Source organism: Rhyacophila brunnea, unplaced genomic scaffold (genome assembly GCF_057557595.1).
Source record: "Rhyacophila brunnea isolate RB1 unplaced genomic scaffold, BYU_Rbru_1.0 scaffold_13, whole genome shotgun sequence".
Lineage (NCBI taxonomy): Eukaryota > Metazoa > Arthropoda > Insecta > Trichoptera > Rhyacophilidae > Rhyacophila > Rhyacophila brunnea.
This window is the reverse complement of record NW_028232785.1, coordinates 31,276,973-31,421,151: the sequence shown is the minus strand read 5'-3', so window position 1 is coordinate 31,421,151 and position 144,179 is coordinate 31,276,973. Positions and strand designations below refer to the sequence as shown.

Below are 144,179 nucleotides of genomic sequence, written 5' to 3'. Positions count from 1 at the left end.
TGCGCTCATTTTTGAAAGTCTCCAAGTATGACGGGTATATTCGCACATGGGTGCAGTTAATGCACCCAATGATTTTCGGGAAACCTGCCCTTTCTTGAAGTCTGAAATTAAAAAATATTTTTACCGACACAAAATAATATTCCCGTTAAATTCTTATTGAGTAGGTAATTTACTTGTTGTGTCTATGCGCAGTTACTCTAGTTAATTGACATGTACATTGTAATATTGTATAAATTGATCAGAGGGTATCAACACAACACTAAAGACTGTCAGCGCTGTATGGCGACTGTATGTAAGTATTACTAAGCACTGCTATTATAGCATCGGACACGTTTCCTATGCATCTGCTTACTGATGCCTGGCTCATTGCGCAGAAGACTTGGCCTACCCGTTTTTGGTACGCTCCCTCTGCGTAGAAACGCAAAATAGTCAAAACCTACAATTCAAATAACGGAGACATGTTAGCATATATATATTATTATTATTAATTAATTAATAATATTATTATATTATTATTAGCATAGCATATTACCTTCAAATCCTGTTAACCCTTCATGGTAAATGCTTATTTATAATATGTGCAGTTATGAAACTGAGTAAATCTATCTTACCTATGAGCCATGGCAATCTTGCCCTGTCATAAAGTAAGGTTATATTAAATGTCGATGTAATTTGTCGCACGCCATCTCATTATATCTTCAGCGTGTAATAAGCATTCAGAAGACGTGTACATTTTGTCAACACACAACTGTCACTTTGACATTCGTATATGTATTTAGTCTATGGCTGCATCCAATGCTGCCACCTTGTTTCAGATAATTAAAATACACTTTACGCAAAGTGGGTAAAAGTTGTAGCAATTCTGAAAGCGCTATAGTGTACGTGTATTTTTTATATTTAATTCATAAAAATTATAGAATAATTGGCGTAAAATATTAATAATATTTACAATTTTAAATCTGGCGCGTAAATAAAATTATTTAGTCTATGGCTGCGTCGCTGACGCTTTGGTGTGGGGCCAAACGCGAAATTCGCATCAAATCCAAGCGGTAGCGACAGCGATAGCGAGGGCGTTGCGAATTCGCTGCGAATATTCGCTTTGGTTTGGGGGAGGCTTTACTGTTTTAAATAAAAAAAATAACTTCTTCGATAATACTGATTTAATTGTTTATTTAAATTAATTTCAGTAAATAGATTTATTATAATATGTTTATTAACAATTACACAATTTATTTTAGCTTCAAATAATTACTTAATTATTTTATAAACTTATTTTAGTTACTTAATTTTATTATATACGTATTTATTTTAATACTTATTTAATTACACACGTCACACATATTCATGAGGTCCTCTAGATTGAGGGTTATTGATTTTAGCACTTAAATCCTCGTAAGGGTACTGCAAACCGGTTGTCATACGCGGTTTTAATGCCTTTCGAACTCTAATCGTGGCAAGGGCTTTCTCACAGAAAACAAATAAATGCATCAAATGCACCACTATTTACGCAGTTAAATCTCGTATATTCTTCCCGAGCGAATATTTTCAACTTATTTTTGGCCGAGGAACCAACACAACCTTCCCCTGCGGATTGTACTTTCCCACTCCCAAAATAAAAATTTTAATTTAAGATCCTGGACGCTATCGGAAAAAAAAATGACAACATTTCTGGCGAATCATAGTCCAGTTAAATGATGACATTCTTGTTTAATTTTATACTGATACCCATTGGTCAAAAGTATCTTCGTATTCGACCAATTGAATGCTATAAAAATGTCATGCTACTAAAGATTTTACATTGCCCAAAATAGATCAATTACGTTATTGATTTTATTTTCATCCTCTCGCGCGGATTTAAAATATTACGTTATATACGCAAAATGATTTTATATAATGCAAAGAAGATTATACCTAGTTATAAATTAGCTTTAGTTTACAACATTTAGCTATTGATATTGCATAAGTTATTTACATGCAATGGTTTATATTTAACCTTAAACTCTAGACTTCTTAATTACTTACATTTTACTTACAAGACCGTTTGGTCTATCTGAAAGAAATCATCCATAGTTCACTCTGAGTGGCTGTGAGCTGCTCAGACTGTACTATGGGACTCATTACATAATTGTTATAGCTTTGTTTAGAGGTAGGCCACGTATTTTTAAGTAAAAATCGACATTTAAGGTCGGACCGAAAAGTTGTGACGTCTCAAATTTATTGCAATAAATGCCAGCTGAAGACGTGCATTTAATGGCCTTGTCACTAACCTAACCTACCCCAACCTAATATTACCTAATATAATCTTAGTTTGTGATAATGAAGTAAGTAGTAGTATCAAAATCTATGAGCATTTTAAATTAACAATTATTAGATCGAAAAGCCTATGCGCCGACAGAAAAAGGTATTTATTATAATTGTCTACATGGAATAAACTGTTTTCGTAAAAAAAAAAATCATAAAAGCTCATGACTGCATCTGCGGCACAATTACCTAAGTTTTAATTAACGTCACTTTTTAAATAGGTATTTATAGTATTATTTGAATCTGAAAATAGGTACCTAATACATACTTGTGTTTTGCCAAAATATTGTTTAAAATCATTAAACCTAATTTTCATAGTGTTTATATTCTTTTACGATTAATTGGGTTACAATAGTATATTGATACGTGAAGACTACTTTTCTTAGTGCAAATCGATCATTTGATTGTTGTAGTTGATTTGTGAATATCATCCATTTCCGATGTGACGAACATCTTTTTAAATGTTGTCAGCGCTTTGTGAAAACAGTCTATTCAATTGTGCGAATATATATTCCCCATAAGTAAGTAATCTAAGAAATAAGTTAGTTATTGTAATAGATGCCTATTTTATTGAACGAACGATGACTGAGAGTTATTTAACATTTCTACAAGCTTGATGGAACTAATATTACAATGAAGGGAAATACAAAACTGGACGTATACAAGTGTGCTCGATGGCTCCTGCCATCAGCGCCAAAGTTTCGTCAAGAAACGTCCATCTTAGAGACCACTTATCACAAGACCTCTGGTATGGCCAAAGGTGGAAGAACAAAGAGCAAGAGGGAGCTGTCCAACCGCTCCGAAATTCAAAAAGTGCCAAATTTTTCCACACGATCCGCGAAGTTAACTCGTCCAAAGACAAGTCAGTGAGACCAGTCGAATTAATGAATATTGTAGGTGATGTTTATAATATAGAGGTCTTCTTAAAATATATATGTCATTATAGAATATCAAAGTCTACTAGCTAGTACGTTATCAATAAATAGTATGGCAGTGGATCACACTTGGTATTTAAAAATAGTTATGCTAAGGCTTTATTAATCTAAAGATAGCGGTGGAACAGCGCATTTAGGTCTAAAATAACAAATAAATCAAATTGGGTTTTTTTCTCTTATAATGTCAACACTGACGATATCTTTTTCTTGACGGCTCTACTTGGATATTACAAACGACTGCCTGAGATATTTCTGCGTTAATCAAACTTCTTAAGATGGATGTAAAACGTGAATTAGATGATTTTGAATCTGAAGCAGAAGTCCAGCAATGGTTTGATGTGCCAATAATCCATCCAAACAATCCGGTTACAAACATTTGTATAAAGCAAGAGAATACTTTCGATGCCAACAGCACTATTGAAGTTAGGTTTTCCAAATATATTTATCATTGTAAGATTGTGTTTATTCTACATTGAAGTGGTGTCTCACTAATGCAAATAAAACAGTTGCACGATAAATTGGGCTTTACTAACTGAAACATGACGTAATAAATTATACATTGTTGTATTGACACTTCACAAGGATCATTTGACTAGGTACCGACCTACCTATAGGTTCTGCGTCTCTGTGGCTGCTGGTTTACTACTTTCATTAATCTGAAGACAACTTTACTATAGAACGTTTATTAATAATAGTAGACAGTATCGAACCGTGTTAATAGGTCACATACAGAAACGTTCGTGTGTTTTGCGCACAACGCTTAATAATAATATATAGGTGTAAACACGTATTATAAAATACCTTCTGTCTTGTTTTTCAGAGCCCTGTAACCAGCCTTGCTGGTATTAAAACTGAGATTGATTCTCTCCGAGTTGATTTCAAAGAAGAATTTACCGAAGACAGTGATCCGCAACCTGGCTGCTCATATTCTAAATGCGAGCCAATAAATCAGGTACCTACTTACCTATTTATACAATATTTCATTATTATTTTAAATAGGTAAATATTGTGTAATTCACATCGTGCTTGTTTGCGATCAATGCGATCATTTATATTAGTCTCCGTTATTATTATATCATTGGATACAAATTGTATTTTGTAAGAATATGTTTTATATAAATTTAACGTAACAATCAATTGTTTGGATTGTACACTCCTTCGATGACATGTTTTAGGATGCAAGATTTGTGAAAAACACTGCCTGTTATTTTTATTAGTATATTGGTATTTTATTATTGACATTCATTAATCTGTCTAATAAAGTGGGTCGAATAAATTTGTCGCATAATAAATCCCGTTGCTGTGAGTATCTATAGCTGTGTCTGCCAAACGTTTTTTTGTTCACGGCACACTCGTGAATGGGATTTGTTCCGCGGCACACAAAATGCCTTAAAAAGCAAATGTTCCTTATTAATATGGATAAAGGAAATAGTGTGGGTAGATCCATTTTTTTATTATTATTTTATGAACAAATATGTACACAGGTGGTAATAATTTTATTAGTGAGAAGGATGCAATTGATTTTTAGAAAGAATTCTGTAAAATGCGGCTCTAAATTAGATAAACAAACACGTAGCTCCACATCTACCATTTGTAACTGCTCTCGTTTTACGATTTCATTTCCACGAGTGCTGAAAAACCAAATTCGTAAAGATACCACGATCCAAACGGCAACAGAGATTTAATTGCTGCTGTAGGTATCCAATTGAGGATATTGACACCAAAATGATATCCAAAATGCTGACAACTCTAGCTCAGAAAATGAGGCTTTGTGCTCAGGATCGTTATTTAGATCCTTTCAAATGTCCTTATCTGTTAATGTCAGATGTGTACCGTCGAATCTTGAGAATGGATTGATCACCCACTAGTACATTTGAAAATCATCATCATCCACTGCTGGATGAAGGCCTCGCCAACCTTCTTCTAACTCTCTCGGTCCTGTGTCTTTCGCTGCCACGTATTTTCGCCGAACTTTACCAGTTTGTCAATCCAGCGGCTTTGAGGGCGACCCTGTGGCCGTTTCGTGCCCCTCAGGTACCACTTGATGACAGCATTTGTCCAGCGGCCGTCCTTTCGGCGAGAAATGTGCCCCGCCCATCTCCATTTCAGCTGTTTGGCAACGTCTATTACATCGCGTACTCCTGTCTGCTTCCTAACTCATTCGTTTCTCTTACGGTCCTTTCGCGTTATGCCCAACGTACACTTCTCCATACCTCGCTGTACCAATTACTCAAGATCATGTGATTTTCAGTAGCAACCCTATAAATAGATCTCAATGTACTATTAAAGGCAGATTAAAGTACGCAATGTACTGCAGTTTGCTGGAATGTCTTTTGGTGAGTATATATTCATTTGCCAAATGCAGTCGTACATTGGTGGCCACTGAAAGCAGCTGTGGCAGGTCTTATCCAGAAATGGATTGACTCTGGCTGATCATAATGGTGATGCTGTTACATAATATTATTAATCATGTTGTTATTTTCAGGAGTGTGAAGACAGCCTGATCAATACAAGAATGGAGAATGACAATGAGGGTGTCATAATCAAAGAAGAATTTCTTGACGATGCAATTCGCCAAATCAACAATGAGGATCCTCAACCCGGCTCCTCCGATCGACAATACAGCCCAATGGACCAGGTACGTTCATTTACTTAGCTTATTTAAATTTATTTACTCATGCATAACGTCTAGTAGCATGAAAATACAGAAAAAAAGACTTAATCTTGTGAAAAGTTACTTAAATTATAATTCCTCGTGCATACAATCTGGTTGCATGAAATTGCATTAAAATACTCATTCTGGTGAAAAACCATTGAAATGTTTTAATTGTAATTGCTCATGCATAAATCTGGTAGCATGAAATTGCACAAAAGGACTCATTCTAGTGAAAAACTATTTAAATACGATAATTGCAATTTCTCATGCATATATTTTAATACGATGAAATTACATAAAATACCATTTCGGTGAAAACCTATTTCGTATAAATTCTTATACGCATGCAAATTGTCTGTAAAAGACACAGGCTGTGCTTTTCAGTGAACTGTAAACTGTAAAGGAATGATTCGGATGCTGCGAGGGGCGGATATGTCTAGGATGCCTAATGCCTATTGAGGCTGGCTCCTTGGTCTGGTTGTCAATCCTGGTCGTATTATCAGTCTCGTTCGGTATTGTTCATTGGGTCATCCGGTGCGTAGCATTTAACGGTTTAGCTTACGTAAGTATTTATATGCGCACGGTTGATGAATGACTGACCGTTATTTGTCGTGCCAGGCCTTGCCCAGCCCAGTACCACAGTCGGTTTTAATCGATCGATCAGTTCGCGCAACGCCGACTCAAGTACAAGCTTAAGGTAGTACATCAGTGAAACGGCAAATAATTTTCATTTTGAGAGAGAACGTCGAGCTGGAAACACGTCACTTTGTTTCGTGATGGCGACGGGCCACTTAATTCTTAAATCGTGTAAAGATGACTAAAAACGTTACCCATTTACTTTAAAAAGAAAACATGTCAATGAATATATTATTATTGTTACTAATAGAACATGGTGTGTAAATTCCCACCTCCCCTCCCGTTATGTATATGCAGCCACGTCATACGCGGCCGGCTAACATAACCCTTACGTGTGCCAGATCAAAGAATTTAAGCCCTCATTTTGTCCCGAGCAGAGCCGCACGGGACTGGTGATGCAACCTTGCACCGAAGTACGAATGCATGATGTTAATTTATATGGCAACTATCAGAGTGACTTTAATTTGAAGAGTCGCAAGGGGAGTCGAGAGTGTCCCGCCCCCCGTACGCTCTGGCGAATTTAGTAAAGGCCGCAAAATTTGCCTCGGTTGCCACCATGTCCGCGTGTCCTATTGGGCCCGAATGGGGTCGGACCCGGGCAAACAACTCCGCTCCTTCGGGGCCCATAAGTGGACAGTCCCACAGGACGTGCTCTGCGTCCTGCTGGTCATGTCCACATGAGCAACCCGACCCATGTCCTGCCAAACCAAACCCCTGTAGTTTGGCCGCAAAGTTTCCATAGCCAGTCATGAATGCGATGCGCTAACGGAACCGACGAAATTTGTGCATAAATGACAGATCGTATCGTATACAAAATAATAAATACTCTTCAAGAATTTGTTTATTGTAAATATATAATTAAACAAATCGCTCCTAATGCTTTATGCGTGACACATAACATTATCGCACTCACCTCATCAGGCGGCGGAGGAAGCCGCTCCGCGAACTTCTGATTATGATCGATTTACAATGCTTGAGACCACTGTAGCGAGAGAATGCCTCAGCTGATCGCAACGAATTCTGGTGTCATTTTGTGTGTAAAATACCAAGCTAAGTTATACAGTAACAAACTATTTCATTAGTATCAACAAAAATGCCTATAGCAAATAAGAAAAAAATACTTGGTGGAGCTAGTTGTAGTAATTCTGACAGACAGTGAAAATGGAAAACCGTGCAGTTATAGGAAATCTATAAAAGAAGCGTGGTCAAAATGCTCCCACGACCTTTTTGAAAAATTTCAAACAAGGAAAAATATATTCAAAGAATAAAAGATATGCCTTCGTCTAGAAACACGGTGAAAGATAAAATCTAGAAGTTAGAAAAAACTGCTCGACAGGTCAGAAAGTCGAAAGATTATATTTGGGAAATTCTATAGAGGTCTTGTCGTGTTCACTTGTCAATTTAACTTTTTTATAAGTCTGATACTGGGCTGGTGTGTTTTGCTCCTTTACCTCGTAATATTTTAACGTTATTTTATCAATGAATGATCAATGTGCTTTTACCATTGGTGTATGGTTGGGTCTTAACTTTCATTTAGCCGTATCTAGGCATATTGTTTCCATCTGGATGTTTTACTATTTTTTTTAATTTATAGGGGAAACAAGCAGTTACATTTTAATTACAAAAATATGTTTTCAATAGAATAATAAAAAGTTTTGACAACCAGCAAAGTTTTCATATATAATTTATAATATAGTTAAGCTTAACAAGATAAAAAGTAAGAATAACATAAATATAAAGAAATTACTTAAGAAAAGTGAGGAAGACTAATGAAAAGACAAAAAAGTAATATGGTTTTTAAATGTATAAGTATTATATAAGACATATTATGTCTATCTATACAAAATTTTGAACATAGTGCGTTTAAACGAAAGAGGTGAATTATTGAATGGATTAACGGTGAAGAAATACATATTGTAATAATTTAAACAAGAGCGCCGAATAAAAGAGTTTTGTGCATGATTAGAATCCCTACGACTGACATGGTACATAATGGTTATAATGAACTGTTAATAAAAAATCTCATAATTTATTAATACTTTTAAATGTTTTTTTAGATTATCGCTAGAAGCACTGTAGCGGCCAATGTTCCGCGTCTCATATCGTCCTGGGATGCGACTGAAGCACAGGTGTCTAGCGAAGACCTACACATTGAGGAAAAAGACATCAAGAAAGAACTGAAGGAATATATAGAAATTTTGAAAGATGTCGCCTGTCGCAATAGTGAACGGGATATTTTTCAATCGATTAATATGGTAAACACAGAATTATTAGTGGCAGTTATACAACTGGAAAAAAAATCGTTTCATAAACAAAATTTTGTGTGCAGTATCTGTTTTGATTTTTTTGCATCGTTAGACCTGATGTTGCCTCACAAAGCGATACACAAAACCACAATTGCGAAAACGAACGATTCCGTTGCAAGGCTGGTTAAATGTGACGATGGTCATTTTTCAAGATTTCGTCCTGGTCACGTCATGAAGTCACTCAAAATGACTCATTCTGGCGAAAAGCCATTTAACTGTGTTAAATGCAATTACTCATGCAGACAGTCTAGTGGCATGAAATCACACAACATGACTCATTCTGGTGAAAAACCATTTAAATGTGATAAGTGCCAATACTCATGCAAACGTTCAAATGACATGAAAACACATAAAATGACTCATTCTGGTGATAAACCATTTAAATGTGATAAGTGCAATTACTCATGCACGACGTCTGGTACCATGAAAACACACAAAATGACTCATTCTGGTGAAAAGCCATTTAACTGTGATATATGCATATATTCATGCACGACGTCAGGTCACATGAAAACACACAAAATGACTCATTCTGGTGCAAAGCCATTTAACTGTGATAAATGCAATTACTCATGCACGACGTCAAATAGCATGAAAACACACAAAATGACTCATTCGGGCGAAACGCCATTTAAATGTGATATATGCGATTACTCATGCAGACAGTCAGGTACCATGAAAACACACAAAATGACCCATTCTGGTGAAAAGCCATTTAAATGTGAAAATTGCAATTTTTCATGCACGACGTCTGGTAGTATGAAAAAACACAAAATGAGTCATTCTGGTGAAAAGCCATTTAACTGTGATATATGCAAATACTCATGCAGAGAGTCAGGTAACATGAAAACGCATAAAATGATTCATTCGGACGAAACGCCATTTAAATGTGATAAATGCAATTACTCATGCAGACAGTTAAGTAACATGAAAAGACACAAACTGACTCATACTGGTGAAAAGACATTTAACTGTGATAAATGCAAATACTCCTGCAGACGTTCAAGTAACATGAAAATACACAAAATGACTCATTCTGGTGAAAAGCCATTCAACTGTGATATATGCAATTACTCGTGCACGACTTATGGTAGTATGAAAACACATAAAATGACTCATTCTGGTGAAAAGCCATTTAAATGTGACACATGCACTTACTCATGCACGACGTCTGGTAACATGAAAAGACACAAACTGACTCATACTGGTGAAAAGTCATAATGTGATAAATGTAATTACCCATGTATAACGTTAATATAATGTGATTTATCTAATATTTACTCATGCATTTGATCTGGTAGCATTAAATGGCATAAAAAGACTCATTCTGGTGAGAAGCCATTAAAATCTTATATTTATGTAATTACTCATGCACAACGTTCAGTGTCATAATATCGCAAAAATTGACTCATTCTGTTGAAAGGTCATTTTAATGAGATAACAGTAGTAATGATTTTAATAAGATGAAATTACATGAAAGGACTCATTCCGGTGAAAAGCCAATTCGTGTAAATGCTTATACGCATGCAAATTGTTTGTAAAAACACTAAAATAAGAGACACTGGCTTTGCTTTTCAGTGAACTGTAAACTGTCCAGGAATGATTCGGATGCTGGGAAGAGGGGAGGGTATGTTTAGGATGCCCGGCACTAACCTTTTATGCTATTTAGGCTGGCTCCATGGTTTGGTTGTCAATCCTGGTCGTATTATCAGTCTCGTTCGGTATTGTTCACTGGGTCATCCGGTGCGTGGCACTTGACGGTTTAGCGTAGGTAAATGTTTATATGCGTACGGTTGATGAATGACTGACCGTTATTTGTCGTCCCAGGTAAGGGTCAAATTGTCAGGTGGGTAGAAATTTATCTATTGTATTAGGGCGACCCTAATTGGCGTATTCAGACAAGGCCATTTGAATGTGATATAATTACTCATGCATAACTTCTGGTAGCATATTTCACAACGACTTATTTATTTAAAAAGAAATTCCGCATTTTTAGGACATTATTTCAATATAATATATTATACCAATAAAGGTTTTGGCTACCCGTTCACCATTTAGCTATGATAAAATATCTGTAGTTAAGACTTTGAAATAATGGTCAGTCGAGAAGGGACCGAACGTGCGTACGTCATTTTTATTATCAACCGATAAAATAAATAATTAATATTTATGTAGCCTATTCTATAGCGACATAATATTATGCAACCGTATGTAATATTATTTTATACCATACAATAATACTTATTGTGTCTGTGCTAAATACAGTTTTTGAATACTTCAAACCCACTTGCTTTGAGAAATCTCGTTTGTTGTTTAGTGTATTTTGGATTTGTGTAAGTGGACGTTAGGTCTTAGTGACATAAATTGAAGTGTATCGAACGCCACTGCCGTAAGCTAGTTGTTTTTTTAAACCATATTCGATCCTAATAGGAGCACATGGGCCTCCATCAGATTTTGTTTTTACGAGAAACGGATGTCAGCCACTTTCTCAACCTATTAAGTCAGTCCATACTCTGACCCTGCACAAATTGATAAACAATATGTGTACATGCCAGACCCAGGATTTGAACCTGGAATCCACGACGCTATAAGCCGACGCTTGAACCGCGTGACCATCGTTGGACTCTCAGCTAGCTCGTAGCTTTGTTTAGGCGATCTGACAATATGGTGCACACTTTTCCATTCAGATTTATATATTTTCGTTGAATTAGAAATACATATCACACATGTTAATATTTTTTTTAATTTTTATGCCCTGCCTAAACCAAATTATAATCTATAAAAATATTATTCTATGTACCTATAAAATATCTTATTTTATGTATGATTAAACGGCATAATTTTAGATATTTTATAGATAGATAAGTATTTTTTGACAAAGTATATTCTGCTATGATTTGGTTTCGCAGGGTTTAAGGCGAAATGCATTTTTTTGATATTTTACAATTTCAACTGTTCCTAGTATGTTATAAATTGTGAATTTGTCAGAGGACCACATCTTATTATAAGTGGGTAATATGTAGGTATTATTAAAATTTAGTTTATTAGGTTTTCTATAAAGTACTTAAGAGATTTTTACTAATTCATAGTTTTAATATTTTTTATATTTATTTCAAAAAACATCGATTTTTATAAAAATTGTAATGCGTGCTTCGTATTTTGCGTTAGGTGCCTTTACACATATATTCTGTACACAAGATTCCTATCGAGGGTAGTTTTTTATTTTTATATTGAAGTATTAGCACGCATTGTAACATTTACAATAAGTTAGCCGTCTAAACAGTAAAAATGTCTATCACACTATAAACTTTAACACAGAGAGGTGCAGTTAAAACATAGCAATTATTGTAACAATTACAACTAACTTCTTGTAATTGTTACAATACATACTAATACTTCGATACAAAAAATGGAAAACTACCTTCGTTAGTTGCCGATATCAGTCTTGTGTATAGAATAGATGCTCTGGTAGGTAAACACATCTCCTTAATTGAACAGTAATACGTGTGACGTCACTAAATACAAAAAATGTACAACTGTCATCGTAATTTCGTTTATGCTTGTAAATTATTGGTGTTTAATATTCTATGCATGCTCCTCTTAATTATTAAGGGTTTGCCTTGTTATGGTAATAATAGTTATGTCCAAAGAGATTGGAATTGGTTCTGTCTAAATAAAATGTCAACCGACCGAAGTTTTTGTTTTGAATGAATGAAACCAACATTTTTAGCCGTTTGACAAGTGTACGGTACCTGCTGAGTATGACGATAGCTTGGTTAAAACCTTTATTTAGTGACAATATGTATTATATTATTATTGTAGACAGGTATACATAAAGAAAATCGGAAACTTATTTGGTTGTAATCGTTTTTATTCACACTATCCCATTCAATATAAGTAGCACCGTTTCGCACAAGGAAACTACATTTATATGAGGTGCATCATTTGTAACCCATATAGATATTGCCATCTCCCGTCTGAGTGGTAGAAAATGCATTCTCTTTCTTCTCTTGGTATGCTGGTTGCTGGTCATCGTCTGTTATTTTATCGTTTTATACTTTTACTATTTATTAAATTTTTTCGAAACGCGAGAAGTATATTATATTGACAGTAATGTAATCTCTGGAGGCTTTTGATCTCGCTTTTCAGCGAGAAGCGCTTTTTGATACTGCTTTCAGCGAGACGCGCTTTAGCACTGCAAGCAATCTCCCACCATTAAAGCGGTGTACACAAACAAACACTGCCTCTCTACACCCCAAGAGGAGACATCCCCAAATGGGGACAATTCGAAGGCGTGACATTATGACGTCATCTATCAAATAAGAAAAATCGGAAACTCTCCTTTTTAATAAATTATTAACGTAGAAGTATCTTTCCAGCAGGTCTATTCTTAACGGTCACCACTATAGTACGTTTCCATTATTTTCATTATCCAAATTAATAAGAAAGGCATTGCATGCATTAAACAGTTATCGGCGTCTACCTATCTCCAATTCATAATACGGCGAAAATTTAGGTTGGTAGACATGTCGGTCAAATTGGATATGTTTGTGCTGCCTGTGAAGAGCGATCCTAGGCTGATAAAACTGAATCAGCGCCGCCGAGTCGATAACTCGGTAATGAGTCGGAATAGACGTTTTACATGTCTTGAGTGAAGTATTTTTATTGTTTATAATTACTAATGATCTATTAGGTTTTGACGATTTATTATTGATGATAATAAAGGGAGTTTCTTACAAACACCAACTATTCATATTTTTTTGTAATATTTTTTTATTGTAGGTAGTTTTATTTTATTGATGTAGACTAGATAGGTAGGTAATGGAAATGTTACCTACTTTATTGTATTGATTTGTTATATAAGTTAGAGTTAAAAGACGTATTCATTGTCAGTGTTTATTTGCCTTTGGTGAGTGTACACAGTGCTTGAAGATGCCGAAAAGGCGAAACCCGGGTCGCAAATAATACCGTCATGACATACCTCTTGAGACCCGAGGGAGAACCAGCCATCGAAAAAAATATTTCTTTGATTTTATTGAAGAGATTCGTCTATTCTTTTTTTGTTTGAGTTTTTTTTATTTTATAACAAGTAAAATATGCTTTATGCACATTATGTGGATATCAGGTCACACTGCAGATGAATATTACCTACTCTATAAACTTAGGGAAGGTAAAGAAAACAACTTGTTCGTAGGAATGGATAATTTTATTAGAACATTAAACAATAAAAACAATACAAAAACATTATGCATAAATAGAATAATCAAATATATTTACACTTAAAAATATGAAATAAAACCCTAAGTATATACTTTAAAATTGCGTAGAGCTACATCCTATACTGTGTGATACAGCTCAAAGCAAATTTGCGGGACTTGCATCCAGGATATCTGTACACGGATACTGAATGGTTATCCTGGAAGCGAGGAAGATGGCCAACGTTGTCCAAACGCACCTCAGCGATCGGTTGGGGGTCAACCTTTCTCCTGCGAGCTGGTGGCTCTGTGTCTACCTGCGATGTCGACATGTTTCTTGGCCGACCTCGTGCTGGCGCGGCGGTGGTAAAATGTTGGCTACCTGACCTTCATACTGAATCATAGCTTTTTCTAATCTGATTCCGTACGACAACAGTCCCATAATGTTCTTTCGGGGTAAATTTTCTTGCAATTCCGCATATACATCAGCCAACAATTATTTACGACCGCAAAGTCCACAAAGTGGTTAAAAACCCTCACAGGCCATTTGCACGTCTTCATCGCAGTCCAGTAATAAGTGATCATGCGATCGCAAAGATCAATGCCACCCATCGACATATTGTAGTGCTTTACAATGGCCGGCTGAGTGACATTGATCTTCCTCTTTACTTCATTAGACCATCGCATGCAGGTACCAACAGGAGTACTGCCGACCGCAGTGGAAAGTAATAACACGGATTTATTATCTTCCCACTTGACTACACAGACTTTGACATCCTGCCGAACCTTCTCATCCCAATCTCCCCTCTGCATTGCCTTATTTTTTTTAAATTTCTTTATCATTCTATTAGGTAATTCTGACAGTTCCAGTTAAGAATATTTTGTCTTGAAGTAACAAAACGGCGAGCTTTAAACTGGTGATAAAACGATCAGTATAGACAATGCAGGAAGAGTCATTGGGGAGAGTAACTTGACCACACTTGCGCCCAGACCGAACTGCTTCATATCTCCATCTGATAGCGTTCCCTTCCCTACAAATGTGTGAAAATCTAACACTAATCCATCTCTGATCGCAAGAACAAAATTTTTAAGGCCTACAGGATTTGGTTTGTTAGATACAAATTGCCTGTGTTCACAGCGGCCAATGAACGGCATCATTTGCCCGTCGATGGAGTTATGAGCAGGTCTGGGCAAAGTATGGCATTTTTTTAGTACCTCACTCAAAAAGGGACTAATTTTCCAAAGTTTATTTGTGCAGCCTTGCGGTCAGAGCAGTATTATCTGCAAAATGTGATTCCGCAGTTCGAAGTACCGGTCTCTGGGCAGTGTTTAAGGGGGAATATGCTCGTCGTAGGTCAAAATTGAGTTTTTATTGTATTTTCAAACCATGATCCTGGACACTCCTTAAACGTTGTAGATAATCTATTTATATAATTTTGAAGCCTTATTATCCTTTATATGTATTTCAAACATTTGATGACTGCATAAAGTATTTTTGTTACATAAAATAGTATTCTTGTAAACCTCTCGCTCTAATGTTTTAGAATATAGTCATATTTCGGTACATGAATGTGCAGTGGTGTTAACATTTTTTACATTTATTAATTTTTTAATGCATTTATAAAATTATTAGTATAATTTATAACGAGATAATTTAAGTAAAATATTAACGATAAAAAATTAAATTGATAATCTCTGTGATCCCAAATGTGACAAGAATTAGGCATTTTATTATTCAAAAAATCGGCAAGATTAACAAATTTGAAGATAATTCTAAACATAATAATTGTAAGCTATATCTTTGGTCATTCAAGTTTGATAAATATCCTACGAATATTGATTGCTTTATAATAATTATTGACCTAAGAATAAGGTAGTGTTTTTTTGAAATACGCCATTTCTTTTGGCATTCCCCAGTGGTTAAGCTAGAACATACGGCCGTAGCCATACATTGACGAACTATAATTAAAGTAGGAAGTAAAATTATGTTAACGCGCGTGTTTGAGCATGTACCTAACCGAATTTTTTTTTTTTTTTTTTCAACGGTACATGTTCAAACACGCGCGTCAAAATTATTTTACTTCCTACTTCAATTATAGTTTGTCAATTTATGGCTACGGCCGTATGTTGTAGCTTAACCACTGGGGGATGACAAAATAAATGGCGTATTTCAAAAAAACACTACCTTATTCTTAGGTCAATAATTATTATAAAGCAATCATTATTCGTAAGATGTTATCACACTTGAATGGTCAAAGACATATCTTATAATAAATATCTTTAGAATTATCTTCAAATGTGTTAATCTTGCCAATTCTTGTAAAATTTGGGATAACAGAGATTATTATTATAATTTTTTATCGTAAATATTTTACAAAAATTATCTCGTCATTAATTATGCTAAAGGTTTTATAAATGCGTTTAACAATTAATAACTATAAAAAAATCTTAACACCACTGCACATTCATGTACCGAAATATGACTATATTGAAAGACATTAGAGCGAGAGGTTTAAAAGAATACTATTTTATGTAACAAAAATACTTTATGCAGTCATCAAATGTTTAAAATAACTATAAAAGATAATAAGGCTTCAAAATTATATAAATATATTATCTACAACGTTTACGGAGTGTCCAGGATCATGGTTTGAAAATACAATAAAAATAATTTTTTACCTACGACGAGCACGTGGGCCGTTAAGTAAATTAGGTTTATAATGTCTAATTTTACAGTGTTTGACGCATACCAATTAAGGCGCAGTACCAATAATTATTGTTTGTTTGAAAATCAACGCGTGGAATCATTCCGTTATATTATCATATTAAATGAAGTATGGACAATTCACGTGGTAGGTTATTTGCGCGTTTTAACACATGCCACGGGTTGTTTCTTCTTAAATAAGAGTTAACATGGCCACAGCGTTTCTGTCAGTGTATTTGAATATGTTTCCTGTCCGCAGTAAAATACAATATATACTTATTATTATGATGAATGTAACATCTGATCTTTGCAATGTTGGCATTTATAATAAGTACTGTGTAATTAGGTCAAACCCTTCTCTATAAAAACGTCAGCAATTTCATATCACAAACCTTACCTCAATAACAAACATACCCCTGATAAAAGTTTGCAATCCCTGATAAATATTATAAAATAAATAACATTTCGCAAACGACTTCTGCGAGAGGCGATCTTCGAGTACCTGCCATGCGCCCAAGGCTATTTTCTGGCCCTAAACCTCGGCCGAGCCAAGGGCGCTTCGATCCCAAGCAGCGGTAAATTTTCAAAACCCAAAAAGACCTAAGAACATTCAGGAATTCCTTTTATTTTGTTAACTGTCAATTCATGGTGGAACTGCATTGTATTGTTGTTTTTATTTAATAAAACGCAAATTTTTATAGTACTTATTCCACTTTTAATTAATATATTAGGACCGGTTTCGTCCGCCTCAGTGGGACATTTTCAACCCTTGGTAGAAACCTAGAAAAATCGTAATAATCGATATCAATATTATCAATTATGAGTTATAATAGGTATTCAATTTGTTTTTTTAACGCTTTTGTTTATCAGCAGCTTAAGACAATGTTAAATAGCGAAGTGAGAGTGAGATTTTGTTACGGAATGATCCATAAGTGGGCCAAATGCACTTATATGTATGTATACATCATCTTCGAAAACAATAATTATATCGTGTTCTGTTTTAATGTGTCGTTGGAGAGTGTGCACAGTGCCTGCCATGCTGAAAGGCAAAGCTAGAAAATTATGCTCCAAATTCATCAAGTAACCTCGATCATTGACAGTATTTTAATATTTCATACATCAGAATTCCACATGATTTAATAGATTATTACGACATGTACTATTCCGCATTGGAGAAAATGTGGCCAATAATTCCCAGTAGAAATCTTTACTGTTGGTTTCAATATATCGTGAATTTGGAACATGATTATTAAAAATATTATCACTATTATTAATGTGCACATAAATTAATAACGTTTGGCTTGCTTACTTTTGCGGCACACTTCGCTTTTGTCTATAAATTATTGGTCGTTTAACGAAAAAGAGTTATTTGAACACAAATTTCCATTAACTTGTATTTGTCTAGTCTGCAACAGATTAGGGTAAGGGGTCCTATCCACACTAAAAATATACGCTGCATGCAAGGAGAAGTGAACCGAGAATATCTTACTTTAGAGATGAATTTTTAACCACAGCACAAGACTACACTCATTAAAGATGGTACTTGTTTTTATAATATTAATAATTTATAACAAAGCACATGGGAGACTTCAAATTTTATGTCAGGAGAAATATTGCTAGTTTCATGACTACTTGGTGCGATTTGAATTAAATGTCATTTACCTTTCTGTTTGTTGTGATCAGGCAAACAAGAATAGAGTGACGATCGAGCACCGATTCCAAAATGTCAAAATAATCTTTGAACAATGCGATGACGCTCATTTTTGACTAAACGGATTGGTTAATAGATAAAATTGGCGTATATGGAGTCTATTCTAGGTGAGACCCTACAGACTCAATTACATCAAATAAATGCACTGCTTTTTGCGGTTCACATGCTGGTGAAATCGTCGAACTTTATTTATCAAAAATTGAAGCCGGCACACACGTTACGGTCAAAGGAGATCATTATGATATTTGTTGCTGTTGCATATATTTATGACATTGATATCATACAAGTACGTATGTGAAATGCAGTCTGCATGATGTGGCAGTTGCTACGATCGGAGAATACTGTCATTATATTCTAAATTAAATTAAAATACAACCTTAGTGTCCCATAAAAACTACGTATTTTTTTCCAAAATGGCCCTCCAATACTATTTTTGTGTTGAGAACACGCACAATGGAAAATTTATCATAAATCATACTTAAATACATAGTTCAACAAATGACTGATGATTATTGTAAGATCGTTCCGTCTAATATCTCTATATATATAAAAATCTCGTGTCACGATGTTTGTGGTCGAACTCCTCCGAAACCGCTAGACCAATTTTTATGAATTTTTTTATGTATAATTGTTGGGTATGAGAATAGGTCAACAAGTATATTTCATACCGCTAGGTGATTTGGGTATCTCTATCCAGAAAAAAATTTCTTTAAAGCTCGACCGATTTTTATGATTTTTTTATGTATATTTGTTAAGTATAAGAATAGGTCAACAAGTATATTTCATACCGCTAGGTGATTCGGGTATCTCTATCCAGAAAAAAATTTCTTTTATTTTTTTGACAATTTTTTTTTTGTATTTTTTTTTTATTTGGCATCAAAAAATACCTATAACCCAAAATTTTCACTCTCCTACTTCCACCCTCCCATTTTTTAATCGCGATTTTAGTATTTTTGTATGAACAAATGAACCGTCGTTCGTATTTCAAACAGAACGAAATTATTTATGTTGTTGAATGACAGATGGAGCTACGTCCGAGAAGAATTCACGAGAAGCGTCGCGTTATTTTGACATTTCATTCGGCATATCACAAGGCAGTGTGTGCAAAATGTTGTACGATTTATTTTAATTTATCTATTTGCGTGTGTGTGTGTATTGTGTTACAGTGTACGATGCCAGCAAGACGCAAGGGGGTCTATTTGAGCCGTCAAACGAATAAAGCAACAAACATGCGAAACATTAGAGCAGATATCACAGACGAACAAATCCAACAAGATAACGAAAATGTGCGTGTGAGCATGTCGCGATTGCGTGAATCTCAATCACAAGAGGCACGAGCTGAACGAAATCAACAACAACAATTGGAACGGAGACAAGCGCGCCGGTTTGCAGTTAACACACGCAGAGCAAATGACCGACAACGCCAACAAGTACATCGAGCATTATCCGCTTCGTTCCTTCGTCTTGCATTCGAATACCAGGTATTGAATATTCCGCTCATCCGAAAGTGCTGATTGGTGCTATGGAAAAGAATGTCCTCATTGTCATGCGCTAAAATTCAAACATGAGTCAGCCGGGATGTGTTGCGCATCAGGAAAAGTGCAACTACCAGAAATTGAGACACCACCAGAACCATTGAACGGCTTGCTCATCGGCACGGATCCAGATTCAAATCTGTTCCTGAAATCCATTCGCACATTCAATTCATGCTTCCAAATGACTTTGTTCGGAGCATTCAACGTTCAAAATCAAAGGCCAAGTGTACCACAAAGTAGGCTCATTGCTACCAATGCCAAACGAACCACATAAATTTTTACAAATTTACTTCATGGGCGGTGAGGACATCAATCGCGTGGATGCACGTTGCGGCTACAATAACCTCAATTCGCATAATGCTAGGCGCATCGTCGGCGAACTGGACACCCTATTGAATGAGCACAACGAATTATTGAAATTCTTCAAATCATATATGCACGAATTGCAAAGTGACAACCACGCTATTGTCATCAATCCTGATAAAACACCAGCTGGAGAGCACTTGCGTCGATTCAATGCGCCTGTTGTTGACGACGTTGCTGGAATCATGGTTGGCGACCGCACATCGCCGCGAGAAATCGTGATTCGAAGAAGAAACAATAATATGGAGTTCATCGCTGAGACACACCGTTCATACGACGCTCTCCAATATCCGCTAATTTTCTGGAAGGGACAAGACGGATATTGCATAAACATTAAACAACGAGATCCCGCCACAGGTAATTCATTCATTATAAACATCATTATTCATTTTGAATTAATATTTATGAATGAATTAATATTTTTGAATATGTTGTTACAGGAGCCGAAACAAACAAGAAAGTGAGCTCGATGGATTTTTATGCGTATCGTATGATGATTCGACGTGGTCAGGACAATGTCATTCTGCGATGTCGTGAGCTGTGCCAACAATTCATGGTTGACATGTACGCGAAGGTAGAGAGCGAACGACTGCAATTCCTACGACACAATCAACAGAAGTTGCGTGCGGAAGAATACATTCACTTGCAAGACGCTATCATGAGCGACGCCGACACCACCGAAATTGGTAACTCTATCATTCTACCATCATCCTACGTAGGCAGTCCACGTCATATCCAAGAATACATACAGGATGCTATGACTTTCGTGCGCGAGTACGGACGACCGTGTTTATTTATAACGTTTACAAGTAATCCAAAGTGGCAGGAGATTACATCTTTGCTATTGCCAGGCCAAAATGCAATACATCGTCATGATATTACAGCACGTGTGTTCAAACAAAAATTGAAGTCTTTAATGAGCTTCATTACAAAATTACACGTATTCGGTCCCACACGTTGCTGGATGTATTCGGTAGAATGGCAAAAGCGAGGATTACCTCATGCACACATTTTGATTTGGTTAGTCGACAAAATACGCCCTGAAGAAATCGATAGTGTAATTTTCGCGGAAATTATAGATCCGTCTACTGATCAACTACTGTTCGATATTGTTACCACAAACATGATTCATGGCCCATGCGGTGATCTGAATCGTTTATCGCCTTGCATGGCAGATGGAAAATGTACAAAGCGTTTTCCTAAACATTTCACCAACGACACGATCACAAATGTCAACGGATATCCAATATAAAGTCGAAGAAATACTGATAATGGCGGACAATCATTTACGCTAAATATCAACAACGCAGACATTGACATTGACAATCGTTGGGTGGTACCATATTCGCCTCTGCTGAGCAAAACATTCAATGCTCATATTAATGTTGAGTTCTGCAGTTTGGTGAAGAGCATCAAATACATTTGCAAGTATGTGAATAAAGGCAGCGATATGGCTGTATTTCAAATTCAAAATACCGATGTGAATGCTCCTCGATTGAATGACAACGACGAAATAATGCGCTACCAAATTGGCCGGTACATCAGCTCCAATGAAACTGTCTGGCGTATCTTTGGTTTCCCAATTCATGAACGGGACCCAGCAGTTATACATTTAGCCGTCCATCTTGAAAACGGCCAGCGCGTATTTTTCACCAACGAGACAGCAATTGAGCGTGCCATAAATCCCCCAAAAACTACACTCACCGAATTTTTCAAATTGTGTAATCGTGCGGATACTTTCGGTGCCTTTGCACGAACATTACTCTATTCCGAAGTACCTCGCTATTTCACATGGAATCAAACAAAAAAATGGATGCCCCGCAAGCAAGGCACACCAATTGTTGCGTGCCCCGGCCTATTCAAATCAAACACTTTGGGCCGAGTATATACAGTCAATCCAAGGCAGATTGAGTGTTTCTATCTGCGACTGTTGTTGGTTAATGTCACCGGCTCATTATTATTTCAAGATATACGCAAAGTGAATGGGCAACAGTATCCAACATATAAAGATGCATGCCTTGCACTTGGCTTGCTCGAAGACGACAATCACTGGGACGATATACTTGCTGAAGCAGCATTGGGCTGTACAGCAACACAAATTCGTCTACTATTCGCTATAGTGTTGACTACATGTTTCCCGGGACGAGCAGACACGTTGTGGGATAAGCACAAAGATTCAATGACTGACGATATATTGCATCGAACTCGTACACAGTGCAACGATCTAACGATTACATTCAGTGACGCTATGTACAATGAAGCATTGATTACTATCGAGGATCTTTGCGTTGTCATTGCCAATTTACCACTCAGTCATTTCGGTATGAATTCGCCAAATCGAAGTAGGTACTTCTGATTTAATGGACACCGAAATGAATCGTGAACTGCAGTACGATACTGCAGAAATGGCAGCGATTGTTACTCGCAATATCCCACTACTGACTCATGAACAAAAAATCATTTACGACCGCATTATGCTGGCAGTTTTGGCGGGACAAGGTGGATTCTTTTTTTTTGGATGCACCAGGTGGAACTGGCAAAACATTTCTCATTTCGCTAATTCTCGCCAAAATACGATCAAATAATGGCATTGCATTGGCTGTTGCATCATCTGGCATTGCAGCAACTTTATTGGATGGAGGCAGAACAGCTCATTCAGCATTTAAGCTGCCACTGAATATTCATAATAACCCAGACGCAATGTGCAACATAAAAAAACAATCTTCCATGGCCACAGTGCTGAAACAATGCAAAAGTATCATCTGGGATGAATGCACTATGGCACACAAACATTCTCTTGAGGCGTTGAACAGAACACTCAAAGATATAAAAAACAACGACAAACTATTCGGCGGCACTCTGTTACTCCTTTCAGGTGATTTCAGACAAACACTTCCCATCATTCCACGTTCAACGTACGCTGATGAGATCAACGCTTGCTTGAAATCATCGCCACTGTGGCGTAATGTTGAAAAAGTTCAGCTAAAAATAAACATGCGCGTGCAAATGCTACAAGATCCATCTGCTGACACATTCTCGAACCAATTGTTAGATATCGGCGATGGAAAAGTTGCTGTCTATGAAAATACTGGATGCATAAAATTGCCCACTAATTTCTGCAGAATCGTTGATTCGCAAAATGCTCTCATTGACCGCATATTTCCCGATGTACGCACACAATACATAAATCATGCGTGGCTAGCAGAAAGAGCCATTTTGGCAGCAAAAAATGTGGACGTTGACGATTTAAACTTCAAGATACAGCAGTCGTTGCCAGGCGATTTGGTATCATACAAATCGATCGATACAGTTTGCGATGTCAACGAAGCTGTAAATTATCCAACAGAGTTTTTGAACTCACTGGATTTACCAGGCATGTCAACACACCTTCTACGACTGAAAGTTGGATCTCCGGTTATTTTACTTCGGAATTTGAACCCACCACGGCTGTGCAATGGCACGCGATTGGTCATTAAAAAATTGATGAAAAACATTATCGAAGCCACCATTTTGAATGGCAAATTTCGAGCCGAAAATGTTTTGCTGCCACGAATTCCAATGATTCTTACAGATGTGCCAATTGAATTCAAACGCGTTCAATTTCCTATTAGATTGGCATTCACAATGACAATCAATAAGTCGCAAGGCCAAACGATGTCTGTTTGCGGCTTAGATCTGGGCACACCATGTTTTTCACACGGACAATTGTACGTGGCATGTTCTCGCGTGGGCAAACCATCGAGCTTATTCGTGTTGGCTAAAGACGGACTGACAAAAAATATTGTACACTCATTTGCTCTTCAAAATTAATATTGATTTTCTTTATTTCATTTTCCTACTTTAGGATAAAAAATTTATAATTTTTTTTCACTTTACATTTAATTTTTAAGAGATCAAACAATGAATATGTTATCGGCGGTCATCGTCTACAGTGCTCCATTCCTCTTTCTGTCATAGATCTCATCCCCACACACTTACAATACATTCGTTATTTTTTATTTAACAACCAAAATATTTACTAGAAATAATTTAGATGGCAGAACAACGTTTGCCGGGTCAGCTAGTATATAATAATAATCTAATAAATAATTAAAACAATAATGCTGAAGATTTTTTTTTATTTGAAATAAATTCGCGATCTTTTTTTGTTCGGGAACATAATTCAGTATAAGAACTGGATGACAGCTATCAGCTGTTCTTTGACGTTTCGCGCACGTGGGTGCGAAACGAATTTGGATTAAAGATTTAAAAAGTATCTAAAGAATGCTGACGTCAGCCTATTATAGGGTGGCGATTTTGAACGATTAATATAGGTAACAATATTGTTGCGGTGTGTTCGAAAGTGTCGATAAGAACTTTTATTTGACTAGGTACCTACCCCCTCCGACTTTGAACTGAGCTAGCCTCTAGGGTTCTCAATATGATCTAGGGGCAGGACCGGTTGAAGGTATAACGCCCTATAACGCTCTTACCCTGGTCCTGGTATAACCAGAGCGGGATAACGTCACTAGAAAGGGGAAAGTGCTTTGCGAACATTTCTGTTTCTCTGGGCAGTGGGATTGATTTAATAATCAATGTTGTGAAGAAAATCGGTTTTTTTTTCGTGCTAACTATCAATTTATGGTGTAAATCCATATTATAAATGATTTAATTTAATAAAACACATTTTTAGTACTTATTCCACTCTTAATAAATGAATTTGGAAAGGTTTCGTCTGCCTTAGAGGGACATTTTCAACTGTTGAAAACAGTTGGCAGAAAAACAGAGGCGGACGAAACGGGTCCAGAATTATTTATTAAAAGTGGAATAAGTAGATACTTACTAAAAAATGTGTTTTATTAAATTAAATCAATAATAATATGAAACTTATCAGTATTAACCCGCACGTGATTAAAACATTTTTTTAAATATTAAGCTCTTGATTTTTTAGAAACATTGAAGTCGTTTGTGAGTAGGTAAATAATTGTCCAAACCTTATTAAAAGTTGTATTATGATATATGATATGAAAATAACAGAAATATCCATATAATGAATATAGGGTTTCTCTATGATTCCTCATTGTCAAATTAATAAAATACTTTTTGACAATCAAGATATTAGGTTTTTACCCTCTTCTGAAAAAAAGTGTTTTGTGACATTTGCTGTTTTTACGCCAAGGTCTTCGATTGGTTTAGTTGATTTTGAAAATTGGAACTGCCAAATATTGGCCTCCACCAAGGTCGTGCGATTTGTTATATCTGGATTATTTCCTGTAAAACTTCGTGGAGTCACTGGTTTACGCTGATAAACCCAATGGAAGCCAATATTGTTCACGATGTACGACCAGCAGTGCTCGAATAAGTGACATCCAAATTAAGTGACCAGAATTTTTTCGTTGAGAATATATCATATCGATCATATCGATCGAGAACATATCGATCTTTCGAATATAAAAGATTTTTTTTAATAGTTGTGTTATTAGTGAACCTGTAAATGAACGTACCTGGTCCATTGGGCTGTGTTGTCGATCGGATGAGCCGGGTTGAGGAATCTCATTATTGATTTGGCGAATTGTATCGTCAACAAATTCGTGTTTGATGATGAAAACCTCATTATCATTCTCCGACCTTATATTGATCAGGCTGTCTTCACACTCCTGAAAATAACAACATGATTAATAATATTATGTAACAGTATTACCATTATGATCAGCCAGAGTCAATCCATTCCAGGATAACACCTGCCACAGCTGCATTCTCGGCTTTCAGTGGCCACCAATGTACGACTGCATTTGGCAAGTGTATGTATACTCACCGAAAGACATTCCAGCTAACTGCAGCACATTGCGTACTTTATACTGCCTTTTTGAAAACATATAACACATTGAGATCTATAGGGTTTTAACTGCAAATCACATGATCTTGAGTAATTGGCACAGTGAGGCATGGAGAGGTGTATGTTGGGCATCACGCGAAAGGACTGTAAGAGAAACGAATAGGTTAAGAAGCAGACAGGAGTACGCGATTTAATAAACTTTGCCAAACAGCTGAAATGGAGATGGGCAGGGCACATTGCTCGCCGAAAGGACGGCCGCTGGACAAATGCCGTCATCCAGTGGTACCTAACGGGCACGAAACGGCCACAGGGTCGCCCTAAAAGCCGTTGGATTGACGAACTGGTAAAGTTCGGCGAAAATACGTGGCAGCGAATGACAAAAGACCGAGAGAGTTGGAGGAAGGTTGGCGAGGCATGCATCCAGCAGTGGATGATGATGATCATCAAAGGTACCAGTGGGTGATCAATATATTCTCAAGATTCGACGGTACACACCTGACATTAACCTGACACCTGGCATTTGAATACATGTAAAAAACGATCCTGAGCACAAAGCCTCATTTTCTGAGCTAGAGTTGTCAGCATTTTGGATATCGTTTTGGCGTCAATATCCTCAATTGGCTACAACAGGAATTAAATCTCTGTTGCCGTTTGAATCATCGTATCTTTACGAATTTGGTTTTTTAGCACTCGTTGAAATGAAATCGTTAAACGAGAGCGGTTACAAATGGTAGATGTGGAGTTACGTGTTTGTTTATCTAATTTAGAGCCGCGATTTACAAAATTCTTTCTAAAAATCAATTGCATTCTTCTCACTAATAAAATTATTACCACTTACTATTATTATATTAAATAAAATGGATCTACCCACACTATGATTTCCTTTATTCATATTAATAAGGAACATTTCATTTTTAACGCATTTTGTGTGCCGCGGAAGAAATCCCATTCACGAGTGTGCCGTGAAGTAAAAACGTTTGGCAAACACTGCTGTAGATACTCACAGCACCGGGATTTATTATGCAACAGATTTATTCGACCCACTTAATTAGACAGATTAATGAATGTCAATAATAAAATACCAATATACTAATAAAAATAACAGGCAGTCTTTTTCACAACTCTAGTATCCTAAAACAAGCCACCGAAGGAGTGTACAATCCAAACAATTGATCGTTACGTTAAATTTATATAAAACATATTCTTACAAAATACAATTTGTATCCAATGATATAATAATAACGGAGACTAATATAAATGATCGCATTGATCGCATACAAGTACGATGTGACTTAGACAATATTTACCTATTTAAAATATTAATGAAATCTAATATATAAAAAATAATATTTGTTTGTGGGTTTGTTTGTTTGTTTGTTCGTTTTGAATGCACTGCCATACCGTTCATCCGATTGCGATAAAACTTTGTCAACTTATTGCTTGCACTTTCGCGAAGAGTATAGGCTATACTAATATATAAAAATGAATATCTGTCTGTCTGTATGTCTGTCTGTCTGTGTGTCTGTCCCGTATGCGTTCCTATACCATTCATCCGATTGCGATAAAATTTTGGTAAGTGGTTGTATGCATACCCATGAAGGTTTCTGAATTAGAAAAATCATCATCTTCTTCTTCTTCTTCATTCTATTTTCTTTTATTCGTATGGTTCCTATACCATTCATCCGATTGCGATGAAATTTTGGTAAGTGGTTGTATGCACACCCATGAAGGTTTCTAAATTAGAAAAATCAATATTTTCTTCTTCTTCTTCATTCTATCTTCTTTTATTCGTATTGTTCCTATACCATTCATTCGATTGCGATGAAACTTTCATCGGTTGTTGTGGTAACACCCGTAAAGGTTTCTGAATTAGTACAACTATCTTCTTCTTTTTCTTCATTCTATCTTCTTTTATTCGTATGGTTCCTATATCATTCATCCGATTGCTATGAAACCTTCATAAGTTGTTGTGGTAACACACGTAAAGGTTTCTGAATTAGTACAACCATCTTCTTCTTCTTCTTCTTCTTCATTATATCTTCTTTTATTCGTATGGTCCCTATATCATTCATCCGATTCCGATCGTCAGTGGTTGTGCCAACACCCGCGAAGGTTTCTGAATTTGTACAACCATCTTCTTCTTCTTCTTTATTATATATGTATTCTTTTATTCGTATGGTTCCTATATCATTCATCCGATTGCGATGAAACCTTCATCAGTTTTTGTGGTAACACCCGTAAAGGTTTCTGAATTAGTACAACCATCTTCTTCTTCTTCTTCTTCTTCTTCTACTTATTCATTATTTCTTCTTTTATTCGTATGGTCCCTATATCATTCATCCGATTGCGATGAAACTTTCGTCAGTAATTGTGCCAACACCCGCGAAGGTTTCTGAATTAGTACAACCATCTTCTTCTTATATTCTATCTTCTTCTATTCGTATGCGTTCCTATACCATTCATCTGATAGCAATGAAATTTTGATCAAGTGTTGTGCTCACGCCCGCAAAGGTTAATGAATTGATAAAACTATTTTCTTCATCTTTTTCTTCAATTCTATCTTCTTCTATTCGTGTGCGTTCTTATACTATTCATCCGATTGCGATGACATTTTGACCAGTTGTTGTGCGCACGCCCGCAAAGGTTTTTGAATTAGTACAACCATCTTCTTCTTCTTCTATTCGTATGCGTTCCTATACCATTCATCCGATTGCAATGAAATTTTGATCAAGTATTGTGCTCACGCCTGCCAAGGTTTCTGAATTGAGGCAACCATTTCTTCTTCTTTTTCATCTATTCTATCTTCTTCTATTCGTATGCGTTCTTATACCATTCATCTGATTGCGATGAAATTTTTGAAAGTTGTTGTGCGCACATCTGCAAAGGTTTCTAAATTAGTATTATATAAAATACAAAGTTCGTTTAATCCAATTTTGGTTTGTTAGTGCATATTAATAACATTAATAACGTTTGCGTATTTTGGATTCGATTTTAATTTAGTGTTCTTTTGTTTGACCTTTACTCCTATTAGAATTATTTTCATATTGATATATTGTATTACACAGATATTTTAATATTAAAAAAATAATTACTTCTTATTATTTTTTAAATATCTAAGATAAATATAATCACGAAGCGACCCTGTGCGAAGCCGGGTACTTCAGCTAGTATTGTATAAAAAGGTAAGTAGGTACCTGATTTATTGGCTCGCTTTTTGAATACGAGCAGCCAGGTTGCGGATCACTGTCTTCGGTAAATTCTTCTTTGAAATCAAATCGGAGAGAATCAATCTCAGTTTTAATACCAGTACAGCTGGTTACAGGGCTCTGAAAAACAAGATAGAAGATTTTTTATAATACGTATTTACACCTATATATGAATACGTGTATTAATTAAGGCTCTAAGTACCAAAAAGTCGTATTGCCTGTAGATACAAAATACCGAGTCATTGCAGTAAAATTTCATGAAGCAGACCTTTTGAAAAATGTGGTTTTACAGTGTGAAGCAATCACGGCAGCTTCTATAATTTTAGGTATTAGGAAGTCGCAAGTGTCAACACACCATCGTCACCCATTTTATATTGAATGAAGTTGACCACTGTAGTGCTATTTACACCATTATAAATAAAACAGGCCAATGGACTTATAACGTCAACAGGTTTAAATATTTTGCTGTATTTTTTTGACTTGCTTGAGGCACTTAGACCATAGCTGAAGTTATTGGCGTTAGTATGTAGAACACTTTTCTATAAAAATGTCAGTTTTTTTGTTTTTGGTACTTAGAGCCTTAATTAATACATGTATTCATATTATCTATTATGCGTTGTGCGCAAACACACGGACGTTTCTGTGTGTGACCTATTATCACGATGCAATACTGTCTACTATTATTAATAAATGTTCAAAAGTAAAGTTGTCTTCAAAATAATGAAAGTAGTAAACCAGCAGCCACAGAGACGTAGAACCTATAGGTAGGTAGATATCTAGTCAAATGATTCTTGTGAAGTGTCAATACAACGATGTATAATTTATTACGTCATGTTTCAGTTAGTAAAGTCCAATATATCGTGCAACTGTTTTATTTGCATTAGTAAGAAACCACTTCAATGAAGAATAAACACAATCTTACGATGATTAATAAGTTTGGAAAACTTAACCTCAATAGTGCTGTTGGCATCATAAGCATTCTCTTGCTTTATACAAATGTTTGTAACCGGATTGTTTGGATGGATTATTGGCACATCAAACCATTGCTGCACTTCTGTGTCAGATTCAAATCCATCTAGTTCACATTTTACACCCATCTTAAGAAGTTTAATTGACGCAAAATATCAGAATTATTGTAGGTAAGAAGATTGACAGAAGTGCCAATAGACAAATCACTAAAAGTGCGTTCCAGTGATGTTTTCATCCGCGTGACAATAGACAATATAAGTAAAATAATTATCGAATACGTAGAAAGTAGGTAAACCGGAAACCGTTTTAGATTTGACGTTTGGTTCATTGTTCCTGCGAAAATCAAACCATTCTCTGACCGTCAGAAATGGTTGGTATGAAACTTCAGACCATATCTGAACAGAAGTCAGCTAGCCATGGGAAATGAGTCACTTAGGACGGACTCGGAAACTTTAGTTCAATTAGATGTACCGAGTCGTTCAGACTGAGTCGTTCGTTTGAGTCATTTTTTTCTAATTAAATACATCATATCTTTGAATGGGTGTGTATGATAAAATAAGAAATATATCAATCTTCAGTATTTTTGAAATATTTTTTCACACTGATATAAATATAATAATAAAAAATATAAATAAAAGGTACATAAACAATCACGTAGATTGAAGGGTTTTTCAAATATATATTAATGGATGAGGCTGAATATCTATTAGCATGAAAAGAAGCTTCTCTTTGTCAGTAGAGTTGATTGTTATTTAACAAGATTGAGATTAAAATCAAATCAATTGTACTGTCCAGCAGGGCCACGAGGAGGCGGAAGCGATACCTTGCCAGGATTAGGAAAAGGGATGGGGATAAATTAATGTGGGAAGTAGATATTAATATTCAGCCTCATAAGTGGCATCATGCTACACCAGCTTATGTATTAATCGTATTACATGCTTAATACATAGTAAGTCTAACATTTTAAAAATCTTAATAATGAATTTCCCAAAGTAACATATTGAATGTATCTAATAAAGTACCTAGTAAGACGTAGTATGTATAGTGGGTAAAAATAACTACAGATATCTACTATGCGTATGATAATTTATATTATGTAATATTATAGCAAAACAAATAAATACCTATCCCAAAATATTTTTATGTAACCATATGCCATGTTATATTTTAATATCATAATATTGAATAACGGATTTTAGATTTCAATCGTAAAAAAACAACCCCGCATAACCGTAACGTCCGTAACGTATCCTGTAATTATTTGAAAACATTTTATAAATTCTTTAATAATATGAACACTTTATTTTTATTGTAACACTGGCACTTTCAACACATAATAATTTAACTTATTTCACATTAGTCATGACTTATCCTGTAATTAATTGAACACTCTTTAATAATATTAACACTATACTATTATGTATTATAACAAACTTATAACACTGACACTTTGAATTCATAAAAATGTGATTAATCTTATTTCAAATTATAATTTAAAAATAACATTTTTGACACTTTGTTTGGTTTAAGTCTAGAACGTCTGTCACTAATTATAAGACTACTTTTCGAAAATACTCTTTCACAAGGCACTGAAGTTGCTACGATCGATAGACGCTTTTTAACCACCCATGCAAGTCTAGGATAATATTCTTTGCGATCGAACCACCATTTAAGAGGATCACAACGTCGATTCAACATTGGTTCTTTCATATACTGGTTCACTTCGATTAAAGCACTAGCCTGTGGACTATCATCTTGTATTATGTTGGCTACTTGCATATCAAAATCATCCCATATCGTTGAAGAACTTTCCAGAGGGGGAGCTAATTCAGCACTTACTAAATTTGGAGAAATATGTGCAGACCTTATTGGAGCATTTCTCGCAAGCATAGTTAAGTTATCTTTTGCTATTTTGCAGGAGCTGTCATCACTAAAGCCATAATTTTTATAACGCGGATCTAAAAGTGTTGCATCTGCCAATAATTTATTGTATTCTAACTGGTGAAAGTATTTGTCCATCTTAAGCAACATCTTGTCTATCATCTTATCAAAAACTGGAGTAAACTTGTAATCTGCTTTAAATTTGACGCAATGTTTCTTCAAGATATTGCTCAGCAATATGACCTTAGATAAGGTTACCGTCTTTTCGCTACTCATTTCAATTGTTGCATCATTAAAAAATGATAATAGCATAGTGGCATACTTCAAAGTATCCCAGTCAGTAGCATCAAGCTGCTGCAATTGAGGATTGACCAAAGGGATTGTAGCTATGATCGGTTCCCTCAGATTTAGGAACCTTTCAAACATATAAAATGTTGAGTTCCACCTTGTGGGGACGTCTTGTTTCAGCGACAATGCTTGCTTCTCTGGGTTCATTTGTTTTTGAAGGGTGAAAAACTTCTCTTTGGCTTTAGTCGATCGCTTGAAAAATTCAACAATATTTTTCACCTTATTCTTGGTATTTGGAATTTCATCAATTCCAGCTTTTACAATTAAATTAAGCACGTGTGCAAAACACGGCACGTGCTTCCAGTTGTTATCTCTAATTGCTTTAACAATATTGGGTGCGTTGTCGCTGACTACAGCAATAATCTTTTCATTCGGGATATTCCACTCATGCAAGACTCTTTTTAACTCTGCCCCCAAATATTCAGAAGTATGACTTTCCGATCCATGAAAACAACCTAATAAAGCAGACTCGTTTTGATAACTACTATTTAAAAAATGAACAGTCATAGCCATATAACCGTCTTGAGACGTAGATGTCCAACAGTCTGTCGTTATCGTGAAAAATTCTACTGTACTTAACTTATTGCGCAATTTTTCAGCGCATTCGTTATATGCTGCATCCAGCAGTGAATTTGACAGCGTTTTACGGCATGGTAAACTATAAGTAGGGTTCAATGAATTAACAAGAGTCTTGAAAGATTCACTTTCTACGATAGAAAATGGTAAGTAATCTTTGACGATCATGTTTAACACTTCCCGATGAATGGTTTTTGATTTCGCAATGGTCATGGGTTGATGAAAATAACCGCGAATATTTGACGTTGAAGAAGTGTTAGTCGTTGCCGCAGAAATTATATTATTTGCATTGCCAACGGTTACATTATTTAGGGTTACGGTGGTTACGGATGCAGATTGCATTGATGTACTTGGCGATAAATGTGAATTAGGAATATTGTCGTTGTTAACTATATGACTTTGTGAATTAGTGGTTTCCGTTGAAATAGTTGAAACGACCGAGTTTCTAATTAACGGAACTGTTCCATGTTTTGAATTTAAATGACGAGATAAATTACTGGTTGAGCCACCCTTTGTTGATAAATGAATTCTGCAAATATCGCATCTTGCTAGACCAGTTGGCATTAAAGTAAAATGTGTCCAAATAGGACTTCGCTTTTTATTTACATTTGACATCTTAAGTAAAATACGGAATAATTTATGTATAAAAAGACAAGAAAAGCTATTTTTAGAAAATAGTGACTGACGAATGCACACAAATCTGAAACAGTGAATAATAATAGTATTCTTTATTTTATGGAATCGGTATACATAAGTAATATATTTGAAAAATTATTTGTCAACTTTCTATACCTATCTAAAATTGAAATGTGAATAGTTAAATATTTTCCAGATAGCTTTCGAAAGTTTTATTAGATGAATATTTATGGGTGTAATTCTACTATTTAGTATTAAAATATATAAACTGGCAAATGCTATAAAAACCCACGGTACTGTAATGTTTAATAAGTTAAATATAAATGTGTCAAATTAGTGCAGTTCAATAATTTTATAATTTATTACGAAAATATTTTCTTAAAACAACAAAAAGACAATGATTTTTTAAATATATTCGTGTCATTTAAATAACAACATTAATTAAGTACCTACCTATATTAAAATGTAAAAAATTTCTATCTTCGATACAAGTAAACTAAAATTTGAGAGAAACTTATATTAGTAAGTTCTTTGTAAAATATGCAAAAAGTATAGATACTCGTACCTACATCCAATTTTCATAATATTAAAACAAAATATTGAATTATAAATTATTATAATGGCACAAAGTGACAGAGGTTAGAGTGTATTATATAGGAAGGTACTTATCGAATTAGGATGAAGATCTCCAAGTCCAGAGTCGAGAAGTAGAGAACAGAATTTCCAGAATTCACTTTCACAAGCACATAGAAAGACGATTATTGTTTTTGTAAAAATTAACACTTCTTTAATTAGGTATGTACAATATTAAAACAAACAAGCAGTACATAAGCACACTACACTACAATTAATAATTTTATTAATTGTGTTAAAACTAAAATACACTACTCATGTATAATGAGCTACTTCAAAGCCAAATATACAACTCTAATCTATTAAAATGTAAATTAATATATCAATTAAATACTAAATTAGTATAATTATGTCGTGCACTTTAGTGATGGATGCAAGAAAAAAGTTTAGTTTTGAATTTTGATTTTCAACGTTTTTCAGTACAAAAGTATGTACTGTAGGTAGGTAGATAAACCAAGCAAGGAAGCAAGCCACGCCGATTCAAATGAAATTCAAAATTAAACTGACGGCTGACGGCAGACGAGGAAGTCTGTTTTGATGCCTCAGTACAAATATGTTTGCCAGATGTTATGAAACTGCAAATTTCGGTATTTTGGCCTTGCGCCTTTGCACTCTGCCAGAAAGTAATAATTATTGTTGAAATCGTCGCTAATTTTCGACAAACACGTATCTCAATTTTTGTCAGTATGAGTTATTTTTTGTAATGAATTCAGAAGTTGAATGCGCACTTATTCCTCTAACAAGTATCTCAAAATATACTTAATAACATAATAGATTTAAGCAGACATAAAAAGTAGTTACAATAAAAGACTTTTATAAATTTAATAAACTCATATCTTGATACGTATTTGTAAAGATACAGAATACTGAATTTCAACCAATGATTATACTAAAGTTCTTTCTTGCAAGTCAAGATACTCTGGTATCTTTGACAAATTGACTGATCAGTTGAAAGTATAGTGCAATAGATTGAAGAAACACAACATTTTTTTCATGAAAACATACTGCCCTCATAAGGAAAAAAGCAGCTTTTCGACAAAAATGACAAATTGAATTAATGTACAGCTAATGCTCTACGACCTACGTGAAATTCTGAACTATTTGCTATAAAGTCAAAAGCCGTATACAATTTATTTCAGTATAATAATCGACACATTTTTTTCCGTTTTTTCCACAAAAACGGTAGATATTCTAATCAAAAATACATTATAGATAACGAGTTTCATAAGCGAAAACACAGTATTGATTGAAAATATACTGGTTTTTGCTAATACCGTATATATCATATGATTCATCAACATTATTTAAAATTTATTAGGAAATGTTGAAAAAACAGTAATGTCTCATTATCTCAAAATGTGACGTTGGCAAATAGCTGCTATTTTGCTTATGGTGGTAGTATACTAGAATACTAGATAGATATTTCATAGAAGAAAATTTATTTCTGAATTAAAAGCTGAAAGAATAAAGTTGTTCTTTGCCTCTAAAAGGTTGTGTTTTTTGAGATACGTGGTTGTAGAAAATACAGGACGAAATACTTCTTGATAAAAAAAATGTTTCGTTCAGGGATGCCAGTATTTTAAACCCGGGATCCCAATATAAATTTATATCGAAATAATTGTTTTAAAAATATGTTTCGTTCAGGGATGCCAGTATTTTAAACCCGGGATCCCAATATAAATTTATATCGAAATAATTGTTTTAAAAAAATGTTGGTAGCCATTATAATTACAGTGCGAAATATGACCCAGTATCTATGAAAAGTCCAAACTGTTGTAGGTACCTATAAATTGGTTACATACCTACACCCACGTATCTACTTATTTTTTATACGAAATACCGTTGGCTTTGTAATATTATGAAACTTCCAACTAAAACAAATAAATATGACTAAAAAAGTCTGATCGCTAATAGCATATTAAACTATTATGGTTTGATTTGGCAGGGTTTAATTAAATTTTAAAAAAATACACGTACGATCCGCATATAATTGTATTATCAGTTCAATGAAAACAAATAAAGTAGGTATATCTGACAAAGTTAAGTGTACACTATTTATGTTGAATCTTAATAGCCTACCTCTACCCCTCGCCACCATTACGTATTAGTTAGCATTATTAACAAACGTGTAAGTAAGTATATTTGCTGCATTTATATAGGTACGTACCCAATTTCCAATAAAATCTATTTAGAAAATGGCAGATCCAAATTATGATACTTGTAACGTTGTAACCATACCTACCCAAAGACCAATGCCTTATGGCTTACGCATTGGTTAACTGCTAATTATTAATTAATTGAATAATTATATAACAATAGACTACCGTAGAATTAAATTAACGATAGAAAATATATTACAAGCCTCAATATTATTTATTTTGATTACCTACCTTCGTATGTTACAGATTAAAAGTTCATAATTTTGTGTAGATCTTAAATACCTACTTAGATATTATTTCTGTAGATTGCAAATTAACTTACAGATTATAACTACATATTGAAATGTGTGGAAACATGTATAAACAAAAATCCGTTATACCCACACAGATTGTGGATAATATTTTCTTTAGCAAGATTTGTTTGATAAGTGTGTTTGACTTCTAATAATTTTATTAATGGTCAAATCATACTTTACTACTACATTATTATAAAAGGGTTACCGAAACCATTGTGTTATTGTTACATTCGTTAATGGTAGTAGCTAGTTATAAAATAATTAATGTGCTTGTTGTTATACATACCTATTTAATATTGTACATAATTAAATTGAATTAGTTTTAATTTTTATAAAACTTAATAAAAAGTAATTGTCCAAGTTATAGATAATCTACGAGTAGGTACATACTACATTCTAATTTTATTCAATTACACCAAATTTCTAATAAAAATCTATCAAAAAAAGGCAGATCCAAACTGTCATACTACTCATACTTGTAAATTCTACTGTAACTAGTTCGCTGGACTCGTTTTTATAAAACTACATATGAAAAAAATAGTCGAACTAAACTATGGCAGTGCTCTTCCCACCCACGTTTCTTCCTATACTGCGCGCGCACTCTCGCGAATTTCGTTCGCCTCGAACGACATAATCCGTTCGCCGGGCAGCGTATCCTTCGCACCCACGTCTCTTCCTATACTGCGCGCGCACTCTCGCGAATCTCGTTCGCCTCGAACGATATAATCCGTTCGCCGGGCAGCGTATCCTTCGCACCCACGTCTCTTCCTATACTGCGCGCGCACTCTCGCGAATCTCGTTCGCCTCGAACGATATAATCCGTTCGCCGGGCAGCGTATCCTTCGCACCCACGTCTCTTCCTATACTGCGCGCGCACTCTCGCGAATCTCGTTCGCCTCGAACGACATAATCCGTTCGCCGGGCAGCGTATCCTTCGCACCCACGTCTCTTCCTATACTGCGCGCGCACTCTCGCGAATCTCGTTCGCCTCGAACGATATAATCCGTTCGCCGGGCAGCGTATCCTTCGCACCCACGTCTCTTCCTATACTGCGCGCGCACTCTCGCGAATCTCGTTCGCCTCGAACGATATAATCCGTTCGCCGGGCAGCGTATCCTTCGCACCCACGTCTCTTCCTATACTGCGCGCGCACTCTCGCGAATCTCGTTCTTCTCGAACGACAAAAGCGCCAGGTGACACGGGACCGATTTGTTCGCTGGCTAAAGATTAGTTTTAAAAGATTCGTTCGTTCGAGAACGACGCATGTCTAAAGTCAGCTGTTCAGTGAATCGTTTAGCTGCCGAAACCCAATTCATTGGATGGAAGCTTTCGCCGAAATAGGTACATAGATTGATTACCAACATACCTACATTGCTATCAATGAGTTGTTATGTTAATCTATCACACATATTATAACTAAATTTTATTTCGTCGCCTTTTAGTGCAACCTTCTCTCTGCACACTATGGTCAGAATGTTACAGCGCTTGCGCTTGGCCGCATGGACGCGCAATTTCGGGCGTTGGTGCGGGGACCTAGCGTTATTAGGATAAGATCAGTTTGGAACGTTCGTTTTGAATTAAAATGTCAAAATGTTCTTGTTATTAGAGCTAAAACAATGTACCTACTTAGTTATTCACTTGGCTTACCTACATAATTGTCCAACGACCGGTGTCGTTCGCTTTAAAAATATTATTAGGTAGGTAGGTTGGTATCTAATCTACATACCTAATGTAGGTACTATTATTCCTCCGCACCGTTCGCATAACATTAAAACCATAACCATATCTTCATATTCGTGTTCCTCGATGTCATCCGCCTCTGAGAGATGTTATTTTTTTACTCGAAGACGAGTGCAGCCATTTTTACAGCCAAATACCTAGGTACTCGCGCCGGTGGAAGCAATTTTTTGTCACTAGCAGCCATTCAGATCCCACCATTTTTGCCAGAAACATCGGATGGACATAAACTGTATCTTCTCCTCTTGGCAAGAAATCAACGCATTGAACAATAATAGTCTCCATTATATCTGACGAAAACTCGCGACGTCAGGAGCGATAACATTATGACAGAGGGCATGCAAACCCGCCGACACCTATGTAAACATCTCTGATGAAGGCCGGAAGCCATCAGAAGACAGTTACCACCTTCCACCACAGCGAAGCCAGAAGCTTTGGCTTCCAACAGAAGCTGCAAGGTGTTACCAGCAAAGCAGTCACTAGATGGAGAACACGACATGGGCCGCATTGATACATGTAGGTAAATTTAGGTACATATTTAAACACATCGCGGATTTAAATTACCTACAGCATAAAAAACCTAGCTGAGTTAATATAGCCATCTGCAATTTTTTCAATCATAATTTGAACATTTTTTTATACTAAAATCATGCCTCAAAGATATAACTTTTAAATCGATTTTTGTATTTATCAAATCAATGGTAAAATCAATTAAAAATCGTACAGCGCGTACTTAGCTTAATTCTTGACACTGTAATATCAATTTTATTATAAGAAAGTAAATTCGTTCACCCATAACTATTAATTTCTATTAGGAATCAAATTTTGTAAATTGTAATCCTTATGATTATAAAAATTATAGAAGATAGCCAGACGTGTCAGCTATATACATACTATGTCATCGAAAATTTGTTGAACAAATTATTTAAATCACCCCCCCACGCATCAGATTCCATAGCAAGCAATACAATTGATTATTACGTACCGTTGGTATACTGGGAAAAAGCATTAAGTCAAAAATACTAATTTTGAGATAATCGAGTTTGAAAGTTTGCGTGGTCTTAACTTTTTTATATATACCTATAAAAGGTCATAATATAGTGTTATTGTTTTCAAATTACAGATCGTTTTATTGGCTACAATTTCTTAATGTGGTACTACAAAATAACCGCAGGTTTGATACTTTTTGGGAAAAAATATGAAGGTAGTAAGTACTTGACTTAGTGCATTTTCGGTGACAAATTAAAGTACAAAATCGAAAACACTGTAATATGGCGACTGTCATATATTTTTATTCATACAATTTTGCAATATTTACAATGGTTTCAAAAACATATTTTATCAAAAGTATAAAAATCAGAACAGCATTTTTTGCACAAACGAACGCAACCAAAAAAAGTTGGAGTTTTAACATTGTGTGATCCGTGTAAATGGACCTTTCAGTAATAAAATTTTAATATTTAAATTACTTATTTTATCATAAATAATAAACTGTTTACATTTTCATATTTGCAAAAATACAATCACGGATAACGCACGTGTTTTTGTGCTATTACCTGAGGCCACATTACGTTTAATGTTTCAATTATTTGTGTTTTATCTTTAGTAGAAACAGCGGTCAAAATGAAAAATTTCACGAGCGATCAACAAATTTGTGAAAATATTAACATAATTAAGTATCTATTTGTATTGTAAGTATATTTTGAAACATATTAATATTTAACGAGACACTAAATATCCACTTGGCGAATTGATGCCACATATTCAAATTATATTTATTAGTAATAAGCTAAACTATAAGTTATTTTTTAATTAATGTTCTTTTTTATACACTTATTTTTTTCTTTCCGTTCTTTAATACTAGGTAATTGTTTTTTCCTCTTGTCTCATTTTTGACTTCTTTTTCCTGTCCTAATGCGATTTTAAATACATGTAGGTATTAATGCTCGATTTAAATTATGGTTTCTGTGTCCATTTGTTATTGGATTTGGGACCATCACTTATTCATGTATTTTATAATATTCACCTAAATTGTATAGGTATATATATGATTGATTGACCTTATGGGGATAATGAATAGGAACGAGGGTAGTGAAGTTGAAATGACGATATTCAGATAGGGTTGCGTGACACAATGAAATTATCCACATAAAATTTATAAATGTCGTTATTAATTGGATGTAGTTAAGCAGAAAACGTCCAACCCACAAATTGAGAATTTTCATTTTATTACGTATAATCCTTCAAAAACATCAATATTTTAATATGGCGAAAACGTCCAACCAGAAATATACACACAGAAAAAGTTATCGACGTTTTTTCTAACCCACATATTAACAATTTACGAAAAATAATATCGAGAAAACGTTCATGTGGTTTGGACGTATCCTGCTTTTTTATTGCAATAGACAAAACTATATATTTAATATTGTCAGAATACGTCCATGTGGGTTGGACTTGTTAGGAGTTCTAAAAATCTTCGCATGTATGTAATCCATGTTACTTGGACGTGTTAGGTGTTTTAAAATGAATAGATTATTTTTCGATAGAGATACGATACGATACGATTTTATAATAGAGAGTTATTTCTCGAAGCCTAGATAATGCAGATATCGAGTCGACTGTTTCCATGGATACAAATGATGTCAATTCCTCATCTCTTGAAAATACGTCACAAATATTTACCAGTCGTCCTAAAAAAGGTCCGAAGCCAAAATATAGGCAATCAAAGACGACATCGAAGTTGAACAAAAATGCTAATAAGCCGTATTGTGACTATAAAGGTGTACTCAAATCAGGCAAAGAAATTATTTATTATTACCTATTGTAATTGTATAATGAAATGCAATGAACAAATTACCGAAGAAGAATGTAAATTCGAATTCAAACGTTTTTGGGAATTAGGTTCTTATAATTCACAAACAACATTCATCACTACCCTTGTGACTGAAACATCCAAAAAACGGTGTTATGGTAGAAATTCTACAAAAAGACAATTCTCCAGGGTTAATACTTTCAACAAAAAAAGAGTAAATATACCGAATGATGTTTTGCAAAACAATCAATATAACTCCTACCAGAATAAATTAACACTGCTCCTCAGAACATTTCAGGCCGTAAGGAACTATTGGATCAAAGAGGGTTAAAACAAGGTGGGTTGAACAAAGTACCTGAAGAAAAGGTGAATGCTGTCATTAAACAAATTAATTTGCTTCCAAAATATACCTCACATTACTGCCGTGGAGACACGGAAAGCAATTTTCTACCACCTGACATGACATTGGCAAAAATGTATGCTATGTTCAAAACGGATGTTAATAATCCTGTAACCTTTGCTATCTATAAACAGATATTTTATGCTTAATTCAACCTAAAGACAAAACCGCTAAAAAAAGATACGTGTAACGTTTGCGATACATTTAAGGTAAAAATCGATAACGTAAGCGATGGTTCGGGAAAAGCTCAACTTATCACAGACAAAGAGAAACACCAGGCTTTAGCAAAAAATGCGCAACATTTGCTAAAATTAGATCTGCTTACAGCAAAAAACAGAGACGACACAGAATGTATCACATTTGATATGCAGAAGACCCTTCCCTTACCGAGAATTTCCACTAACATCATATTTTATAAACGCCAACTATGGCTTTATAATTTAGGCATCCATAGTGGAAAACAACAGAAAAGTTTCAGCTATGTATGGTTAGAAGGCATTGCAGGAAGAGGTTCTCAAGAGGTTGGGTCATGCATATTAAAGCATTCGAGTCACATATCTTCAGCAGTTAAAGATTTAATTTTATGGTCAGACTCATGTGGGGGGCAGAACCGAAATATTAAGATTACCCTCATGCTTAAGGCATTACTTGAATCAAAGCCGTCCCTCAATACAGTAACACTAAAATTTTTGTGTAGTGGACATAGCTATCTGCCTAACGACAAAGATTTTTGTGATATTGAATGCAGTCTCAAGCACCAGCAACGAATATACATTCCATTCGAATATATAAACATAATGGAAAATTGCCGCAAGAAAAATCCTTTGATTGTTACGCAAATGAAAAGCGTTGATTTCAAGGGTAGTAAAGATCTAGAAAAACATATTGTGAATAGAAAAGTCGATACCAATGGCCAAAAAATAAATTGGCTCAAAATAAGGGCGATAAAGTTGATAAAAGAAAACCCATATTTAATTTATATCAAGAGCAATAGTTTTGAAGAGGATTTCGTGGCAGTAAATATACAGCGTAGGGGTGTGTCGACTGACAATTTTTTAAGTCTATTAACTGCACTATGGCCAGAAGGAAAAGCAATTGCTCTTCCAAAATTAAATGATTTGAAAAACATCATGCATTTAATTCCAAGTGATGCAAAAATACACTATGAAAACCTTACGGGTTCATCAAATATTACCGAGGATGTGTATGGCTACAATTCTCAAATATTAGATTTTGAACCTGAAATTTCAATATGACATTAAGTACTTACTTACATATAAATTTATTTTGACCACAGTGCCCTTACCTATTTTAAGTTCTAACGATTATCGCATGATCCTTTTTATTAAACAAATTTCCAATAAATATGTGTAAAATAAATGTAGTAATATAGTGTTTTATTTATAAAGAAATATTCAAATAAAGATGATTGTCCCAAGGTTTTATGTGTTAAGATCAGTACAATATTTAGGAAAATACAAACACAAAACAATCAGTTTTTAATTTTCAGAAAACATCCAACCCTCAAAACACTCAATAACTTTTAAATTAGTATGTTTTTCAAAAATCTAATAATCAATTAATATGCACTATAATTCCATGTAAGTATTTAAATTATAAATTCAACCTAAAAAAGATAAAAGTCATACTAAATGTTAATTTGTTACTTCAAAATTTCAAATGCGTTTTTCTCAGTTTGTAAAATTGTGGCTTGGACGTTTTCTGCTTAACTACATCCAATTAATAATTATTAGAATATAAGCGATATTACGATATTATTAACATTGGGAACGTAACGATATAAGATTAATTTGGATGGTACTGTTAAACATAAGTTTCTTTGTAAAAATAACCGTTGAAAATATAAAGCCACGTGTTCAACAAAGAAAGACTTTTTAATTAGGTATTATTTAACTCTTTAGTGCCAGGCCCAATTGCTCACGTTAGTGTCACCCGTGTCCATATGGACACGCAATTATTGTAGTACAGTTTACTTTGCCTTATTTATTGTTATTTTAAAATAACAATTTGGTTTATGGGCATTTTCGCCAAAGTTTGTACATTGCGTTTTTGGCATGTCCCATGACTTTGATTGATTTTTTCATAGTTATTATATTATAAAATGTTGGAAAGTTATGTACTTTTAACATGCAAATTTATTAATTTACTCTATTCAATCAGTTAAATACAACTATCTGACCTGTATATATTTTTAATTGATTATTTAGATCGAAAGGTAGTGCGTTTTTACCATGTCCCACCCATAAATTCAAATAAACAAAGTCTGATTTCGTCATTAATTTTGAGTGTGTAAAATTAAATTCGTAGTGTTTTCAACAGCTTACATTATATATTTTTGGAAAATATATAGTTTTTTCGTAAATTTGTACCAATATTGAAAAAAAATCACGTTTAAAGTGTGTCCCAGGATATTTGAAAAAGTGGAACTCCACATTCCGTTACCACGATTTTAGCATGAAGGCGAAAAATTTTCACTATAAATATGTTTTTTTTTAATGTAGCAACATTTTTGTATAACACTGATCGCCATGTACACTTTAAATTGTTGGTGTGTGTCGGTATCGCTATCGGAACAGGTTGCTTTCTGGGTTGGTCATTTAAGAAGTTCCACTACTGTTACCACGATTTATAAGGTAAGAAAACACATATTTCTATTTCACATACTACACATATGGAGCTTATCTTTCATACTACAGATATAATAAAACATATCGCAGGTTTAACAATAAAACTAAGCTAAATTTTGGCTTCAAACACTTCTGAAACAGAATCCGTTACTTCCACTCCGAAACTATATTGGTGGTAACGTATATGTGGAATGTAAAAGTAACGAAATGGCATGCATAAAGTTGGGTTTACAGTGTGTGTTTAGTTCTTCATAGATTATAAAAAAAATTATTTTGTCTGTTCGTATGAAAAACAAAAATATTTTCATTAAAAAATATAAAAAATAACCTGACTATAATATAATAATATAATAAAGATTAAAAAAGTATGTGATATGTCTGAATACGCAAAAATAGCGCACATAAAAGTATGGAGATAAAAAAAAACAACAGAAGGAAAAGAAAAAACACCAGACTGAAATAATTGCGAGACAGGCACTGGCTCTGTCATACTCTTTCTGTTATACGCCACCAAAATTTTAAAACTTCTCCATACATTTTAGGCATAGAAATTTATAAAAATGTATGAAAAAGTATTTTTTTGTCACGTTTAACAGAAATGTGTACTCGATTAGATTTAATACCTAGAACTGTAGGTATTCACGAAATGTCAGAAAAGTACGTCTTGATTACAATCAACCTGTATAGCTACATTTTATGTTGATGAATACAATTAAATTTCAAGACAACATAAAGTCGAACTTGGTTATTACGAGGAAGATGGGACCGACTGAATTTGCTTGTTATAAGCGTTACTCGTTATATCAGAGAATAGGTATTTTTAAATGAGCATGTCACATTACACAAAAAGCCGAAAATAAAAAATTTGGAAACCATCGTAAAAATCCCCGAAACGAGCATGGCATTCATAAACTACAAAAGAAGTTGTTTATTGTAATTAACGCTGGTAGGTACCTACGGACTTCACAAACCTTGGATTTTTCAACCATATGCGTGGATACTTTTTTATTATTGTCGGTGAAACACCAATAAGGTAGGTACTTAGACACTTTACTAGTGTCATAAACGTAATCCGACCCCGGCGGCATCCTGTCCAATCGGATTTTATTGCTTAGGGTCGAAATGTTTTAAAACGGTCGACACATTAACAGTATTTTAGCTCGGTATATCCGATAAGTTGCTCGTTATAACAGTGAAAGAATTAAATGTATGGCGAAAATCATAAACCAATTGTCAACAAATGTTTCGTTATTACATCCGAGATCTCGCTATGTCAGAGATCGTAATAACCGAGTTTGACTATAATTATTTTCGTAAAAGTTATATACTCCGTGCCGCGCTAGGAACTCGCGTCTGAATCCCTTGCTGATTTTTTTTTTCATATATTGTTAATTTGCTTAAAAATATTTTTTATCTGAGTTACAAATAATATAAATGCCAAATAAAGTTATGGTAATGTATAGTGTGTCAAAATTATTACCTACCTTATTTTACAAGTATTGTGAAATTTATTATAAAATATGTCTATTTTAGTGATTAAGTTTGATTTGTTTTGTTATTTTGACGCACGTTGAATATTTATCTGTCTATCAAAAAATTCAAATAAATTTCATAAAACAAAAATTTGTTTTTATGGTAACATGTAACTTAAGCTTTACAAATTACACTCCGTTACCATTTCGTTCCATTCCGAAAATGTCCCCAAAAAAGTTGAACGTTAACTATTTTTCATTTGATTATTAAATAACGAAACTTATTTATTTTTCCAATAAAATTTAGTAAAAGTGATTATTGTCTTTAAAAAAATAGCAGAACGAACATTGATTGGTTTTTTCAAATACTAAAGGAAAAATGCTCTGCCATTATAGACATAGGGTAACGGAGGGGAACGAAATGTGCCCAAGAACTAAAATTCAATAATATTTTTTGACTATTTGTAGTTTTATTTTGAAGTGTATGGTTTTTTTAATCTAATAGAGCTCTTTTAAGTGATAAAAAGTGTTTCATTCATGTTTTAAAAGCTAAGTTTCGTAGTCACGGAACGGAAACTTATTATGCCCAATTTCATAATAAAAATGATATAAATATTGTATTAATCAATATTTTGCTGAAAAATTGCTATCACCAATTCAGCAATAGAACAAGGAATCTGCTAGCTATATAAAAATGGTTAATTTGAGTGAAAAAATAATATTACCCAAATTTCAAACATGTACAAACTTTGGCGAAAATGCCCTTATAAACGTTAGTCAGTTGAAATAAGTACACTGCTTCAATTGTTCGTCATTTGAATGATCTAGCTGACATAATAAAATAAATATCAAGTGTCAAAGTGGCCATTTATTTTATAATCACAAAAAGGTGGACTTATGTTAAAGGTAACCGTGGTTTTCTGATTATATTGTTTCAAATAATAATATTTCTGTCATTGAATGCATTATAAACGTGTGCAGTTTCATTATATGTAATTAGAAATGTAACTATTTTTGTTTATGTGGTGTTATTGCATAATCAATTAATGCGTGTCCATATGGACACGCGTGCCACTCAACATTACAAATTTAAATTATGATTTGTTATCACTATATTTTTTATAAAATATATTATTCTCATTTTGTCAAATTATTTAGTTTCTGGGATATGTCCAAGATTGAAGAAAGAGAAATGCTGCTAAACAATGCATTGGATGCACTTTATGAAGCTAGTGTTGATGATAATGTCGACGAATATAATATTATTATATATTATCTCACCACCGACCAAATCCTGTGGTTTTAACAAATGAGGATGGTGGTGGAACAATTGATAATTTACATCATCGACGATTAAAAGCAGATACACAAGTGAAATCTAGGAATGCAAGAACATAGATTGACCAATATTTATTTATTTTAGATATCTTATACTGCAACTGGAGATTCTACACGCAATTACACCTAGCTGCACAAAATATAAATTTTACGGGAAAAATGTGGAAAACAAGAACGCTGATGGATCTTGATAGGATGGATATTCAAAACTATGTACATCAAAATCAATGATTCTAGCAGATATACGATTTAATGGGTTAAATTATTGTATTCCAAAAATTTATAAAAAATCGACGCTGTGACCGATTTTTTTAAAAGAAAAGGAAACATCTAAAATCAGAACGCAGTGAAGAAAATGCAATATTAGCTTGTATGTAATGTGTATTGAAAATTATCATACTTTATAATAATTCTACTAAAAAACCATAGAATCAAAAAAAAATATGATAACATAAGTGTCACGCGTGTCCATATGGACACGGCTGTTTTCTCAGAACTCGGCAATAATTTGCAAATTTTATTTTTAGTATTAATATCCTGTTATATTCCTGATACACAAAAAAGTAAAGAAATAATTTTAAAAACAAATAAAAATTCATGTCACACCGACTACAAAATTTCTGTGTCCATATGGACACCTGTGCCACTAATGAGTTAATTTTTGTGAATCCCGGTCCTACCAACATTCCGAGCTAGCCACAGGACCCGGTATTTATCTTAATACATACACTGTTATTTTTTTTAACCGATATAATAAATCAATTAATACAATAAAATAGGGACACTTTATTGCCTACCCATTCAGTCAAGGATCAAGTAAGTATAACAAACAAGATATTATTGTCAAAGGGCCATGTCTTTTGACGTTGCCTTGTCTATCCGTGCATGGTGCAAATCACACCCAATGTCCGTGTGCCTGGCTCAAAATACGGGCGGCATTTGGTTTGTATTGTACTGACAGATATATTATGTTCTTTTGCCACGTTGAAGATTATTATTGTACTATTTAACAACGTTTTGCTATTTGAATATTGAGATGCGCTGATCTCGTTATGATTGAGGAAATGTAACATTTTCGCTCCATTGTTTTGTTTTGAAAACAAAACATACAAATACTTAATTCATATTGAAGTGTGTCAAGTGTTATTGTTCCTATTCAGCGCCATCCTTAGACTAATCCAGCCTGAGCATATTATCTTTTTGCACAAGTAACGAGTGGTCCACTGTTCAGCTGTCAAAATTAGATCCCAGATTGCTTGACATAGTGATTCTCCCTTTCACGTTTCAAATTGAATTAACTTTAAAAATCTCAAATCACAAATACCTATTAATAAATTAGGTATAAATAATATACATTCACATTATTCATTAGATGTCAAAATCAGACTAGTCCTTCACAAAAAAACCGGTGGTAATATCGATTTCCAAAAAAAATGTAGCATCGATCTATGCATTACATTTTGTAAGTGTATTTAATGCTAGTGTATTATTTGTCACGTAACTATTCGATTCAAACTTTTCCCTGTGTGAACACGACAGACGCGTCAGTATAAGCACTCTATAGAACAATGACAGTTTATCCAAAGACAAAAAACGGGGGGGGGGGCGAAAAAAGTGGGACCAGTCGTTGTGAATTAACGGCTTTCTACTTGAGTCGGTAATGACCTATTGTAAATATTAGATTCGACGGAAAATAGTTATCAGTATTAATTGTGGCAACACTTTTCTAACATTAACAAATGGATCCTGTCTGTCACGTAACACGTGGCTTCTGGAATATAAACCCTTAACATGGATGTAAAGCAAGAATGTGCTGGAGAACACTCCGATATAGAAGGCAAGTCTTTGTCTGACACGCTGACTAGTCATCCAAAAAACCCGGATCCTCGCTTTCATGTAACGCAAGTGAATGCGGACGTTTCAAGTTGCAATTTCGAGGTTAGTTTTTGGAAACTAAATTCCTTTACAATCACTTTAGATTGAGAATGAAAATAACAAAGATTAGTTTAATATTGTAAACTGTGGCTTTTTTACATACTATGTATGAACATAAGGTGATATTAAACTTTGTTTCACAAAATTACATGTTTATACAATTTAAGCTATGATCAATGACATATTAAATGGACGACTCACTTCATACCCGGCGCGCACGAGAAATTGTGCATGAAAGTCATTCACAGATGTATAGGTAGATGTCACGTGACCATTGACGTATCCGTTTCCATTATGCGATACAAGCTTCGAGAATTTAGAGTAATATAACCTTTATTGTAATGGCGTATTAATGTCATGACTCATTGCGTAAGAAACAGATGCTCGGTTACTTACGACTTCTCGGAGATTAGACGCAAGTGAGCCAAGCGAATCACAGGCGACTGACTGTCCAATGGTTCCTGTCATTCAATTGCATTGAATAAACATTCATCAATATCTTAAAATGGCATTTTATAAATAATAAATAATACTAACACATGCAAAGTGATATCCCATCTTTCTTGGAGTGTTTAGTAGATTTTTTTACAATTTTTAACTAGGCACATTGGCATTTTGTAACACAATAATAACGGTGGAGTCGAAACTTGACAGTCAGAAATTTTGTATGGGCAGACCCAGCGGTGTCGCCAGACCGCTTGCAAGCAGAATGTTCATTTGAGCGTAGGATACCGATATTAAAATATGAATTTCGCCATCCGGCAGACCCGACACAAAGTGAGTGTCATTTTATTTTCTAGATGCTTCGTCCATATTAATGTCATTGGCTATGATACATACGTGTGATATAAGTTAGGTTATCTACTAATTCATGTTAAATATAATTATTATACATCGTTGTATGTACGTTTCGTGAACTGAAACTGGTTTTACTGTGTTTACAAAATGTAATGATGCTTCTTTCAGTACCTTATAGCGGAACTCTCTGATAAAACATCAGCTGATGATCAACCAGCTGTCGTCAAGCGCGAGGTTAGTGAAGATATACCACACCCATTATATGATGATGAATACCCTCAGCCGGGTTGTTCGAATTCAGATTACAGGCCAACACATCAGGTACGTTCAATTGTAGGTAGGTATATGTGCCGTTTTCTTCCCTTGGTGCCGTCTTATATTGAAGGTTTGAATTTGTAATGCATCTTTGAAACTTCATAAGGGACTATTGTAATAATTTTAAGTCAATCTTGTTTCATTTATTGATTGCGGATTAGATTCGAGTTATTCGCGATTGCTTAAACAGATCTTTTGAGTCAGTATTGAGTAGGTATATAAATCTTTTGTTTAATCACGTAAGTATAATTAAATATGGTGATTCATACATCACAATCATTCGAATGTAAAGCAATAATTAATGCGATTATCTAAAATTGCGATCAATTTTATTGTATGGTGATTAAATTAATCGCCCGTGAGTCCATTTTGGGTACCTATCTAATACAAGGTAAACCTATTGTGTATAAAAAAACTACCTATTTGCAGCCGTAAAATACCATAAACAGAAGCAATATCTACGTGAAATGGGATGAGAATAGACCAATTCTATTGTCAAAACTTTTTGTAACAAATTAATGTTGTAAGCCTCAAATTTTACTGAATTATCTACCATGCTGCATAACAACATAAATTTTGGCGTTCCAGCTAAACGGTTTGACAAGTAAAAACTTTCGCACTGCGCAAGCGTTATAAGTAAACCGGAATAGTTTTAGTTTTAACGTTTAGTTCACTGTACCAGCAAACTTCAAACCATTTTCTGACCGTCAGAAGTGGTTTGGTCTGAAACGTCAAACCACTTCTCACGACCTGTCAAAGTAATAACTGTCTAGACAGGACCTTACCTAAAAATGATAGTCATTTATTTTATTCCGTACCTATGTCATTTTCTCGACTTAATATGTCGAGAAAATGACAATATTATTGCGTTACCTAAGAACATTATAATATTTTTACGATTAAGAAAAATTGATGTTCTTCTGCATACATATATCGTGAAATGTTTATATTAATATTTTAGACATTTACACAGTAGGGGTCGTATGCATGAGATTCCCAAATCTTTTATAGGCTATATACTGCTCATTTGTATGCATGATTGCAAATGTAATTCGTTGTTTAGCGACGCCACGATGGGACGTCATAATGTGTCATGGCGTCCAAATAAAAGCAAACTTATAAAATATCATTCCCCGATAATAAATTTAAAATTTTGAAAATTTTAAATGTGTCTGAAAGTGTGCGAACGGTACCATATAAATTTAATGATTATACATGACTAATTATTATGAACTTTAAATAATTTATCAGTTATTTTATCACATTTATTTTACAATTCTACTGCACGAAAGGGTACAGTATTGCCAGTAAACATTTCCATTTGGTGGCAATACATACATATATATCTTCACTTCACTTTGATCACTTCTATTAAGAGATGTCAAAACGAATAAGAATAAATGATAGAAATGCAAATGGATTAAGATAATAACATGTAATGATCTCTGTATAATATTATCATTTATACCAATCACCGTATGACACTATTTATGTTACCAGTGTATTTGAGAGTTATGCTTAGTTTATTACAGTTATCTTACAATAATTAACTAGGTTGGTAGGTATTATAATATTTTGAAGAATGCAGAATGCTTCCAATTGCATATTTTAATGCCAGATACAGCAGTAGGTACTTATTTTTGCGGTCGTTCAGCGGAGAAATTTTATCGTAATCTTCTTCGACCATGTCCGATCCTAATAGGATCATATGGGCCTCCACAGAGTGGAAGTTTGTGTTAACAGAATTAAATTTTACGAGAAATAGATGTCAGCCTTCTGCTCAACCTATTAGGTCCATACTCTGACTCATACACAAATTGAAAAACAATTTGATGTGTTCTTGCCAGACCCAGGTACGAACCTGGGACCCTCGACACTATAGACCGGCGCTTAAGCCACGCGGCCATCGTGGGTGCATATCATCTTACGTAAATCCATCATATCTCTCCATGAGAAATACTTCTTTTTTGTACCTAAGCGAAATACGAGGCATTGTATCAGTAACCTACTATCTATATTATAGACTGGATCAAAATAATACGTATTTGAAAATGATTTTACTAAAGTACTCGACTCAATTTGTCTGTTCGTACACGTTTAATTACTAAATTACTCGCCATTCGACTAAACTACTCGCCTGATCCGAACCGGGCTTAAGGGTGTCTCCATAAGCGCAGCGACAAAATCAAATCTCATTGACGTGCTTATTCAATCGTGAAGACTCAACACCTGAGGGACAATTTTTAAACAAATTTTTAAACGAAGTGCAGTGCGAAATGCAAACAAGAAGCAAAACGCAATAGTATCTTTAAAGGAGGTATAATGCTTCGAACGGTGTCCAATAATGCACCAAAAATAATAAAGTGGCTTTTCCATGCGACCAAAGCAGTCACTTGTATAAAAAGTTTGATGCGTCGACGTTTGACAGTGATTAACAGGTAACTCATATAATATGCTCATTTGATTATTGTTAGGTGTATAATGTATTATATATTGTCATCTGATACTACGTACCTGTATATTATACTAAACATATATATATATATATATATGTATTACATAATGGTTATCATCCAGCGGCAAAGGGTGTACATAGGCTGCTAATATCCAACATATATAAATAGTACACACAAAACTTCTTCGTTCGCATCTACGTATTTGTTTTCATTAAACTAAGACTAAAATAATTTACTGATGTTAGTTTTTAAAATTTAACTAAAACCATGCGAAACCAAGCCTCAATATGTTATTAAATCATACAGAATTTTGGATAATTTATAGATGGAAGAATATTTTTTATTTATTTTGGATTGGTATAGGCAAACTTTAAGCATTTTAAAAAACTAACTCAGCCATCTGTAATATGTACTCTTAATTGAACTAAAACGAACAAGTATAACTGCAAGAGTGCACTATTTTGTCGGATTGCCCATAACATTAGAATGTCGTTCGGTAATATACATTCACCTGCCAAATTAAGTCATACATAGGCGACCAAAAATTATTGAAGAAAGAGCTCTGGGAGACCCTTTCTGGGTAATCGTAATAATGATACTGTTACATAATATTAATAATGTTGTTATTTTCAGAAGCGTGAAAACGGTCTGATGAATATTAAGTATGAGAATATTGATGAGGGAGTTAACATCAAAGAAGAATTTGTCGAGAATGCAATCCACCAATTTAATGCTGAATTAACTCAACCTGGCTGCTCTAATATACAGTACAAGCCATTAGACCTGGTATGTTTGACATGATCTATAATTAGTTTTTGACGATTAATAAAATGTGCTATCCGGTGTATTGTTATTAATACGATAGGGTTTTACACTAATTAGGTTTTTTACTGACACTTCAACTATTCATAATTTGTGTATTGTATTTTTTGTGACCTTTGACTTGATAGGTAGGTTTTCTACCCACTTTATTGTATTGATTTATTATATAAGCTAGAGTTAAGAGTGTTTGTTGTCAGTGTGTGTTTACCTTTGGTGAGTGTACACGGCGCCTGAAGATGCCGAAAGGCAAAATCCGGGTCGCAAAAAACGAATAAAATGGAATAGTACAGAGCTTGAATCCATTAGATCCTAATGTTTATTTTCTTCTCAATGTCATGTTATGAACGTATTATATTAATAATTTGTAATGTTCACCATATTTAAAAAAAAAGAAAAAGATTTTAATTATAAATGTCAACGAGTGAGCGCCGTGTAATGTATCGCTTTGACAGAAAAACACTTTACTAACGACGTAGTATCAGAGCTATACTAGGAAACATTGGAACATAAAATATTTTATTGATTGTAATAGTATTGCTTTGACTATTTTAACACTCCTATTCTTCTTGTAGATTTCTACCCAGAAATGTTTTGCAGTGCGTAAGAGTAAACCATTGGACATCGTTAAAAAAGATACGGTGCATAATGACCTGAGTAACAACAAAATAGCACACGCAATCAATCAAAACAGAAAAATGATGTTGCTGCATTCGGAAATAACCATCGATGAACAGAACATCAAACATGAATTTCAGAAATTATACTTGTCAAAGGAGGTTCGAATTAAGTTGAGAAGAGTTACATGTTTTCCACGTAACTTTATTTGTAATAAGTGTTGTGGAGTGTTTGAAACTGTAAATCATCTAAATCATCACTACGTTTCATGCATAAAGTCTCAGCTTCTCAACTCATACAAGACACATAGTGTTAAAAAGCGACACCAATGCGATGTTTGTTTTAAATTTTTTACCCAATTAAGTACTCTCAAATCGCATAAAATGACACATACTGGTGAACAACCACATCAATGCGGTGTGTGTTTTAAAAAATTCATCAACAAAAGTAAACTCGAAAGACATAAAATGACACACACTGGTGAAAAACCACATCAATGCGATGTATGTTTTAAAAAATTCATCAAAAATAGTGAACTTAAAAGACATAAAATGACACATACTGATGAAAAACGACATCAATGCGTTGTGTGTTTTAAAAAATTTCTGAAAATTAATCATTTAAAGGCACATCAAATGACACATACGGGTGAAAAACCACATCAATGCGATGTGTGTTTTAAAAAATTTCTGCGTATTGGTCATTTAAAAATACATAAAATGACACATACTGGTGAAAAACCACATCAATGCGATGTGTGTTGCAAAAACTTCATCAGAAATTGTGATTTAAAATTACATAAAGTGACACATACTGGTAAAAAGCTGCATCAATGCGATGTGTGTTTTAAAAAGTTCATCTCAAATGGTAAACTCAAATTACATAAAATGACACATACCGGTGAAAAACTGCATCAATGCGATGTCTGTCTTAAAAAATTTCTGCATACTGGTAATTTAAAGACACATCAAATGACACATACAGGTGAAAAACCACATCAATGCGATATGTGTTTTAAAAAGTTCATGACAAATAGTAGACTCAAAAGACATAAAATGACGCACACTGGTGAAAAACCACAACAATGCGATGTATGTTTTAAAAAATTCATCAATAATAGTGAACTTAAAATACATAAAATGACACATACTGATGAAAAACGACATCAATGTGTTGTGTGTTTTAAAAAATTTCTGCAAATTAATCATTTAAAGGCACATCAAATGACACATACGGGTGAAAAATCACATCAATGCGATGTGTGTTTTAAAAAATTTCTGCGTATTGGTCAATTAAAAATACATAAAATGAGACATACTGGTGAAAAATCACATCAATGCGATGTGTGTTTCAAAAACTTCATCAGAAATTGTGATTTAAAAATACATAAAATGACACACACTGGTAAAAAAACTGCATCAATGCGATGTGTGTTTTAAAAAGTTCATGACAAATGGTTGTCTAAAAATTACATAAAATGACACATACTGGTGAAAAACTGTAACAATGCGATGTTTGTTATAAACATTTAGTGAGCGTCAGTCATCTTAAAAGACATAAAATGACACATTGCGGCGATTAAAAACATTAAGGGGGCACATGCTCGTCGTAGGTCATAATTGAGTTTTTTTGTATTTTCAAACCATGATCCTGGACATTCCTTAAATGTTGTAGATAATCTATTTATATAGTTTTTAAGCCTTATTATACTTTATATTTATTTTAAACATTTGATGACTGCATAAAGTATTTTTATTACATAAAATAGTATTCTTTTAAACCTCTCGCTCTAATGTTTTAGAATATAGTCATATTTTGGTACAAGAATGTACAGTGGTCTTAAGATTTTTTTACATTTATTAATTATTAAACGCATTTATAAAACCATCAGTAAAATTAATGCCGAGATAATTTTAGTAAAATATTAACGATAAAAAATTATATTGATCATCTCTGTGATCCCAACTTTTACAAGAATTAGGCATTTTATTATTCAAAAAATCGGCAAGATTAACCATTTGAAGATAATTCTAAAGATACTTATTATAACGTTTTTGACCATTCAAGTGTGATAAATATTTTACGAATAATGATTGCTTTATAATAATTATTGACCTAAGAATAAGGTAGTATTTTTTTGAAATACGCCATTTATTTTGTCATTCCCCAGTAGTTTAGCTACAACAAACGGCCGTAGCCATAAATTGACAAACTATAATTGAAGTAGGGAGTAAAATGATGTTAACGCGCGTGTTTGAACATGTACCCAACTGAATTTTTTTTTTTTTAACGGTACATTTTTAAAATAAAAATAAATATTTTTTTTAACGGTACAATATTTAAAATAAATATTAGGGATAATAAGGCTTCAAAATTATATAATTAGATTATCTACAACGATTAAGAAATGTCCAGGATCATGTTTTGAAAATACAAAAAAAACTCAATTTTGACCTGCGACGAGCATGTGCCCCCTTAATGCAATGATGTGTGTATTAAAAGAATTGATCGAATCAGCCATATTAAAAAACAAAAATGACACATACCTACTGGTGAAAAACCACATCAATGCGATGTTTTTTTTATTGTGCAAATCTGTCATCGCAAAGCACATAAAAAGACACATATTGGTGAAAATCCTTATCATTACTGTATGTTTTTAAAAAAATATACAAATTAGTAATCTCAAAGCACATAAATTACACATACTTACTGGTGAAATACAACTTCAATCAACTTCAAATACAAATCAATATAAATGCACGTATTGTCGTACTAAAGATTCTCAGAAAATGATATACACCGGTCAAAAGCCGTAAGAAAGCGACGCTTGCCTATAAAATGTACTATAATGAGTCATCTAAAAACACATTAAATGTACATTCTGCTGAAAGTCACACCAATGTGACGGATGCCGATATAAATGTAGGCAGCTCAGTCATCTGAAAACTCATAAAATTTCATCATTCGAGTTCATTCATTCAATGAAACATTCTGGAAATTTCTTGGTTAGTATGTTAATGGATGCTGCCTTCATCTTTATAGTATACGTAGACGAAAACGACGTGATTATTGGAACATTTTCTGCATAATTTCGGATGTGTGTATCAAGCCTTGATTATTTGTTATAATTGGGTCTCACATTACTTATTGATACAGCCCTGGGGTGTTGTTGCAATTGTTCCATTAGCGTCCATATTGGAACAATTAAAAGGCCAAAACTTATACACCTCATCCAATAGTCACTTGGGTAAATGAAACGTATGCCCAAAATCCTTGATGATTTAAAATGATTATTTTTTTGTAAATCAATAAAGGAATAAATATGTATTTAGGTAATAAAATGTTAGTCATAATTTGGATAGTGTGTGTATGATTAATTGTGCTGTGTAAACGATCAAGGTGAAATACTATAATATACCCCTAGTAAAACAAAAATTTAGATGTAATCATTATAAAACCTATTTTTTAATGATATGGCATATATGTGTAACGCCATGCATTGTATTTTAGATGTAAGTATTAAGGATAATATTAGGAAATAATTAACGCATAACGCGATTTAGTCAAGGTGCGCTCAATCACCGACAGTCCCCGTCGTGGGCAGTCGAAAGTTGTCAAGAGGCCCGAAGCCACGTCGGTTAGCGGTCCGAAACGTCACATTTGTTGGCAATTTCTCACATTAATTTTGGCATCATCGAAAGCATCTTCTCGGTTGCAATGCAGTATCGTTCGCTACGCTATTATTATTATGTTCGATAACACAAACCATAGGCTTCATCGGAAGACCATTGGTCCGCAATTAACGATTGTTTAATTATAACTCTGACTCTCTCCGCTATTACACTATTTTTTGTTGTTGTACGAGAGTGTGGGTAATCAATAAACAATATATAATATATAACATGGCGAACCTTTTTATGTACGCGTGCCAAAATTTCCCAAATAAAATTGTTCTATTATTAGACGTGCCGAGCATTTTTACGTGAGGTAAAATGGTTTTTAAAAACCTATTAAAATAATGATGATGTTCTTGACACCACTCACAGAAAATATTTATAGCTTCACTAACAAAAATCTTTTTTTTCAATTTCGTCAAATATTTCCGTCCACCAATTTTGTAACTGTCATTTTTGTAAGAATCACCAAATTTTTGTTTCTTATTTGGTGCAGTCATTTTTTGTGTTAATAGTAGTTAATGTATCAATTATTTTGGTTCTTATCGTACTAATTGACATGAGAATTACTTCAGTCTGACGATGCTTTCTCTCGTTAGAGTGGTCTGAAGCATTGTAAATCGATCAAAATTAGAGGTTCGCGGCGCGGTTTCCCCCGCCGCCTGATGAGGTAAATGTGAAAATATTATATGTGACGCATAAATTCTAAGGACCAACCTATGCAACTGTATATTAAAATTAAACGTAATGCTTATTCTTGAACATTATTTTTCTGCTATTTTTATACAATGCGATCCGTCTTTTATTAATATTATCGGTACCTATCTGTTTTCTTCAAACGCGTGCCATAAATTCGCCACCTCTGATATATAACTACGCTAGTGCACAAAATCGTATCTTTTAATTACTGTTGCCATGCTGTGTGTACCCACTTCAATCCTGAAACATTTTAATTCTACAGACATTTATTGTTTTACTTTAAACATTGACAGCCGCGCTACTGAGCTAGCGACATAAGGTTTTGGTGCGTTATTATCAAAACACAAATCTACTCCTGGCTATAGATACAATGATAACTTGTGTACAGTTGTTATTTGGATTAATTGTTTTACAGAGATTACAGCACTTTTTTATTTCGTGTGTTGCAAATAAGATTTTAACAACTTGTACACTGACTATAATGAAATATTCTAGTAGTCGCATTCAAATATGATTATTGTGACAATAAGCTGTAACTGTTATATTTTACTTGATATTCTATTGCTACGTGATATGCAATGTTTAAAAACAAAACAAAAGTCAAATCACATTTTTTTAATGTTTGAAATGTTTATATCGTAAATCGTTGCGTTTCGCGTTTGAGTGGTTAATTTGTCAAATTATTGGAAGTTCGTGTATTTTATTATTTACGTGTAGTAATAGATATAAAACGGGAACCAGAAGAAACTGGATGGGATACCGAAATCAAACCGGCACGTACGCTTTGGTTTGATATTCCGATAAACCGTCCAAATTGTCCAGACAGACATTCTTATGCAAAACAAGAGAATTTCGAAGCTGTGCAATGCAAAGTTGAGGCTGATCATTGCCGACTATGGCTAAACTAAACTAGACTAAAGATGGCAGTGGGCTGATCCGTTAGATACCCCCCCTCCCCATTAAAGTCGAACCCCCTGAGTAGGGATTCCAATCCGGGGATCCCGAACTATTTTCGATATGTACCTATGAATCCCGGGATTGGTAAACATTATGCCGAATCGGGTTTGATTTTTTTTAACAATTTTTATAGAAAATAAAATAAAAACGAAAATATAACAGAAAAAATACTTTTAATAACATATAACTACATGAGAAATAAACTGAGTTTTAATGAAGTTTGATTTATTACCCATGTGTTGCCAACTCATTTTATTTTTTCACACAAATTAATAAAAATGAGAAAGATTGGGGAAAAACAATGCTTCGCACTTTCAACAAAGTGATTCCACCATGAACTCATACGTTTTATGACAATTTCATATATAGCTGACTAATTAGAGTTATGAAGCAAAAAGCCATAAGCAATGATTACTTTAATATTTTAAACCTCACTAACTTATTTATTAAATCAGAAACCGCATTGTCATATACTTTAATATGTATACACACAGATTTGTAAATATGTACTACTTTGTTTAACATAAATTAAAAATTCTACATAATATTATGTACGATGCCCGTAAAGTGAATTTGAGAAATAGAATAAATAAATCAAGAAACATTTAGTTAGACGTTTCAACCATTTACACCTAAGCTGTCTTATTTTTATAGAAAGTAAACCATTGCTCACTACCAGAAAGTGCTATTTTGGAGACCCACTGGTCAAAGGGGAATCACCTTATAATAACCATTTTGCTGCCTTGCGCAATCGCAACATCAGAACAATAATAAATCCATTAAAAAGTAGAGCTCGTTTAAGGTGATACATAATGTTTTAATTACGTACTTAAATCTTTAATTGTTTTATATTTTATTTATTGTCAATACAATATGTTATTATTCGAATTTGACTTTGAAGTCCTTGAGATAGGGTTTGCTCTTTCTTCTTAGCGTGAGGATATATTCTACTAATTTATTTTTCTTTTTCTTGTCGTTGGTCATTTCTCCGTTTTCATTTACTGGTCATACCCGCGCGTCTGTTTTTTATGTATGAAGTTTGGCATCACTTTGTTCATTATGGATTTGACTTCTTACTTTGTTTACGTGTTGCTTCTGACAGTTCATTCTAACTATCAAAATAATTATCTTGGACGAACGTTAAGTGATAGTTAAGTGAACGTTAAGTGATCAGTGATTATGGCGCAACATCTGAATGACCGTGAGGAGGATATTCTAAAAGCAATGGACACCAGACGGCGCAGCAGAACTGCTACAGGAGGAAAAGTTCAACGTACCAGCGTCGATTAAGATGCTGATGTTTGAGGTATCCTCGTTACGTACCTTATTTCAGCAGGGGGACCGGCAAGGAGTGGCACAACGCCCAAAAAACAATTCTTGGCGGCCCCTACGGTCGTAGAGTTAGGTCTAAATGACAAGTTGCGTCGGTGCGACCACTCGTGATCAGCTAACCATCTGACGAAAAGGACCATCGCGGCCCTCCAGAATGCGATTTTTTCCCAACGGGACAGCTTCTGAAAGGGTATGCAAGGGTTAGTGGATTGGGCAACTAATCCTCAAAACAATTGGTAAAAATAATAGCCGTAGCCCGCATACCTTTTGTGCGGATACCACCATTGGTAAGTCCTTCTTTACTTTTACGGAAAGATTTTCAAACGCAACAATCAGCAGCGGTCACTCTCCAGATCGAGGACTTAAAGAACTCAGGGGTTCTAGAAGAAGCGGGTCAAACCCCTGGTTTTTCTCTTTACCCTGTTTCTGATCAAGAAAGAAGACGGGGCCCTATGCCCTGTTTTCAACCGAAAGCGTTTGAATGCGTTCCTACAGCCAAGGCCATTCAAACTAATTCACCATTACGAGGTTCCAGCCGTCTTACAAACAGAAGACTGGCTAGTTATAATAGATCTAAGCCAGGCGTCCCTCCAGGTACCAATGGCTTCTCAACATCGTCGATTCGTTCGACTACCCTACCAAGGGGAGCTCCTACGATTCACGTGACTCCCGTTCGTGCTGCCAACCGCTCCAATTATGTTGGCATCCCTGACCGATTGGGTCGCCGAACGCCTACGAAAGAATGGCTGAGAATATTCACTTACCTAGACGACTTCTTAGTAGCCAACCAATCCGAGAAACAGTCTCGATTCAGGTGGAATACAGGATAACCTTCCTACAGTCTTTAGGATGGTTTATAAATATTAAAAGATCCTGTCTGAACCCAAGCCAACAATGAGGGTCCCTGGACATCACGTAGGACACACACAACAAGCGGGGGTTTCTGTCGCCGGAGAAGTGTGTAGCACTCCGTCACCATCAGCTGCTAATGCAGGTACAAAAAGGCAGTTGGTCCCCCAGACAGGCACATATCCAATCCCTTCTGGGGCGACTCAACCTCACATCCTACCTCCATGAGGAAGGTTGCATTGCCGACGGCTACAACGCTCCAGTCATCAATATGGTCGAGGTCCCATCCTCGCCAATTGATGACGATCCCACCACAGGCCCAACGGGACATCATGTGGTGGCTGTAGGCGATAGGATTCTCAAAGTTGACATAACGCAGGAAAAGGCAGTTGGTCCCTCAGACAGGCACATATCCAATCCCTTCTGGGGCGACTCAACTTTACATCCTACCTCCACGAGGAAGGTTGTATTGCCGACGGCTACAAAGCTCCAGTCATTAATATGGCCGAGGTCCCATCCTCGCTAATTGATGACAATCCCACCACAGGCCCAACGGGACATCTTGTGGTGGCCCTAGGCGATAGGATCCTCAGATTTGACACAACGCAGTTACAAAAAGGCAGTTGGTCCCTCAGGTAGGCACATGTTCAATCCCTTCTGGGGCGACTTAACTTCGCATCCTACCTCCACGAGGAAGATTGCATTGCCGACGGCTACAAAGCTCCAGTCATCAAAATTGTCGAGGTCCCATTCTCGCCAATAGACGACAATCCCGCCACAGGCCTAACAGGACATCATGTGGTGGCTCCAGGTGATAGGCTTCTCAGAGTTGACACACATCAATCACCTCCTGACGACAGACGCGTCTGACACAGGCTAGGTAGCCCAACTGAATGAACACACCTATCAGGTACGTGGAAACAAGACCAGTTAGCATGGCATGGCATTCCAACAGGAAGGAGATGTTTGCAATTCAATCTCAGATACAATCAATCATAGGATTAGATCTGCTTCTGCAGACAGACAACAAAACAGTGGTGGCATACATCAACAACGAGGGCGGCACAAAATCTGTCACCCTCCCAAACCTATGCCGACAGATACTAGTATTTACCAGTCGAACCAACATCACGTTTACTGCACAATACTTCCGCAGAAATTACAACTGCGTGGCAGATCATCTCTCCCGCAGACAACTCATTCCCGAATGGCACCTCATCAACACCGCAACCACCCCCCTGTTTCAAAGATGGGGTGTTCCCGAGGTGGATTTTTTCGCAAGCGAAACAGCACATGTCATTGCAACGTATGTGTCACGAGACGTTACAGACAGTGGCGCGCTGTTTCACGACGCCTTCAGCCGAGTGTAGGACTTTAGATTGGCGTGGATATTTCCCCCACCAAACATCCTTTCACGAGTCCTAGCGCACCTGAACTCAGCAAGAGGGAAGTACTCACTAGTGGCACCAAGCTGGAAACAATGCTTATACAATGCCTCACCTACATACGACACTAGTTGGTATGGAGACCAACGGTCCACCTCCAAGGACCCGGGACCTGTCCCTTTAACTATGGATAATTTCGGGTGGGGTGGAAATAACATCAAATTGAATGGTGGAAGAAAGGGCACTTCTTACTTCCAGATGGCGGCCTTCGACTCTAAAAATAAACCAGCTTGGAACAAATGGAAGACAATGACATGGGTAACATGAACCTAATGGATCATAATAGCCCTCAACCAATGGAATTGGCCAGATACCTAGGCTACATGCACAACATGGAGGGTTTGTCGTACATAACCATCCTGGTGCATAAGTCAGCCATAGCCACATTTTGCAAACCGATTATCATTGTAGATATCAGCATCAACGTGGTAGTACAACACAATATGTTACAGGAAATTTCGGTTATGATAACTGAAAATATGAAACCCATCAAACCACCGGTTTGGGATCCAGGACGAGTGGTAGATCATCTTAGGAAAACAACACCGGTGGAGTACAACCTATTCGAAACCTCTCGCAGGACAGCCACCTACTCGGCTGCTTCTCGCATCGGGACGAAGGGTTCATGACCTCACACTACTCAGTAATAGTAGACAATGGATTAGTGGAAAAAAGTGGCCACAAATTGTATGGCCAATGTTTGGCTCAAATACAGATACCGCCAAGCATCGTCAATCGGAATGGAAGCTAAGCGCTTCCACGTGTCAAAACATCGACCCAGTATTCTGGTTACGGAAACTCGTCTGCATGTCAAACCCAGGGGTCGAAATGGACCGGAACGCACCGGAGCGCCGTTCCGGTTCGTGAAATCTGTAAAGTTATCGCCCCGTCTCGTGGACAAAATAATTTGACCGTCCGAGCTAGATATGCCATATAATAAAAAAAAAAAAAAAAAATCTAGCACACTTATGTTTATGAAATACACATAAAATTTGATAACCATGTTAATTTTCGAGCGCTCCGGTTTGTAGTCTTTTCCATTTCGAGCGCTGGTCAAACCTAAAGAGAGGGGAATGTCGGTATATTTCGGAATTATTTATATCTTCAAGAGGATCACCAAAACCAACCACCAGGACAGTTATAGGGAATTGGATATGGTCAGTACTGTTGGAAGCAGGGGTACAAGAACCACCAGGTAGTGTCCGCTCAGTAGTGGCTTCCTTAAACTGTAAATATACCCAATAGATGATATTTTAAAGAGAGGTAACTGGCGTAGTGAGTCGACATTTCACGACAACTACCAGAGAACGATGGATACACCACCATCAGAAGGGGAAAAGAACCCATTAACTTCTCTATTCAACATATACATGGAAAGTCACGATGGTCTATACCTCGTCAATGAATCATTGTCACATACAGGAATTTGGCATACCCAACACCAGGTGATAACAAACAGATGTCTCAAGGACTTCAAAGTCAAATTCGAATAATGAAAGGAGTTTTACCTACCAATAAAACTCTTATTATTCATGTTGACTTTGAAGTCCAGGTAACTTCTACCTGGTTCCTTGAGTCATATCATAATGAACAAAGTGATGCCAAACTTTATACATAAAAAACAGACGCGCGGGTATGACCAGTAAATGAAAACGGAGAAATGACCAACGACAAGAAAAAGAAAAATAAATTAGTAGAATATATCCTCACGCTAAGAAGAAAGAGCAAACCCTATCTCAAGGACTCAAGGACTTCAAAGTCAACATGAATAATAAGAGTTTTATTGGTAGGTAAAACTCCTTTCATTTTTTATTTTAATTGAACTTGTATTTTTTGTTATCTTTTCATAAATATATAAAACTGTTTTACTTTCACATTATTATTTATATTACAATATTATAAGATTGAATGTACACATTAACAATAAATATTTTTGCCAGATTTTATCAATGTATTTATTAGTTATTTTTGTACATAAAATTTTTATAATAAATATTAAAAAAATGCCAATCCCGGGATCACAATTTTGGCTCGGGATTGGATTCCTTACCCCTGAGTACCGGGCAGAATTTCGCAACCGAGAGGATTTCGAAGATATAAAAGATTCTAGGTAGAGAGCACATCGCTGCAACAATATGGACGAAGCATCTAGAAAATAAAATGACACTCATTTTGTGCCGGGTCTGCCGGATGGCGAAATTCATATTTTAATATCGGTATCCTACGCTCAAATGAACATTCTGCTTGCCAGCGGTCTGGCGACACCGCTGGGTCTGGCGACACCGCTGGGTCTGCCCATACAAAATTTCTGACTGTCAGATTTCGACTCCGCCGTTATTATTGTGCTACAAAATGCCAATGTGCCTAGTTAAAAATTGTAAATTTTCCGCTGTATCCGCTTTAACCGAACAGTACCAAAAAATCTACTAAACACTCCAAAAAATATGGGATATCACTTTTCATGTGTTAGTATTATTTATTATTGATAAAATGCCATTTTAAGATATTGATGAATGTTTATTCGATGCATTGAATAACAGAAACCATTGGACAGACGCCTGTGATGTGCTGGGCTCACTTGCGTCTAATCTCATTTAATCTGTTTCTAACGCAATGACACTAATACGCCATTACAATAAAGGTTATATTGCTATAAATTCTCGAAGCTTGTATCGCATAATGGAAATGGATACGTCATATGGTCACGTGACGTCTACATATACATCTGTGGACTTTCGTGCACAAGTTCTCGTGCGCGCCGATATGAAGTGTGTTGTCCATTTAATATGTTATTGGTTGCAACCCGTAGAGTCTATGATGATTACCCGACCGGCGAACTTCCGATCCGGCGGGTCAATGACACATCTTTACGGTACCTTAGAGCAGCGACACCTTGTTTGTTATTGTCGAGCGTGAATCAGGAAGGTTACGATATGATTTTGGAGAATTATCAGACGAAGTCCATGGAGGGGGCAGTGGTGAATATGGCAACATCACTGGCAACTGCAGCAACGACAATAAGAGAATCGTCAAGTGGCACGGCATTACTGGCCATTTTTTCGGGCATTGAGAAGTCACTGGCAATCCTGGCGCAGAGATACACACATCAACAAATGATCCGTCATTACAAAAAGAAAAGGGAGAATGACAAACACGACCGAGGTACTAGAACTTAAGCAGTGACCGACCATTATACCTGCGGATCGCCTACGGTGCCACGGTAGTATGATTCTAAAGAACGCAATCTATTAATATATTTACATTTGAATATTATGTTTCTGACTCGAAGTTGTAAATGTTAGGAATCGGGAGCATTCGTTGTTTGTCCTCCCATGGTGCAAAACTTATGTGCCATTAGTAATGCCAATTGAAAGGGCAATAACTATGTTCAATTAAATCGCACATCGTCGGCTTGCTATGTAGGCCTTCTATGTCTGTTTTGTGTGGATATTCAGGAGAGAGTTAAAATGGTTTTTCTACGATATTAGAGTTCATTCTTTTTTGATAATAGGCATATTATCATAAGTTTAATACTTTTTTATGTATAAAATAAATGTAATAATAAGTTTTAGCTCCATCCTGAGCATTTGCATGAGGCGGGCGTGGAGGGTTTGCATAAAGAGCCGACGATATGATATTGATATATTCCGCTTACATGAGGTGAGTTTAGGTAGGCGTTTGTTTATCTGTTTTTAAGATATGGTCTATCAATCTAGTTCACTTGTTTGTGCTTCCATGTACTTTTATTATTTACTTATATATCACCCTGTATTTATATTTCAATATTGTTGACACTTATTGTTTATGTCATGTGAACGTTTTGAATTTATAATTTGTCATGTTCATTACTTGCATGTATAATAAATAAATTTGAAATTTGAATAATTAATATGATATGAAATATCTAAATAATATAAATCATAATATTCGACCCCGTTAGTTCACAGCCTCTGTCCCACAAATAAATATTATCTTAAAAGTAAATACGTCCCTTAGATTTAAAATAAAACCTTCCTGCTGGCAATATTATATTTATTTATTTATAAAAAAAAGAGTATTACGGCATTACAGCTTTTGGCCAATGCGCCATAATACATAATACATACAAATATATAAAAATATCTTAATTACAAATAACAACTAATATGACAAGAAAGTGGAAAAAGACAGCATGTGTAAATATTAAAGAAATATGATAATATATACAATTATAAATTTATCCTATTTAAAACGTCTACAAACATTATATAATTAATAAAAAACAAATCAACCTTTATGGTGCCATCAAATAAGCTAATTGCACGATAAACAGCATCATGAAACATAACATCTGTCCTGCGACGAGGTATCTTGAAGACCGTGGAGCTGCGAGTGATATTGGTGGGAACATGAAAATTAATATTTGCCAGTATATGCAGATTGTATATATCCCTCAAGAGCAGCCACCCCAACCCAAGCAACGACAAATTTACCGTCAGATTGCTTAGAATTTTTAACCACCCCTGCCCCTGGTGTTTACCTGGCGAGGTTGATTCTATGCATTCCTCAATAAACTGAGCAACAGAAAAAAAAGTAGGAGTCAAATCATACTTCTCATTGAGGTAAATATGGTCAAAATATACAGCTTTTCTGTGATTGATGGCCTTACCCTCTTCTTATTTAACGTCTTGGCTTTGACTCAATAGACCAGAACGTAACGTACCTACTAATGTACCTACCCTCAAGTTCGAAGCTAGCTCAGGGTGTTGGTGTGCACTTGGGTGTTAAATAAATTGTTTGTTTCGTCTTTTTAATTTAGTGCTATAAAGGATCACGGGTCCAGAATTAAATTAAACACCAGGATTAGCTTTACTTCGTATATTGTTTTCACCAGTTATTTGTATACTATTCCTTTACACTTGCATCTTAATAATTATAATCTTATGACTTTATAAAAATAGTCCCTTTATAACAAGGTCCTTAATATTTCTTATTTTTTAGGTAACCAATAAATGTTTAATACCACAATCCGAATTACTCTTTGCAATTATTATTGCACTGAATTACATTCCGTATTGTTCCTTAATTTACAATTGTGGCTTTTGGATTACAATCCTTATTGTTCTTATTTTATAATAATTATTAATATATTTGATCTATCACTTAAACACCAAGCGATGCCTTTAATTCATCCGGATTATTAATACAATATTTGCAGCGACCGCCGTCAGCTGTAAGTTTGCACTATTTTTCGTAACAAACCTTTGAGGTCATATTACGTGCATCTCAGTCTGAGGCTCTAACCGCCCTTCCCGCGAGAACTGGCGGTTTTTACCGAGATAAATTACTCCGCGTAACTCTGCTTATAATAGGCTAACAGTTGACATCAAAATTATTATCCGAATACATAAAATCTTATACCTAAAAATATTTCTAACATTGTCTAAGTACGAATCTTATGAATAATGAATATTAGGTTCTTATCCTTATGCACATGCCTAATTACATAATGATGTTTATTTACAATTCAAAATAATACCAAATCAAACATTATTATAATATAATTCTTATAACCTACTAATTTCCTTTAGCTTTCGTCTGCTTATTTCCGTTAGCACTATCATGTGTTGATCTACGTTATACTTATATATTTATCAATTAGCTTATATTATGTAGACAAAATTTCCATATTTTACCGCTAGACATTTTATAAAATTATCCAATCTTATTACTAGACAAGCACTTCCCTCATCTTTCACCCTGTGTTACCGTTTACTTCTACGCCTCGTATACCAGCTCGATACGCAATGCATATGACTTTTATCTGAGGAAGGAAATCGATCATATGTTTTAAGCCTTTTGACTACAAGGTCAGGGAACGTGTTTACGTTAATTAATTACTCAAGGATGGATAATGGTATAAGACCAAAGTCCAGGAACGTAACACTACCTATAGTTATTATGAATATAGCAACAGATATTTTCAATGTTGGCATTTAAAATAATTCTAGGTGATTAGGTACTACTAAGTACACTCTAGTTAGGCAGGTACCTACAAAATTGACAAAAAATCCTACTTGAGATATAGTATAAATAAATTAAATTAGCTACAAGAATTTTACACTACATATTGCTATAACAATATTATTTTCCAATATGCAGGGTGTATAGAAAGACAATCCGTCACGATATAAAATAGTTGAAAATCATGGTAATTTGTGAAAAACCATTTATTACTGCACTCAAGTAAGTACATAATCACAAAGATAACAGAATACTGCCACTGTTGCGCATGTAAAAGAATGGAATGGAAACTGAGCGATATTAATATTTTTGTGGAGTTTACCAACTTAACCACGATTCATGCGCTTGCAAAATAATTACAAATGTTAATTATAAAGTAAAAAAAATGTCGTCATTCCTATGTGTCAATTAGGAAATCCAATCCCGAGCTAAAATTTTGATCCCACGATTACAATTTGACTATCTCGGGATTGGTATTTTTTTTTGATAGTAAATATAACATTTTTAAAATATAAAAGTATGATTGAAATTCTGAAGAGTTATGATGAATACATTTAGGTTATTCTGTAAGGGCAATTATACCCTTACAGAAATATAAATATTCAAAGATTATGACGTGTGAACCTAGTTTACTTAAAACTAACCAGAATGGAATCTTGGTATTACATAGGTTTAAATCATTGGACGCACCAAGCGCGTAACGGTGAAGTGGCTATTCGATATAATTAGCATGATATTAAAATGAAGTAATTATCTCTGCTTGCGTGCCATGACTTCAGTGACATCTAACTGGTTGTTAATAATCGGATTTATTGTTATTCTAATGTTGTTACAATTACGTATAACAGCAAAAATGGTTATGTAGAGGTTTTATATTTTAACTATACAAATGTCAAGTTGTTGTCTATGGTCATTGATCGACCATAGACAATAATAATGAAATGAGTCAATAATTCAGTTGCAAATCCGGTTTTCAACAGTACTGTCAATCATGCGAGCAACTTCGCATAAAGTTTCGATATCATATTAGAAATCATAATGTAAAGAAATCATAAAGTATAAAAACAATATGACAGTCTTATTTTAGTGCCGTGTTAATCTTAATTGTTTTAAGTCAATATAAAACAATCCAAATAAAAACTGTGTCTCATTTATTCGTGCCCCGAACATTATATTATCACACACACGAAGCGACCTTCTACATATAAATAATAGACGTTATATCTTCACAACCTAAAACAATAGGTCATAACGTCTATAGTTATTTATTATCCGCGAGCAAACGACGATTCCACGAGTGACGTGTGCAGGTACATACACGTCACAAACATAATGATTTTGTACACATACTGATTGATTGTGATTGATGAAAAAATCAACCCCAAAAGATTCGGGATAATATTAACTAATCACGGAATTAATAGGTATCGAAAATTGTCCGAGAGGGATCCCGTGATTGGATTTCCTAGTGTCAATACGCTCAGATGCTTTGCTACAAATACTAATTTGTCACATAAATACCAATGGCCAATAATACCAACATGATGTTTGCCAGACTGCATAAGTGGTACGTCTTCATAAACGTCATAACATAAATATAAAATAATGGATAAATTTGCGAGTATCTATACGAACATACGTTATAATTAGAAACAATAACACTAGTATGTCTTTGTATGTTTTTTAAGCCTACTAGATGTCGAGCATCAGCTATATAAACGTACATTGCATATATAGATTTATTCACCAGTATGTGTCATTTTATGTTTCTTAAGATCACCAAGTTGCGAGCATATAAGGGGATCGGCACAAAAATACCATCCGGCGCCCCAAATTTTGAAAGCACAAATCCTAAGCAAGCATATGAAAATACATTGCATTTATGAGGTTTTTTACTAGTATGTGTCATTTTTTGTCTCTTAAGATCACCAAGTTCTGGGCATCTATATAAATATAAATTGCATTAGGCGGTTTTTCACCACTATGTGTAATTTATGTATTTTGAGATGAACAAGATGCAAACATCTAAATAAACATATTTTGCGTTTATATGGTTTTTCACCAGTATATGTCACTTTAGACTTACGATGATCGAGTTGCGACCATCTATATGACCATACATTGCATTCATAAGGTTTTTTTACCAGTACGTGTTATTTTATGTATTTTGAGCTGACTAGGTGTCGAGGATTTATATGAAAATACATTGCATATAAAGAGGTTTTCACCAGTATTTCATTTTATGAATCTTAAGATGACCAAGTTGCGAGCATCTATGTGAACATACATTGCATTTATAAGGTTTTTCACCAGTATGTGTCATTTTATGTGTTTTAGCCGACTAGAAGTCGAGGATTTATATAAACAATCATTGCATCTAAAGGGGTTTTCACCAGTATGTATCATTTTATGTATCTTAAGATTACCAAGTCGCGAGCATCTATATGAACATACACTGCATTTATAAGGTTTTTTACCAGTATGTGACATTTTATGTCTTTTGAGATCACTAAGTTCCGAGCACTTATATGAACATACAATGCATTTATAAGGTTTTTCACCAGTATGTGTCATTTTATGTAATTTGAGACAACTAGATGCCGAGGATCTATAGGAACATACATTGCATTTATACGGTTTTTCACCAGTATGTGTCATTTTATGTCTTTTGAGATGTCTAGAATTTATATGAACATACATTGCATTTAAAGGATTATTCACCAGTATGTGTCATTTTATGTATCTTAAGATCACCAAGTCGCGAGCATCTATATGAACATACACTGCATTTATAAGGTTTTTCACCAGTATGTGTCTTTTTATGTTTTTTAAGATTACTAAGATCCGAGCATCTGTATGAACATATATTGCATTTATAAGGTTTTTCACCAGTATGTGTCTTTTCATGTTTTTTAAGATTACTAAGATCCGAGCATCTGTACGAACATATATTGCATTTATAAGGTTTTTCACCAGTATGTGTCATTTTATGTGTTTTGAGCTTACTAGATGTCGAGGATTTATATGAACATACATTGCATTTATAAGGTTTTTCACCAGTATGTGTCATTTTATGTGTTTTAAGCTTACTAGATGTCGAGGATTTATATAAACATACTTTGCATTTAAAGGATTTTTCACCAAAATGTGTCATTTTATGTATCTTAAGATTACCAAGTTGCGAGAATCTGTATGAACATACATTGCATTCATAAGGTTTTTCACCAGTATGTGTCATTTTGTGTGTTTTGAGATGACCAAGTCGCGAGAATCTATATGAACATATATTGCATTTATAAGGTTTTTCACCAGTATGTGTCATTGTATGTGTTTTGAGCTGACTAGATGTCAAGAATTTATATGAACATATGTTGCATTTAAAGGGTCTTTCACCCGTATGTGTCATTTTATGTTTTTTAAGATCACCAAGTTGCGGGCATCTATATGAACATACATTGCATTTATAAGGTTTTTCACCAGTATGTGTCATTTTATGTCTTTTGAGTTACTATTTGTTATGAATTTTTTACAACATAGATCGCATTGATGTCGTTTTTCACCTGTATGTGTCATGTATGACTTAAGATGCTGAGACTTCATGCATGAAACGTAGTGATGATTTAGATATTTTACAGTTTCAAACACTCTACAACAATTATTACAAATAAAGTTACGTGGAAAATATGTAACTCTTCTCAACATAATTCGAACCTCCTTTGGCAAGTATAATTTCTGAAATTCATGTTTGATGTTCTGTTCATCGATGGTTATTTCCGAATGCTGCATCATCATTAGTCTATTTTTATTTATTGCATGTGCTAGTTTGTTGTTACTTGGGTCATTATCCACTGTATCTTTGTTAATGATATCCAATGTTTTACTCTTACGTACTGCAAAACATTTCTTGGTAGAAATCTACAAAAAAAAATAGGAATGTTAAAATATTCAAAGCAATACTACAATCAATAAAATATACTTATGTTCCAATGTTCCCTGATATAGCACTGATACTATGTCGTTTGTTAAGTGTTTTTCTGTCAAATCGATACGTTACACTGCGCTCACTCGTTGACATTTATATATATATACTAGCTGACCCGGCGAACTTCGTACCGCCTCAGAATCAATAATCTTGTGATAATTTATTAGCTGAATTAAATTCATTTTTTTTAGTTAAAATGAATACTCAAAATGAATTAAGTCCAATAAATGTGCAAAAATCAAATCAAAATGAAATGGATTACATAGTTTTGGTTGGTTCAGATTTCGAAGCATGAGGACTACCGAGCCAACCTTCAGTTGTAAATTGTGCGGTGGCAAGCCAGGAAGATCCAATGAGTTTAAAAATTCAATTGGCTAGTTGGTTGCTTTGTCTTCGTTTGTTAGTGCAAGAACGTAGTGGTCGCGCGGGGGTGGCGCGCCGGCATCTTGCGAAACTCAAACGTATAACCATGTGTAAAATGTTCGTAGACAGTGTCTTTTTTCGGGCATAATACACACGGTTATACGTTTAAGTTTCGCAAGACGCCGCCGCACCACGCCCGACAAATTACTACGGCCGAGCAAGTACACAGTCGATAAATTTGAAGGAATGCAGTAGACCAACAATTTGATTTTTAATTGTGAATTTTAAGTGATCTACATCTTTGTTCTTTGCCGCAAGAATTGCTCGTTCACTCAACCAATTGTTGACACGAAATTGCAAAAAATCAGCGGAAACGAAATCAATCCGTTCGATTCGTCGACAGGAACACGGCCGTTACCGATCAGTCAGAAATTGCTTAGAGGAATCTTCGTCAGATGGATCGTTTAGCAATGTAACTCGCATGTTTGTCGTCAGCTGAAGGTTCTTCACATAGCGCCACAGAGTCAATGATTTGATGCAAGCGTTTATTTCATCGGCAGTGGTCGATCTTGGAATGACTGGTAGTGTTTGGCGGAAATCGCCAGATAGTAAAATCATTACGCCTCCAAAACATCTCTCACAATGCGCGTTTGTGCGCCATTCTACATTCATCCCAGGTGATGATTTTACTTGCTACCAAAACTTTGGCCATTGCTGAATGTTTCGCAATATTGCATGTCGGTTTTTCTGTCGTTTGATGGTTTAACGGCAATTTCAACGCTGAATGAGCCGTTCGGCATCCTTCTAGCAACGTGGCCGCTATCCCAGAAGAAGCAACTGCTACAGCAATTTCGGATCTCGCACAAACAGTGGCCAAAATCAATGACATGAGGAATGTCTTCCCAGTTCCACTGGGTGCATCGAGGAAAAATAAGCCACCATTTCCATCAACAATTGCCTTCATTAACGTAGCGTGCAATACCTTCTGTTGGGGGTTCAACATTGGTACATTCGTTCGAACTAATTACTTCAATATATCTCGATCATATTCACGTTCACGTTCCAATTCTAGATTGAAAGCGTAATTCACTCCACGATGTGGCATTGGCATTCCTGACTTGACTAACAAACTGCCGCACATGAGGTAACACATGTCTTCGATCAAAAGGAAAACCTGGTTATGTATCTCCTTATTCACCTCGAGATCGGGATTCCCTGAAATAACACGAATTCGATGTAAAATGTCTTCTGACATATCATCCTTGTAGTTGTTCTACAGTTCAGGTGGATTCGATGGGAAGCATGTCGAAATAATGATAGCAAATAATGTGCGTATCTGACTTGGAGATGCAGAAACAAATGCTTTAGCGATTGTCATGTGCCAATGAGTATCATTTTCAAGCAAATTGAGCTTTTGACATGCAGCGCGAAATGTTGGGCACACTACACTTGACAGTTAGAAGTGATTCAAATGATGTCGGCCCACGAACATTTACCAGCAACAACCGCAAGTTGAATCATTCGCCATTCTTCGGATGAACTGTTTAAATGCGACCAAGAGCATCAGTAGAATGCACATCCGGATGATCAGGAACCGCATCGCCTTGCTTCCGACGCTGAAATTTCTTCGATGAAGCGTTCCAAGTGTAATAACGTGGCATCTCAGAGTAGAACAACGTTCGTGCAAACGGATCGCTTTGGCAAATCGAAAAAAAACTGGTCAATGTTGTCTGTTGTACTGTCGAAGAAGTAAAAAAGATTCAGGCAGGACAACTTCCTCCAAAATTCTACGGAGTCTACAACAAAGTCTTTTGGGATTATCTGAGGCTGAACTGTCAAAGGATAGATAATGCACACAACGCCTATCATTTGTTTATTTGTTTCTTGTTTATTCTTTCTGTCATATATCAGAGATGGCGTTGTATATGGATTTAAATTTTTTGTGATTTTCTTTTATTTTCGAATGCGCGAGATTTATTGTTCAAAATGTCAAAATGTATGAGAAAATGAATTGTCTTCATAATTTTTTTTCCCGTGATTTATCCGATATTTTAATAGTTATTCTGCTATTCCGGGAGGAGACAAATCCAACAAATCAAAGATTATAAAAATCGGTCCAGCCGTTCTTGAGTTATAAATGGTGTAACTAACCCGACTTTGTTTTTTATATATATATATATGTATATATTTTAATTGTGGTAAACATTACAAATTATTAATATAAGACGTTCACAACATGACATTTAGAAGAAAATAAATATTAATAAAAGAGTATTACATATTATATATTAAAGAAAAAGAAAAAGATGACCATTAAAACAGTAGAATTAGTGTGGACATTAAAAAATTAAAATAACAAGGTAGTCACCGGATGAGCTAAGCAGACCCTATTTTAAGAATTTATAAAACATGCCCACTTACACTCATCCTGACGCAGGTGAAATATGTCAATATCTAATGTGATTTGGTTGTACAAACTTATTGCCCAACAAACAAAAAATGGATGCACTCGATTTCTAAGATAGTTATCAGAGACACGCAAACAAATATTACCAATAAGTGCAGAGTTTTCATTTACGCCGCGTATAAGTCGGAAAAATATGTAGCTTAATAAAAATACTTCTAAACTTTAAGGGGTACATGCTCAACATAGGTCAAAATGGAGCTTTTATTGCATTTTCAAACCATAATACTGGACATTCCTTAAACGTGGTAGATACTCTATTTATATAATTTTGAAGCCTTATTATCCTTTATATTTATTTTAGTATAATTATAAGTATAATTAATGACGAGATAATTTTAGTAAAATATTTACGATAAAAAATTATATTGATAAACTCTGTGATCCCAATTTTGACAAGAATTAGGCATTGTATTATTCAAAAAAAGGCAAGATTAACACATTTGAAGATAATTCTAAAGATACTAATTATAAGCTATGTTTTTGACCATTTAAGTGTAATGCATATCCTACGAATAATGATTGCTTTATAATAATTATTGACCTTAAAATAAGGTAGTGTTTTTTTGAAAAATTGACAAACTAAAACTGAAGTAGGGAGTAAGATCATGTTAACGCGCGTGTTTGAACATGTACCGTTTTAAAAAAAAAGATTTATAATTTAATTATTTTTAATTGATTTAAAATAAATATAAAGGATAATAAGGCTTCAAAATCATATAAATAGATTATCTACAACGTTTAAGGAATGTCCGGATCATGGTTTGAAAATACAATAAAAACTCAATTTTGACCTACGCAGAGCATGTCCGCCCTTAAGTTGCAGTATGTGAGCATACCTAATGATCAGTATACCTAGCCTCGCAATTCTTCATGAACAGAACCACTCAACCAACAAACAATAATAAATTATCCAAATTTACTTGGAAAATCTGTTGTCGATTTACGCAACTTATAACTTCAATTTACCGCAAAATTGCGTTTAGCGATGACGCTCATGTTTGCACGCGTTTGTTAATAAGGAAAATTGTCCACACGAAAAAAGACTAATCCAGAAGACTCCCTAGAATTCATTACATCTAGAGTAATGCACCAATTCATGTGGTTTACGCGCTGGTAGCATCGACGCACAATTCTTCAAAAATGGGGCCAAAGCTCACGTTAAGGTCAACGGAAATCCTTGTCAAACCATGATTAATATTTTGATTTAAATATTATGGATTTATTTAAAAAAACGGTGATTTATTTTCAACTAGATATAATAAAAGTAGACCAAATTGGGCACCCAGAATTTGGTTAATTGAGAATACTAAGGCCACATGCCCGACATCATTTTCTGTTAATGCCATGAAGGTATCGATTTTTCGAAAAATAATATTTTTTTGTAAATTGTAACTTGTAGTTTTTTTTACAATTCAAAGTTTCATCGGATTTAAAAAAAACAACTATGTAATTTAACATACCTGGTCTAATGACTTGTATTGTAGATTAGAGGAGCCAGGTTGAGTTAATTCAGCATTAATTTGGCGAATTGCATTATCAACAAATTCTTCATTGATGTTGACTCCCTCATCATTATTCTCATACTTAATATTCATCAGACCGTTTTCACACATCTGAAAATAACAACATTATTAATATTATGTAACAGTATCATCATTGCGATTAGGCAGAAAGGGTTTCCTAGAGCTCTTTCTTCCATCGGTGGTCCCCAAATTATGACTTAATTTGGTAGGTGAATGTATAATCACCGAACGACATTCCAATGTTATGGCAATCCAACAAAATAGTGAAATCTTGTGGTCATTCTTGTTTGTTTTAGTTCAATTAAGAGTACATATTACAGATGGCTGGGTTAGATTATTTTTAAATGCATTAAACCTTGCCTAAACCAAACCAAAATAAATAAAAAATATTCTTCCATCTATAAAATATCAAAAATTCTGTATGATATAATAACATATTGAGGCTTAGTTTCACAGGGTTTTTGTTAAATTTTAAAAACTATCAGTAAATTATTTTAGTGTTAGTTCAAAGAAAATAAATACGTAGATACGAACGAAGAAGTTTTGTTTGCACCATATTTATGTTGAATATTAGCAGCCTATTTACACCCTTTGCCGCTGGTTGATACCCATTTTGTATTACAATATAATATATATATATAAGTTTACTATAGTATACAGATACGTATCAGATGACAATATATTATAATACATTATATACCTAACAACAATAATCAAATGAGCATATATATTAATTATATGAGTTACCTGTGAACCACTGCCAAACGTTGACGCATCAAACTTTTCATACAAGTGACTGCTTTTGTCGACGGCTTGTGCGCATGGAAAAGTCACTTCACCTAAAGTCAGCGACGCATCGTGCATACGTTTATGGTACTTCAAAATGAGCGCTGATGAAAAAAAATTACAACACACGTTGCAAACAAAATTTGTAACGAAAAATGAAGCTCTGCTCAACCTCAGACGGACTTCTTTCGCAGAAGCAAGCGCTGTTTCCTTTTTGATGTCCATTACTTGCACTTCAATTTCATCAAACGACTGTGCAGATTGCCTCTCAAAGATATCAGGTGCAATCATACAATCCATGTCGCGGTTTACGAGTGGAGTCTGTTAATAAATCAATCAAAACATTTATACTAACAATATAAAAAAAACAACCAACATACAGAATGAAAAAATTCTGGACTATGACCACCTAGAAGGGCAATTTTTGAACGATCCAGTATCGAAGTCATTGTATGAGAAAGTGATTAGAATGTATGAGAAATTTAATTTCTGAATAGATTTTGATAACCGCGTCTGAAAGTGGTGGAGGCTTTTGAGCTTCACAAGCTTCGACGGTTGAGGTGCTAATTTTGAGAGATGGTAAACATATTAAATGTCGGAACGTAATGTTGAAATGCTCTTTATTTATTGTTTTTTTACTTTTACATATTACCGTTGGAAGTATTGTTTTGTATTTAAATTGTCAATTAAGAATTTATTGTGTTTTGTTATACAGAAACATACATATTTTATCAATATTAGGTTTGTGAAATACATGTAATTACACTATTATGTGGTGAATATTGAAGTGAGTAGCTTCTTTAAGGATTAATTATCTACGTAATTTAATAATCAGTCATTTTGATAATTCAGCGATAACTAATAAGTACTGATTAAATAAATGATAATGTCATTGGCACATTTTAGGTTATTTTACACGTACCCAAAATGGAAGTGATCCACGCTGAAATTTTGTTGTTAAGATTTGTAACCGGACGATCCATTCAAAATGACAGACGAGGCGTTTGTGAAACGATTCCGGTTATCGAAACAATTGGCAGATATATTCCTTTCCAGGTTGGAAAATCTAATGTCAACCCCAACTAGCTGTCATGTTAGCATAGACAAAAATATAATGCAAACTCTTATAATTATAAATGTCCATTCAGTATTTTTGTTGCATTATTGGACACCGTTCCAAGTACTATACCTCCTTTGAAGATACTGTTGCGTTTTGCTTCTTGTTTGCGTACTGCTTCGTTCAAAAATTGCCCTCGATTGAATAGGCACGTCAATGAGGTTTGATTTTGTCACTACGTTCATGGAGACACCCTTAACTGATTCACTGTTGACCAACTGTTTACTAATTAATTACCACATTTAAATATCATGATAATTATATCTAATGGCCAACTAATGCAAACATGCCGTCGCGTTGTTAGCACTAGAGGAGAACACAATCACTGCTGATCTTGACATTTTAATTATCATATTTAAATAATACCTTAATTATAATATCGAATGGCCAAGTACACCAAACGCACCGGTCGCGGTGTTAGCACTAAATGAGCTAAGGCCGGTTCGGATCAGGCGAGAAGTTTAGTCGAGTGGCGAGAAATTTAGTAACTAAACGTGAACCAACAGACAAATTGAGTCAAGTAATTTAGTAAAATCATTTAGTCGAGTCAATCCATTTTGCTGTAATTTCTCGGTCGAGTAGCGACCCCCACCACCTCTCACTAAAAACCTTACAAGTGATGATATCGAATTGAACTCTATGTATAGGGAATTTGGGTGGAATCATGGGACAATACGACCGAAAGCGGTTTATTGTTCGCATATGGTTACTAATGAATAATAGGTATCGGTTACTAAGCTATAATAAACAGACCTAATTCTACTGAATTGTTACCGTGCAAATGTCTAAAATATTAGTATGAACATCTCACGATATATAAATGCAGAAGAATCTAAATTTTTCTTAATCCTAAAAATATTATAATGTTCATAGGTAACGCAATATTATGTTGAGAAAATGACATAGGTACGGAATATAATAAATGACTATTATTTTTAGGTTAGGTCCTGTGTGGACAGTTATTAATTTGACAGGTCGTGAGAAATGGTTTGACGTTTCAGACCAAACCAATTCTGACGGTCAAAAAATGGTTTGAAGTTTGCTGGTACAGTGAACTAAACGTTAAATCTAAAACTATTCCGGTTTACTTATAACGCATGCGCAGTGCGCCAGTTTTGACCTGTCAAAACGTTTAGCTGGAACGCCTAAATTTATGTTGTCATGCAGCATGGTAGATAATTTGGTAAAATTGGAGGCTTACAACATTATTTTGTTACAAAAAGTTTTAAAAATAGAATTATTGGTCTATTCTCATCCCATGTCACGTATTTTACGGCTTCAAGTAGTTTTTTATAGACAATAGGCTTACCTTGTATTAGGTACTTACCGAAAAAGGACTCACGGGCGATTAATTTTATTCACCATACAATTGATCACATTTTTAGATAATCGCATTAATTATTGCTTTACATTCCAATGATTGTGATGTATAAATCATCATATTTAATTATACTTACGTGATTTAACAATAGATTTATATACCTACTCAATACTGTCTCAAAATATCTGTTTTAGTAATCGACAATAACTCGAATCTACTCCGCAATCAATAAATGAAACAAGTTTGACCGAATTATAATATAATAGTTTCTTATGAAGTTTCAAAGACGCATTACAAATTCAAACCTTACATATAAGACGGCATCAAGGGAAGAAAACGGCACATATACCTACGTACAATTGAACATACTGGCCTGTAATCTGAATATGAACAACCCGGTTGAGGGTATTCATCATCATATAATGGGTGTGTTATATCTTCAATTATCTCGCGCTTGACGACAGCTGGTTGATCATCCGTCTCAGATTTTATATTAGAGAGGTCCGCTATATTAAGGCACTGAAAGAAGCATTATTACATTTTGTAAACACGGTGAAAACAGTTTCGGGTCTCGTAATTACCATATAACATCGTATAATATTTATATTTAACAAGAATTAGTAGATAAACAAACCTAACCTATAATATCACAGATGTTTCGTAGCTGTCAAATTGTATAAACATGTAATTTTTAGAAACAAAGTTTAATGTCACCTTATATTCCTACATAGTTTGTAAAAAGGCCACAATTTATAATATTAAACTAATCATTGTTATTCTAAATCTAATGTTATTTTAAAATAATTTATTTTCCAAAAACTAACCTCGAAATTGCAACTTGAAACGTCCGCATTCTCTTGCGTTACATGAATGCGAGGGTCCGGGTTATTTGGATGGCTAGTCAGCGTGTCAAACAAAGGCTTGCCTTCTATATCGGAGTCTTCTCCATCAAATTCTTGCTTTACATCCATGTTAAGGGTATATATTCCAAAAGCAACGTGTTACGTCACAGACAGGACCATTTCATTTCAAGGTATTGTTAGAAAAGTGTTGCCGCAATACTGAAGAAGTATTTTCCGTGGACAATTAATATTATATATTAATAGGTACATTGACACGGTGACACACTTCATTAATAATTATGTATGTTTTGTTGTCAAGACAAAACAATGGAGCGAAAATGAATATCAGCATTTCCGCAATCATAAAGAGATCAGCGCATTTAGGTTTTTAAAAGCAAAAAAAGAGCCCATCTGCATTTTTTCTTTTTTCAAGTTTTCTTCTACAGACGTTATAAATACAATATTAATCTCCAACGTGGGAAAAGAACATATTATTATCTGTCAGTGCAATACAAACCAAATGCCACACGTATTTTGAGCCAGGCACACGGACATTTGGGTGCGATTTGCACCATGCACGGATAGACACGGCAATGTCAAAAGACATGGCCCTTTGTTTTGTTTGTTATACGTACTTGATCCTTGACTGAATGGGTAGGCAATAAAGATACAATACTTTATTGTAATAATAGTTTTAATATAAAGGTTGAAAATAACAGTGCAGGTATACGTTAATGTGTATTTGACATTGGTGAATACGAGTTTAGTAGTGCTTGAAAATATCGAAACGCAAAACCCGAGTGGAAAAAAACTACTCAAATAGAATAGTAAGTAGGTATATAACTTAAATCCAATAAAACACAGTTTATTGTTTGATCGCTTCCACGGAATAGATGTCTCAGAATTTCGGCCATTGATAATAAAATGATTACGTATTCTGGCAACACTTCTCTAAAATTAATGTACCTTGGAAGGATCCTGTTTGTCACGTTCTTCCTGACATAATTATTTACCAATAAAATGGACGTAAAGCGAGAATGTGATGGAGGACAATCTGAAGAAGAGGTCAAACTCTTGTTTGGTTCGCAGACTAGTCACCCAAACAGCCCGGAAGTTCGCACTCATGTAAAGGAAGAGAATGCCGACGTTTCAAGTTGCAATTTCCAGGTTAGTTTTTTTAAACTGATTTTTTTAGATTGGAAATAACAACGATTAGTGTGGAATAATAATATGTTGTTTTTTTACATACTGCGTAGGAACATAAAATGACATAAATGTTGTTTCAAAAAATGACTCGATTATACTATTTGACAGTTACGATACATTTGTGACATATTAGGTAGGGTCACCTACCTACTAATTGAAGTAATTATAATTAGAATACATTGTTATACGCATATTCTATAAAGTTTCCGCATTATGAGGTTAGTTTTTTGAAACTGTTTCCTACGTCGTCTTTCACAACCATTAATATGGAATAACAACGATAAGAATAAGATTAAATTATAATGCTGCGTTTTTGACAAAATATGTAGGAACATTGCGATGATATTAAACTTTGTTTCAAGAAATACAGGTAATGGTGCCTTTCATAACTTTCTTTTTAGACTAAACATAACCTGATCTTACCTAATCTAACCTAACCCAACCTTAGTGTGTGATAATGCTGCATCTAGCGTAAACGAAGCCGTAATATTCTTATATCAATAAAATATTTAAAGTTATGCCATTCATGCATTCAATATTATTTTTGATATTTTGTTAATAGAATAATTTTGGTTAGACAGAGATAGTAATAGTATTTAATAGATTTTAGAAAACTAACCAGCAACATCTGCAGTTTGTATTCTTAGTTAAATGAAAATAAGCAAGTAGGTATGTGCTTAGTGTGCACTATTTATGTCGGATCTGAACAGCCTACTTCCACCTAGATTATAACATTTTAATTACCTAGTCATAATAATAATATGTACATATTGACAACATGTTATATAAGTGAACGTTGTTTTTTTCAGTTAGCTGCGACGGGTGTCACTAAGACTGACATTAAGCACGAGTTCACTGAAGACGAAATGCCACCATTTTCTGATGAAGATCCTCAACCCGGATGTTCGCATTCAGATTACACACCAGGACATGGGGTACATTCAAGTTTATATATTGTAACATTTGCTTCTCTATTCGCCGATTTCTATCGAAGGTTGACGTTAAACATTTCAATAAATCCTCATAATATTCCAGCTAGTCGTATCAGCTATCAGTAGCGAGGGGTGGAGATAGGCTGTTAGGATCCGCCATAAATAGTTTACATTGAACTTTGCTAGTCATACGTTTTTGTTTTTATCGAACTAAACTTTTGTAGTCATTGTAGTCTTAGATCATAGAAAACAAAAACCTTTGACTGAAAAACTTTAATATGCACCAATTAAGTCGAATCTTAACAGCCTACTTCCACCCTCTGCCGCTGATATAATGTATATAGTTGGCTTCTTATATATATGATTTTATTTGTAATTTACACAAGAAACAATTGTGTCTATGTAAATAGATTGAACATGAAGTGACGTCCCTTGGCACAGTACCGCCTTTGATAAACAGACTAAAAACGACCCCCTATTTTTTGAGATATTGCCGCCGATATGTAGTGTTCATTTTTTGCACTTGTTTTAAAATAAATAACAAATAATGTTATTATGCACCTACAAAATAATATACTTCCCATTGATTATTAAGTAAACATTCAGCTATCGACGATAGTTTATCAAATTTATGGATTAAGGTATTATAATTGTTACAATAGGTTAGCCGCCTAAACTGTCTATCTCACTCTAAAAGTTAACACAGCCAAGAGAGGGGCTGTTTAAACAGAGCACTTTTTGTCAGTTTAGACCAGTGCTCCGCAACATTTTCTCACCCACGGCACACTAAAGGTCTTCCCAGAATTCCGCGGAACACCACACGTAATACAATTTATACACCAAACCATGGACTTGAGGCCAGAATCTTCGGTTTCCCGCTACCTATCGCTAAGGTTAAAGACAATGTTATACTTCAACATAGCGTTTTTCGAATGGTGTTCGAGATAAAATTAATCGTATTGATTCTATGTTTAGCGATTTTTTTGTATTTATTAATACATCCACATGAATTATGGTAAGTTGTCGGATAAACAATAAAGTATTTGTCGAACATTGACACAATATTAATAAATTGTATCACACAATCGTATGTGTTAAAATATTAATGCCAGCGAAGTATATCAGCGCCGCAGGCCACTTTTTTGGCTATTAGGGCAAATTTGTAATTTGCGTTTATCTCACTTATCTGCTTGACCTGCCACGCCACCCCCCTGAGCTTGTGGGGGACATGCACCAAAATTACATGATATACTTATTTGATAAATAATTATATATACATAACGTAAACAAAGAACCAAACATATTGCCATGTATTTGTATTATCAATAAAATAACATTATGATACCTGAGCTTTTTACCCTACTAATGACCTTTTAAATGACCTTTTAGCCCTACTTTACTAAGTTTGATGGCCTTGATGTTTTTGAGACGGATCCAAAATTTATTGCTTGATTTCATTAGTCTGGTAGGTCCTTCGGTACATTTGTAGAGATCCTTGTCTTAACTCTTTCTAATCTATCAGATCATGTCAATATATTTTCATTATGACCTTGCATTATTTTATGAAGTTCATGCAGGTGCTCAAATGTATTATCAGCCATGTACGCAAATTTGGCTAATAAGTAAGTAATGTTTTTTTTAAGCAATGCTCCGCGGCACACCTAGTATCGTCTCGCGGCACACTGGTTTCGGAGCACTGGTTTAGACGGTTAACTTATTAACCGCATCAATATAATATATTATATTAATATTATTTATATAATAAACTACCTTCGATAGCAGCCGATAGCCGCCTTGCGTATAGAATAGACCCACCGGAAACACAAAATTGTATCTGTTTTGTGATTACACATAGGTTCTTACTAATATTTTCTTGAATTAATCTATGATCTTGTAAGATTTCCTAATCTAAGTCCGTGAAAGATTGTTGGACCTACTAACGTAATAAGTCACTTTTGCTAAACTGCTTCTTATACCCCGCTTACACGTGCGTGGGTTAACTGATGACAGTACGTATTATCGCGGGCGTAACAAGAACAGGTAGCTATACGTAAACACGCATTATCGTGCAAGATGCAAAATTGCATGCATGTATCATAAGAGTTCAGAAGATTCTGAATTTTCACGTAAAAATTAGACGTGCGTAGGTGTGCGCATGTGAAATGTAACGATAGTGGCGAACCTGCCGAAAGAAATACGAACTACAACGCATAGAATATTTTTACGTCTACCTATTATCTACAAACTTGTCCGAACCTGTCTGAATCTGGCAAAGATCACCAAAACGATGATTTCATCGCGTCTCGCATACGCATGAAAAATGAGATTGGAGAGACAGTCAGCCCTTTTACGTGTAAATAACTATTATCGCGATAGTTTAAAATACACACTATTGTTGCAAGTAAATCCATGCACGTTTAGGAAATTCTATCAATCCAAACAATATCATCAACAAATGAATACATAACTTATTAGTGTTTTTCATTGACGAATAAATAGTTCATTTCAGCAAAACAAAGAGGGTTTATTATTGACGTATTTTAAATTACGACTTACTGTTTCGCTCAGACCAGATAAAGATATATATGTATGATATAACATTTTATATGTGTAAATTATATTAACCGATTCATTCCTTCTTGAGAGTGTCGCTCTTTGGATAACTGCCGTCCCTATACAACGCTCAGTATGCGTGCTCTCACGAATTCAAAAGTATGATATATTAAAACTTTGTTTATACTGTTGATCGAGACCGCTTGATGAAATTTGAATATGAATTCGTTCCCGCACTTTCAGGTGAGCGTAGTTATGCACAAAGCAGCCGAGCCACACAAACCTCAAACAGAGATAGAAGCACTTTTATGTAAATTGTGTTTCTTTAAATCAGCAAAGCCTCTGTATACTCTGTATACTTTTTGAATGATAGATATTATATATATATATGATTTTGTATAACTTTGAAGAGATAAAAGCATATAATATATGAAATTTTGGTGTTTAGCAGTCCAGGTGTTTTGAGTAAAATGATTTTTTTAGAATGTGCATTCTGCAGAATGCAGCCATCTCTTATTTTTGTAAGAAAAGTCTTTATTTTTGATTATTTTCTTTAAAAATAGCCTTCTAAGTTACTAAATTATTATGGGAATTTCAAAATTCTGAAAATAATTCGAAAACTTGTAAATTATACATCAATATTTAGCTGCCTGGCACTATTTTTTATATGAAAAATCTATATATTATATTATATATAATAAAATGAAAAACATATAATGTAATAGAGAAAATAATGTTTATTAATTGAATGTAGAAAAACACACCTTACAGTCACGATTTTAAAAAATTACGTAAGTACATAATATTATCATTTGGCTGCTTTTTGCAGAACGAATATTGCATTTTTTTAGAACGCATTTATATGACATTTTTGTATGACAGCAGCTTGGTTGCTTTATGCAAATCGAAAATGTCATATTCTGCGATTTGCAAAATCTTTAAAACACATTTATATCAGATGTTTGTATGACAGCAGCTTGGCTGATTTGCGCAGAACGTAAAACAAACGTGTGAGATTATGGAAATCACAATAACTCATTTTTTTCAAAATTGTCGCTTGGCTGCTTTGTGCATAACTACGCTCAGGTATAAATCAACGTCCCCGAACCCCGGTATAGTCTGTAACACTGAAGACAACACTTTATAACCGTAGCCAAGATACGATCGTTCTAGTAAATATTAAAACATTGTTTATACTTTTGAACGAGGTCGCTTGATGAAATTTGAATAAAAACTCTCTTAATTTGAATTTTGTTTGTGACATTGGTTACGCCTTTTGGCATCTTCCGACAGTATGCACACTCTCCAATAACACACTGACACAGAAATTATTAGTTACTACACGAAGTTAAAATTTTTTTTTCGAACAGGGTGCAAAACTGTCTCATAGTATGTACGTTATTCTGGCATCTTAAACTATTTTATCAAGAAATTTTAGAAATAAACACGCTTAAGTGAAACTATCTTATTTACATCAATCTAAAATCTTACTATAATAGATTTATACGTATTTCCATGAGTAGTACCACAATCGTGTCATTGTTTATTTTGTGAATTTTCTTTTGATGTTACATGTAGGTGCAGTTTTTTAAAAACTATTTATGGATCGTTCCGTAACATTGTTTGTATTTATTATCTTTGACGATACTATTACCATTTCTTAACGTCATTTTCATTCTCACGTCACTTATAATGTCTGAAGATGCTGAAAGGCAAAAGCCTCGAAAAAGTTGCCCAAATGGAACAGTTTAAAATCTAAGTTTGAATAATATTGACTTCGATTATTTTTGTTTTTCTAGGTTTCTATTAAAGACTTTTTCACAAGGCATCACGATATAGACAGTCATCAACAATCCTCGTCTGATGGAATCCAAGATAGAATGATACAGTATTCAGAAGTGACGATAGATGAACAAAACATTAAAGGAGAAATCTCAGAACGAGAGACTCCGAAGGAACTTAGACTTTATCTGAGAAGAGTAGTACATTTTTCACGTAACTTGATTTGCAGCTTTTGTAACGCAGTTTTTGGATGCGAAAGTGCTCTAAAAATTCACAAAATGGTTCACACGGGCGTGATTTCTGATCAAAACGAAGAAAGTATATTCTCTCAACTAGATCATCTCAAAGCAGATAAAATGGCACATACTGGTGAAAAACCTCATAAATGCAAGATTTGCTCATATGGCTGCTCGCAACTAAGTAGTCTTAAAAACCATGAAATGACGCACACCGGTGAAAAACCTTATAAATGCAAGGTGTGCCCTTATAGGTGCTTGTTACTTAGTAATCTTAAAATCCATGAAATGACACACACAGGTGAAAAACCTTATAAATGCAAGGAATGCCCATATAGATGCTCGCGACTTAGTCATCTTAAAAGACATGAAATGACACACACACGTGAAAAACCTCTTAAATGCAAGGTATGCCCATATAGATGCTCGCAACTGAGTGATCTTAAAAGACATGAAATGACACACACAGGTGAAAAACCTCATAAATGCAAGGTATGCCCATATAGATGCTCGCAACTAAGTGATCTTAAAAGACATGAAATGACGCACACCGGTGAAAAACCTCATAAATGCAAGGTGTGCCCATATAGATGCTCGCAACTAAGTAGTCTTAAAATCCATGAAATGACGCACACCGGTAAAAAACCTCATAAATGCAAGGTGTGCCCATATAGATGTTTGTCACTTAGTAATCTTAAAATCCATGAAATTACACACACAGGTAAAAAACCTCTTAAATGCAAGTTCTGCCCATATAGATGCTCGCAACTTAGTAGTCTTAAAAACCATGAAATGACGCACACCGGTGAAAAACCTCATAAATGCAAGTTCTGCCCATATAGATGCTCGCAACTAAGTAGTCTGAAAAACCATGAAATGACGCACACCGGTGAAAAACCTCATAAATGCAAGGTGTGCCCTTATAGGTGCTTGTTACTTAGTAATCTTAAAATCCATGAAATTACACACACAGGTGAAAAACCTTATAAATGCAAGGAATGCCCATATAGATGCTCGCTACTTCGTCATCTTAAAAGACATGAAATTACACACACAGGTGAAAAACCTCATAAATGCAAGGTATGCCCATATAGATGCTCGCAACTAAGTGATCTTAAAAGACATGAAATGACACACACAGGTAAAAAACCTCATAAATGCAAGGTGTGCCCATATAGATGCTCGCGACTTAGTAGTCTTAAAATCCTTGAAATGACACACAGGTGAAAAACCTCATAAATGCAAGGTATGCCCATATAGATGCTCGCAACTAAATGATCTTAAAAGACATGAAATGACACACACAGGTGAAAAACCTCATAAATGCAAGTTCTGCCTATATAGATGCTCGCGACTGAGTTATCTCAAAAACCATGAAATGACGCACACCGGTGAAAAACCTCATAAATGCAAGGAATGCCCATATAGATGCTCGCGACTTAGTAGTCTTAAAATCCATGAAATGACGCACACCGGTGAAAAACCTCATAAATGCAAGGTGTGCCCTTATAGATGCTTGTCACTTAGTAATCTTAAAATCCATGAAATTACACACACAGGTAAAAAACCTCATAAATGCAAGTTCTGCCCATATAGATGCTCGCAACTAAGTAGTCTGAAAAACCATGAAATGACGCACACCGGTGAAAAACCTCATAAATGCAAGGTGTGCCCTTATAGGTGCTTGTTACTTAGTAATCTTAAAATCCATGAAATTACACACACAGGTGAAAAACCTTATAAATGCAAGGAATGCCCATATAGATGCTCGCTACTTCGTCATCTTAAAAGACATGAAATTACACACACAGGTGAAAAACCTCATAAATGCAAGGTATGCCCATATAGATGCTCGCAACTAAGTGATCTTAAAAGACATGAAATGACACACACAGGTAAAAAACCTCATAAATGCAAGGTGTGCCCATATAGATGCTCGCGACTTAGTAGTCTTAAAATCCATGAAATGACACACAGGTGAAAAACCTCATAAATGCAAGGTATGCCCATATAGATGCTCGCAACTAAATGATCTTAAAAGACATGAAATGACACACACAGGTGAAAAACCTCATAAATGCAAGTTCTGCCTATATAGATGCTCGCGACTGAGTTATCTCAAAAACCATGAAATGACGCATACCGGTGAAAAACCTCATAAATGCAAGGAATGCCCATATAGATGCTCGCGACTTAGTAGTCTTAAAATCCATGAAATAACACACACAGGTGAAAAACCTCATAAATGCAAGGCATGCCCATATAGATGCTCGCAACTAAGTAGTCTTAAAATCCATGAAATGACGCACACCGGTGAAAAACCTCATAAATGCAAGGTGTGCCCATATAGATGCTTGACACTTAGTAATCTTAAAATCCATGAAATTACACACACAGGTGAAAAACCTCATAAATGCAAGTTCTGCCCATATAGATGCTCGCAACTAAGTAGTCTTAAAAACCATGAAATGACGCACACCGGTGAAAAACCTCATAAATGCAAGGTGTGCCCTTATAGGTGCTTGTTACTTAGTAATCTTAAAATCCATGAAATTACACACACAGGTGAAAAACCTTATAAATGCAAGGAATGCCCATATAGATGCTCGCTACTTCGTCATCTTAAAAGACATGAAATGACACACACAGGTGAAAAACCTCATAAATGCAAGGTATGCCCATATAGATGCTCGCAACTGAGTGATCTTAAAAGACATGAAATGATACACACAGGTGAAAAACCTCATAAATGCAAGGAATGCCGATATAGATGCTCGCGACTTAGTTTTCTTAAAAGACATGAAATGACACACAGGTGAAAAACCTCTTAAATGCAAGGTGTGCCCATATAGATGCTCGCGATTTAGTAGTCTTAAAATCCATGAAATGACACACAGGTGAAAAACCTCATAAATGCAAGGTATGCCCATATAGATGCTCGCAACTTAGCAGCCTTGATGCCAATGTCTTTATCAATATGAACCTATGTTACATTTTTATTTAGTGTCCAGCATTAAACATATATATATTTTTAAGCTATTTTTTGAGGTTTTAATATCCAATTTCCTCACATATCATGTTAGTTTATCTTACCATGTAATTACAACATATTGGAACATTACATGGCAAAACATGATCACTTGGAAAATCTGGAAAATCTTTTTTCTACTAAACGTGAAGAATCAAAACTTTGAAATACTTATTCTATATCTAAAACTCATTTCGAATACTTCGTTACATTATATTATTTACAAAAGAATATTCACCAGAAAGATTCAAACAATCTCAAAATTTAAAATAGCTCTCCTGCACAATTAACAAAAGTGCACATATCAGGTTTTGCCATCTGAACACTGAATTTATAAAATGAAGTTATTATTGTAATCAATTACTTTATTCGGTAATTATGCAATACATAGCGTATTATAGTTATAAATTACAGTATTTTCTTAATGCTTATTTTCTCAAGGCATACGTCATCTCAACCACGCAGCACGATCCGTCCATCCCTTACATTCTTTATAAGTTACTGGGTACATATTTAGTTATTAATTCCTTTATTAAAACTTATGACTGAACATTTTATTTCTTATTACTTGCAAATATTTTATATAAAACAAATCCGCTATGTTTTTAGATTATTTATTTCCATTCGTCATCTCGTGTACTTTATTGTTACCTACCCCTTTTCAGGATCTTTGAACATCTTTACTTTTATACATCGGGCGAAGGATTTTTCCTAAGGATAAAACATTAACGTAGTTGAGCAGGGAATCAAATAAGGTGTTTTATTTAATCGTTTATAGAGATCAGAGGAACGGTTCGGCCGGTTTTTTTTAATATTTATAAACACCAAGAAAAGCCTTTTGATAACATGTAGGTGTCAAGGCTATCAAGTCAAGGGTCACAATAAAAAAATATTTAGTACAAAAAAATTATGAATAGTTGAAGTAGAATGAATAGTTGAATAGATCATTATAATTCTTATAAACAATAAAATAGGTACTACAATCAAAAAGTGTAAAAACGTCAACTCCGACTCATTACCGAGTTACCGAAAAGACGGAGCTGATTCGGCTTCATCAGCTTAGGTTCGCTCTTCACAAGAAGTACGAACATATTCGAATTTGACCGACATGTCTACCAATCTAAATTTTCGCTGTATTACGAATTGGATAAAGCCGCCGATAACTGTTTAATGTATGGAATGCCTTCCGTATTAATTTGGACGATGAAAATAATGGAAACGTTCTAAAGTGATGAGAGTTAAGAATAGACCTGCTGGAAAAATACTTCTACTTCAATAATTTATAAAAAAGTCTCCGATTTTTCTTATTTGAAAGAAGACATAATGTCACACTCCTCTGGAGGCCTGGAGAGGCCGGAACCATTTCTTAGCTGACTCATAGTACCTAATGGTCGATAACGAGAAAAAAAATATCCGGCAACGTTGTTTGTCAGAACGCAAAAAAATGCAACGCTTCATTTGTGTCCACCGCTTTTATGATAGGAGATAGTTTGTAGCGCTAAAGCGCGTCTCGCTGAAAGTGAGATCAAAAGCGAAAAGTTTTAGGCTTCCAGAGATTGTAATTGTTAAAATAATATACCTCTCGCCTTCCGAAATATAAAAATCGCCGTTTTAGACCATTCAGAGGTGTTTATTTGTTCACGCCCAAGTCCAAATAACAGACGATGACCAGCAACCAGCATACCGAGCGAAGAAAGAGAATGCAACTTCTTCGCTCTGACAGGAGATAGAATTAACTAAATGGGTTTCAATGATGAATCTCATATTCAAAACAAAAACTTCCGTCGGCTGACATTTTATTTAGACTGAACCAATTCCAATCTCTTTGGACATAACTATTATTACCATAACAAGGCACACTCTTAAAAACTAAGAGGAGCATCCATAGAACATTAAATAACACCAATAATTATTTACAGACATAAACGAAAATACGATGACAGTTGTACATTGTTTTTGTATTTTGTGACGTCACACGTATTACGATTCAATTATGTCTTTACCTACAAGCGCATATATTCTATACACAAGACTGATATCCGCCGCTATCAGCAACTATCGAGGGTAGTTTTTCATTGTTTTGTATCGAAGTATTAGCACTTATTGTAACAATTACAAGAAGTTGGTTGTAATTGTTACAATACGTGCTATGTTTTAACAGCACCTCTCTGTGTTAAATTGTATAGCGAAATAGCCAGTTTTGACTGTTTAGACGGCTAACTTATTGTAATTGTTACAAAACGTGCCATTACTTTGATATAAAAATGAAAAACTACCCTCGATAGCAATTTTGTGTACAGAATAGATGTACAAAGGCACCTAGCACAAAAATACGATGCTTGCACACATTTAATTTTTTAGAAAAATCCATGGTTTTTAAAATAATTATAAAAAATATTAAAACTATGAATGAGTGAAAAATCTCTCAAATACAATATAGAAAACTTAATAAACTCAATTTTAATTATACCTTAATATTACCTACCTAATAATAAGATGGAGTCCTTTGACAAATTTTACATTTTATAACATTTTTTACAATTGCAAGTTTACTTTTGACTTAAAATAAAAAATATTTTTTTTTTCAATGTTTTCAGATACCTAAATATTCATTAATTGATACAGTTGAAATTTTAAATTATCAAAAAAATGTCTATCACACCCAGCTAAACCAAGCCATTACCGAATATAATTTGTCAAAAAAAACTCATCTATCCATAAAATATCTAAAATAATGCCATTTAATCATACATAAAATACGATATTTTATAGATAGAATAATATTTTTAGCGACTAAAGTTTGGTTTAAGCATGGCATGAAAATTAAAAAAAAAAAAAAAACAACGTTACACGAGTGGAATATATTTATAATTCAACTAAAATAAATAAATATGATGAAAAAGTGTCCACCATTTTGTCGGGTCGCTAAACCAAAGCTATGAACTAGCTAACACCCACGATGGATGCGGGGCTAAAGCACCGGCGGTCCCAGGTTAAATCCTGGGTTTGGCATGTACACATTTTATTTTTCAATTTTAGTAGGGTCAGAGTATGGACTTAATAGGATGAGCAAGTGGCTGACTCTTGCCATTTCTCGTAAAAACAAAATCTGTTGTAGGCCCATGGGTTAAATTATAAATAATATAGGATTTAGATACACTTAAATTTATGTCACAAGACCTAACTTCCACTAACACAAATCCAAAATACACCAACAACAAACAAGTGGGTTTGAAACTTTAATAATATTACGTCGCTATAGAATGGGCTACAAATATATTAATTGTTTACGTTATCAGTGTTGATGATAAAAATGACGTACGCACATTCGGTCCCTTCTTGACTGACCATTATTTCAAAGTATTTACTACAGATACTCTATCCTAGTTAATTAGTGAACGGGTAGCTAACGCCTTTATTGGTATAATATTATATTAAAATTATGTCCCAAAAATGCGGGATTTTTTTAAAATTAATATGTCGTGAAATATGCTAGACGACTCATAGTGTGATTAGAGTATGAAATTATCATAATTCACTATTATATTTGCTTATACGCACGCAAGCATTTTACTTATATTATGTAATAAAATATTTATAATTTAACACGGAATCGACATTCACAATCGGACCAAAATAGTTGTGACGTCATAAAATCGTCGTAAGAAATGCTGGCAGAAGGCACGCATTTTAAGGTCGTGTCATAAAGTAGGTAGATAATGTCTAATTGTACAGTGTTTGACGCATACCAATAAAGGCGCAGTACCAATTGTTTGAAACTAAATGCGTATAATCATTCGGTCATATTATCATATTAAATGAAGTGTGGACAATTCACGTCGTAGGTTATTTGCGCGTCTTAACACATGGCTCGCGTTAATTCTTCTTTAAAAAGAGTAAACATGGCCACAGCGTTTCTGTCAGTGTATTTGAATATGTTTCCTGTCTGCAGTAAAATACAATATATACTTATTATTATGATGAATGTAGCATCTGATCTTTGCAATGTTGGTTTTTAAAATAAAAACTGTGTGATGAGGTAAAACCCTTCTTTATAAAAACGTCACCAATTTCATATCACAAACATTACCTCAATAACAAACATACCGCTGATAAAAGTTTGCAATCCTTGAAAAATATTATAAAATAAATAACATTTCGCAAACGATTTCTGCGGAAGGCGATCTTCGAATACCTGCCTGCGCCCAAGGCTATTTTCTGTCCCCTAACCTCGGCCGAGCCAAGGTCGCTTCGATCCCAAGCAACGGTACATTTTCAAAACCCAAAAAGACCTGAGAATATTCGGGAATTTAGCTATACATTTCAGACTTCCTACGCATCTCCCTTCCTCTCTTCACAAGATAATAATTAGAGATATTTTCCAATCAGTATGAAAAAAAAATGCGAAAGCGGTAGTACCACGCAAGGGTCCACTGCCCACGCGGCGGATATACCATGCCAACAGAAAGCAATGCTTGTTTCAACATTATAAACCAGTGTAATCCTTTTGTGTTATAATAATCCATATAACCACCCTTCAAGCAGACGGTGAAACTAGAAAGGTGGGTCATTGTTACTCAAGATAATGAACCTAAAAAATAATTATATAATATTCCTATATATATTATTGGTTAAATTAATAAAACGCAAAATTTATAGTACTTCCTCAAGAGACAATTCTAAAGTTAATAATGTCCTTTTGAAGAGGACGAAACCGGTCCAGATTTATTAAAAAGTAAAAGTAAAATATGTATTTATTATTTTGCGATTTATTAAATTAATAATACAATGCATTATCACCATTTGTTGACAGTAAACACGTTAAGAGAAATTTCAATATGTAATTGTCATAATTCATTATATTTAAATTGTTTTCCCTTGTTAGCTAGACACGACACTGCGCCTTCAAGAAAAAATGTCGCTCTGAAGTCTCTTAGCATAATTCCAAATCATACCAACATTTCGTGGGTCACATGAAAATACTATTCTGGTATGAATAGTATTTTCGTACATTTTCGTAATAGTATTTTATACAACTAATATGAATAATATTGTTTTAAAAAGGTTATTCACCAACATGTCTCATTTCATGTTTTATAAGATTACTAAGTTGTGAGCATCTATATGAACAAACATTGCATTTATAAGGTTTTTCACCGGTATGTGTCATTTTATGTTTTATAAGATTACCAAGTTGCGAGCATCTATATGAACATACATTGCATTTATAAGGTTTTTCACCAGTATGTGTCATTTGATGTGTTTTAAGATAACCAGATTTCGAGAATCTTAATGAACATACATTGCATTTATAAGGTTTTTCACCAGTATGTGTCATTTTATGTATCTTAAGATCGCTGAATCTCAAGGACCCATATGAACATACATTACATTTATAAGGTTTTTCACCGGTATGTGCCATTTTATGTTTATTAAGATCATCGAGTCTCGAGGACCCATATGAACATACATTGCATTTATAAGGTTTTTCACCGGAATGTGTCATTTTATGTCTTTTAAGATCATTAATCTGCGAGCATCTATATGAACACAAATTGCATTTATAAGGTTTTTCACCAGTATGTTTTATTTTATGTTTCTTAAGATCACCGAGTCTCGAGGACCCATATGAACATACATTACATTTATAAGGTTTTTCACCGGTATGTGTCATTTTATGTTTTTTAAGATCATCGAGTCTCGAGGACCCATATGAACATATATTGCATTTGTAAGGTTTTTCACCGGAATGTGTCATTTTATGTCTTTTAAGATCATTAATCTGCGAGCATCTATATGAACACAAATTGCATTTATAAGGTTTTTCACCAGTATGTGTCATTGTGTGTTTTTTAAGATTACTAGATATCGTACTTCTATATGAACATAGTTTGCATTTATAAGGTTTTTCACCAGTAATTTTCTTTGAATGTACTTTGACATTACTATGTTGTGAGGCTACTATGCTTTGATTTTGATCAGGAATCACGTCCATGTGCACCATTTTGTGAGTTTTCAGAGCATTTCCGCAACCGAAAACTTCGTTACAAATGCAACAAATGAAATTACGTGAAAAATGGATTACTCTTCTTAGAATAAGTCGAATTTCCTTTGGCGCATCTCGTTCTAAGATTTCTTGTTTAATGTGATACTCGTCTTTAGTCACTTCTGAATACTGTATCGTTCTATCCTCGATGCCATCACCTGATGATTGTTGACTCTCAATTGTATAGTAATGCTTCGTGAAAAATCCCTTGGTAGAAACCTAGAAAAATCGTAATAATCGATATCAATATTATCAATTATGAGTTATAACATTCAATTTGTTTTTTTGACGCTCTTGTTTTTCAGCTAATTCAGACATTATCAAATAGCGAAGTGAGAGTCAAATATTGTTACGGAAAGATCCATAGGTGGTTCAAAACAATGCACTTATATGTGTGTATACATCATCATAGAGAACAATAATTATATCGTGATCTGGGCTCTATATTACGAACGTCCACCCTGGATAAACGTCAGATTTCTTATATCAATACTTGAAAGCATCTAAGCGAGATTTTTTGAGCATCGACAATCATGGAAAAAACGGCTAATATATGGCTAAAACGCTATTATAAGCGTAGACAGTAAGTACGAATATAAAAATCATTTACAATGTATAAAATTCAAACATTTTAAATTAATAAAATTCGCCATTTTCAAAAATCAGTATAGATAAAGTTCGCCAAAGTTATTTCATACATTACATAAAAAAAATCACAAATTACAATTTGTCTCCGACACTGCCATCCATTCGCATTTACCCCGTCAAAATAACCCGAAAAAAGAACCTGCATCGATATGGAAGATCCGGTCAAAAGAGTCTCAAAAAATAGCCAAATATATGACAAATTGATGGCTTTCATTGTATCTTTTGATCCCCTACGTAAATAAATATTACGTTTGTTCATTAACAACAGGTAAGTAGGATGCATCTGCGGCGTTGGCTTTTTTGAGACTCTTTTGACCGGACCTTCCGTACCGATAGCGGGTGCTTTTTTCGGGATATTTTGACGGGGTACTTGGTGAATATTTGCGTTGGTTTGTGCGAGCCTTTAACCTTCCTATAAAAACGCTCTAAATAGGTAGGTAGGTATGCGAAAATAAGGAACATTTTTCAAAATAACGTTATAGATAACAATATTTTATATATAAAATTGAGCCGTGTTAACTAAACGACATTGTTATAATTTGAGATAATTCCGACTAAAATTTGATCAATACAATAAGAAATAAAAGTGAAAATGGCTTGGGTGGCTTTTAGTTACTCTTTGATTAGTGATTGTTCTTATAAGATTGTAATATATATCTATATTCAGTATTCCGTATTAACGCATAACCGAGAAAATTGAGATTAAAAAAAATACAAGGTTAGTTTAATATAATATTTAATATAAGAGATAACATGCTTCATGAATATTTATGATTGGTAAATTATGCCGAAAGGTAAGTTTTAAGTAGGAAAGGTGGCATTTTAATGAAAACCATTGACGTTTAATTTCAATCAGTGAGAGCCGTTTTATCGAGGCTATTTGACCGGGCCATTTGTTTGTGGAAGCGAAATGTTTTCGTGGGGCTCATAAACTGGATCCTGTTTTATTTATTATATATTTAATTAAATGAATACAAAATAAAGACGGAATACCGACTATGGATATATTATATTATCTTATAAAAACAATCACTAATCAAAGAGTAAATAAAAGCCATTCGAGCCATTTTCACTCGTATTTCTTATTTTATTGATTAAATTTAAGTCGGAATTATCTGAAATAATAACAATATCGCTTAGTTAACACGGCTAAATTTTATATAAAAAATATTGTTATCTATAACGTTATTTTGAAAAATGTTCCTTATTTTTGCATACATACCTACCTATTTAGAGCGTTTTTATACGAAAGTTTAAGCACGTGTGTCTTTGTGTCAAATTTAACTTTATAATTATTAAAATTTTATGAAATGCATTGACGAACTCTAATATGCTATACTGATTTTTGAAAACGGCGTATTTTATTAGATACCTAATTGAAAATGTTTGAATTTTATTCATTGTAAAAGATTTATATATTTGTACTTATTGTCTACGCTTATAATAGCGATTTAGCCATATAATACCAATTTTTTCAATGATTGTCTATGCTCAAAAGGTGTCGCTTAGATGCTTTCAAGTATTGTAAAAAATCTGCCGTTTCTCTGCGGTGTACTCTCGGTAAATTGAGCCCGATTTGCATTAAATGTCATTTGCCTTTCTGATTGTTGTTTGCTTAGATAGAACCAACGAACGGGTTAGCTGTCAAACCGAGCTGATACTGCGCATGCCTTTTGACATTTATGAACAGTATTTAGACAGGCAACCATGAATAGAGTAACGATCGCTCACCGATTCCAAATTGTCAAAATAATCTTTTACTTATGCGATGACGCTCATTTTTGACTATACGGATTGGTTAATAGACAAAATTGGCGTACATGGAGTCCAATCTAGGTGAGACCCTACAGACTCAATTACATCAAATAAATGCACTGCTTTTTTGCGATTCACATTCTAGTGAAATCATCGATCTTAATTTATTAAAAAATGAAGCATAAATGAAACACGTTGCATATATGGATGACATTGATAACATACAACAAGTACGTACCTATATACAATGCAGTCTACATGATGTGGTAGATTTTTACGATCGGAGAACACTGTCATTTTATTCAAACTATATTAAAATGCAACCCTTTTCTCCCATGAAAAATTCGTATTTTTTCCAAAATGGCCCCCCAATACTATTTGTATGTGTTGCGAACACGCAAAATGGTTAAATTATCATAAATCAAAGTTCAACAAATGAATGATCAATTTAAGATAGTTCCCAAGTAACAATCAGTGATGGTCCAATCAGGGCTCGAAATAGACCGGGGCGCTGTTCTGGTTCGTAAAATTTTAAAAGTTACCGTTCCCGCTCGTGGGTTCATTAAAAATTGCGTTCCATTTCGTGTTATTGAGATAGTATTGCATGTATTTAGTTTTTAAAGTTCCTTGTTGTTAAAATTTTATATTAACGAAGTTACGTTTTGCCGGGCGCGCAAGAATAAAATCTATGTAAAGGTATATCATAAATTATTTCTTCCCAACCAAAGTTAACGACACCAGTGCCATGTAGTAAGGTAGCCGCCGACAGTCAAAGAGTGGCAAATGTAAAATACATTGGAAGTTCCATTCACATTTTCGTAGGTACTGAATATTGTAATAACACTATTATAAGGTAAATTGTGAAGTAAGTAGCTTCTTTAAGGATAAATTTGCTACGTACTTTAACAATCAATCGTTTTAAGAATTCAGTGATAACTAATTAGAACTGATTAAATAACATTAAAATGTCATTACTACATTTTAGGTTATTGTACACGTACCTAAAATGGAAGTGATTCACGCTGAAATTTTGTTGTTAAGATCTGGTTACCGGACGGATCCATTCAAAATGACAGACGAGGCGTTTGTGAAACGATTCCGGTTATCAAACCATTGGCAGGTCATTTCCAGGCTGGAAAATCTATAAGGTCAAGGGTCAGGCGAGTAGTTAAGTCGAGTGGCGAATAATTTAGTAACTAAACGTGTACGATCAGACAAATTAAGTCGGGTATTTTAGTAAAATCATTTAGTCTAGTCAATCCATCTTGTAATTTTTCAGTCAAGTAGCGAATCCTACCACCTCTCACTAAATACCAAACAAGTGATGATATCGAATCGAACTCTATGCATACAACATTTGTGTGGAATCATGGGAAAATACGACCAAAATCGATTTATTGTTCGCATACGGTTACTAATGAATAATAGGTATCGGTTACTACGCTATAATAAACCGACCTTATTCTACTGAACTCTTTCTGTGTAAATGTCTAAAATATTAATATGAACATCTCACGAATTATATAAATGCGGAAGAATCTCAATTTTTCTTAATCCTAAAATTATTAAAATGTTCATAGGTAACGCAATAATATTATGTAGAGAACATACCATAGGTACGGAATATAATAAATGACATCGTTTTTAGGCTAGATCCTCCTGGACAGTTATTACAATGACAAATCGTGAAAAGTGATTTAACGTTTCCGACCAAGCCACTTCTGACGGTCAGAAAATGTTTTGAAGTTAGCTAGCACAGTGAACTAAACGTTAAATCTAAAACTATTCCGGTTTACTTATAACGCATGCGCAGTGCGCCAGTTTTGACCTGTCAAACCCTTTAGCTGGAACGCCTGAATTTATGTTGTCGTGTAGCATGGTAGATAATTTAGTAGAATTTGAGGCTTACAACATTAATCTGTTACAATAAGTTTTGAAAATAGAATAATTCGTCTATTCTCACCCCATTTCACGTATTTTACGACTGCAAGTAGTTTTTTTATAGACAATAGGCTTACCTTGTATTACCTACCTAAAAAGGACTCACGGGCCATTAATTTTATTCACCATACCTACAATTAATCGCATTTTTAGATAATCGCATTAATTATTGCTTTACATTCGAATAATTATGATGTATAAATCATCATAAATGAATGCTCATGATTTGACGAAAGATTTATAAACCTAGGTACACATAAATTGTTTTAATCATATAATCACATAATCATAATATCAGTGTGAGCGAATTAATAATGGAGAAATGAGTTTTAGAGTTGCATTTTAAATTCCAACCTTCTATATTAGACAGCACACACTATAACTACTTACAATTGGCCTGTAATCTGAATTCGAACAACCCGGTTGAGGGTATTCATCGTCATATAATAGGTGTGTTATATCTTCAATAATCTCGCGCTTGACGACAGCTGGTTGATCATCTGTCTCAGATTTTATATTAGAGAGGTCCGCCATATTAAGGTACTGAAAGAAGCATTACTACATTTTGTAAACACGGTGAAAACAGTTTCAGTTCACGTAATCACCATATTACATTGTATAATATTTATATTTAACACGAATTAGTAGATAACCTAACCTAACCAATAATGTCACAGATGTATCGTAGCTGCCAAATTGCTTAATCTAGTATTCTTTTGAAACCAAGTTTAATGTCATCGAATGACCTTACATAGATTGTAAATAAGCAACATATTATTATAATAGTATACTAATCGTTATTATTCTCAATCTAAAGTGATTGTAAAAGAATTTAGTTTCCAAAAACTAACCTCGAAATTGCAACTTGAAATGTCCGCATTCTCTTGCGTAACATGAGTGCAAGGGTCCGAGTTGATTGGACGGGTCGTCAGCGTATCAAACAAAGGCTTTTCTTCTATATCGGAGTGTTCTCCATCACATTCTTGCTTTACATCCATGTTAAGTGTATATATTCCAGAAGCAACGTGTTACGTGACAGACAGGATCCTTTCAAGGTAATGTTAGAATAGTGTTGCCGACATACTGAAAAGTATTTCCGGGTGCACTACCTATAATGAAAATACGCACTTAACATGGTGACACAATTTAATAATAGGTTTAAGTATTTTGTTGTCTAAACAAAACAAAGTATGAAAATGATCGTCAGCATTTCCTCCATCATAACGAGAACAGCGCATCTCAGTATATAATAACAAATTAATCCAATTGTTTTTTTTTTCTTTTTCTCCTATGATAGCAACATTGACGATATCTTTTTCGTGACGGCTCCTCTCTCTGCTAATCTCCAGCGGCAGGACATACATTTTAGTTACGATAAAAGTTCTACGTTTAATCGGTGTTCTTGACATTACCATATGTACATTCTTGTTTTTCAGATAAATGTTACATGGAATATTATTAACTGTTTTTCGGTAACACTTATGTACAACAGAACAGAAAGTTGTCAAGTTGTCTCTAGCACATTGCATACGATTGTTGATACGCAAACATGGAAGTCAAGCGAGAATGTGATGGAGACCAATCTGGTACGGAAGACAAGTTTGATGTAACGACTAGCCATCAAAACAACCCTGACACGCGCACCTATATAAAGCAGGAGAACACAGAAGATTTCAGTTGCGATTTTGAGGTTAGTTTTTATTTATTAATTAGTCTTTTCCTGTGATTTTTTATAATTATTTGGCAGAATACATACGATAAGTTTATATTTTTTACAAATTCTTACGAACATACGAGGATTTCAAACTTTCTTTCAAAAACCTTTTGACCTACATTTAGACAGCTACCTACCCCAAGTATATAAGTATTGTTATAAAATAGCAAAATTGTGTTTTTCTATGATTACAAAAATGTATAACGTCTCTTTCAGATTCCGGCAACGCGTCTCGCTGAAATTAATCCGGAGATTGACCTCCAGCTGGTTGACGTTAAACGCGAGTTCGTTGCAGACGCAAAACACCCATTCCATGATGAAGATCGAACACCTGGATGTTCGCATTCCGATAACGGACCAGTACAGCAGGTAATTGTATATTATGCGATATTTTCTTCGTTTGGCTATGGATCTTATCACTGCTTTTTGACAAAATTTCCATAGGTATGTACATATTATCCTCGTCTCGGTTATACACGCTTCGTACAACTATTTCACTAAGCTATTTATCTGGTTTAGTGTGAGTGGGTGCATTGACCTACAGTATTTGAATGTGATGTCTGTCCCTGATGATGACCGATCGACCGATTCTTTCAGAAAGTACTTTTGTCATAATTATTGTTTGTAGGTAGCAGAATAATGCTTCGATGACATTATTCTCACGTCACATTCTGGCATGGCGACATAGTAAGTCTGTGGTTTCGTCATTCCGCAGAATATTTTGAACGATTCTATTTCAATGAATTTTAACAGTTTATACCTACTTGTGCGTACTTAAAAATTACTTTCGATATTTCATCCATACATAATATTGTGAACAGTATCAGCGCCATTTTACGATACAAAGCCTGAGCATAATATCTTTATGTACTTACAAGCATTTCTCAAACGAGTGATCCCACTGTTCAGCTGTCAAAATTAGATCCCCGATTGTCTGCAAAACAACATAATTATAATATAAGGTCTTTCTCGTTTCGTATGGAATTATTATAAAAAATAGCAAATCAACTTTAAAACCTATCAGTGTTTTTGTTATAATTATACATTCCTGTTATTCATAAGTTATCAAAGTCAAACTATTTCTGCATGGAAAAAACGGTGGTAACATCGATTTCCAAAAAATGTAATTTGTAGCATTGAGCTATACATTACGTTTGCGGAAGGTGTTAATGTTAGTGTACCTAGTAATTATGATGTACCCCATCTATCAAAATCAAACCAATCCCATTTTCAAGACAGCTGCAAACTAGCAGACAATAGATTAGATATGGGTATACATGAGATCAACGAGAACCTTATTTTGGATTTTCATAAATACATAAAGTCCCACACCATAGTCACGCTCTCACTTATATCGAGTAGGTTTATAGAAAGTGTTAAATGACAATAACTAATTTGTTTCTGATAGAAAACGCGTTTTATAAAATGATGAAGTATCTATTAATAATTATGATTGTGTCAACCTTTTTAAAACTTTGCTTAATTTAAATTGAATTAATGTCGGGACTCAAAAAATCAAAGTAAAAACAAAGATTATATACTTACCAATTTACACCACCCAGTACCACAGTCGGTTTTAATCGATCGAACATTCCGCGAAACGCCGACTCAAGTACAAGCTTAAGTATTCGGAAACTTGCCGAGAACGAGTGGTCTTACCTCTCCTGCGACCCCACTGTGACTATTCATTATTTTATGGCACTGATGGTAAACTTATGGCACGCGAATGTTTTATGTTGAAGAGAAAAAAATATTACCTCATATAATAATAAAAATAAAATAAAAAAGTGATACAAATAATAATATAAGTACTTATATACACTATTAAAAAATAATGACGACATAGCCATACCTTTTTTCTACAAATTTTAAAAACATTTTTACCAGTGGTATTTTGCCAATCGATGCGCAAACGGAACCGACGAAACTCGTGCATAAAGGACAGATCGTATTGTATTAAAAAAATAATAGGCAAATACTCTTCAAGAATTTATGTTTAACGTAAATAAAATAATTGAACATATCGCTCCTAATGCTTTATGCGTGACATGTAATATTATCGCACTCACTTCATCAGGCGGCGGAGGAAGCCGCCCCGCGAACTTCTGATTTTAATCGATTTACAATGCTTGAGACCACTATAGCAAAAGAATGCCTCATCTGATCGCGGCAATTCTGGTGTCATTTTGTGTGTAAAGAAACAAGCTAAGTAATACAGTAACAAACAATTTAATTGGTACTAACAAACATGCCTTCCTTAATTAAGAAAAAAAACTTGGTGGAGCTAGTAGTAATAATTCTGATAGACAGTGAAAATGGAAAACCGTTCAGTTATAAGAAATCCATAAAAGAAGTAAAGTTAAAATGCCCCCACGACCTTTTTGAAAATTTTGAAAATAAGCAAAAATAATATATTCAAAGAATAAAAGATATGCATTCGTTTAGAAACACAGTGAAAGATAGATTTTCTCATTGTAATATTTAAACCTTTTTAATAGAATTCTTTAAAACTATCTACATTTTACATTTTTTTCATATAAAAAAACTGCTCAGTTACTCTCTTACTTACCTCTTTTGCTTATTACTTATATCTCTTTCTTATAATGAACTGTTATTTGAAAGTCTCATAATTTAAAATTATTAATACTTTAAAAAAATGTCTTTTTTAGATTATCGCTAGAAGCACTGTCCCGGCCAATGTTGCGAGTCTCTTATCGTCCTGGGACGTGGCTGAAGCACAAGCGACTAGCGAATACCTACAAATTGAGGAACAAGACATCAAGAAAGAACTCAAAGAATATATTGAAAGGTACAAAGATGTCCCCTGTCGCAGTACGCGTGATATTTTTCAATCGAATAATATGGTAAACACAGAATTATTAGTGGCTGTTATACTACTGGAAAAAAAATCGTTTCATAAACAAAATTTTGTGTGCAGTATCTGTTTTGATTTTTTTTCATCGTTCGACCTAATGTTGCTTCACAAAGCGATACACAAAACCACAATAGCGAAAACTATAGATTCCGTTGCAAAGCTGGTTAAAAGTGACGATGGTCATTTTTCAAGATTTCGTCCTGGTCATGTCGTGAAATCACTCAAAATGACTTATTCTAATGAAAAACTATTTAAGTGCGATAATTGCAATTACTCATGCAGATTTTCAGGTAACATGAAAACACACAAAATGAGTCATTCTGGTGAAAAGCCACTTAACTGTGATATATGCAACTACTCATGCAGACAGTCTGGTGGCATGAAAACACACAAAATGACTCATTCTGGTGTAAAACCATTTAAATGTGATAAGTGCAATTATTCATGCACGACGTCTGGTGGCATAAAAACACATAAAATGACTCATTCTGGTGAAAAGCCATTTAAATGTGATATATGCAATTACTCATGTACAACGTCTAGTCACGTGAAATTGCATAAAATGACCCATTCCAGTGAAAAACCTTTTAAATGTGATAAGTGTAATTACTCATGCAGACAATTAAGTCACTTGAAATCACACAAAATGACACATTCTGGTGAAAAGCCATTTAAATGTGATAAGTGCAATTACTCATGCAGACAGTCAGGTAAAATAAAAAGACACACAATGACTCATTCTGGTAAAAGCCATTTAAAAGTGATAAGTGCAACTATTCATGCAAACGATCAGTTTACATGAAAATACACAAAATGACTCATTCTTGTGATAAACCATTTAAATGTGATAATTGCAATTACTCATGCAGACTGTAAGATAACATAAAAAGACACGAAATGAGTCATTCTGGCGAATAGCCGTCTAAATGTGATATATTCTTTTTTTATGCACGACGTTTGGTAGCATGAAAATGCACAAAGAGACTCAAAATGGTGAAAAGCTACTTAAATTATAATTACTCGTGCATCAAATCTGGTAACATAAAATTGCATAAAAAGACACATTCTAGTGAAAAACCATTGAAATGTGATTCAAAAATCTCATCATCATATCTCTCAAATCATATATAGTCAGGTGTTATGAAAAAACACAGAATGACTCATTTTGGTGATAAGCTATTTAAATGTGATTTATGTAATAATTACCCAAGGATTAGAATTGGTAGCATGAAATTGCATAAAAGGAATCATTCTAGTGAAAAGGCTATTTTTAATAAGATGAAATTACATGAAAAGACCCATTCCGGTGAAAAGCCATTACTTTTAAATTCTTATACGCATGCAAATTGTCTGTAAAAGACACTAAAATAATGGACACTAGCTGTGCTTTTTAGTGAACTGTAAACCGTGAAGGAAAGATTCGGATGCTGGGAGGGGCGGGTATGTCTAGGATGCCAGTCACTGACCTTTTATGCTATTGAGGCTGGCTCCTTGGTCTGGTTGTCAATCTTGGTCGTATTATCAGTCTCGCTCGGTATTGTTCATTGGGTCATCCGGTGCGACATTATATTATGTAACCCTATGTAATATTATTTTTAACCATGCAATAATAATTATTGTCCTTGTGCTAAATACATTTTTAAATAATTCAAACCCACTTGCTCTGAGAAATTTCGTTTGTTGTTTGGTGTATTTGGGATTTGTGTAAGTGGACGTTAGGTCTTAGTGACAAAAATTGAAGTGTATCAAACTCCACTACCGTAAGCTAGTTGTTTTTTTTAACCCATATCCAATCCTAATAGGAACACATGGGCCTCCAACAGATTTTGTTTTTACGTGAAACGGATGTCAGCCACTTGCTCAACCTATTAAGTCCATACTCTGCCCCTACACAAATCGAAAAACAACGAAATTCAAGATTTGAACCTGGACCTACGACGCTATAAGCCGACGCAAATAGTTTTGTTTGGGCGATCCGACAATATTGTGCACACTTTTTCATTTAATTTATTTGTTTTCGTTGAATTAGATATCACACATGTTTGTTAATTTTTTTAAATACTCGTATTTATGCCCTGCCCAAACCAAAATATAATTGATAAAAATATTATACTACCTATAAAATATCTTATTGTATGTATGATTAAATGGCATAATTTTAGATAATTTATAGATAGATGAGTATTCTTTGGCAAAGTTTATTCTATTATGGTTTGGTTTCACAAGGTTTAAGGCGATAGACATTTTTTTTGATAATTTACAATTTTAACAGTATTAATTAATAAATATGTATCTGAAAACATTGAAAAATAACTATTTTATATTTTAAGTCTAAAGTAAACTTACAATTGTTATATAATGTGAATTTGTCAAAGGTCCCCATCTTATTATTAGGTTGGTAATACTCGTATTAAGGTATTATTAAAATTAAGTTTATAAGGTTTTCTATGTTGGCCTTTAGAGATTTTTGGCAAATGCATAGTTTTAATACTTTTTATATTTATTTAAAAAAAAAAACATCGTTTTTTATAAAATTTTTAATGTGTGCAAGCTTCGTATTTTTGCGCTAGGTGCCTTTTCAAATCTATTCTGTACACAAGATTGCTATCGAGCGTAATTTTTCATTTTCATATCGATGTATAAGCACGTTTTGTAACAATTACAATAAGTTAGCTTTCTAAACAGTTAAAACTGTCTATCCCGCTATGCAATTTAATACAGAGAGGTGCTGTTAAAACATAGCACGTATTGTAACAATTACATCCGATTTCTTGAATTGTTACAATAAGTCCTAATACTTCGATACAAAAAAATTAAAAACTACCCTCGATAGGTGCCGATAGCGGCGGATATCAGTCGTGTGTATAGAATAGATGCGCTGGTAGGTAAAGACATAATTTAATCGTTATACGTGTGACGTCAATAAATACAGCAAATTGTGCAACTGTCATCGTATTTTCGTTTATACCTGTAAAATATTGTTGTTATTTAATGTTCTATGCACGCTCCTCTTAATTATTAAGAGTTTGCCTTGTTATGGTAATAATAGTTGTGTCCACAGAGATTGGACTTGGTTCTGTCTAAATAAAATGTCAGCCGACGGAAGTTTTTGTTTTAAATGAGTTGAATGAGAATGATTTGTAGTCCTTTGAAAAGTGGAAGGTACCAACCTGCTGAGTATGACGATACCTTGGCTAAAAACTGTATTTAGTGACAATGTGTATTATATTTTATATATAAATAAAGAAAAAGGGAAACTTATTTGGTTTTAATCGTTTTTTTCGAAACGGAACAACAGACATTGATCCGAAATGCCGCCTCGATTCCTTCAAAGGAAGATGACGACGAAAACTTCGAAAGAACAATAAGGCTGTTCAATGCAGCTAAAGCTCCGGGACACGACAGCTTCACGGCGGATATCTGTCTCAATTCATTCTTAACTGTTCCTAGCATAGTTGTCGCTCTTTATAATGCTTGTTTGCGAATTGGTCGTTTTTTGAAAATCTGGATTGTAGCTAAAGTGATGGTTATTCTGAAACCGGGAATGGACGACTACGCTAATGTCTCTTCATATCGGCCCATCGGATAGCTGCCCGTGTTCGGCAAAGTAGTCGAAAAATTATTTATTAATCGAGATTCCTGGAAACTTCGGACTAAACACCTGCTCAGCGAATACCAGTACGGTTTCACTTCTCAAAAGAGTACTGAAGACGCGTTTCATGCAGCGATGGTCAGCTCGTAGTGGCGGTATCAGTTAATATCAAAGGCGCATTTGACAACGCATGGTGGCCATATCTTCTTCAACAGTAGAAATCTAAAAATTGTCCCGCTAACATTTTCAGGCGCATCAGAAACTATCTGTCTGACCGAGGAGTTTTCGTTGAATATGCTGAAGCATCTTCTTCCAAAGAGACATCAAAGGGATGCATACAAGGTTCGTCTTGCGGCCCTGTCCTGTGGAATATAGTACTCGACGATCTTCTCTCTATGCCGTTTCCTGAAGGTGTACACGCACAGGCCTTTGCTGATTGTAGAATCCAAAGAACTTGGTTCTCTAGAAACCATGACTAACAGCGTGTTGGAGAGCGTCGAGGCCTGGGGAAGGAAGGTCAAACTATCTTTCTCCGTGGAGAAAATGAAGGCCTTATTCTTTACTAGGAGGCGCGTCTCTACGTCTTCGCTGGTGATGAATGGGCAACCTCTATCTTTTTCTAGGGATTTTAAACTTTTAGGGGTAGGTAGTAATCGATGACAACCTAAATTGGTCGAAGCACGCGGACAGCATCTGCAAAAGAGCAGCGGTGACTTCGCTCAAACTAGCAAGAATGGCCAAACCCACATGGGGTGTATCTTCTTAGAATTCTCTACAAGTGTCCCATTGAGCCTATGATCACGTATGCGGCCAGCATATGGCATGAAGCTACAACGGAAAAACATAGCAACAAAACTCAATACGGTCAGCGTGCACTAGCGATACGAATATGCAGAGCTTACCGCACGGCTTCACTAAATTCAATGCAAGCTCTAGCAGGCCGTATGCCTCTAGATTTACGTTTAAAACAAGTCGCTCTCACTTACAGAGCTAAGGAAGAGGAGGGCCTCGCAGATTTTCTGCCAGACGATAGGCTTTACGAAAAACCGGTGGACTATAGAAGGCTGCCACATCCGGCTAGACTATTTTCTGAAGTAGTTTCTTATCCAGCAACGTTGGAAAGCAACGTATGCAATAACATGCCAATTTTCACGGATGGTAGTAAAATTGATGGCGGTACTGGTGCAGGGTTTGTGGCATACATTAATGGCGGTGAGATAGCGGCTTGTAAGTACCGCCTTGCTAGCTACTGTACGGTAATGCAGGCCGAACTCTATGCCATCCAACGCGCTCTGGAGTGGGCAGGCTCAGAGCCAATACAACGAAAGCTCACCGAAAACCATACTATTTGTATTTATTCGGACTCGAAAAGCTAAATCCAAGCAATAAATTGGAGATCCCTTGTCTACTAATCCGATTGCCTTTTCTATTCACAGCGAGTCCGCAATACTGAGACGGCGCCACCCCGAGGTGCACTTCAAGTGGATAAGGGGACACACCGGGATATAAGGAAATGAAAGAGCCGACAAATTGGCTCGACATGGTGCATCTGAACCCAAGACCGCGATAGCTTATGACAAATTTCCTCTGAGCTACGCGAAAATTACAATTTCAGATATGGTGAAAAACGAATGGAACTCACGATATATAAACTCATCGAAAGGGGGTTGACCCGAAAGTTTTTACCTTCGATTCCAGCAGCACGAGACGTCAGGGTACATAAGGGGCTGTGTTTTGAGATGACTCAGATTCTAACAGGTCACGGACTCATGCGAGAATATCTGAACCGGTTTAAAATACCATCTGATGGAAAGTGTCCAAGCGACCAGGACGTCCTACATTTACTGCTGGATTGTCAAAGTTTTAGCAAGGAGTGGCAAGACCTGAAATTTTTATTACAAATGCCAGATGCGGACATTCGAGACCTACCAAAGTCCATGACAAACGAGATGCACTTTTTCATTCCTGTATTGATGTAATAAGAAGGATAAAAACAATAAACGCAGACATGTAACGATGATTCATGCCTTTCAGATCCAGAGAATGCAATCAAATAAGATAGGATAAGTATAACCTCAGAATAACAGTCCTATGCGACATTTCTTTTACAACGGGAAAAAAACTCGGCTACAAATTGCAGTCCTCAGTTCCCAATGAATACGACAAAATATTCATCAGCATCACCACCGCCTTGCGCTACAAAGAATTTAACAGGGTTTTTGCAAGGCGACTTCATAGGCCCTGGTCGAATTCAAATTAGCAATAGCCAAAACGGGTAGAAGAATAGTTTTCAATAAGGCATTTTCTCTCAGCCGGCACAATTTTCATTTGACTAGCATCAAGTAGAATAGTTTGCGTGCCAAAGTCCTTAATAAACCTCGATAGTAAATGCGAGGTATCCACAAAGGCATCTAGAAAAAAAAGTGTTACTCCCGATAATGTACGAGTACCTAAAATTTTATTATATAATATTCCTATATATATTATTGGTTAATTTAATAAAACGCAAATATTTTTGTGCTTCATCAACTTCCGCCTCAGAAAGACAATTCAAAAGTTGATAATGTATTTCTGAAGCAGACGAAGCCGGTCCAGATTTATTAAAAAGTGAAAGCAAAATAAGTACTTATAATTTTGCGATTTATTAAATCAATATTACAATGCAGTTCCACCATTGATTGACAGTAAACACATTAAAAGAAATTCCGATATGTAATTGACATAATTCATTATTTTTAAATTGTTTTCCCTTGTTAGCTAGACACAAAAATGCGCCCTCAAGACTACATGTCGCTCTGAAGTCTTTTAGCATAATTCCAAGCCAAACCAACATTTCGTAGGTCTCCAGTGTGCACTCTATAGATATATGGTATTAAACTACTTTCTAAGAAGCTAGAATCCATTTGGCTGGAAGCTTGTTGAAGTTTTTTCTCGAAACCCAGTAAAGCTACCTCCAGACTTCTCGGTCCCTAGTTTTTTTGCTGTCACGTGCATCTTCCAAACATTATGAATCCAGCTGGCTTAAGGGTGTCCAGCGGTTGTCCACTCACTGATAGACATCTCTAGTCTATTACCATTTCATCTGCTTAGCGAGCTCGATTACATCGCGTATTTTTGTCTGTTTCCTTATCCATTAGCTTTTCTTGCAATCTTTAACCGTTGTGCCCAAGAAGCACCTTTTCATGTCTAGTTGCGCAAGCTATCCAATTTTTTTTTTTAATTTTACCTTACATTAAGAGTTCACGTTACAGATACTTACGTGAGCGTTGGTAGCACGCATGGGTTGAACACTTTACGCAGACACAATGTGAGGTAGGTCACTTGAAGATACTATTTAGGAATGCGAAAAGTATCACCGACATAATATGAATAATATTGTACTAAAAAGGTTATTCACCAATATGTCTCATTTCATGTTTTTTAAGATTACCAAGTTGCGAGCATCTATATGAACATACATTGCATTTATAAGGTTTTTCACCAGTATGTGTCATTTTATGTGTTTTAAGGTAACCAGATGTCGAGCATCTATATGATCATACATTGCATTTATAAGGTTTTTCACCAGTATGTGTCATTTTATGTGTTTTAAGATAACTAGATGTCGAGCATCCATATGAACATACATTGCATTTATAAGGTTTTTCACCAGTATGTGTCATTTTATGTCTTTTAAGATGACGAGATGTTATGCATCTATATGAACATACATTGCATTTATAAGGTTTTTCACCTGTATGTGTCATTTTATGACTTTTAAGATGACCAGATGTCGAGGATCTATATGGACATTCATTGCATTTATACGGTTTTTCACCAGTATGTGTCATATTATGTCTTTTAAGAGGACCAGTTGTCGAGGATCTATAGGGACATTCATTGCATTTGTAAGGTTTTTCACCAGTATGTGTCATTTTATGTGTTTTAAGATAACCAGATGTCGAGCATCTATATGAACATACATTGCATTTATAAGGTTTTTCACCAGTATGTGTCATTTTATGTGTTTTAAGATAACTAGATGTCGAGGATCTATATGAACATACATTGCATTTATAAGGTGTTTCACCAGTATGTGTAATTTTATGTGTTTTAAGGTAACCAGATGTCGAGCATCTATATGAACATACATTGCATTTATAAGGTGTTTCACCAGTATGTGTCATTTTATGTGTTTTAAGGTAACCAGATGTCGAGCATCTATATGAACATACATTGCATTTATAAGGTTTTTCTCCGGTATGCGTCATTTTATGACTTTTAAGATGACCAGATGTCGAGGATCTATATGGACATTCATTGCATTTATAAGGTTTTTCATCAGTAATTGTCTTTGAATGTACTTTGACATTACTATGTTGCGAGACTAATGTGCTTTGATTTTGATCAGGAATCACGTCTATGTGTACCATTTTGTGAGTTTTTAGAGCATTTCCGCATCCGTAAACTGCGTAACAAATGCAGCAAATCAAATAACGGGAGAAATGGATTACTCTTCTAAGAATAAGTCGAATTTCCTTCGGAGCATCACGTTCTAAGATTTCGTGTTTAATGTTACTCTCATCTATCGTCACTTCTGAATACTGTATCGTTATATCCTGGATGCCATCGTCTGAGGATTGTTGACTCTCATCTGTATCGTGATGCCTCGTGAAATATCCCTTGGTAGAAACCTAGAAAAATCGTAATAATCAATATCAATATTATCAATTATGAGTTATAGTGTTCAATTTGTTTTTTTGACGCTTTTGTTTTTCAGCACTTTCAGACATTGGTAAAGAGCGAAGTGAAAGTGAAATATTGTTACGGAATGATCCATAAGTGGGTCAAAGCAATGCACTTATATGTGTGTATACATCATCATAGAGAACAATAATTATATCGTGTTCTGTTTTAGTGTGTCGTCGGAGAGTGTGCACAGTGCCTGCCATGCTGAAAGGCAAAGCTAGAAAATTATATTCAAATTTCATCAAGCAACCTCGATCATTGACAGTATTTTAATATTTCATACATCAGAATTCCACATGATTTAATAGATTATTAACGACAGGTACTATTCCGTATGGGAGAAAATAATTCCCAGTAGATAGACACCTTTACTGTTGGTTTCAATATATCGTGAATTTGGAACATGATTGTTAAAAATATTATCTCTATTATTGATGTGCAAATAGATTAATAACGTTTGGCTTGCCCACTTTTGCGGCAAACTTTGCTTTCGTCTATAAATTATTGGTTGTTTAACGATAAAGAGTTATTTGAACACAAATTTCCATTAACTTTTATTTGTCTAGTCTGCAACAGATTAGGTTAAGGGGTCCAATCACTTATCCACACTAAAAATATACGCTGCATGCAAGGAGAAGTGAACCGAGAATATCTTACTTTAGAGATGAATCTTTAACCACAGCACAAGACTACACTCATTAAAGATGGTATTTGTTTTTATAGTATTAATAATTTATAACAAAGCACATGGGAGACTTCAAATTTTATGTCAGGAGAAATATTGCTAGTTTCATGACTACTTGGTGTGATTTGCATTAAATGTCAGTTACCTTTTTGTTTGTTGTGATTTTACAACTATTTTTTTTGTTTGCTTAGAACTTACGAAAGGGTTTACTGTCAAACCGAGCTGTGATACTGCGCATACTTTTTGACATTTATGAACAGTATTTAGACAGGCAACCATGAATAGAGTGACGATCGAGCACCGATTCCAAATTGTAAAAATAATCTTTGACTAAACGGATTAGTTAATAGACAAAATTGGCGTCTATGGAGTCCAATCTAGGTGATACCCTACATACTCAATTACCTCAAATAAATGCACTACTTTCTATGGTTAATAAGTTGCGTGTGAATCAGTTTGTTACTTTAGAGCCTTTCGCATCCAAAACTGCGTTCCAAATGCTGAAAATCACATCACAACATCAAAGAAGTTCCGGTGGACGAAAGCCGCGACAGCCTTTATGCAAAGCATAATAGAGCTGCGGAAACCACTACAACAAGCCCGCCCCGACTTAAGCCGACGATTCTCCCTACAGACGGACGCCAGCGTACACGGAATGGGGACTGTCCTCTTCCAAGATAGGGACGACGGCGATCGACACATCATTTTATACGCCAGCGGTTGCCTATCTGCAATGGAACGCAACCTAACTTCGCCTGGGTTTTTTAAGAGAAAGTCATTTTGCCACCAAAATATCCACCAATATGAAGTCTTATAGATCTTAATTAATGCACAAAGATAGTGTTTATTTTTATTTATATTGAATTAATACCCTTTTCATTCTAAATAATACAATAAATCACTATTTTTTTATATAGACGAAGTTACGGCACGATTCCCTAACTGCACCTAATGTGTTTTAGTAGGTCCACTAAAAAAGTATTGTCTTTGGATAGACACGAAATCTTTTAAAAAATGACCTTAAGCAAATTCAGGTCTTATGCTAGAGACCATTTGACATATTTTAAAGAAATATCTACGTTGGCGAAGATAGGAATCACTTCAATGACTGTTTCATACAACCTACCAATTTACGCTAGGGCTCTCAAAACCCAAAGTATTATAGTATCATTTTTATGTATTGATAATAAGAGGCTCACTTGGCTCTAAAAAGCGAAAGACCAAAGAACGATACTAACCCGATAGGCGATCTTATTATCAGAGTTTTTTTTCACAATTACCCACTGTCAAGGGAAAGATAATCAACTACTGGACGCTTTATCTCAGAACCGGAACCGTCGCAAGACATAGACATGGACGTATAAGCATACCAGAGGGACACACAACAGATCCAACCTCCATGGCTTTAGTGCTGGAGTTACCAGACTTGGCGACTGGCATAGTACACAAGCAACGAGACGTTTCGGAGTTGGCCGAAATGCTCACCGAAAGACCCACTCCAAGAGACGACACCCAGAGTGACGATCGCACTACAATGCACGACGGCGCCCTATATCGAGTAGTTAAAGACAGACGCCTGATAAAAGTACCACGCTCGCAGCAGCGGGCAGTCACAAAGGCGTACCATAACGACCCTAAAGCAGGTTACCCCGGAGCGGAAGAGACCAACAGGGCGATCGGACGACTATATGTCTGGAAGAAGCAACGAAAACAAGCAGACGACTACGTCCGCAGGTGTCGGACCGGCGCCACCAAGAAAAGGGGAGCCTTACAGACGTCAGCTACACAAAGGCCGCATACAGAAGCGCGCCGCCCATGGGACAATGCATCCAATACCACTAAGAATGGCAGTTTTCATTTACGCTGCGTATAAGACGGATAAAATACGAGGGTGGGTCAATAAGTCCTTAGAAAAGCCGACAAGTGGCGCGACTAGTACTGTAAGCGGTTTGTTTTCATGCAGCGGCACTACCGATTCAGTATTCTGCGAAGTTTCAATCAGATTGGTCGGGTTGTTGTGTGTTTTTCGTACATTTAAAAAAAAAATTTGCTTGTGGAAAATGGAAAAATGGAAAATGGAGAAAATTGAGTTTAGAGCTGTTATTAAACATTTTAATATAAAAGGGTTAACAGCAAAGGAAATAAAAAATGAGTTGGATTTAGTTCACGGCATATCTGTTCCTTCACTTGCAACTATTTATAACTGGTTAAATGAATTTAAACGTGGTCGTACATCAACAAAGGATGAACCACGCTCAGGACGTCCTGTAGAGGTGACTACACCAGAAATGATCAATAAAATCCACGATATCGCACCCCTAGTTTTAAACTATTACAAGTCAAAAAACTGACATTTTGAGTTAATAATGCAGAAAGGTTGAAAATATCATTATTTATCTGGTCAAAGACTATCACAAGTCTAAATAAATTCTACGGAAATACAGGACAGAAAGAATAGTCTATCATTTTTATAAATAGTATTGTGTGATATTTAAAGACTATGCTATTTTGAGTTGTTATGGTCTTAAATTAGGATTCAAAATTTTAGCGAGTTTAAGACTATGACATCTTGAATTATCATAGGTCAGGAATGGACAAAGTAAATAAAACTTGTGTTGTGGTCACACTGTTGACTAGCCATTCTGAAAATTGAACAGTACTTTGTTGATAAATACAATAATAAATAAAACAAACAGTGATGGAATTATAGAAAAGGATCTCAGTGGAACACATGAAAACTATAAGAAAATCGATACCGAATTAAAACAATATGTTAGAGATCACATCAATTGCATTCCTCAGGTAGAATCCCACTTCCTGAGAGCTCAAACATTCAACCATGTCCGATCTAATAAGATCATAATATGTGCCTCCACGGTGTGGTTTGTATTAATAGATTTTTGTTTTTTTTCGAGATATGGATGTCAGCCACTTGCTCAACCTATTAGGTCCATAATCTGACTCATACACAAATTGAAAAACAATATGTGTACTTGCCAGACCCAGGATTTGAACCTATGACCCACGACGCTTACACCAGACTAACTACCAGACAATTTATTGATGGCTCTTTAAATTTAGCAACACTATAGGCTATACAAAGGAAAGTGTCAACAAAATGATCGACCTTTCGTGAAGTTATCTCAGTATTCTACGGTCTTTAATACAGAATTTAATATTGGGCGCTTTCAGTCAAAAAAAGATCAATGGTCAGCAGAGCATATACAAATTTAAATGATACACAAAAAGCAAAACAATTAATTTCGTTCAATGTCATATCCCAAATAAAGAAAAAGCACGAGAGGAGAAAAAAATGACGTGAAAAATGGAGCTATCCCTGATCCAGATAATATTATGATAATGTCATGTTTCGATTTGCAAGCAGTTCTCTCATAACCCTGTGGTGAAGTCTCAAACTTCTATTACACCAGGAAACTTGCAACATATTTCACCATCTTTTGATATTGCTGAGAAAAAGGGTTTTGTTGTATCTGGAACGAAGTGACTGCTAAACGAGGTTCTAATGAAATTGGTAGTTGTATTTACATACCAATACTTGAAAAAAAATCTAAATAAGAATGTGCATTTTTGGTCCGATAACTGTGCTGGACAGAATAAGAATAAATATTTAGTTGCGTTGTATTTATCATTGGAAACAGAAAATGTGAAGTCTATAAAGCAAAAATATTTGATGGGTCACACCCAAGATCAGTGGATTGCGATGCATTCACTCATTGAAAAAGAAAAAAAGAGAATGCTAAATGTGCTCCAGTATTCATACCAGCTCAATATAGATACCCATTATAGCCATGGCTGAAAAGAATGGTGAACCTTATAGAGTTAATGCAATGGCAACTGATAATATATTTGACCTGAAATTGCTGTCCGATGAGCTGGAATAAAATTATGTTATAACTACCGAAGTACGAAGGTAACATGGCAAGCAATCAAAGTCATGCATTTGAAAAAGGAATCACCGTATAGTTTTTTCATTAAAACCAATTTTATTGATTCTTCCTACGAGGAAATTAATATAAGGCATCGCATGACGGGTCGTCCGGTTCACATGAATATGATAATTTTACAGAAAGCTTATAATGAGCCACTAGGAATAACCATGCAGAAAAGGCAAGATCTTTTAACTATATGCAAAAAAAAAAATGATACCGATGACGTACCACAATTTTTGCAATAATTTGAAAGTCGCTAATAGTACTCAAGTGGCAAGAAATGACTTGGTTCACGAAGAGAGTTATGGAAATTACTCTGATTAATTCTAAATTATATAATAATTTTCATTACGTAATGTGCAAGAATCTTGATTAGGTAATCATAATCTTATACAATTATATATTTTAAAAATTCGGTAGGTATGTGATGGTTTACCTGTTCCAGTTATTTTATTTTGAAATAAAAACTTCAAATAACTATTCCGTTAATTATTTTACTTGATATGCATAATATATTGAAGAGATTTTATGTTGTTTCATATAAGTTTGTATTGTGTGCATGATGGGTTATTTCAAAATTTATCAAAATAGTCCAATTTTAGACTATGACATTTCAAAAAAACTACCAAAAATATGTGTTCTGTATAATTTTTCAATATAATAATAATCTCATACAAAAATACAAGCCCTGATACACATCGAGCAAGAAAATCAGTTTGGTACATACATTTTTAGATTTAGTTGAGAGGGTTTGAATCTTTGAATCCAATTATCTCAGAATGCTGTTTTTTGACTTGTCATACTTTAAAACTAGGGGTGCGATATGGTGTTAAGTGACCGAAGATTAAAGTTGAGTGAGATAATTGAGGTTACAGGGATCTCAAAAGGTAGCGTCATTTCTATTTTACATGACAAATTGGGCATGAAAAATATTTCTGCAAGATGGGTGCCGCGTTTGCTCACAGTCGACAATAAACGCAATAGGGTGGTGGCCTCTAAAGCCCTGTTGTCGCTCATGCAACGCAATCCGGATGAATTTTTTCGTCACTTTGTGACTGTAGATGAAACATGGATACACCACTATACTCCCGAGACGAAAGAACAGTCAAAGCAGTGGATTGCGAAGACAAACCATGTCCAAAGAAGGCGAAAACCGTAAAATCAGCTGGTAAGGTTATGGCTACTGTATTTTGGGATGCACGTGAAATTATTTTCGTTGACTATTTGGAAAAAGGAAAAACAATAACAGGGGATTATTATGCATCTTTATTGGACCAGCTAAAAAACGAAATTGAAGAAAAATGGCCTCATTTAAACAGGAAAAAAATCCTCTTTCATGGACAATGCCCGTGTTCACACATGTTTACGATCAATGGCTAAAATTGAAGAATTGAAGTTCGAATTGGTCGACCACCCACCGTATTCGCCAGATTTAGCCCCCAGTGACTTTTTCCTTTTCCCAAACTTAAAAAAATGGCTAAGTGGACAACGTTTTTTTTCAAATGAAGAAGTCATCGATCGGACAAATGCTTATTTTGAGGACCTTCCGAAAACTTATTTTTCTGACGGTTTAAAAAAAATTGAGAAACGTCTAACCAAGTGTATTGAGCTCCAAGGAGATTATGTTGAGAAATAAAAAAAAAATACAAAAATAAAAACTGTTTTAATGCTTTTTTCTAAGGAATTATTGACCCACCCTCGTATGTAGCAAATTAAGATCCTTCTAAACTTTAAGCTACAGCATGTGACCATACCCAATCAGTATACCTCGCCCAGCAAATCTTTATGAATAGAACCACGCTGGAGCAATGCTAATTAAGTATCCGTATTTACTTAGCAAATTTATTGTCGATTTACGCAAATTAAAACTTTTTTTCTAAATGCCTTTAAGCCACTCTATACTATCGACTTCATTCGAAATTTGGCACTTAAACTACTAATAACTACTTAAACTACACGGAAAAATACCAATCCAGAAGACTTCCTATAATTTATTACATTCACAAAAATGCATCATTTGGTGCGGTTTACACGCTGGTGGCGTCGTTGCACAGTTCTTCAAAATTGGTGACAAAGCTCACGTTAAGGTCAATGGATATCCTTGTCGAGTCATGATTATTACTTTATTTTAAATATGGAATCATTCTAAAGAACAGTGATTTTAACACGAAGTGCCATACAGCTACCGCAACTATCGCTTTATTTGAATCAAGATTTTGAGATAAATTGATTTTGAGAAATCGACATGTCAATTATTAGCATACAGGATTGTGCGATTCGTACATTCGGACATCTCTGGATTATTTCCTGTGAGGTTTCGAGAAGTCACTGTTTTATGCTAAAAAACCAGCAGCATTCAAAGCATTAGAACCCAACAACCCACAACCCAACGTACTATACGACCAATAGTGCTTTAATACAAGTAGTCCGAATTGGGCGCCGAGAATTTGACTTCGGCCTATCGGACTTTAAAAAAACCACATTTGTTTTTAAACATACCTGGTCTAATGGCTTGTATTGTAGATACGAGCAGCCAGGTTGAGTTAATTTATCATTGATTTGATGAATTGCATTCTCAACTAATTCTTCTTTAATGAAAACAGCCTCATCATTATTCTCATACTTAATATTCATCAGACTGTTTTTACGCTTCTGTAAATAACATTATAAATATTAAGTAACAGTATCATCATTACGATAAGCCAGAAAAGGTTTACCAGAGATCTTTCTTCAGTAATTGGTCGCCAATGGTTGACTTTATTTGGCAGGTGAATGTATAATCACCGAACGAAATTCTAATTTTATGAACGATCCGACGAAATAGTGCACACTCTTTCGGTTATACTTATTTGTTTTAGTTGAATTAGGAGTACATTTTACAGATGGCTTTAAAGTTCATACAGCCTTGCCTATACCAAACCATGACTAATAAAAAATATTCTTCGATCTACAAAATATCCAAAGATCTGTATGATTTAATAATATAATTTTAGATATGTTCTAGATAGACGAATAATTTTGGAATATTATTTATTATGGCTTGGTTTCGCGGGGTTTTGTTGAATTTTAAAAACTAACCAACACATCAGTAAATTATGGTCTCTTTAATCTAATGAAAACAAATATGTATGACTGACAAAGTTTTGTGTGTACTATTTATGTTGCATATTAGCAGTCTATGTACATCCTTCGCCACTGGATGATACCTATTATGATTAAAAATAAAACATATATAGAAGCATATTATTTCTATATATAGAAGCATACGTTTCAGATGACAATATATAATACATTATATACTTAACAACAATAATCAAATGAGCATGTATATTATATGAGTTACCTGTGAATCACTTGCAAACGTCGACGCATCAAACTTTTCATACAAGTGACTGCTTTGGTCGCATGGAAAAGCCACTTCATCGAAAGTCAGCGACGCATCGTGCATACGTTTATGGTAGTTTAAAATGTGCGCCGATGAAAAAAAATTACAACACACGTTGCAAACAAAATTTCTATCGAAAAATGAAACTCTGTGTAACCTCAGACGGACTTGTTTCGCAGAAGTCAGGGCTATTTCCTTTTCGATGTCCATTTCTTGCACTTCAATTTCACCAAATAACTGTGCAGATTGTCTCTCAAAGATATCAGGTGCTATCATACAATCCATGTCGCGGTTTACGAGCGGAGTCTGTCAAGAAATAAAATACAAACATAAAGCAATCAAAACATTTACACTAACAATATAAAAAAATCAACCAACATAAAGAATGCCAAGTTTCTGGACTATGACCACCTAGAAGGGCAATTTTTAAACGAAGCAGTATCGAAGTCATTGTATGAGAAAGTGATTAGAATGTATAAGAAATTTAATTTCTAATTAGATTTTGAATACCGCGTCTGAAAGTGGCGGAGGCTTTTGAGCTTCATAAGCTTCGAAGGTTGAGGCGCTAGTTTTGACAGATTAAATGTTGGAACGTAACGTCGAAAGGCTCTTTATTTATTGTTTTTTGTCTTTTACACATTACCGTTGGAAGTGTTGTTTTGTATTTAAATTCGCAATAAAGTATGTATCGTGTTTTGTTATACACAAACATACATATTTTATTAATATTAGGTTTGTAAAATACATCGGAAATTCCGTTCACATTCTCGTAGGAACCTACTGACTATTGTAATAACACTATTATGAGGTAAATATTTAAGTAAGTAGCTTCTTTAAGGATTAATCATCTACGTACAACAATCAATCGTTTTAAGAATTCAGCGATAACTAATAATTACTGATTAAATAATATGATAAAGACATTACCATTTTTAGGTTATTTTACACGTACCCAAAATGGAAATGATTCACGCTGAAATTTTGTAGTTAAGATTTGGTAACCGGACGAATCCATTCGAAATGACAGACGAGGCGTTTGTGAAACGATTCCGGTTATCTAAACCATTGGCAGATATATTCATTTCCAGGTTGGAAAATCTAATGTCAACCCCAACTAGCTGTCATGTGAGCATATACAAAAATATAATGCAAACTCTTAGGCCATCCTCCCACGGCGCAATTGAAGTCTGATGGAACTGAAACTAAAATTCCAGCCAGTATCTAGCTAATGTATTTCAATTGCGGCTCGCTGACGGCGAGACTGGAATCTCTCAGCTTCAAAACGGTCGCGAAGAGACGCGACATGCTAGTCGCGCGGTCTCTGAAGTTTCCAGTCACCGTAAAACAGTGGTACCAACATCATTAGATTCGGTGAAAAATCATATTTTCTTACCAAAATTGGCCGCACTGCGAACATGTGTCATGCTATAAAAATCATTGACAACCCAAAACGTAAAAAGTACAAGATAAGCAAAATTGAAATAACCTAATTCTATTCGAATAAACGCAGCAGCGTGCGTGTTGTCGGTTTTTGTACAAAACAGCTGATGGTTCAGTTTGACAGTTTGAGGTTATGTGATTATTATTTCAAGTGGTTTCAGTAGCGTCGTGTGCGAAGCATCACATTGGCCAGTTTATGAGTTCCTTCACAAACCAGTTCTGTCAGATTTCAGGTGCGCCGTGGGAGGAGGGCCTTACGCGACCATAAATGTCCAATCAGTATTTTTGTTGCATTATTGGACACCATTCAAAGCACTATACTGCCCTTGAAGATACTGTTGCGTTTTGCTTCTTGTTTGCGTACTGCTTCGTTTAAATTGCCACGATTGAAAAGGCACGTCAATGAGGTTGATTGTTTCGCTACGCTCATGGACACACCCTGAATTGATTCACGGATGACCTACTATTTACTAATTAATTACCACATTTAAATGTCATGATAATTATATCTAATGGCCAACTAATACAAACGTGCCGTCGCGTTCTAAGGACTAAATGAGAACACAATCACTGCTGACCTTGACCTTTTAATTACCACATTTAAATAACACGTTAATTATATCGAATGGCCAAGTACTCCAAACGCGTCAGTCGCGGTGTTTGCACTAAATGAGTTAAGGCCGGTTCGGATCAGGCGAGAAGTTTAGTCGAGTGGCGAGAAATTTAGTAACTAAACGTGTTCGAACAGACAAATTGAGTCGAGTACTTTAGTAAAATCATTTAGTCGAGTCAATCCATTCCGTTGTAATTTCTCGGTCGAGTAGCGACCCCCACCGCCTCTCACTAAAAACCAAACATGTGATGATATCGAATCGAACTCTATGCATAGAAAATTTGGGAGGAATCATGGGACAACACGACCAAAAGCGGTTTATTGTTTGCATATGGTTACTAATGAATAATAGGTATCGGTTACTACGATATAATAACCAACCTAATTCTACTGAACTCCTACTGTATAAATGTCTAAAATATTAATATGAACATCTCGCGATATATATATTCAGAGAAATATCAATTTTTCTTAATCCTAAAAATATTATAATGTTCATAGGTAGCGCAATATTATGTAGAGAAAATGACATAGGTACGGAATATAATAAATGACCATCATTTTTAGGTTAGGTCCTGTCTAGACAGTTATTACTTTGACAGATCGTGACAAGTGGTTTGACGTTTTAGACCAAACCACTTCTGACGGTCAGAAAATGGTTCGAAGTTTGCTGGTACAGTGAACTAAACGTTAAAACTAAAACTATTCCGGTATGCTTATGTGCAGTGCGCCAGTTTTGACATGTCAAACTGTTTAGCTGGAACGCCTAAATTTATGTTGTCATGCAGCATGGTAGTGATTTAAAAAAAATTGAGGCTTACACCATTAAATGTTTACAAAAAGTTTTGAAAATAGAATTATTGGTCTATTCTCACCCCATTTCCCGTAGATATTGCTTCTGTTAATGGTATTTTAAGGCTGTAAGTAGTTTTTTATAGACAATAGGCTTACCTTGTATTAACTACCTAAAAAGGACTCACGGGCGATTAATTTGATTCACCATACAATTGATCACAATTTTAGATAATCGCATTCAATATTGCTTTATATTCGAATTTATTGTTATATATAAATTACCATATTTAAATATACCTTTTCAAAAGATTTATATACCTACTCAATACCGTCTCAAAATATTTGTTTTAGCAATCGCCAATAACTCGAATCTACTCCGCAATTAATAAACGAAACAAGTATGGCCGAATTATAATATAATAGTTCCTTATGAAGTTTCAAAGACGCATTAAAAATTCGAACCTTCAATATAAGACGGCATCAAGGGAAGAAAACGGCACTATACCTACGCACAATTGAACGTACCTGTTGTATTGGCCTGTAATCTGAATTAGAACAACCCGGTTGAGGGTATTCATCATCATATAATGGGTATGTTATATCTTCAATTATCTCGCGCTTGACGACAGCTGGTTGGTTATCAGATGTTTTATCAGAGAGTTCCGCTATAAGGTTCTGAAAGAAGCATTATTACATGTTGTCAACACAGTAAAACCAGTTTCAGTTCACGAAACGTCCATCCATACAACGATGTATAATAATTATATTTAACATGAACTAGTAGATAACCTAACTTATATCACACGTATGTATCATAGCTGTCAAATTGTATAAACATGTAATTTTTTGAAACAAAGTTTAATATCACCTTATGTTCCTACATAGTATGTAAAAAAGCCACAGTTTACGATATTAAACTAACCATTGTTATTCTCAATCTAAAGTGATTGAAAGGAATTTAGTTTCCTAAAACTAACCTCGAAATTGCAACTTGAAACGTCCGCATTCTCTTGCGTTACATGAAAGCGAGGATCCGGGTTTTTTGGATGGCTAGTCAGCGTGTCAGACAAAGACTTGCCTTCTATATCGGAGTGTTCTCCAGCACATTCTTGCTTTACATCCATGTTAAGGTATAATATTCCAGAAGCCACGTGTTACGTGACGGACAGGATCCATTTGTTAATGTTAGAAAAGTGTTGCCACAATACTGACAACTATTTTCCGTCTAAATTAATACCTATTTATAATACGTCATTATTCGAATTTGACTTTGAAGTCCTTGAGATAGGGTTTGCTCTTTCTTCTTCGCGTGAGGTTATATTCTACTAATTTATTTTCCTTTTTCTTGTCGTTGGTCGTTCCTGTTTTTATTTACTAGTCATACCCGCGCGTAAATTTTTTATGTATGTAATTTAGGATTCTTTTGTCTTCACATTTTGTGGATTTGCCTTTTGACAGATTCAGATGTAGCCTATGATTTGACGTTTCTAATTATCAAAAAAATTATCTTGGACGAACGTTAAGTGATAGTTAAGTGAACGTTAAGTGATCAGTGATTATGGCGCAACATCTGAATGACCGTGAGGAGGATATTCTAAAAGCAATGGACAACAGACGGCGAAGCAGAACTGCTACAGGAGGAAAAGTTCAATGTACGAGCGTCGATTAAGATGCTGATGTTTGAGGTATCCTCGTTACGTACCTTATTTCAGCAGGCGGACCGGCAAGGAGTGGCACAATGCCCAAAAAACAATTCTTGGCGGCCCCTACAGTCGTAGAGTTAGGTCTAAATGACAAGTTGCGTCGGTGCGACCACTCGTCATCAGCTAACGATCTGACGAAGAGGACCATCGCGGCCCTCCAGAATGCGATGTTTTCCCAACGGGACAGCTTCTTAAAGGGTATGCAAGGGTTAGTGGATTGGGCGACTAATCCTCAAAACATCATAACAGCGATGAGCCTGTACCAAAAAATCGAAGAGGGTTTTGGGGACAACACATAATAAAATTTGCGAGAACGTGACTCAGATCCTTACCGGAAGGATACCTTCACTCGGGAGCACTATCCGAGCTTAGAGTCCCGGAAGGCCCTCGAACTTACATTACGGCCGGGGTACTCCTAACGGGCGACGTCCTGTGGGAAGGGAGTTCTCCATCGGAGGTACGGGCTCCACCAGGGATCCGTACTCTAAGCGAATGTGACCGCATCTGGACGACCAACAACATTGGGGACCGCCTAAGAGACTTTCAGGGAGTCTGTATGGCGTAGTGTACCCCCCCTCCCAACATTGGTAAAAATAATAGCCGTAGCCCGCATACCTTTTGTGCGGATACCACTATTGTTAAGTCCTTCTTTACCTTTACGGAAAGATTTTAAAACGCAACAATCAGCAGAAGTCACTCTCGAGATCGAGGACTTAAAGAACTCAGGGGTTCTAGAAGAAGCGGGTCAAACCCCCAGTTTTTCTCTCAACCCTGTTTCTGGCCAAGTAAAAAAAAGACGGGGCCCTATGCCCTGTTTTCAACTGATAGCGTTCCTACAGCTAAAACCATTCAAACTAATTCACCATTACGAGGTTCCAGCCGTCTTACAAACAGAAGACTGGCTAGTAATAATAGATCTAAGCCAGGCGTCCCTCCAGGTACCAATGGCTTCTCAACATCGTCGATTCGTTCGACTAGCCTACCATGGGGAGCTCCTACAATTCACGTGACTCCCGTTCGTGCTGCCAACCGCTTCGATTATGTTGGCATCACTGACCAATTGGGTCGCTGAACTTAGTAGCCAACCAATCCGAGAAACAGTCTTGGTTCAGGTGGAATACAGGATAACCTTCCTACAGTCTTTAGGGTGGTTAATAAATATTATAAGATCCTGTCTGAACCCAAGCCAACAATGAGGGTCCCTGGACATCACGTAGGACACACACACCAAGCGGAGGTTTCTGTCGCCGGAGAATTGTGTAGCACTCCGTCATCATCTGCTAATGCAGGTACAAAAAGGCAGTTGGTCCCTCAGACAAGCACATATCCAATCCCTTCTGGGGCGACTCAACTTCACATCCTACCTCCACGAGGAAGGTTGCATTGCCGACGGTTACAACGCTCCAGTCATCAATATGGCCGAGGTCCCATCCTCGCCAATTGATGACAATCCCACTACAGGCCCAACGGGACATCATGTGATGGCTCTAGGCGATAGGATCCTCAGATTTGGCATAACGCAGGTACAAAAAGGCAGTTGGTCCCTCAGACAGGCATATATCCAATCCCTTCTGGGGCGACTCAACTTCACATCCTACCTCCACGAGGAAGGTTGTATTGCCGACGACTACAACGCTCCTGTCATCAATATGGCCGAGGTCCCATCCTCGCTAATTGATGACAATCCCACCACAGGCCCAACGGCACATCATGTGGTAGCCCTAGGCGAAAGGATCCTCAGATTTGACACAACGCAGGTACAAAAAGGCAGTTTGTCCCTCAGGCAGGCACATGTTCAATCCCTTCTGGGGCGACTTAACTTCGCATCCTACCTCCACGAGGAAGGTTGCATTGCCGACGGCTACAAAGCTCCAGTCATCAAAATTGTCGAGGTCCCATTCTCGCCAATAGACGACAACCCCACCACAGGCCTAACAAGACATCATGTGGTGGCTCCAGGTGATAGGCACCTCAGAGTTGACACACATCAATCACTTCCTGACGACAGACGCGGCTGGCACAGGCTTGGGAGCCCAACTGAATGAACACCCATTATCAGGTATGTGGAAACAAGACAAGTTAGCATGGCATGGCATTCCAACAGGAAGGAGATGTTTGCAATTCAATCTCAGATACAATCAATCATAGGATCAGATCTGATTCTGCAGACAGACAACAACCAAGTGGTGGCATACATCAACAACGAGGGCGGCACAAAATCTGTCACCCTCCCAAACCTATGCCGACAGATACTAGTATTTACCAGTCGAGCCAACATTACGTTTACTGCACAAACAATACTTCCGCAGAAATTACAACTGCGTGGCAGATCATCTCTCCCGCAGACAACTCATTCCCGAATGGCACCTCATCAACACCGCAACCACCACCCTGTTTCAAAAATGCGGTGTTCCCGAGGTGGATTTATTCGCAAGCGAAACAGCACATGTCATTGCAACGTATGTGTCACGAGACGTTACAGACAGTGGCGCGCTGTTTCACGACGCCTTCAGCCGAGTGTAGGACTTCAGACTGGCATAGATATTTCCCCCACCAAACATACTTTCACGAGTCCTGGCGCACCTGAACTCAGCAAAAGGGAAGTACTTACTAGTGGCACCAAGCTGGAAACAATGCTTTTGGGGAGTGGACTTATGAAAAAGGGCGATAGTACCTTTTTATACAATGCCTCACCTACATACGACACTAATAAGTATGGAGACCAACCGTCCACCTCCAAGGACCCGGGACCTGTCCCTTTAAGTATGGATAATTTCGGGTGGGGTGGAAATAACATCAAATTGAATGGTGGAAGAAAGGGCACTCCTTACTTCCAGATGGCGGCCTTCGACTCTAAAAACTTATAAACCAGCTTGGAACAAAAAAAAAAAAAATGACATGGGTAACATAAACCTAATGGATCATAATAGCCCTCAACCAATGGAATTGGCCAGATACCTAGGCTACATGCACAACATGGAGGGTTTGTCGTACATAACCATCCTGGTGCATAAGTCAGCCATAGCCACATTTTGCAAACCGACTTTCATTGTAGATATCAACATCAACGTGGTATTACAACACAGTATTATGTTACAAGCAATTTCGGTACATAAAACGAGACCCGCCAAACCACCGGTTTGGGATCCAGGACGAGTGGTAGATCATCTTAGGAAAACAACACCGGTGGAGTACAACCTATTCGAAACTTCTCGCAGGACAGCCACCTACTCGGCTGCTTCTCGCATCAGGACGAAGGGTTCATGACCTCACACTACTCAGTAATAGTTGACAATGGATTAGTGGAAAAAGTGACCACATAATTGTTTGGCCAATGTTTGGCTCAAATACAGATACTGCCAAGCATCGTCAATCGGAATGGAAGCTAAGCGCTTCCATGTGTCAAAACATCGACCCAGTATTCTGGTTACGGAAACTCGTCTGCATGTCGAACCCAAGGAGAGGGGAAGATGGGGATATTTCGGAATTATTTATATCTTCAAGAGGATCACCAAAACCAACCACCAGGACAGTTATAGGGAATTGGATAAGGTCAGTACTGTTGGAAGCAGGGGTACAAGAACCAGCAGGCAGTGTCCGCTCAGTGGTGGCTTACTTAAACTGTAAATATACCCAATAGATGATATCTTAAAGAGAGGTAATTGGCGTAGTGAGTCAACATTTCACAACTACCAGAGAACGATGGATACACCACCATCAGAAGAGGAAAAGAACCCATTAACTTCTCTATTCAACCATATACATAGAAAGTCACGATGGTCTTTACCTCGTCAATGAATCATTGTCACATGCAGGAATTTGGCATACCCAACACCAGGTGATAACAAACAGATATCTCAAGGACTTCAAAGTCAAATTCGAATAATGAAAGGAGTTTTACCTACCAATAAAACTCTTATTATTCATATTGACTTTGAAGTCCAGGTAACTTCTACCTGGTTCCTTGAGTCATATCATAATGAAGACAAAAGAATCCCAAATTACATACATAAAAAATTTACGCGCGGGATGACCAGTAAATAAAAACAGGAACGACCAACGACAAGAAAAAGGAAAATAAATTAGTAGAATATAACCTCACGCGAAGAAGAAAGAGCAAACCCTATAACAAGGACTTCAAAGTCAACATGAATAATAAGAGTTTTATTGGTAGGTAAAACTCCTTTCATTATCGACTCAAGTAGAAAGCCGCTAATTCACAACGACTGCAGTGGCGCACTCAGGGGGGGGGGGGGGGGGGCAGGGGGCCCTGGCACCCCCCAAAAATGAAAATTATTAGAATGAATTTTAAACATTAAATTGAAAGCCAATAAACTATAACCATTGGGCTTAGACAAATAAAAACACGGCATAAAAAATGATTTGTAATAATTCTCCAGCACCCTTTTTAGAAAAATTTCTTAGATTTTAATTTCGAAACACTAATGTCAGGTGTTTTTGAAACCCAATCCTTAATGGAACTGTCAAAAAATTCTCGGTGTCCACCCGAATTCCGGAGAGGTGTAGGTCATGGCTGGGGAGGGCTGACAAGGCTCTAGCCTTGGGGGCCCGGGCTGTGGGGGCCCAGCGTATCGGGTTGATGACATGACCCGGCTCACGGCTAGCTCAATAATGCTACCGGGCCGTCACTGAGGAGACTAGTGATGAACTAAGAGAGGTGGATCTCCTTTGTAGTATCACAACTTTTGAATTCCCAAATATAACTCTCAGCTGGTGTGGTGCCGAATTTATTCAGGTTCTAGAGTTCACGGTTTCACAATAAAGTTAACTGTCATTGTTCCCGTAATTAAATCTCATTAAAGTATCAGTAAACTATTTATTTGTTCACTATAGGATCTCTGTGAACTCTTTCACAAGTTTCCAAAAAGTCACACCTAACTCGGAGAATGTATACGCAGATATTCTTTGAATATTTTTATTTCATGAAATATTTTCCCGTAAGAAAAATATAAATTGTTCTTTAGTCACATAGTATTGGGTTCATAAAAAGAATAGAATTTATTTTATTGTTGTTTATAAAGTTTATTTATGTTCACAGCATGTTTTTACAAATATTTATTTGTGTTTACCAACTTGTTTACAAAAGGTTTGCTTAATGTTTACAAATTTATTTACTAAAATTTGTTTTTATGTTTACAAATTTATTTACTAAAATTTGTTTCTTATAATTATGTTTACTTAATAAAGTTTCAAAAATTTATTTTATAATTCCGAAAAAGATTTGTAAAATTTATTATTACAAACTGAGTTTATTAATTTGTTTTTATAAAACAAATCCGATCGCGTAATTTATCCCGATTACATCACCTCGTATGATGAGTAATGAAAAATAAAATTACTCCGCGTCGTGCGTCACTACCGGCAGATACGTGTTATTCGCGCTACGTTTTAGCGGCATTCGTCACTACCGACAGATACGTAGTATTCGCGCTACGTTTTGCCCGCCGAAGGGGACTTACTGGTACGTATGAATCGCGAATGTACTGAGAACCATGTCTCGCAACTTTGCAGTGAGGACTGCTGCTTGCTGAAGATCGCTGGTGAAGAGTGTAGAAACTAATGATTTTACGGGAAAAGTGGTCGCCTTTTATACCCTTCGGATAGAGGTTTAACAGGAAACAGTCCGTAAGGGATAGCAGATGTATATCTTTCTCTCACGGGATAAATTTACGTATATCTCCCGTTCCTGACAATTTTCTAATAGAGATATCTTCTACTTTAGTCGGGTTAAATTTACTCTACTTTTTTTCCGCAAAATTAAGACTTAATAGGGGTGTTTTAAGCACCCTCTAGAACATGTCCCTTAAATACGCAGTTACGATGACGTAAGCAAAATAGTTGATTTTATATGATTTTTCGTGTTCAAACGAAGGGGAAAGTTTCTAGCTTTCCAACGAGGTATCGGAATAGGCATTCGTATACTAGATAAGGGGATGGCAGTCTTTAAATTTAAAACGTCAAAACGAAAGGTTGACACCCACGTACTAGTCCTTTCCACCACTCTTGCCCTTTTTAGGCCAATAGAATTTTACTAAGTTTTAATAAAACTGTTTGGTGCCGCAGAAACTTTCTCATTCGATATTTACCTTTCGGACGAACATTATTACGTGAAAATACTATAATATTATACTTAACATTTCCACTTAAGTATATAAATGCTTAATTCTAACAAGATGTTATACATGAGCAGTTACTAACTTATTTAATCTTGCATGGTACCTTTTATGTAGTAATTTGAATGCAACCTTGAATCTATTTTTGTCTCGCGACGTGAACCAGCTGGTCGGTACTTTTGACCGAAATAGATTTTCTTTAAAGTTCAAGGTTGAGCGATAATTCGTATTTTTAGTTGTGATTTTTGATTCTTTTATTACTTAGGATGCGATTAAGATTTATTATTGTTTATGGGTAGAAACCCATCTATACCAGAATCTTAAGCTTTTCCAATTGTTACTTTTACAATATTTATTATAGTCAGTGAGTTATAGCATTAATAAAATCTATAATTATAATTACGTGCCTATAGATATAGGTACGCGTTTACAGTATTTTTATAACGGTAGTTAGCTTCTATCTTGTATTGATAAAATTAGTAGTAAAATTCTTTATTCATAATTATACAGTATATAAATTTATAAATATTCAATTTTCTTTTCCAATTTTCATACACTTCCATTATTGCTATAAAAGTTATTGAAGCATGTACTTGCCAAATTTTACGTAAACAATCTCTCCCATAACTTATTTTCTAAGTTTAATGGAGATTTCCCGGAAATTATTTCCAAAATACATCGCGCTGAATCTACGCGATGTGACATTTCGAGGCCTGTGGTCACAGCGTTCCAATTACACTTTAGCAGTCTCGATTTTCGGAGGCGAAATTTTTTACGTAAAATTTTATTATATTTACAAAGAAAAGGTTAACAACATACATTTTACTTCCTATTACTAAACGATTACGCTACTGGTTACCTGTTCATGGTCTCTTTCGACCATTTCTTCCCTGCTTCTTCCATAGTTTAGAACCATGGGACTTATATATCCTGTCTGAACCGTGTCGTGAGGTTGTCGCAAGGCTATTGAGAAGTAGAATTGACTACAAGGCTAGATTTGTATAGTTATGTCGTTAAACCATACTCTGCCACAAACACTAACTGAAGGTCGGCGTTTCTGCTCGTGTCATTGACCCGATAAGTGAGATAAAAATACATAATAAATTAGCTTTAATAGTAAATAAGTCGCCTGCGGGGCTATTATACTTCATGACCATGAACATTTTCAATTACTTAATATAATTGTGCAATATATTTTGTGATTATTATGTGTCGATACTCGACAGCTCCATTATTAAAGTAGATGTAATAAAAATCGACAATAATTCACTGTAGAAGTCCTCTTAATTTTAAGTAAAACACATTTTGAAAAACGTTAATGTAGTGTTTCACACTGCCTTTAATCTTAGCGGTAGGTAAGGGGCCCACCAAATATCCTAGCCTGAGGGCCCGTTTCAGGATATGGGGACCATGGTATAGGTACACCGAGTGCAATAGACAAAAGACCGATAAACGAGAAATTAGGCTGTGAAGAAGAAAAAGAGCCTATGGGACTAATTTACATTCTCCTCCTTGCCCCCCCCAATATTAAATCCTGGGTGCGCCACTGAACGACTTGTCCTACTTTTTTCGCCCCCCCCCCCCTTTTTTCTATGGATAACCTGTCATTGTACTATAGAGTGCTTATACTGACGCGTCTGTCGTGTTCACACAGGGAAAATTTTGATTCGAATAGTTACGTGACAAATAATACACTAGCATTAAATACACCTACAAAATGTAATGCATAGATCGATGCTACATATTTTTTGGAAATCGATATTACAACCGGTTTTTTTGTGAAGGACTAGTCTGATTTTGACATCTAATGAATAATGTGAATGTATAATAATCTATACCTAATTTATTAATATTTGTGATTTGATATTTTTAAAGTTAATTCAATTTGAAACTTGTAAGGGAGAATCACTATGTCAAGCAATCTGGGATCTAATTTTGACAGCTGAACAGTGGACCACTCATTGCTTGTGCAAAAAGATAATAATATGCTCAGGCTTGATTAATCTAAAGATGGCGCTGAATAGGTACAATAACACTTGACACACTTCAATATGAATTAAGTATCTGTATGTTTTGTTGTCAAAACAAAACAATGGAGCGAAAATGAAAACATTTCCTCAATCATTACGAGATCAGCGCATCTCAATATTCAAAAGGCAAAATGTTGTTAAATAGTACAATTATTATAATCTTCAACGTGGCAAAGAACATTTATCACTGTCAGTGCAATACAATTCAAATGCCACCCGTATTTTGAGCCAGGCACACGGACATTGGGTGTGATTTGCACCATGCACGGATAGACAAGGCAAAGTCAAAAGACTTGGCCCTTTGACAATGTCTTGTTTGTTATACTTACCTACTTGATCCTTGACTGAATGGGTAGGCTATAAAGTGTCCCTACTTTATTGTATTAATTGATTTATTTTAGAGGTTAAAAATAACAGTGTAGGTATTGAGATATCCCGGGTCCTGTGGCTAGCTCGGGATGTTGGTAGGACCTGGGATTCACAAAAATTAAATGCCTTTCTTTTTTGAACACGTGGCTTTATATTTTCAACGGTTATTTTCACAAAAAAAAAATGTTTAACAGTATCCAAATGAACCTTATATTGTTACGTTCCTAATGTTAATTATATCGCTTATATTCTAATTAGGTATTAATTATCTGAATTCGTTTTATTGTTAAGTTTTTAGCGCGGGAATTCGCGAACTCAATACTACGTCCTCCCGCGACTATGTACAACCTACCTATTTTTTCTATTGTACTCTTTTTACATTAAGCAGTGATGCCATCTTTTCTTTTTACATACCTACTCCTGAATATTAAGTTTCTTTGGCTTTCGTTTATTTTATTCGGCACAATCACATTCATCCCTGACATATATGTACTATTGTTATAATTAGATAAACAATAATTCTTAAGTGCTACCTAAGTACATGTTGAACATATTGACAGTTAATCAAGGAATTTTGGACGTACGTACGCCCATTGTTGACTAGGAGGTCAGGTGACATTGTTACACCTAATAATTACGTAGGTAATTAAGACTATCGGGAGAGTTAGTGTGTATTTACCATTGGGGAATACGTGTAGTGCTTGAAATATCTCAAGTCAAAACCCGAGTGGTAAAAAACTACCTAGGTACTCAAATAGAATAGTACAAAACTTAAGTCCAATAAAACACAGATTATTGTTTGCTGGCTCCACGGAATAAACTTTTTAGTTTTTCGGCCATACATAGTAAATAATTACGTATTGCGGCAACACTTTTCTTAAATAAATGTAGTACCTACCTTGAATGGATTCTGTTTGTCACGTTCTTCCTGGCATATTTACCATTAAAATGGATGTAAAGCGAGAATGTGATGGAGAACAATCTGATACAGAAGGCAAGCCTTTGTTTGATACGCAGACTAGCCACCCAATCAGCCCGGAAGTTCGCACTCACGTAAAGCAGAAGAATGCCGACGTTTCAAGTTGCAATTTTGAGGTTAGTTTTTGGAAACTGACTTCTCTTACAATTACGCTGTATTGCAAATAACAACGATTTATATATTATAATATATGTCTCTTTTTTATAAACTGCGTGGAGACATATAATGATATTAAACGTTGATTTAAAAAAAAACTCGATTATACATTTTGACAGCTACGAAGCATTTGTGATTTAGGTTAGGGCAGGTTATCTTCTAATTCATTTTGACTATAATTAGTATATATTGTTATATGGATATTCTATGAAGTTACGTGAACTGAAAGTGGTTTTACTGTGTTAACCATAATGTTTCTTTCAGTATCTATTAGCGGACCTCTCTATTATAAAACCTGAGACGGATGATCAACTATCCGTCAACAAGCACGAGATTATTGAAGATGTAATAGACCTATTATGTGATGTTGAAGATCCTCAACCGGGTTCAGATTACAGGCCAATACATCAGGTTCGTTCAATTGTATAATGTGTTATTATTCTTCCCTTGGTGCAGTCTTATATCGAAGGTTGGAATTAGCAATACATGATTTAATTTTTGAGCCGTTTCACACGCGACACCATTGTCTCGAGACGTTGCATGAATGGGCGCGTTTAGACGGAGAAACAAGTATGTCACGTTCTTATATATTATGTAGAGAAACGATCATGCGGTGCCCAATCCGTTGACATCTTCCTAATTGATGAGGGTGACGTGTTTAGATTTATTAAAAAAATAAGAATACCCGCTCTTAGAGGTCGCATATCTCCCAAGATTTTTTTAAAGGGCTCTATTGACTTTGTCAAGGGCCACTTTTATATATATTTTACCTGACAATGGAGACGGGTATCTTTCCGGAAGCATGGAAGATGTCGAAGGTTACTCCAATTCATAAGAGTGGTACGGAGTCATCAGTGGAAAACTATAGGCCGGTAGCCATTCTCTAAGCACCAGCAAAAGTTCTTGAGATAATCATGCACAGCATGATTTTTCCGAGGATAGAGTCATTAAATTGCCGACTCAAGTATTAATCTATAGATGGCGCTGGTCATTTATAATGAATGAGCAGCATGGATTTGGAGCAGGCCGTTAAACGATTTCTCGCGTTATTTTAAGAATCGTCAACAATACGTATCGTACACCCTCTATCAGTCACAGACATGACATTTAAAACATTTTCTGGTGTGCCTCAGGGCTGAAAGTTGGGGCCATTACTGTTCAAGTTTTTTATAAATGACATAGCATTGGTAATTATAAATGCTATGTTTATGTTGTTTGCTGATGACTTGAAACTCTTCATGAAAGTTGTAATGCAAGGATTTACTGCTGACAGTACATATTACCGAGGTCATAAAAAGAAAATCAACGTGTACACACGTATTATTGTGCAAGTTGTAAGATTGCTTGCATGAATCAAAAAAGTTCGCTTCTGAATTTTCACGTGAGAGATGGGATTTGTTCGATATCCGCACAACAACCTACACCGCGCAGTCTCATTTTGAGGTTAACCGATTTTCACGACCTGTCAAAAAGTACCTACCTTAAAATGACGACAGTCAGCAATCTTACGTGTGAAGAGTTCGCGAGCCTAATACTACAAGGTTCTAAGTATTCGTCCTTGAGAAAACAAAACCAACAATGAAGTAGTATTCTAAGCTGCCAAATTGTTACTTTTGTTTCATCAAGGACAAACACATAGAACCTTGTAGTTCTTCACTCGCGAGTTATTATCGCTAAATAAAAGCACAATAGATCTGTACATTTTTAATGTTTCCCATTAGTTCTTGGTCGTTCCCTCATGGTAAAGGATGGTGCCACCTTGGAATGTTATCATCTTTTAAGCGATCAAGAATTCCCACTCCTCTCAATCCTCTGCTTATATCAGGACAGAGTGAAGGCTGCTCTCAGTCAGTTATTTTACTTAGTCGCTCTTCTTCTGCTTCATCTGCCTTGGAGGCTACCCAAAACTACCAGTCTCTCCAAAGTATCCGCTCCGCGCCGAACAATTTGTCAAGAAACTGTAGAATTCGTTTCAGACATAAATTGTCGAGAGACGTTCCTTTATAAAATATTAACATTTTTATGGAATTTTATATACCTAATATATGGAACATACATAATTTTGAAAACACTTTGAGAAAAAAAAAATACTTAATTAAAGTATTTAAGTCATTGGACGCTAAAGACGCACCTGGTGCGTAATAATCAGGCGGCCTATCGATAGTAATTAACGTGCATTTTAAATTACCTTTAAATTTAAATTTAAAAAAACCCACTCTTATTTAAAATACAAAAGCCGATTGGCAATAGTACTTCAATTTGGAAAGCTCTTATTATTAATCGCGATATTATGGCTTAGTTAAGGCAGGGTTAAATGGAATTTTAAATATTAATTTAATGAAAACAAATAAGTATGCCTGATAATGTTTAGTGTGCACTATTTATGTCGGATCTTAACAGCCTACTTTCACCTAGATAATAACGTTTTATAATGTTATATTAATAATATGTACTTATTGACAACATGTTATATGAAACGTTTATTTCAGTTCGCTGCGACGGGTGTCACTGGTATCAAAGCTGAGACTGACATAAAGCGTGAATTCACTGAAGATAAAATGCTACCATATTCTGATGAAGATCCTCAACCCGGATGTTCACATTCAGATTACACACCAGGACATGGGGTATATTCAATTTTATATATTGTAACATTTGCTTCTCTATTCGCCGATTTTTATCGAAGGTTGACGTTTAAAATTTTAACAATTCTCCGTACTATTCCTAGCCAGTCGTATTGAAAAAATAATTAAAGTAATCAATACCTACCTACTTTGATTTAAAATACAAAGGCCGATTGCCTATGGTAACTTAATTTGGAAAGCGCTTCAGAGAGTATTGTAAGAGCCATTAGTTAAAGACTTAACTTCTTAATTATAATGATAGGTCAATTAATACTGTATAAATTTTGAGTTTTGAAGAAAACACTCAATAAAGCCACATTTACTGATTGTATATCTGCAGGTATTAATTATATAATAGGGAGAACACAAATTATGACTTAATTAGTAGAAGTGATCAGTATACATATTAAATATATCGATGACCAAATCACATTTTTTTATAATTTTCAAATAATGTCTTTATTGGATTTTTAGTAAAGTTGTTACGCAAACTGTGAAAATCATTTTCCATATAAATATATATCTACTTATCATAAGATTGTACTGCTTTTCATCACTTTTAATTTATATTCGGTCAAATTTAAAACAATTATTACTCGTGCTTGTCTCTGTAAAGGATTTTTGTCATAGGTACCCTGATAGAGATGAGGCTTTCATTGTTAACTATAAATATACTATTGTATCGTGTAAAACAGACTTTTCACAAAAAGACGCAGCGTTTAAACACCTACTATATGCGCACGAAAGTAAGTGTTCTTCTGCGCAGGTCCGTTTTAGGGTTTAGCTATAATACGACTTTTCGCTCTTTGGATAACTGCCGTTACTATGCGACGCTTAGTATGCGTGTCCTCACGAATTCAGAAGTATGATATATTAAAATTTTGTTTAAACTGTAGATCGAAGTCGCTTGATGATTTTTGAATATAAATTCTCTCCCGCGCTTTCAGGTATAAATCTACGTCCTCGAACCCCGATATAGTCTGTAACACTGCATACAACACTTTATATTCGTAGCCAAGATAAGATGGTTCTAGTAAATTATTGAATATTTAACGTTATTAAAATATTGTTTACAATATTGATCTTAGTTGCTACATAAAATTTGAATATACATTCTATGAATTTGAATATTTTTTGTGACATTGGTTTCGCCTTTCGGCATCTTCTGACACTATGCACACTCTCCAAAAACACACTGACACAGAAAATAATAGTTACTACACGAAGCTTACACTGTTTTTTATCGAACAGGGTGCAAAATTTACTCATAGTATGTACGTTATTTTGGTGATCTCAAATTATTTTATCAAGAAATATTAGAAATAAACACAGTAAATTGAAACTATGTATTTTATTGACATCAATCTAAAATTTTGCATTCAAAGCTATATAAGATTTATACATATCACCAAGAGCAGTACCACAATTGTGTCATTGACTGTTTTGTGCATTTTCTTTTGATGTTTCATGTAGGTGCATTTTTTTTAAACTACGGATCGTTCCGTAACATTGTTTGTATTTAATATCTATGTCGGTAATATTACCATTTCTTAACGTCATTTTCATTCTCAATACACTTATAATGTCTAAAGATGCTGAAAGGCATAAGCTTCGAAAAAATAACTCAAATGCAACAGTTTAAATACTAACTTAGAATAATATTGACTTTACGATTATTTTTGTTTTTTTCTAGGTTTCTACTAAAGGCTTTTTCACAAAGCATGACGATATCGACAGGTGTCAACAATTCTCGCCTGATGGAATCCAAGATAGAATAATAGAGTATTCAGAAGTAACGATAGATGAACAAAACATTAAAGGAGAAATCTCAGAACGAGAGACTCCGAAGGAACTTCGACTTATTCTGAGAAGAGTAGTACATTTCTCACGTTATTTAATTTGCAGCATTTGTAACGCAGTTTTTGGATGCGGAAGTGCTCTAAAAAGTCACAAAGTAATTCACACAGACGTGATTACTGATCAAAACCTAGACAATATATTCTCTCAACTATCTCATCTCAAAACACGTAAAATGACACACACATGTGAAAAACCATATAAATGCAAGATATGCCCATTTAGATGCTCGCGACTTAGTAATCTTAAAAACCATGAAATGATACACACAGGTGAAAAACCTCATAAGTGCAAGGTATGCCCATTTAGATGTACGCAAATTCATAATCTTAAAAGCCATGAACTGACACACACAGGTGAAAAACCTCATAAATGCAAGGTATGCCCATATAGATGCTCGCGACTTAGTCAACTTAAAAACCATGTAATGAAACACACAGGTGAAAAACCTCATAAATGCAAGGTATGCCCATATAGATGCTCGCAACTTCGTAATCTTAAAAACCATGAAATGATACACACAGGTGAAAAACCTCATAAATGCAAGGTATGCCCATATAGATGTTCGCAATTTAGTAATCTTAAACGCCATGAAATGACACACAGGTGAAAAACCTCATAAATGCAAGGTATGCCCATATAAAAGCTTTCATCTTAGTAATATTAAAAAAGATCAAATGACACACAGGGGCCTTATGTTAGAACTTGCGAGTCGTGTGAAACATCGTAGTCATTCGCGAAAGTGACGTAGGTTATCGAAATAAGGCATGTCGAAACTTATCACTACCTGAATTAGTCATAATCTGTGTCGACAATATTACCCATACCAAAGGGCACTCGTGACCATAGTCCCCCATACGAGTTGAGTATGTGAGCATGCGCACTGATGTCTCGCGCCGATAACGCAGTTTAGTTTTCAACTGTCAAATAAAAGTGAAAGGTTAGGCTGCGAAAAGATAGTATTTTATTATTGGGCTCGCGAGAATAATTACCTACATATTATTATTTTATATTTCGCCAAAGCATTGCTATAGATTTTTATCGTTCACCCAATTATTGTAAAATATGTCAATCCCATAAATAGTTACTTTTGCGGCACTTTTAGGATCTCGTAATCATCCGCGAAACAGATCAAATAATTATGTTAACTTATGTCAAAATGCTTTTTCACTCAGTGATGCACTATTTATACGTAATTTTCGATTAAACAAAGAGCTTGTGAGATATATTTTACAAATTCTCACGCCATATAGGTTTATTAGGTATCTTAAGTTTAATGTTACTACCTACCTACAAGCGTGAAGAGTTTACAATGCGAAAAAATGAATATGGTTGTATAGATTAAAATTAATCAAAGACATAGAAGATGTATGTTATATTTTGACACATTATTACGTTTATAATATTATATCCATGGAGAATTAAAAAGTCGTAGGTAGGTATAATGTTGAGACGGACATAACCTCACCTACCTCATTTCAATTAAGATCACTTAATTGAAACCTCTCCATTCTTTTGCTACTTTTGCACGACGAAGGACGTGAATTCATGTACCTATTACCCGATTTCCATGTTTATTTTGATATTTCGTTTCGTATGTGACAGTGACCTTGAAAATCAAAACGTCAAAATGAATGAGTTCGCTGACGGAAAGAACACGGCATTACCAATTTATAAACAATAAAGATGCCGAATTATTATATTATCTATTCACAATGTTACTTAATACTCTGTTATCTTGAGTTCAATTAATTATGTTAATGTTTTATAATGGTTTGTAATGAATAAATACCTACATAAAAATAAATGTTATTGAAGACACTTGTTTATTTTGTTAAATCTTGTTTTACAGTGTAATAATATTATATGGTTTCGCATTTATGTAAGGTTATATTCTACGTACATATATCTATATCATAAATACTAAATCAATCGAATATTGTAGGAATTATACACAAACATAACCAACAAAAATAATGATTTCGTTTGACATTTCATTTTTGACGTTTCATCTTGTACCATAGACACCGATTTTCTCGGTTTTGGCGATGTTGCCAACTGGTCACTCGCGAATTAAAATAGTCCGTAGCGAGTGGCTTCAAAAATACGTATTATCGTATACGGCATGAAACGGGCGATACTAACTTGTCATCCCACACGGTTGTCGACCACACGAGTCGATAGTTACGAATTCGGGCTGCAGGTGAAAAACCTTATATATGCAAAGTATGCTCAAATAGATGATCGCAAATTAGTCATCATTAAATCTATGAAATGACACACATGTGAATTACTTCATAACTGCAATGTATGCCCATTGATTACCCAGTGTTGGGGAATAGTGCAAGAACAAGGTCGTACGACATTCCTAGGGTCATTGCTACGTCCGCGACATGTGAAACAAGCTGCGCGTAGATCTCTTTTGTATCAGAGGGAGGGTAGTCCATGGTGACGGAACTCATGAGGTATTATAGCGACGGGTTTGTGTCTGATGTTTTTGTACCTATCTTCAATATTCAAAAAAAAAAAAAAAAATTATATTTTTGTTTTGAAAATGTAATTGGCAGCCCTGTTATAATATGGGGTTTGGATAATAAAATAGGTTAAACTATATAATATTATTCTTTTATTATAATTAGCTGTAAAAAAACAATCACATAACACTTTATAATTTAAAAGTTTGATATTATAACTATTAATTGGCTCCACAATCCTTTGTGGATCTTGCCGCCCCACGATTACTTTTTACGAGAAATGGATGTTAACCACTTGCTCTACCTATTTGGTCCATGCTCTGGATTACACAGAGTAAACAACAAGTGAATTTTACCAGACCCTGGATTTGAGC

The 144,179-nt window shown here is 35.1% G+C and overlaps 2 protein-coding genes and 1 long non-coding RNA gene across 5 annotated transcripts in view; 1 reads left to right on the top strand and 2 right to left on the bottom strand.

The window, feature by feature from the left end:
• Positions 1 to 750, bottom strand: part of LOC147077278 (uncharacterized) — a 1,484-nt gene extending 734 nt beyond the window's left edge. The window contains exons 1-2 of one of the 2 annotated variants that reach the window (XR_015069432.1): positions 612 to 750; positions 1 to 101 (exon numbers count right to left, since the gene is read on the bottom strand). The exon at positions 1 to 101 is cut by the window's left edge and continues 11 nt beyond it. This is a non-coding gene — a long non-coding RNA (uncharacterized LOC147077278). The remainder of the gene's footprint in view (positions 102 to 611) is intronic. The other variant, XR_015069433.1, reaches the window with a different exon arrangement.
• A 27,196-nt stretch (positions 751 to 27,946) lies between these two features.
• On the bottom strand, positions 27,947 to 30,525 carry LOC147077277 (uncharacterized). Its single transcript, XM_085940355.1, has 3 exons — positions 30,314 to 30,525; positions 29,352 to 29,483; positions 27,947 to 29,034 (listed from the first exon to the last, which is right to left on the bottom strand). The coding sequence occupies exons 1-3, from the start codon at positions 30,458 to 30,460 to the stop codon at positions 28,966 to 28,968; spliced, it is 348 nt and encodes a 115-aa protein (XP_085796481.1). The 5' UTR covers positions 30,461 to 30,525; the 3' UTR covers positions 27,947 to 28,965.
• A 30,075-nt stretch (positions 30,526 to 60,600) lies between these two features.
• LOC147077276 (uncharacterized) lies at positions 60,601 to 130,059 on the top strand. Of its 2 annotated transcripts, XM_085940789.1 has the most exons (3): positions 60,601 to 64,616; positions 126,938 to 128,471; positions 128,706 to 130,053. In XM_085940789.1, the coding sequence occupies exon 3, from the start codon at positions 129,267 to 129,269 to the stop codon at positions 130,047 to 130,049; it is 783 nt and encodes a 260-aa protein (XP_085796915.1). In that variant the 5' UTR covers positions 60,601 to 64,616; positions 126,938 to 128,471; positions 128,706 to 129,266; the 3' UTR covers positions 130,050 to 130,053. The 2 variants fall into 2 exon arrangements, with proteins under 2 accessions (XP_085796915.1, XP_085796916.1); XM_085940790.1 differs by having other exon boundaries at positions 126,938 to 130,059.
• Positions 130,060 to 144,179: the final 14,120 nt, after the last annotated feature.

Excerpts from the sequence above, each read along its gene's own strand:
- LOC147077277 (XM_085940355.1), bottom strand. The coding sequence starts at position 30,460 with ATGGGTGTAAAATGTGAACTAGATGGATTTGAATCTGACACAGAAGTG. Across the intron at positions 29,484-30,313 it reads ATGCCAACAGCACTATTGAG|AGCCCTGTAACCAGCTGTAC; the intron begins GTTAAGTTTTCC and ends CTTGTTTTTCAG. Across the intron at positions 29,035-29,351 it reads AAAGCGAGCCAATAAATCAG|ATGTGCGCACAACAACTTTC; the intron begins GTACCTACTTAC and ends AAACCTTTGCAG.
- LOC147077276 (XM_085940789.1), top strand. The coding sequence starts at position 129,267 with ATGGCATGGCATTCCAACAGGAAGGAGATGTTTGCAATTCAATCTCAG.